Below are 106323 nucleotides of genomic sequence, written 5' to 3' on the forward strand. Positions count from 1 at the left end.
TTTCATTTTTGCACAACCTTTCCCCATTTTATTTTGTATCTTGTTTCATTAGCAATTGCTACAGGGTTTTTTTTTTTTTCGTTTTTTTTTTTACCCAGCAGAACAACTCACTACATATTCCCAAGTGTCTTACTATTCTTGTGAGTAGCTTAATATATTTATGAATACACCTGGTCAATGTTTTATGACACCAAAAACTAAATTACCCTTAAAAATATATTTTTTAAGTTTTTTAAGCTGGAAAAAGCAGTGGTATGTCTACACAAGGTCAAAACTCTATTATATTTAAAGTGTTGTCAAAGAGTACTTTCTTAGCAAATATACATTGAAAATTTTAAATGCTTTAAGAATAAAAATTATAATTGTTTGATTCGTTGTTTTTTGTATAAAATTATAGCAGTATTTCAAGGGGTTTTTATGTAAAATAGATCTCAAATGTATTTTATTCAAATCCATTAATTTTGCTTCATATTTCAGACAATTCTGAAGGATACGAAATTCACTGAAATCCACCTACTCTTTCTTGACAATCCTGTTGTATGCCAATGAAAAATTAACCAGCATCCATATTTACAGTTTTTAAAATGTATACAATCTGAATGGAAGGTATTTTAATAGGTATAAACTGTTATAAATAGTTGATAAATAGACATTGATTCGACAATAAGGATATACTTCAGTGCGAAATTTAATAAAGACATCTTAACTACATTACATTCATATACACATTCAAAAATTCAAAATTATAAATTACAGTATAAACCAAGCATAAAGTAAATTACTACATTCTCTTCTTATTTTTTTTTTTTTCATGAAAAAAAAAAACATTCGCGAAGGATTTGTATACAGGCTGTGTGTGAGGGATAATAAAATCCTGTCCATCCTCTTGATGGAAGAAAATTACATTTTTCTGTAGAAAGCAGTCGAAGTGAAGGATGCGTTCACGAAGCTCTAAAAGAAGAGTCGTTAGCTTTTTTTAAGACCATTTGTTGTGCGCACTAACAATTGAAGAAAGATCTTTAGATACATAGTCAGTAGTTACCACATTTTTAATACGCGAACGTGTTTTTAACTGCTTCATTTGAGTTAATCTCCATCTTGTAATTTTTTAAAAGTATTATTTACGCCCTGTTGGTGCAAGCAGGAACCGGATAGTAAGAATACTCCGAGGGAAGGGATGAGGGATCCAAACTGCCCCGCGCTGACATCATCGGTGGCCCGGTCATTGGTGACCCGTATCCGCCCGAACAGTGCATGGTGTGCTCATAAGGCTTCATCATGTCCATTTTGTGGTGTTGCTGCTCTGAAGACATCAGGTTGTGGATAGAGAATGGGTGATCGAACGAGTAGGAATGGTGTCCCGGTTTCAGGTGTGAGTCGTGCACGAGCACGGAGTGATGCTGAGAGAGAATATGAGGATGATGATGGTGATGATGCTGTTCATCCAGATGCTGGTCCTGATGATGATGGTGATGATGATGATCCTGATGTTCGGGACTCAAAGCGTGCGTTTCTTTTACATCGGAGCTTTTTATATCTTTAGTGGGAGAGGTCTCAAGTCGAGACGATTCTTTGTCACTTCGCGTTTTCTTACCGGTTTCCGATTCTGTAGGTTTGTCTTCAGACTTTTCGCATTTAAAGCGTTTCTGTCTCCGCAGGTAGCAGCCGTTTTCGAACATGTTTCCTGACTCGGGATGGAGAGTCCAGAAGGAACCTTTGCCCGGTTTGTCGGGTGATCTGGGTACCTTGAGGAAACAGTCGTTAAAGGAGAGGGAATGGCGGACCGAGTTCTGCCAGCGTTGCTGGTTCTGTCGGTAAAACGGGAACAGGTCCATGATCCACTGATAGATCTCGTTCAGCGTCAGCATCTTGGTTGAGGACTGCTGGATGGCCATGGTGATCAGGGAGATGTACGAGTAGGGCGGTTTGGCGTGCGTGTAGCTTCGTCTGTACGCTTTGGGATCGCGGGCCCTGCCGGTGACCTGACCGCACGCGCTCGAGTTCAGGTTCGGGTAGGATGCGCTGGCGCTAGGGGTCATCCCCGTGCACGTACCACTACCAGGATGGCCGAGTCCGGCGTGCATGTAAGGCATGTTCACGCCGCTCGCGCAGCTCATATAGGCGCTCATAGAATTCAGTCCGCCGGTCATGTTTCCACCTGCAGTGTAGCACTGAAAAAAGACAGGGGGAAAAGTGAGAAATAGTAACACTACATTTAATGAAGTACATGTTCAAATTTTTTTTCAAGCGACTGTTTTCACATTTTCGTTTACTCCTAAATTATTCACTAAAATGTATTGCTTTAAACAACAATTTGCACACAATGACATTTTTAAATATTAAATTTGGACTAGTGTTCTAAGATAATTTACAAAAAGCTTTGTGGGGTCAATTTAAGAGTTAATTAGGAGTACCTAAGGCTTACAAGTTTAAGCCTAAAGATAAGAAAATCAAATAAATAAATAAATAAATAAATATAGGCCTGTTTTCAGGTAAATGTTTGTTTAGTTTAAGATTTTTTTTAAGTCAAATATTCCCCAGGTCATTTAACACAATATCTTGAGGTTAAACTACTCCATGCAGTTTTATTTAATCCAAAGCTTTAAGGCAAGCTGTGTTTATTTAAGTGCAAGACAGAAACCTGATATTGCAGCAAAAAAAAAAAATCTCTATGTTGAACTGAAATAGGATATGATTTCAGATTACAAAGTAACGCTAACAAATTCAATTAATGGTTCTATGCAAATTAAATACTGGGGATTTTACAAAAAGTTAAACCAAAAACGATCATCATCTATAGGCTAGAATAAACACGACAGGTGCAATATTTTCTTATTATTATGTGAGTCTGTAGCCTGCACCTACAGTAAGTATAGTATAACTACAAAGAATTTATGGACCGAACTTTGCATACAATTTAGAAATATTCATATCCATCTACACAACTAAATTTTTAGAAAATGTTACATTTAAATTCTAAAGCCTAAAATCAGTTTTAATTAATCCCTTGATTTGCGGATATGCTCACAAATGATCCCAAAATTAGTAAATTGAGGGCGTCCTTGAATCTTCTCCTTATCCTGTTGAAAGGTAAGAAAAGGCGCGACGTATGTGTCTGTGTGTGCGCGCGCGCGCGCGTGTGTCCGTGTGCGTGCGAGTGTTTAGGTAAGGATTCAGAGGTATCTCAAGTCAATATTTGATCGCAAAGTTAATATTATCTCAAACCCAATATTGAACTGTTAGGCAGGAGCAAAATGTAGATAAAAGTGTACCCACCTCGGGCTCCGCGTAATAAGCGCTCCAGTCCGAGTGTTCGTGTCCTTCCATCTTCACGGCTCCCAGCATACCTTACAGTCCAAAGACGCGACTTTAAAAAAGTTCAAGCTAGAGAAGAAACTAAAGTGCAAAAGACCCGACAGGGACTATGACAGCTTTTTCTGCTTGGGCAGCTGAGCGCGGAACAGGAGACGCAGCGCGTGTGTCTCTGGAGCAGAACGTACTGGGACTGAGCGCTAAAGAGCTGATACACAATGCTGTGCTCTACGTCAGTGTTTCCCAATCCCACTGATCTCCTACACAGAACCCCCTCAGTCCTTCTCTATCGCATGGCTCAGGTGGGCTGGGAATTATACCAGTGAAAGGGTAAAACGATGAAGGCGTCCGGAGAGCTTCTCTCTGTTCAGTCATTTACATCAGAATATCATACATTTGGTGTCGTTTTGCAGTTCTCAGCTTCTCGATCGCAGATCCTGACTAATACACCTGAGTCAGTTGCAGTCTTCCTGAAAGTTAGTCTTAGTTATGTCGGATTGGCAGACATAAGCAACACATACGCAAAACGTGTTAAAGTATAGGGCCCTAGACTAAGGCAGACATAAGGGTTTGTTTGCTTGCTTGTTTGTTTTTAAGTGTACATTCCATTTTCGATATGGGCAAACACTACTCCAGCCAGATCTTTGGCAAAAAAAAAAGGTTTTAAGTCAATTTAGAAGTCAATTTTAACCTTTGAGGAAAAACAATCTAATAAAAAAATTAAAAAATACCTTTTGTTGCATAAGGGCACCTAGACAGCCCCCATATATGCACAGGCCATTTTAACAGGCACACCTGTACTCCAGCTCAGTCATGCAATTAGGTGGTAGCAGCAGAGTGCATAAAAGTCTGTTTCCAGAGGTCCAGTAAATGAAAAATTAGAATAGGTGGTTAATAATTTTAAAATAGTTGTATAAGTTATTGCACAATGAGGGTAAAAATAGTGTGAAACACCCCCAAAAAACTAAAATAATAAAATTTTTAAACCATTGTGAGGAGAAAAGCATCTCAGAATGACAATCAGAGGTGACATTGGGTTGAGCAAAAGTGCACTCTTGCAAACCAAAAACAAGAAGTGTGCACACTGAAATGGCACAGTGAAATGGACAGACTTGAAATAGACAGATAAAAAAGATTATGATTATGATAGGGCATTATTCCTATATGTAGTCTGTCAGAATAAATTAAGAGAAAAATCAGTTTCTAAGCTTTACTAATTTGTAAGTCCATGTAGATTTTGTAAAGACTGTTGATTTAAGTGTGTTCACTCAGTGACAAAAATTTAAAATTAATTCAGTTGAATGTATATGAGTTATAATGAAAATCTAACAACTTATTAATGGAAACTTGTAAGCTGGAAACATACTGTTTTTTAGCGCATAAAGATATCTGTTGGTTTTTCAAATGTGTTCATTTGAAGCTGAATGTTTAACCTCATGTTTTGTTTTCTGTCTAAATACTTTTGTGTCGGAGTGTTTGGAAAAACACAACACTTGAAAAAAGTCAACTACTTTGAACATAAGGCTACAACAAAAACAAATGTTTTTAAATTGTGTTTGTAGTAACATTCCAATAATTTTTTTTCAGTCCTTGAGTTTTTATGACCCCCAAAACAATGTATATCAAATGCAAATGTACAAATGAGACCACACTCACTGAGTAGCTCCAATACACATTCCTTTAACTAAAAGGAGGTTTAGGGGATGGGAAAGGGCCTAGTGAATGATCCTCTGAAAATCCCAGCTCAAAACAATATCCTGGCATCTAATCCTTAAAAAAATCAGCTGGTCATTTCAGACAGGGTTGTCCTTTTCTCAAGAATAAGATTGCCAGATTTAGCATCTCTTTTTTTTTGAAACCCATAAAATTCAATTTTTTTAAATAACAAATCTGAACATTTTAATCATAAACATAATACAATAAACAAAAACTATATTTAAGCTGTAATCTTGGCGCAAAAAAACCCTAATATAGTCTTAAAAATTTGTTATTATAATCAGTATACGTTTTCATGGGGATAATTTGTGGAGGGTTGTCCAATGCCCTGGATGGGTGGGAACCCAGGGAAGCCACTGAAATGTGGATTTGTTAAAAATATTTTGGTAAATAAAAAGAAATAAATTTATATATTATCTTGAGTTGCAAACATTATCAAGAATTACTGTGTCTGTGTACCTAAGGACTGCCAAATAAACAGTATTTATTAATATTTCTCTCAGATTATAAATGCCCTTTACATTTTTGTTTTTCTTGTTTTTAAAGCACCATATTAAATTTACCTGCCATTTATGGAGTTAAAAAAAACATGGGTGCAAACGAAATGAATCTAGCAGGACCAAGATCAGAAAGCACTGTTATAAAACAGCTGATTAGCTGACTTTGGTGTGTTGGGAAGGGGAAGCTGATAAAAAATATGGATTGACTGAGAAATCCCAGAATCCTATAGCTAATAAGATTAAGTTTTTAATGGATCATTTAAGGATAGCTTCATATTTTTTAGCCCTTGATATGCTTAAAAACATTCCTGGGTTCTTGCTTTATCTAAGGTATTTTTAGTTCTTTTTATGAGGTTACATATTGAGCATCTGGAGTTGTTGAGGATGACCACATTTTTAGTAGTTAAATGACAAATGAGTAGAAGAGAAATGTTAGTAAGACCACATGAGATGTGTCATAGCTGATTAATAATCAATACTGCATGCCTAAGCATTGGTTAAGCAGCAGCTCGTAAAAGTATTATTACTTTATCAACATGAGAGAACAATGTCTTTATGAAAAATTGTAACTTTGTTTTCTGAAATAGTGAAAACAGATTAATTCAACATTTATCCATATATATATATATATATATATATATATATATATATATATATATATATATATATATATATATATACAGTATATATTTTAATAATAACAGGTAAACATAAGTAGAGAAATTGTGGCATTTAGACTGCTTTCCTTTACCAATCCTTTCAAGACAGCTCATATGACAGTACCCACTCTGATTTAAATTTAAAACATACTTTACTGTTTCTGAGATACACAAAGACAGTCAACATCTTTTTGAAATTCCTGAGCATGCTTCATTAAAAGGCATAACATAAACTCTTTATGTGTAAGCTTTTAGATACCCATGATTGGTTACTGTTGCTGTGATTGACAGAAGAGATAATGTATGCCACCCTCCTACCCAAAGCCCATTGTCATTTTTTTTGCCCTCTATACGCCTGGGCCTGGATAACTGTATCATCCTCATTTAGACTCAACCAACAAAGTGAGCAATTTTCTGCTGTTCTGCTTTCACTCATGAGCTTCCAATCGATTTTTACTTTTTTGTAATTATGATATTCTGTTTGACTTTATACATGGACTATTTGAGGAGACTAAATTGGGTGGTTATTAATTCATCCAATTTTTCAGGCCTCATAGTAATGTGTGGATACTGTGCTGGTCTCTGACCCTTGAAAGTGTAAATCCCATTCCCTAGAATGAATATAACCTGTAATCTTAGCCTTGTTATCTATGTTGGAAGAATTATTTTAAACAATGGCACAGTGGGTAGTAAAGATAGGTTGGATTCCAATGGGTTTGGGTCTGTGTGAGCCATTGTGCATGTTGTCCCCTTGTCTGTGTAAATTTGCTGTGGGTGCTCTGGTCTACCACACCACTTACACTTTCAGGTAAGTGGATTGGCTAAGATAAAGGTATGAAGTTGTGTGCATTATACCTTGTTGGGGTCAAGCTTTCCAACTATGGCATATTCCTGCTTCGAACCCAGTGATCTTGAGAAAAGTTTTAGATCCACTAGATCCAATGATCCTGACTCTGATCAGGATAAAGCAGTCACTGAAAAAAGAGTGACTGTTAGAGGATCAGCCTACAGACGATGTGTATTACATTGCATTCATGTCTATTCTCATGAACGTCTTGCGGCTTAAAGAGAAACAGTGTGAGGTCCTGAGCTGAAACGCTGAAGCCAGCCAGCAGATCAGTGACAAAGCCAGTCTGTGTTTATTTACCCAAGCACACCACTACAAGATCCCTATAAATCTGGCTTTTACAAGCTGACAGATAACAGGGCAGTTGCTGAAGGGAGCCCTGCATGACCGCCCTTCAGATTAGTGTCCCATCAGCCTCCTACAGCTACAGACCAACACACCTTCACCTCCTCCCTCATATGGAATACAATGGGTTAGCTCAGCAGAAACAGTGGCCTCGTGGGGGGGCATTTAACCCTCGCCTAACTCACACACATACATAAGCCACACACAGACAGGCACAGGAGCAGTTTTGTAGTTCAGGTTAGGACATTTCTGGAATTTCAAATCACTAATTTAAGGTGTTACAGTTACACATCATCTATACATACGCATATGCTGGTTAAATTAAGTACAACAGAAATGCACATCTGTGTTAAACTATATTTACACAATCTATGAATTGGAAAATTATATTATTAAATATATAATTCATTTGGGGTTACTCTGCAATGTGCATCATGTGTACTACAGCTAGTTTTATAAAAAGAGTTAAATAGACTGGTCAAACTAATAAGAAATGTAAAGTAAATGTTCCTGGTCACATTATTTCATGTTTTTTTTTTCTTCCTGGTAGTGATTTTATATTCTTGGTTATCTGGTTAGCGGTAACTGAAACAACCCAGACCATAAATAGGTTTAAAAGCAAGATTTAAACTCTAGCCCTGGTTAGTTATAGATCCTTCGAGCTTTTAACCTCATTAACATGCTTAGAAGTAGCACATTACCACAGCTTTCAGCAGCAAACATTTTGATTCAAAAATGGTTTTGCTGCATTTTTGCCAGAACTATGCAGTACTGATGAGTTTGTTCTTTTAAATCATGACTATCAGTTTTATTGTCCAGAGATGAGATACAAAGCTGATCAGAAAAATTCCGCTAATGTCAGCAGTTTTAGGGGAACATCTAATCAACAGGAACACACCTCAGAGAATTTAATCAGACCTAAATTTTTGTTTCCTTTTAATGCTATCATATTTATACTTATTGATTAGTAATTAACCATATAATTAAGTCATCCTAAACAACAAACAATATACTGGCAGGTGCATGTTTACCATGCCTTTTATTTAAGTTATAGTTATGCAAAATTACTCAATATGACTTTATAATCAACAAAATAAGTAGAAAAAAAATTATATTTATTGTTTGGAAAAATGCAGCAGCATAATTAGTATAACTGTTTAACTGTACATATTTTGTCATACATGCTACCATTATGGGGTGACTGTTAAAAGTGTCATCAACAATCTTCATCCTCAGTACCATTTTACAAGAAAATGAGAATATAGTGTACATTGTAAAAAGATGTAATGTACATTATTTGCCCTTTAAAAAATGTTACTTTTTATTGTATAATTCATTCATTAATTTTCTATATTGCTTATCCTGTGTGGGTTTGCAGGGTCCTGCAGTCCATCCGGGAACAAGGTGGGGAAACCCTTAATGGCCTTCCAAATCTTTATAGGGCACAGATGTGCACAAATCCTACACCCAGTCATACACTGTGGGCAGTCAGGAAACCTACATGGCAGTGGTGTGTCTGTAGCTTGTGAAAGACAACAGAAAACCTATACATATGTAGGGGGCAGGCGATGGATTGGTGGCTAGGGTGTTGGACTGCCGACCATGAGGTCCCCAGTTCAAGCCCGGTTGCTACTGGGTTGTCAGTGTTACAGTCTCCAAGTATTAGGGGATTCAACTATCAGACACTGTGTCACTAACTAACTATCATTAATTAAAATACATATTTTTAATATATTGATGGGACGCAGTAAATAAAAACGGTGGATTAAGGCGCCCCCTGCTGGTTATGTCATTCTATCACACATTCACATAGAAATCATCTCAAACACACAAGCAACTAAATTGGGTTGCACAAAAACCCATGATCCTGATTAAGCGTCATAGCTTGGGCTTGGGGACTGAATTCCTGTATCTGAACGAATCATTTTGCATATTCAAGTACAAATTGAAAAACACCTGTTGCACCTGTACAACGGCCCCACCTTCCTTTTAAAAGCCGAACAAGTTCTGTTTTCTGTGTCCCCAAGTTCACTAAAACCAGAGAAAGTGTATTAAAAATGACATTTTATTAAATTGCAAATTACAATGACTGTGTGTTCCTTAGAAGCATAGCTCTATTATATTGCCATTTATTATAATGCCCTATATTTGCACCTCTAATTATTATTCTTTTTTTTAAATAATGTATTTATTTCCATTACATTTTCATGCTTACAGAATAATATGCATCAAAACCAGTTGAGTTATAACATTTATTTATTTTTATATAGTTTTTTTTTATTTATTATTAGAGAGACTCATCCATTCCTGTTGACTATATTTTGTAGTACAATGTGTTTGTTTATTAGATTTTAATTTTAAGTTTTCTAACTTTTTTTAGATGTTTTGTGAAAGGATATTTTAATAAAAAAAATCATCAGTGCTGATTTTTTTCTGCAAAATGTTTTAGGGAAGGTTTTACTTATACAAATAATGTGATGTTATCCACTTATTTATTTGCTTTCTTTTTGCCTTATAAAATTATATTTTTGTGGAAGACAAAACCTCTGTTGCTCCTTTAAATCAAATTTTGGGGGAACGCTATCTAAAGGATTTCTGTCGTGATAAGCACATTTTCATCTCACTTTACTAAGAAATGGTCAGGATCTTTTCCCCATTACAAGTTATACTCATCTTTAAAACATTACTGCCTGTGGAAAGCAGCCTGATGGCTGAGATGGTCACTGTCAGATACCGTTCCCCCTCATTTCAGTCAGTAAAGAAGCTCTAAGTAACAAATCACATCAACTATTACTGCTGACTAGTTGGCACAACACAGATAGGTTTTATTGGACTATCAGTCTGTAAAATATTAACTCGTTGGTACATGGAAAACAAACTTTACCCATAAAGATGTTTTGAATTTGGGTTTCTTAAAATAAGAATGCGTTCTGCATTTCTGTTTACAATGTCAATACCCTGATGATGGGGAAGAAAAGCCTGGTTGTGTTGGTGTAGTTAAGTTTAATCGTAAAAAAAACTGAAGTGAACTGAACGTGACAATCAAATCAAATAAATACAAATAATAATAAACCAAAAGATAACAGAATTAAGTTTGTCCTTTACTGCTTCCCGTAGAACCCGCGTTCATGTGTCTCGACTTCGATAAAACACCGGAAGTACATTTTCGCAGTACTTTATACTTGTTTCCTCTACCTGTATTCCGAAAAACCCAGCTACCCGATGCAGGAGCACGATTGGACGGTAAGTTTAACTGTCAAATCCGTAACGTGTTCTAGGAGCAGCCGGTAAATGTCCTAGCCAATCGGAGCGTGGAGGGCGGGATTTGTCGGAATACAGGTGGAGGGACGTTGAAAGCGTGTGGCATCGGGCAAATCAACGAAGGTGAGACATTAAATACTTACGATTTTACACTTAGTAAACACATTATTTTAGAAATATCTTTGCAACAAACAAATGCATAATACGAAACGTGAACGCAGGTAATTGAGTTGTATTTGTATGTTTGCACTGTCTGCCCTGTATGTTGTTTTATTGTTTTTTCCATGTCTAACAAATCAGATATAACTCATTTAAAAATCAACAGACAGTGATTAATTGTGTGAAATAATGAAAACACTCACGACCACCACATTATTCACATATACAGGTCCTTCTAAAAAAAATTAGCATATTGTGATAAAGTTCATTATTATGTACTGATAAACATTAGACTTTAATATATTTTAGATTTATTACACACAACTGAAGTAGTTCAAGCCTTTTGGCATACAGCTCATGAAAACCCAAAATTCCTATCTAAAAAAATTAGCATATCATGAAAAGCTTCTCTAAACGAGCTATTAACCTAATCATCTGAATCAACTAATTAACTCTAAACACCTGCAAAAGATTCCTGAGGCTTTTAAAAACTCCCAGCCTGGTTCATTACTCAAAACCGCAATCATGGGTAAGACTGCCGACCTGACTGCTGTCCAGAAGGCCATCATTGACGCCCTCAAGTAAGAGGGTAAGACACAGAAAGAAATTTCTGAACGAATAGGCTGTTCCCAGAGTGCTGTATCAAGGCACCTCAGTGGAAAGTCTGTGGGAAGGAAAAAGTTTGGTAGAAAACGCTGCACAACGAGAAGAGGTGACCGGACCCTGAGGAAGATTGTGGAGAAGGACCGATTCCAGACCTTGGGGGACCTGCGGAAGCAGTGGACTGAGTCTGGAGTAGAAACATCCAGAGCCACCGTGTACAGGCATGTGCAGGAAATGGGCTACAGGTGCCGCATTCCCCAGGTCAAGCCACTTTTGAACCAGAAACAGCGGCAGAAGTGCCTGACCTGGGCTACAGAGAAGCAGCACTGGACTGTTGCTCAGTGGTCCAAAGTACTTTTTTCGGATGAAAGCAAATTTTGCATGTCGTTCGGAAATCAAGGTGCCAGAGTCTGGAGGAAGATTGGGGAGAGGGAAATACCAAAATGCCTGAAGTCCAGTGTCAAGTACCCACAGTCAGTGATGGTCTGGGGTGCCATGTCAGCTGCTGGTGTTGGTCCACTGTGTTTTATCAAGGGCAGGGTCAATGCAGCTAGCTATCAGGAGATTTTGGAGCACTTCATGCTTTCATCTGCTGAAAGGCTTTATGGAGATGAAGATTTCATTTTTCAGCACGACCTGGCACCTGCTTACAGTGCCAAAACCACTGGTAAATGTTTACTGACCATGGTATTACTGTGCTCAATTGGCTTGCCAACTCTCCTGACCTGAACCCCATAGAGAATCTGTGGGATATTGAGAAGACACTCTGGATGAGCTTAAGGCCACTATCGAAGCATCCTGGGCCTCCATAACACCTCAGCAGTGCCACAGGCTGATTGCCTCCATGCCACGCCGCATTGAAGCAGTCATTTTTGCAAAAGGATTCCCAACCAAGTATTGAGTGCATAACTAAACATAATTATTTGAAGGGTGACTCTTTTTTTTGTATTAAACATTTTTCTTTTAGTGGTCGGATGAAATATGCTAATCTTTTGAGATAGGAATTTTGGGTTTTCATGAGCTGTATGCCAAAATCATCAATATTAAAACAATTTAAAGGCTTGAACAACTTCAGTTGTGTATAATGAATCTTAAATATATGAAAGTCTAATGTTTATCAGTACATTACAGAAAATAATGAACTTTATCACAATATGCAAATTTTTTGAGAAGGACCTGTATATAATATAAGTCGCAAAATTGTGATGTTACCCCAAGTGGTATTAGATGGCAGTAAAAATTGCTGGAATAGTTTTAGACCCGGTCAGTTCGCATAAAAATTTCCTTATCAAAAAGTTTTGAGATCCGCACACCACAAAACTGGTTGCTGTCACCACACGTCCTCCCACAGACACCTTAAAACCTGACAGCTACGACGTGATCTTCCTTCCGCTCCTGGGTCAGCAGCCTGCGGACGATCTTGCAGCAACAAGGCGCCTGTTCAAATCACACGTGAGGATCGCCTGGACTGTTCCGTATGACGCGCAGAAAGTGGCAGCAATGTTGTGGATTGTTCTCCCACAATTATCATGCACAAGTTGGCAGATGATTTTGACAGTTTCAAACAGAACCTCATGTTCGCTTTTTTAACTTGCTGACCATGATGAAATGGTCGACGTGGTAATTCAGGTGGTCAGAATTGCACCAGTTGCACAGCTTCTGATATACACAGGACGATGTCTTTTGGCACACTGACTTATGAAGGTCGGTGCTCCCTGTGACTGTGCGGTGCAGGCTTGTGCTGCCATCTGTTGGTGTGTTGCAAAACTACTCAATTTTTTTTATACCACCTTGTTGTAACTTGCCTAAACTGATCAATAAATATTCATAAAAAAATTAAAGTCTACAGTGTAGCAGGAAATGTGTCCATGATCCAGGGTTTAGCTGATGGCAGAGTTTTCATAGCCTACCAGGTTTGGCTGATCACGCTTGGCTGATATGTGATATAATGTAATATATTTGGTTAAGTTCTCCTCTCTCCATTTTAGATGGCCCCCAAAACTATGGAACCTGTGGCCAGGAAGATCTTTAAAGGGGTCCTCTTCCTAGAGGTGGTTGGTGTGTTTGCAGCCTACGGCCTCTATTACAAAATGAACACAAGTCGAGGTGATCTCCTCTTTCTGTGTAAATACTTTAAGTAAATCAGCATCATAGAATTCAGATGAAAGCAGATCATGACTTTTCTTTTTTTTATCAAACAGATTTCAGACTGACGATGAACAAACGTTTTCCCTCAATTCTTGAAGGTAAAATGGAAAGTGGATACAGATGAACTGATCCAAACAGACAAGTTCACAGTAAAGTCAAATGTGTGAAATAACAAGACATGTTCATCGCAGAGGTGTTGAATTCTACAATTAGCTTACTGTTTTGTAGCGTTTTTCTCTTATCTTTTTTTTTTTTTTTTTTAATTAAACCAATTCCCTTATCTGCATTACACTTAAGATATTTGGATTTTAGATCTTTTGATAAATGAGGATAAATCCGAATTTCAGGCTTTATTTTCTGATATTTACATTTAGATGTGTTTACCATGGCACATTTGATGGCACACAATTTTTATGTAAGCGAAAATGCCAGAACAGAATTTAACACTTAATATTTAGTCTCATATGCCTTGCCTACAGTAACTGCATCATTCTAGCGACCCAGGACATCATTAACCTGCTGCATTCTTCTTTGTGGTGCTTTTCCAGACTTGTACAGGCTACAGCTTTTTGAGTTGTTTTATGTTTTTTTTCCATTTAGTCTCCTCTTCTGTTGAGTTAAGGTCTAGTGATTGACTTGAGTCAGTCGAAAACTTTCCTTTAGTCTTTTTCCTGTCTTGCCTTTGTGTTTTGGGTCATATAATCTAGCTGTATGAAAGATTTCTTTATTTTCATGAATTAGCTTGGATGAATTGCTCTGTACACAAGAAATCAAAGCTGAAACTATGATATATTAAAAATGATTAGGCAGTAGTAATACAATAAACAATTACTATATTGTCCAAGCTGGCACCATGGCCTCGCACCTGCAGGGCAAAGGGTTTAATTTCTACCTTGGGTCTCTGTGTGTGTGGAATTGGCATGTTCTCCCTGCACTTGCTGGGCTTCCTTCTACAGTCCATAGATACGGCTGTTTATCTGGGGTCAGCTTGTAACAAGACTAATTCACCACATTAAAAAGACAATTCCAGTCAGAAAACACAGTATTATCGGACATCCTATAGTGTTTTGTTTGCTCTTGTTTCATATGGATCAGGTGTAATGTTTACATTTTTTTTATCCTGTTCAGAGTTGACGTACAAGGGTTGTTCAAGTCATCCGAGACTTTTGATTGTGCAGAATAAGAGTTATGAGAGTAAAATCTCTGTTTATTTCTCTACACAATCCCACACTACACTAATGCACTTATTCCAGTGTTTTCCTAGTGCTTGGATATCATAGAGGTAAAAAGTTTTCTCAGTACGCCGGAGCCATGATCAGACTTCTGTAAATGTCACTGGGTTTTACATCTTCATTCACCAGACATTTCATTACAAGTCCCAGTTTGTCTTGAACGCCCCTCATTTAAAAGCAGGTCCCATGTCAGGAAACTGGCTGTGATGACGGAATGCACCCTTAAAATATTTATTACAGTATAAGACTTCGCATAAAATATGGTAAAATTACATTTATTACAAAATGCATTTTTTACACGTTAAGACAATTGTCTTCACTTCAGAAATATTTGCCACCAACATGGCAATCAATAACAAACAAACAGAAGCATCATTTAACAGCTCTCTCTCTCTGTGTCTCAGTGTATTACAAGTCCAACGAGTGGGCTGGGAACTATGGCATCCGGGAAGCCGATCAGAACACGTGGTCTACTAGGCAGGAATAGACACTCGCCTGAGAGTCATCACTTCTTCCTGCCTACGTTATTTTTTTTACCCAATCCACCTTTCCCAAACTGTTTCCTCTTTTTAAACATGGCCTTCTTCCTCCTGATCGTCTTAACGTCCCGTCCTCGGATCCAGTCGTCCCGTTGAACCTCCCATTTCAGCTGTTTGATGCCTGAAGACAAGAAGCAGAAAGACAAGGCTGCATTAGGAGACTCTGAGCCCTGACTCTCTCCAGAGCATATCAATGAGTTAATGAATGTTGTAGTAAAGGTTCAGTGTTGGTGATTATTTATAGGCAACAGTTTGTGCCTTTACCCTTGTAAATCTGGCTGGCATCTAGCCAAATTAGTAAAAATTTCAAGTACATTTCAAATCAATCAGCTGACTGTAAAAAAAAAAAAATTCAATTCAGTTCAATACTCACTGGCTTTGTCTTTGTTAGCCATTGCGTTCATGCCGGTGTTGTCAAACTTGATGTCTGAATTTTCATCCAGCAAATCTCCAAACTGAAAATAAGAAGAGAAGTGACTCATTAAAGACAAATAATAGGGTTAAGGGTTTTTTTGTTGTTGTTTTTTTAAACTCAGAATATTTTAATAAAATTATTTTGCCCCTCTACAATATTTACATAACCCTGACCCATGTATGGTCTTCAACAGCCATTCCCAACCTAAACTGAATCAGTTCAAAATGTGGAAATACATATACCGACATGTAATAGAACACATCAAGTTGGTTTTTGGAATTTTTCTGTTTGTTTTTGCGGGCATCACATAAAAAGTACTGAATTAATTTTAATGGGGTTTTCACAGCTGTATTTGTCTAAGCTCAAGGTAACATTTAGGCTTTGTTTTATTGCAATCAGCTCTCGGGAAGAGAAGATATGCTACTTGAAATTTTAAATGGAAAATGGCCTTATGTTATTTAAAAATAATAAATCATTAGTTCATTTTAAAATTCAATAGATGGCGCTGTACATTTTTTTAATACACACTTATGAGTGTGAAACTTGCAGTCACATTGCAGTGGTTTAAAAGGAATAACACACTCTAGACTGTGCTTGCAATCATCTTCCTATCTATAATCTTTTATAAAATAATAATTCACATAATAGTGACCAGAATAATATTACCTCTATAAGTCAAGCTACTAATATAAAGTTGATTTGGGAAACATGCATTTTGAGTCAACAAGCTGAGAAAATGTGGATGAGGAGATCTTTTACCTCCTCTGCTGCTGCAAACATGGCTGTGTCATCCATCTTTCCCTTCTTCCTCTTGCCGGGCTTGGAACCTAAAGCAGCACATGTTCATCATAGAGACACAATACTGTGCTTACCTTGGGTAACAGCTATGCTAGTTTAGGTTATGTTTTCTCTAATGTCAAAAAACTTAACTTTTTCTTTAACAAAACTGGGAAATGTTTATTTTTGTTGTTGAACATGCTGAAAAAATTTGATTTTTGTTAAAAAGCTAATCCTCTAAAAAGATGACGGAATGATTACTGTTTTGTTTTCCAGAGGTTGGACCACTGGAATTGATCTAAAATATTATAAACAATCCAACAACTGATTCAATTCATAGTCCTCACACTGATTTAATTATTTTATATATATGGTTCATGGTCTTTTGCAAAAGTTTGGGCACCCCTTGATAACAGATTTTGGTGATTTTTTCTTTAATGGCAAAGATGTTAACACAGTCTCTCTTGAAAATGGAAAAAAACCTACAATGTTTTCAGGAAACATTGGTGCATAGTTACTTCTTACGCTACATCTTACAATAATAATTATTATTATGGCGCTGTGCAAAAGTTTGGGCACCCTAAGAGTTCCAGTCTCTGATTTTCTTTTTACAAGGTTTCGGACCTTAATCAGCTCGTTAGATCTGATGCATGGCTTTCATTAGTAAATGCCAATTTCAAAGCTTTACAAATATTTTGACTCTTCAAACCTTATGCAAACACTTGCAGACTCTTAACAACCATGGGTTCCTCTAAGCCGCTGTGTAAGTCTCTGAAAATGAAAGTTATTGATGCCCACAATGCAGGAGAAGGCTACAAGAAGGTAGCAAAGCGTTGTTAGCTTGCAGTTTCCACAGTGAGAAATGTAATTAAGAGACGGCAGTTCAACTGTGGAGGTCAAAATGAGATCTGGAAGACCAAGAAAACTCTCAGAGAAAACTGCTCGTATGCTGGTCAGAAAGACAAATCAAAACCCACATTCAACTGCAAAAAAACTGCAGGAGGATTTGGCAGATTCAGGAGTGGTGATGTTTGTCACCGTTCTACAAGACCTTCATGAAAGAGTCAGCAGAAGAAAACCTTACCTGCGTCCCCATCATAAAATCCAACGTCAGAAGTATGCAACAGAACATCTACAGAAGACTGATGTGTTTTGGAAACAAGTGCTGTAGCTTGATGAAGTTAAAATAGAACTCTTTGGCCACAATTAGCAAAGGCATGTTTGGAGAAAAACAGGAGCAGCATTTCATAAAAAAAAGAACCCCTTGCCAACTATTTAGCATGGGGCTGGATCTATCATGCTTTGGGGTTGTGTTGCAGCCAGTGGCACAGGAAAACATTGCACGAGTGGAGGGAAGGATGGATTCCATCAAGGGAAGAATGGAACTTGCATCAATGTTTGCTGAATGTTTCCAGTTCCAAGAGAGACTGTTAACATCTTTTCAAATCACCAAAATCTGTTATTTATCAAGAGGCGCCGAAACTTTTGTATAAGACTGTATATATATGTTTATATATAAAACTCACCAAAAGACCCAGCAAAATCAAGACGCTCTGATGCCATCCTCTTGCCTTTTTTGCCTCCTGTACTGCCCCCTGGTGGCTCATCCATGTCCTCATCAAAGTCTACGCACAGACATAACTAATTATTAACTGCACATTCTTTGCTAAATAACTGCTTATACTACTACTATGTTTTGCTAAGTATTAACACTCTGGGTTTTTTTTTCTTTTCAAGCACACCACCATAATTTTGTGGGGTTAAAGGGAGAATATATATTAAAAAAAAAAGTGTCCAGGAGACATGGGGAAAATGACTCCCTGTTTAGAACCTGATCAATCTACTTAAGACCAAAAACTCTAGACTGAAGCATAGTCTTGGTAGAATCAGGTTTTGCAAATTTCTCTGTCCTTTCAAATAGAAAGCATGAGACTTGAAGGTTAATTTGCAATAGCACAAGGTCCCTAAACATACTTCCAAAAGGAAACCGTAACCAAAACTGAATTTGCTCGAATGCATATAAAAAAGGTACTGCAAAACAGAACTGACAAACTTACCATTGAAGGCATCATCATCATCACCCTCCAGCTCCGGTACTGTAAAATGCAGCATAATGCTTTTAGCTTCAGTACGAGTATACACAGCACAGAGTCAATAAACAGCGTGCATTAAACACACGCACCTTCGTCGTCGTCGTCGTCTCCGCCGGGGTCCATAAAAGCGCCGCCATCTTCCTCCAGCTCGTCACCAAAGTCTTCCGCATCCATGCTTCCCAACGAGAGCTCCTCGTCATCCAAGTCATCATCCGAGTCGAGGTCTGAATCAGAGACTTCCTCAGACGTCTTGCCTTTTTTGCTTTTGCTCTTTACGTTGCTGTAAAAAGAAAACGCAACACATCATACCTTCCCAAATAAGGATTTCCACATCTGCATTTTAGTGAATAAACTTTTATGGTTTGTGTGTTATTCTTCAATTTAAGGTCAAGGCTGACTGGCATACAAAATTCCTTTTGTTGAATGAATAACAATATATAATATACTGTATACATTATATATATATATATATATATATATATATATATATATATATATATATATATATATATATTTAACATAATTATATATGATATAATTGTACAAAAGCAACTTAAGGTCACTCACCCAGCAAAGTCCAGGTCATCATCTTTAAAATCTGTGAAGTAGCTATCACCCTCGAAATTGTCTGGGGAGGGGATTACACAGCAGAGCGAAAACATTTTACTAATTAATTTATAATGTATTACTAATGTTAAAATGCTTAAACAATCAACAATGGTTAATCCCTGTGTATTGGAGGTGGGCTACTTTTTTCATGACCCACGCTGTACAACAGTAAATGTTTGGTAAGAGGAACTCTGGCTTTGATAATGCATTTTGATATGAATTTGGTATTTTGGGGAACCTCTGTTTATACTGCATCGGTTTATATGCACAATAAGTGTATATTATTTGTATTAAATGTATAATCAATAGAAAAAATGTCAATGTCAAAAGGTTGACGGTAATCTGCCAGATTAAATCTGATACTAAAATCACAGTGTAACTTTTGATCATAAGTTTGCGTTTACTTACCGAGCAGTCGTTCGAACTCGTCGTCATCGACGTCCTCCACGCTCTCAGCGTCCTCTCTAGAAGGCTTCTTTAATCGCTTCTCTCCTTCCTGCTTTTTAAAGAACCTGAGTGTTGAAGTAAAAAAGTGTGAAGGTTTAGCTGTGAATGAGTAGTATTTGTTCACAAACATGGAAATAATGATGTAGCAAAGCAATTTAATTAATAACTACTAACATACAGCACCATGCAAAAGTCTTGCAAATAACAGCTGTAGAGCAAAAAAATAATAATAATTAATGTGTACTGCTTTTTATACTTAAAAAAAAAAAAATTCTAAAAAGCAGTACACATTAATTAATGAAACAGTCAATAATCAGTGTGACAATACTTTTCTTAAAATGTAGTCTCAGGTACAGTTTGTGCAATTTTTTAGAATAAATAAATATACACACACACATCTGATCATCCATATATAAATACACACACACCTGATCATCCATATATACATACATACATACATACACACACACATCTGATCATTCATATATACACACAGACATACACACACACACACACATCTGATCATCCATATATACACACACACACACACACACACACACACACACACACACACATATATACATACACACACACACACACATATATACATACACACACACACACACACACACATATATAGACATACACACACACACACACATATATAGACATACACACACACACACATATATAGACATACACACACACACACATATATAGACATACACACACACACACATATATATAGACATACACACACACACACATATATAGACATACACACACACACATATAGACATACACACACACACACACACACATATAGACATACACACACACACACACACATATAGACATACACACACACACACACATATAGACATACACACACACACACCCCATGCTTTTTCTCCCTCTCTCTTTTTTTTAAATACATAAATACCAGACTTTACCAAACACTTCCGTAATTTGCACACTATGTCTGTTTTTACAATGTATATAGGTATTCATTTCATAATTTTGCATATTTTTTATATTCTGGCTTAATTGTATGTTGTGTTATGATTCTGATATGCCTTTTGAATCGGTCAGATATTTCTCTGCTCCTGTGTGTTGGACCTGTGTCTGTTTTAGGTGGGTGTGGCCTGTTAACCAGCTGGACCCCCTATTTTACATCCTGTCCTGATATAAGGACCACCCCAAACACTCAGCCTGGGCCCTTTTCGAGCCTCGTTGAATCTGATCTGTCGTGTGCTAGTAGTTTCGAAATTCTGTTATAGTCTGTGTTGTCTTTGTTAAACCCTGTATTGACTGACTCTCCTGTTTATCCTGTTTTGACTATGATATGGATTCTAATTCGGCTGCATGTAAGCATTGGCATTTTGTAAATAGTTTGTTAGAGAATTTAACTCTTTTCATACAGGAAGTAGGGGGTTAGACGCCATTTCTTTTGTACATATTTTCACTCGGTTTATTATTTTGGGAGACGGGTAAGCTAGTTTGTATTTTGTTTTCTTTCATTTCAGGTTACTTAGGTTTAAAACAAAGTCTGTTTTGTTAATTGTTTTGGCCTGGTCTTCCCCTGAAGATAGAAAAGTGAAAATAAACTATTGAACATCTCTCTGGTGTAAGCTCACTTAGTTCTCTCTTTCTGTCGCGGCTAACCCCTAGAGGTCAGAATATTCTATATGTCCTTTTTATATACCTATTATTTATATACCCATATTTATTTTTACTATTTTTATGCTTATTTTCTCCTTTTTTGGCAGCATTCATTATACAGGGGGGAACATGTTTCTTCACTGTGCATATGACAATTAAACTTGAAGCTTAAAACTTAAGTAACATAGAATTTTTGCTTCCAAGATGCAGAAATAAATCAGAAGCAAACGATTCTCCTTCTGAACTACTTGAAACACAAACACTCTCACACCCACACCCACACTCTCACACACCTGTAGAAGAACACCTCATCGACAGGAATCTGAGTTTCCTCTTTGGCCAGATACTCCTCAGAGTTTACTGTAAAAGCAGAAAGAAAGAAAAAAAAACAACAACACACATTACCATTAACACCCACACATATTTCATGTAGAATTTATATTTCCAGGTAACTCTGGCACTCACCCGGTAACGAGCGGATGTTATTCATGCTCTGTTTGTGCTTCGGCTGCATCACAGTCGTGTCAGTGTTCTCTGAGACAAAAGACGGTGAACATTTCAACAAAGTGTCTGTGTTTTCGTGTCAGGAATTAGACGGTGTGTGAAAATATTCCTCTTACGTTTGCCCTTGGTTTGTTTGGGGTTTCTGAAGACGAACCGATCCAAGAACCTGATGAGCGTGAAGTCGTTCAGAGGATCACCCGAGTACTGGATGTGTCCTCCCTGAAAAAAAAAAAATAAATGTAAAAAAAAAAGTTATAATAATAGTAATACTAATAATAAGATCATCATTCACTATAAATCACTTCACTGAAACACTCTCACCTGCAAGATGGTTTTGGCGAAAAGCGCCACAGACGGGTGGAAATGATCAGCGAGCTACAAGAGACGGACGTACAGAGTTAACAAACGCAAGGCAGACATCAGAAAGTTTTATGTTAATGATAACTCAGTTTACTAATTAGATTCTTGGGAACAAAGAGACAAACTTTTACATTTGTAGGTTAGATTCAGCACTCAGGGCTCAAAATAATATATGTAGTGCTGTAGAAGAACATGATCACCTGTAAGATATGTTACGATTCATTCCTGACCATGAATCAATTTACCAGATTTATTCCATTCGGAAAATTTTCCATTATTTATTTCAGACTATCGTTTTTACTGTAAATTATTTAACCAGGTTTTTTATCAGAACATGAGCCATTTTTAGTTTTTCTGGTGACCCTTACATCATATTCAACAATAAGAAACATATGAAACCTGGCTAAAACATGTAGGAATATTCCAAGGAAGACATGTGTCCCCTGATCACTCAACATTTCTAAAGGTTTCATTTCTAAACTTCTAAAATGAAATAACTACTGCACATCTGTGCTTTCTAATAAACATAGGATTCGGTTAAATTCCCAGGAACGGTTTTGGAGCAGTTGCTGATAGATGGAAAAACTGTGATGATGCAGACAAATAGTGAGCTCAATGTCTCACCTACGCCTCATAGGCAGGACAAAGTGTAATGTGTACAAAAAAAATCTATAGTATGGAAATTTCTTACGCTTTCTGGCAAGATTGTCCAACTTTTCATACTAGAAATGACCTCACTTTTTTATTCAATTTAATAAGAAGAATAATAGACTTCTACTTTATATTTAGTCATCTTCTTCACTGTTTATACATTATATCGATCCTCTCGTGTCTTTTACCTTTTTATTTTGGACTGTCAAATTTATAGTTCTTTGTCCTTTGTGTTTTTGTTGTTATTGCAGTTGTCATATTTTTTCTTTAAAAATAAGTAAATAAATAATCTTTCGAACCTTCTGCAGCTCCCAGAGTGTGCTGTGATTCGCTCCACAGTATAATGGGTTTCTGTTAGCAGGGTCGTATACCTTCAAATCCTTACCACCTGTACAAGAAACACAGTGTATATTAGATTAGTTTATCTATTTGGAAAATCAGTGCAACATTATACAGCAAAGACACTGAAGTATACAGTAAGGGACGCTGGATACACCGAGCAATACTGACTCGTACAGCCAGTGGCTATGGCGCCCATAGTGAGTGCTATTAAATCAAGTGGGCCAGACATCAAATTCTATGACGAGGGACAGCGTTGTGGTCAGGGACACTGAATCGTACGGCGAGGGAAAGCGTTATGGTGAGGGACACCAAATCCTACGGCGAAGGACAGGATGACGGTAAAGGACACCGATTTGTACATGGGCGAGGGATAGCTTCACAGTCAGAGACATAGAATCATATGGCAAGGGACAGCCTGACGGTCAGGGACACCAAATTATATGGCAAGAGACAACAAAACATTCGGTAACAGGTACCTAATTGTATGGCAAGAAACAGCATAATGGTAAGAGACACCAAATTATACGGCGAGAACCAGAGTGAAGGTCAGGGACACCAAATTGTATGGCGTGGAACAGCGTGATGGTTAGGGACACCAAATCCTACTGCGAGGGGCACCAAAGTTTACGGTCAGGGACACCAAATCGTATGGCGAGGGACGGGATGATGGTAAAAGACACAGAATTGTATGGCGAGGGACAGCAAGACAATAAGGGACACTGAATTGAATGGCGAGGGACAGCATGACGGTAATGGACACCGAATTGTACAGTGAGGGACACCATGATGGTGGGGGAGTCTGACAGTGTCATAAACTGTTGTGAAATTTAATTAGATTTTCATGGCTGCTTTCCCTCTATTACTAAAAAAGTCATCATAAGATCAATAAAAGATTTACCCATCAAATCTTACACTCATTATTAAATGCAGGAAAACAAACTCACAGCACTAAATAGGTCACAGCACACTTACCCTCCATGTTGTGGTGATGTACCCATGATGCAGCTGGTTTGTTCTGCTGATGCTTGTCACTCTGGCCCCCTTCAATTTTATCTGCATCCACAAACCTTTCTTCATCATCGCTGTTATCATCATCTTCTCCTTTGAGGTCCTGAAACTTCTCCTCCTCATCATCATCCTGATGCGTTATTAAAAAATATATGTTAATACGTACACGGTTCTGAAACAGCATTAAAAAAAAAAAAAAAAACCTTAAATGATGTCCTTACCCCTTCTTCTAGGAGGAGCTTAAGGCCAGGTTTGGCCTTCATGACCTCGGACACGAGGAAGAGCGCTCCGCAGGCGAACGTCGGGCTCTGCTCGCAGCTCACCTGCAGCAGCCTCTTGACGAAGGCTTTGACGCGCCGCAGGACGATGTCGGCTTTCAGAGACTTGTACAGCAGGTTGAGGAACATGCTCTGTCTTGAGCTTACTGACAGGCCTGGATCCAAGAGCTTCCTGTAGAAAAGAAAAAACACTTGTCTACAATTGGCCAATTGACTTCTCCAAGATGCACATGATCTGATTCATTCTCTAGTGATATAATTAAAAACAAAAACAAAACAAAAATAAAACACTGCACCTACTTGTAAAGAGCGACGTAGTAGCGATCAGACACACTCTGCTGCGAATCCATAACCTGAAAGAGCAGCATGAGGGCCTGCACGGCCGTGCTGAACTTTACAAGATGCACCACTTTAAACAGTGTGTCCAGCTGCTCGCGGACCGTCTCATCTCCGGCCTTGGTGTATGGATAGGCCCTGTTCACGCCACTCAGAAGAGCGCCCAGCATCTTAGACTCCACGTCCTTCTTCTTAACGCAGAGCCGGAAGAAGCTGAAGTAGACAGCGATGAGTTTAGTGGCGAGCTCGGTCTCGTCGTGACTCAGCATCACCTGGTTGAGGAAGCACGCAGCGTAATACTGAGCCTTGCCGCCTATGTTGGGTCTGAACATCAGACGCTCGACTTCGACGCACACCACCGATTTCATCAAGGGGTGTTTGTGCAGTAGCGTCTCCAGCAGATACGAGGCCTTAGAGGCAACTTTGTACTCAGGATCTCCCAGTTTGTTCACTACGAGCATCAGCAGGGCTTTTTCCTGCTCAGGTCGGTTGCAGAGTAGCTCATGAGCTGTGGTCATCGATTTCATTTTGGTGGCTAGGACAGAATCGTGAGCCAAAGCGTCAAGAGATGTCACAAACTCGGCCAGCTGAAGCTTGAAAAGATGCTCGAAGTACCAGAGGACAAGGCGCCGATCTCGTACATCTCGGTTTCCACTAGCGCGCTCCTCCAACTTGTCGAACGGGCGCTGAGAGAAACTCCGGAGCTTACGATTCTCTGGAAGCAGATCAGACAGCAGCAGCTCCTTAAGCGTGTCCAAAGCCATGAGGCCTTGCCTTCGACTTCCCTTCTTCCTCATCATACCAATCAGGCTCTCGATGTGCTCCAGACAGTGGACAGGAGCATCCTGTATGAGCACCGTCATGGCCGCCATCCTGTCCGCCAGAGTCCCAGTCGAGACGACGCTCTTCATCCAGACTGTATTCGCTCCTTTCTGTAGATTCTTCTTGCTCTTGTAAAGACTTGTATCAGCCTCTAGCAGCTTCTCTGCCAAAGCCTTATACTTTGAGACCAGTAATTCATCTTGAGGAGAAGTGTTGGTCTCAGAAGTGTAGTCAACATCATACCATTTCCCCCCGGGTTTGACCAGCAGCACCTGCCGGGGGTAAAATTCAAACAGGTCAGCTTCCTTTTGCTTGGCCTTTTTGCTTGTTTTTTTGACCTTTGTCTCAGCTTCTTGCTTGGCTTCAGATGTCTTGCTGGACTCCACTTTAGTGCCTTCTTTTGTCTTGCTCTTCTTTTCCACACTGGGTTTGGAGGGTTTTTCTGCTTCAGGCTCATCCTCGTCATCACCCTCAATAACCTGCTGGTCCGAGTAGGACCGGATTCCCAGTTTGGTGATGAACTCTTCTAGCTCTCCATCCTCCAAATCATCAATTGCACCTTTCTTTCCACCATTTACTAGCTCAGTGCTGTCGTCAACTGCAGAAAGCATGACATAGTCCGCCTGGAAAAAAACAAAATTTGCAGATATAAATAATTTTGCATACTGCACTTTAAGAGAGCGAGAAAGCAACTGTTGTACAATTGTGAAGGAAGCAATAGAACACTTTGAAAACCAAAGGGAGGCCTCAGATAGACTAAAAGTTTTAACATACATATAATGTTTATTTATTTTTACATACATTTATTACGGTATTTATCGCAATATTTAGCATTTTTACAGTTAATCTGTATTTTTAATCAACCAATTCTTTAATCTAATTGCAGAGAAAATATATTTTGTTATTTGTTTTTACAAAATTTATTTTAAGCTGCTGTGAGCTTATCTTTTTATTTTACGACTAAAAAGTTCTCCTTTATTTGGACACAGGCATTTCAAGAAAATTATTGGTGTAGAAGTTTGTGTTTTTCTAAATTTTAACACTAAGATTTTAATTTTAGCTGCAAATGTATATCAGTTAGCTTAATTACAAATACGCAGATTAATAAATAATATCCCTGTTATTTATTACTGATTGAAGTTTTTTTTAATAAACACTCAGTGACACACATGTGAAGAATTTTCTTTTCCACATCAAGAGTAATAACTGAAATACAATAATCCTGCTTTCTGGATTTTGCTCCATGTTTGTATTTCGCGCACGGTGTCCCTTTTTTTTTTTTTTACACATTGTAATTTATTTTTATTCTACGTAACAGCAGCTGCTAACTGTCTGTTGATCTGTCTCACTAAGGACAATCACAGTTTCCAATTTTTTAATTAATTGTACTAACGTAAAATATTTTGAGCATTTTATTACGGATAAACTGACTAAAGATGATGATGATGATGATGATGACGCTATTCATAAGCAGAGCTGTAAGTTGAATGCACAGGCAAATATCCATGCATGCAGGTTTACGACATGTTCTGATGATGTGAAGTTATAAGAGTCAGGGGTAGATCAGTGGTTAAGGTATTGAGCTATACCACTGTCTAGTATACAGTGTCGTGGGGGGCCTGGAGCCTAGCGCAAGAGACTAAGGGCACGAGGATAGGTATACTCTTGACAGGGTGCCAATCCATCATAGGGCACACACATGCTCATTCTTACTCTATGGGCAGTTTGGGAACGCATGTCTTTGAACTGTGGAAGGAAACCGAAGTACTCGGAGGAAACCCACCGAGCATGGGGAGAACACGCAAACTCCACGCACACACCCAAGGCAGAAATTGAACCCAGACCCTGGAGGTGCGAGGCGACAGTGTTAACCACTAAGCCGAAAATCTACACGCGTTACAAGCCGCACTACACCCGCCTGCTCGCTGTCGAGTTGAGTTTTGAGATGTCGCTATTTCTTTATAATCCTATAGGTGGCGCACACTGAACTATGTACACATCTTCATCCCCTGTGGTAGGAGTGAATTATTTGCTAAGTTTGTTTAGAAATAATAATTATAGCACATGACATGACATAACATAACACCTGCAACTCAGTAACAATGTAGCTTTTTGTTTTAACTCTTGTATTTGAAGTTAGTTCAAATGCTGTGCTTGGCTTTTAAGTGAGAAAACTAATGTTATAAGCATTTAATTACTCAATCAATTTTTTTTTTAAATATAAAAAAAAAATTGGGATAAAATTGTAAGAAAATGTTGTATCTAATCTGGATATCGATAAAATCGTGATACTTTTAGAATCGCAGTTTAAATCGCGTGATATCGTATCAGGAGGTGACTGCCGTCCCCGTTCTCATCTCCACATCGGTCTGTGGTATAGTTTAATTAACGAATTAACATCCACACACTAGTAATAACTGTCATTCCTCAGTTGCACGTTTTAAACAATGTTACAGTTGTGTTTTACAGACAGTTAACAGAACTGCACAGGCTTCCACGTGGGGCACAGAGAGGTGAGGTAGAACGTTACCTTAGTGCCTCCCAAACGCAGCACATCATCCAGAGTAAACTCGTCCTCCCCTTTCTCATCCTCATCACTCCCGGCTTCATCGTTGTCGTTGCTGTTTTTAACCATTTCGTTTTCATTTTGCGCAAACTTAACCGATTTCTCAGCTCGCCGCTTGCCTTTCGGAGCCATGCTGGAAAAAAATCAACACGCCACGGCTGTGTTTCAAATCAAACTCCACTCCTCATAAAGTGCACTAGGGTACTGTTCGTGCGCAGAGTGATTTAACACCCTATGTAGTGCAGCTATCTAGAAAGTAAAGAGTCATTTGAGAACGGTGTTCGAAAAGGCGCAGGTCCTGCAAGACCAAAAGCGGTAGCGCATTATTAAGTAAGCTTGTTAAAAAAACAAAATTATGTGTTTATATTATTATCATCAGATATTATTTAAAGAAATAAAGATGTTTTATTTAAACGCTCACACCAATAAAAACGTGATTAAATTAAGATAAGAGCGTTGTGTTTTTATGGAGTAATAGGACCTTTTTACGACAAGGGTCAAAGTAAAGACGTTTTCCAATACGTCTGGCGAATCAGGATCAAAGGAGTGCGCGTGCGTGTTAAAGTGGTTTTCTGCCATTCCTTTAACATGCTTGTTTGAACTTAAGTGTTATAAACAGTAATGGTATATGAAGGGAGTTATATGTGCGTTGTTTTCTGATTTGTAACTGTTTTTTTTTTTTTTTTTGCAAAATAATAGCAGAAGAACCATTAATGTTAATAAAAAAAAAGCTTTTAATGACTAAAGAGCTGTTAAGAGTAGTGCTGTTTATTCATCAGTAATACTGGGTGCTAAATATATTTAATGAAAAAATGGGGACAATTCAGAGGATGATCAAGATTAGCAGGACGTCAGTACGCTTTCTTGCTCCATCAGTAAATGGTAAGAGGGTTTTTATACCCATTATATCCCCTTATTACCCATTTACAACATGCAATTACTGCCATAACATTATTATTAGTAGTAGCAGTAGTAGTAGTTCTTGTAGGAGGACTAAAGTATATAATCTTGATCCGTCATATTAAAGTAAAATCTGTTCCAGCACAACAGACCTGGCCGCTGAGTCGAAGGTGTTCCAGCAACTCGTCAGACCAACATTGTCCTAAGCCCTCCATGTTGAGGCATCTGGCATCTAAAATAACAGCCACAGGTCCCATCACGGTGGCTGAGTACATGCGTGAAGTCCTCACTAACCCAGTCTCGGTAACCTGTCTACATTATATTAACTGTAGATGTGTTGCACATTTTCTTTATTCACAGGATTCTCTTGCATTTTAACTAAACCACAGGACTCTCGATCAGTCAGAAGACACTGGTTCATTTCATCCTGTCTTTTAATACCCCAGGTTCACTGCACATTAAAGTGATCGTTTCAATCGCTTATTGCTTCTGTAGTCACCTTGTCTTGGTTATTTTGTTGTAACATTTATACCATGTGGTGTTTTAATCCTTACATAACTACAGTCTGTGTAACTTCTCATTAGGGATATTATGTGAAGAATGACATGCTGGGAGCTGAAGGAGATTTTATCACGTCGCCAGAAATAAGCCAGATTTTTGGAGAGGTTTGTGATTTACAGTTTACATTCATGTCCTAGTCTGATGGTCTCAGAAATATAGTCATGAATGTTAGCGCTTCAGTTTGGACAAAAGAACATTTTGCACAGTTTTTGCTTTTCTCGGCAGATGTACTCAATCAGCCTTAATGCTTTCAGTAAGAGGAACAATACTTGCTTCGAAGTGCATTATGAAATAATCTAATTTTTTTATAATATATAATTTATATATCAAAGGGAACAAATGTATCATGCATGTAATGTTCCATCATCCATATAAGATTTCTGACACAGTTCCATATTCATATAGTATTTATGATGATGTCACATCTTTTGTTTGAGGATGTGTCCCAAACCAAATTAGCAAGTCTAGGTCACGTGACAGAAAAACTATACTGTATGTGTATCCTCATGCAGGCTGTGGCATTTTAAACCATGCTTTATTGGTACTCATGGACCCAAGGTGTGCCAAGAAAATATTCTCCACAGCATTACACCACCGCCACCATCCTAAACCGTTGATCCGAGGCCATGATTTCATGTTGTTGACGACAAATTCTGACTCTATCTGAATGTCACAGCAGAAATCATGACTCATCAGACCAGTCAACATTTTTCCAACCTTCTATTGTTCAAATTTGGTGAGCCCATGTCTATTGTAGCATCAGTTTACCGTTCTGAGCTGACAGGAGTGACACCTGGTGTGGTCTTCTTCTGCTTCAAGGTATGACATGTTGTGTGTTCAGAGATGCTCTTCGGGCATGCCACAGGTGTAACGATATGATCTTTCAGTTATTGTTGCTTTTTTTATCAGTCTGGCTGATAACGCAAAGTCTGGCTTTTACACTTGCCGCTTACTGGATAGTTTTGGAAACCCCAGTAGTTTAGCTATTTGGGAAACACTCCCGTTTGGCACCAACAACCATGCCATGTTCTAAGCCACTTAAATCACTTTTTTTCCCATTTTGATGCTTGGTTTAAACTTGAGCAGATCGTCTTGACCATGTCTACATACCTAAATGCATTGAGTTTCTGCCATCTGATTGGCTGATGAGATATTTGCAGTAACGAGCAGGTGAGCCTACCTAATAAAGTGGCCTATGTATACATAGGAAATATTTTGGGTGAGACAGACTTCCTTATTTATTATTTGGTAAATACATCCACTTCTGTGCCAAATTAAAGATAACACCAAACATGACTTTGATGACCACACAATGACTTTCTCTTACACTTTCTCTTTCTCTTTCTCTCTCTCTCTCTCTCTCTCTCTGTAGTTGCTCGGTATCTGGTGTGTGAGTGAGTGGATGGCTGCAGGGAAACCCAAAGCCTTTCAGCTTGTAGAACTCGGACCAGGCCGAGGCTCCCTGACCAGTGACATCCTGAGGGTAAAGCACTGCATGCTCTGTAGCCATCTTTATTTAACCTGAATATGTATCATGCTAAAAATGTGCTGAATAGAAAAGGCAATAAATTCCTGAAGAATCACATCTCCTTCTGTATTAACGTCCCCCTTTTCATTAAATACTAAACAGCAGCCAGTGTGAGTTCCATCAGCGTCAGGACTGGTAGTCATAGCATCCTATCCCAACGCCCCCTTGGTGCCCCTCGTTGTTGCACATCAACAGATTGTACTTCATTATTCATTCATTTTCCTGTAATAATATCTTCCATTCATTAACTACCAATATATTCTATATTATTCCATAATAATATATATATAATTATTGTGGTTTATTTCCTATTATATATTGTATATCTTTTTTTTATTTATTCTCTTCTGTGCTCTACATAGTGTTATTGCAACTAAAAACCTTCAGGTGTTACAATGTCCTTGGATGCTTTGGAATTTGCTGCTGGGATCCAAATCCATCCATCCATCCATTCATCCATCCATCCGTCCATCCATGCATCAGTAGAACAGTAGAGGGCATCACTGAGCAATTTGCTAATTTTCTTCACCCATGCATTGTTCTTTCATCTGCTTTTGATAAGGGTTTGCCACAGCACACCATCCAATCCACACATTTGACTTGGCACTGGTTTTTACGCCGGATGTCGTTTCTGACGCAAGACCACTTTTTAATCCAGGCTTGGGATCTGCACAAAGAATGCAGTAGCCTGGGAATCGACCCAAGGCTTTCCTCATGGCAGACAAGAACCTAATGACGAGCCTTTATTTAACAGATTAACAGATCAGGAGAACTGAGACTGGAGCCCAATTTCATTTCACACACTGCTTATTAAATCACACTTGAACGAATAAATGCAATACTTGTGACCTATAAACAATTCAAACAAATAAAGTATCTAATTTAAGGCATGAACCAATGAGAAACCTGTGCAGATGATCAGGCCAGTAATTAGAATGCTGAGTGGTTCGAACAGATGAGAGGGGAAATGAGGTTGCTGCTAAGGTCGTTGTATAAACAAGGAGTTAAAAAATGTTTAAAATGCCTTTTACACTGGGTTTGTCATGCATTGGCCTGTAATGTAATTTGACTTCCTCAGGATTATTCAGATCAGTTTTGTTTCAGCATTATTGGGTGTGTCTGTATGTGTGTGTGTGTGTATGTGTGTGTGTGTGGTGCAGGTCTTCAATCAGTTGCAGTCAGTTCTGTGTGGAGCATCAGTGTCCGTCCATCTGGTAGAAGTAAGCCCAAAGCTAAGCGAGGTCCAGGCTCACTGTCTGGTTGGAGACAACACTCAGGTGTGTGTGAGTGATGAAGAGTGTGTGTACCGCGCTGGGACCACACACACTGGAATTCCTGTCTCGTGGTACCGCAGGATAGAGGACATTCCCAGGGGTATGCACTCTGTGCTTTGTGTGTTGATATTCAAGTGTGTGTGCGTGTGTGTGTTTAAGTAAATGGGACGGTTAGGAGTTTAAAAAAATTCCCCCTGCACTGAGAAAGGAACTGAAAATGGAAGTGTACAATGTGGAAGTATAAGGGCAGCCAGTAAATCACAATGTTTTCATAAAAGTTTACTTTTTACTGCAGTTTGTCCTTAAAGAGACGAGACTGCATTTTTAAAAGCCATAAAGAACGAGACTAACATAAATCTTAAGGATGAGCAAGAAACTCTCAATGTATTGCACCAGAGTTTAAAAATTTATAAACTTTTCTAAAAAAAAAAAAAAAAAAGGTTTTAAAAGCGGTGTAGACGATGTCCCAGTTTGACTTGAACACCCCTCATAAAAATTGTCCGTTGTTTATAATCTTTGACTGACGCCATTATTTGGTTCTGTAACTAATAAAGTATTATTTGTTCTCGTTATCTCCAACAGGCTTCAGTATATTCTTGGCTCATGAGTTTTTCGATGCTCTGCCCATTCACAAGTTTCAGGTAAACATTATGCAGTGCGTGAGTCAACTTTGGAGGAATTGAGAAAAACTCGGGGTTTTGATTAGATATACAGTATCGGCATTTCTTCATCACTGCTTCGTTTTGCACAGATTGAGCCGATTTGATTTGATTTGATTTGATTCACAAAACTGCTGGTGATTTTGATTTGATTTTATGACGAGTCGGTTCGAGTTGTGCAGCTACTGGCCTTCTCAAATTAAACCCCTTATTTACATATCATTTACATACCTCTTATTTCTCCAGGTGCTGAGATACTAGGCAAATAAAAACGGAATCGTTCAGCAGGCTACAGTTATCTTAGTTCCAGGAAAGAAGTGAATCAGTGAAGACACTTTTAGAGAAGGAAATGATGGTACCTGCAGTATATTGTAGATTTGTCTTCTGCAGGTCTGATTTTATTATGATGTAGTCATTATACAGTACCAGACACAAGTTTGGATGTACATTCTAGACCAGTACTGGAGAATGCGAAGCTATGAAATAACACTTCTGGAATTATGTAATTAAGCAACAACAACAGTCAGGTGTCAGGAGGAGACGTTGATTTCAAGTCACCAGATTCAGAAATGACCAATTAACCTTAAATAGCATCTCAGATTAGAGCCGTTATGACGGCGTTACAGAGCAGAAGAAGCAGACATTATTACAGTAGTGTATATGATAATAGAAATGTGATTATCTTTTTTTATTATTTGCATGTGTTTTTTTTTTATAAAAAAGAGAACAGAGAAGGGTTGGAGAGAGGTGATGGTTGATATCGACCCTGAGAAACCCGATAAGCTCAGATTTGTGGTGTTTCCTGCTCCTACTCTCGCATCTGCAACACTCATACAAGTAAGCACGCAAACTTCAAAAAAAAAAACTTTGCCTTCATTTGATCTAATTTTGGTTTAAAGGGTCTATCGTCAAATCTTTTCTCACCATCCATATCCTGCCTTCTGATTATCTGAACATTTCCTGTTTAGCTGCACTTTGAGCGATCTACAGATGTTGCACATTCACCGTTAGTGTCTAAGTAAAAGGCTGGGTATAGAACATCAGCCTGTCAGTTCTGCTAAAATGTCCGAAATAAACAGATATTTTCTCATGGAATCAGACTATGGAACATCTGGCTTACATTTGAAGTACTTATTTAATTCATACATCAGAGAAGTGTTTGAGTTGGCAGTGTTTGTGTAGCCTGCCAGAGACTTACATCATGCGTGCATGCCTGCTTTAAAGTCATGCCTCGTGGGTTAACAACAGGAGTTTGCGTGCCAAATCTGACCTCATGCAGTACCGGTGCGCCTTCGATGTGGAATTCGCTCCCAGCTCTTTTCATTGTAAGGTTTAATTTAGGAGCTGGATGTATTGGCAATTGGTAAGCTGTACCGTGGCTTTGGGACATTCTGATTGGCAGCGAGGTATATGTGGTGTTCTCTAACAGAAGAGGTGCATCTCTAACAGAGAGTTCAAAATCCTATATTAAAAATAAGTCTAGTTGTAATCATAAAGTTAAAAACTAATGTAGAATTAAAAGGGCTGGCATTGCCGAACTATATGGAACAGAGGTGTGGACTCGAGTCATGTGACTTGGACTCGAGTCAGACTCGAGTCATGAATTTGATGACTTTAGACTCGACTTGACAAAATATAAAAAGACTTGCAACTCGACTTGGACTTTAACATAAATAACTCGGACTTTCACTTGGACTTGCGCCTATTGACTTGTAAAGACTTGCTACTTCAAATAAAAAGCCCAAAGATAAAAAGTATATTAACACGGACCGCTTTATCTCTGTTTATATGTCTGTGCGCGTGTGTGTGACAGAGCGCATGCGCGCATTCGGCACGACATCCAATCAAAGTACCGTAGATTCTTTTGATTCGACAGCGTCCAACACGTGACAACAACGTGAACGCGCCAGTTCGCGAAATGATACGGAAGGTAGCTTCGTTTTGCTATAAAAAATTGGCTATATGCGCAGACCACTGAGCTTCTACAGAACGCAGTAAAGGCAAAAAAGGAAATTGTTAGCGTTTTTTAATCCCCTGACGAACTCTAGCCATTAGGATGTGTTTCCCTTGTTATCTTGGACATATTTAGAATGATGAACCTCGGCTGAGTCACTTGTAGGCTGTAAACATGTCAGTACATGCGTTGTATTGTTTATATTTAATCACTGGTATACACTACCCATGATTTGCTGATTTCTTTCATATGCAGTTTGGGTTTATTCAAATAATGTGACCTAGTGAATTGACATCACACGGATAAAATGCTAATTATCTCGCATAATAATAATAATAATTATTATTATATATTTATTTATAATAATACTTATTATTATTAATATTATAATATATAATATAATAATAATAATTATTATTATTATTATTTTATATATGATAATTATTATTACTATTATTATTAATGTCTTGAGACTGTATCTGATGGGTCTCTATTTTGGCATTATGGTTTTGCTGAAAAGGCATATTTGATATGAAATATCAGACAAAATACTGACATGTTTACAGCCTACAAGTGACTCAGCCGAGGTTCATCATTCTAAATATGTCCAAGATAACAAGGGAAACACATCCTGTTGGCTAGAGTTTGTCAGGGACACTAACTGTCCTTTTTATTCTTTACCGCGCTCTGTAGAATCTCAGTGGTCCACACATAACCCTTCGCGGGCGAGCCTTCTCCTAAATGCGAGTTCCCTGTGGCCTTTTCACGGGGGTGGGGCTAAAAAAACGCATCCTGATGGGGGAACCAACTTCGACACAGCACCGGATTGTTTGTATGAGGTAGCCTACGTGAGTGTATCACACAAGGTAGGGAGCAAAGTTCTTTAATGTTATGTGAAGAAAACAACGTTATTGTTTGTATGAAGTAGCCTACTTCATTGAGAATATGTGCTACCATTTTACATTGCTACTAGCATTTACTAATGTGTATTTTTATGTATCTGAGCAATGTTCTTTCATAAAAAAAAGGTTTGTTTAATAAATACAGATCTTACAACCATACATAATCTGTATACATTTTATTTTTCTGCAAAAAAGACTTGAAAAGACTCGAAAGTCAAACCGTAGGACTTTGGACTTGACTTGAGACTTGTTGGCTTTGACTTGGGACTTGACTCGGGACTTGCCTGTCTTGACTCGGGACTCGACTTGGGACTTGAGGGCAATGAATTGAGACTTACTTGTGACTTGCCAAACAATGACTTTGTCCCACCTCTGATATGGAATATCATTTGAGATTCAAATCTGGATAAATATTGGCGTATTAAAAGTAACAATTAAACCTGGGTTCAGATAGAGGTTGATCTTACTGCCACCTTTGAGCCAATAAAAGTGCGTGTGAAATTAGGTGTAAATATTAATCTTGTTTTGGTGCATTCCAGAGAAATGTGAGCTAACGCCTAGAAACTTTTACATATTTCTTAACATAAGCAGTACATATAGGGGAAAAAAACTATTATGTGGGAATAATGTCTATGTAAGAATATTATTAAAATAGGCGATTTATAAGGCAGACAATTTAGGATCTTTACAAGAGGTTAAAAACGATTTTGGGCTAAAACACGAGGGAATTTTGGCAGTATTTTCAAATTATTAGCTGTATAAAGAGTCTTAAAGAAAACAGAGTACAAATTATTATAATGTTATCACAAACAGCTCAGAAAAAGTGCCTGCGAACACTTAGGGAGCATCTGGAAAAGAGATCTTACAATCATACGAGAAGATGAATGTGAAAGTATAGTAACAGGGGCAGGATGCTCAGTTGAAGATAAACTTTCACAATGGGAATTACAGATGATGGAGGTGTGAAAAGGAAGTGGGGACGCTTTCTCCCTTTAATATGAGACTGTTGATGTGTTTCTCCATTTTGGAAGCAGGGAATAAAAATTTAAAGCTAAACTTATTTGCCCAAATTGGTTGTCATACAAATTTTTGATATTTTGATATTCAATATTTGTAAATTGCAATCTACTAGACAGCTAGACTCCATACACACACTTACATATTAATTACATATAGCAGTGATTGTGTAACCAGTCTGGGGTTGAAAATGGAAAACTAGGATGAAAAATTCCAACTTTTACACAAATTTCCGTGCATTCAACATGCTTCACATTCAGGAGTTGTGAAAAAATGGTTGCTAGGCAACAGAGGTGACGTAGTCTATATGCTAGCTAATGTAGAACAATTTAGCTAGCTCTTACCCAGACATAAAATCTTAGAGTCTTAATGTCCTTAACCTTTCTTCACGTCATGCCTTTATGTTTTTTCATCTTTCCTCAGGCGGACGAGCAGCGGGAGCACGTGGAGGTTTGTGCAGAAGGCGGAGTCATCGTCCAGAAGATGGCCAGTCGGGTCTCTGAGGACGGGGGTGCAGCACTGATCGCAGACTACGGGCACGACGGAACGAAGACAGACACGTTTAGAGTGAGCGTCCTGTTAATGAGTAGTCCTTTCAGTTGGGCCTGTGGTTCAGCTTAGGTCATATCCACCCGTTGCCCTTTCAGGGGTCAAATGTCCTTGGGTGTTATCGATGAGCCTAATTCAATCCATCTGCCTTGCTGACGAGCAGACAAAGGCTGTGTGTGTGTATTTCTGTAGAAGTAGTTCATGTGCATAGATTATACAAAATTCATACATTTTACCTAATGCAATCTGCCCTCAAGCACTAACATGATGCAGTTTTTTTGTTTTTCTTTTTCTAAAAGATGCCAAAAATTCCTTGTGATCATAACCAAATACTCCCCCCCCATTGAAGGGTTTCAAGGGACACAAACTCCATAATGTACTCGAGGCCCCGGGCAGCGCTGACCTGACTGCAGACGTTGACTTTAATTATCTGAGGAAGATGGCTGGAGACGCAGTGGTCTGCCTGGGACCCGTCACACAAAGAGCCTTTCTCAAGAACATGGGCATCGACACACGCCTTCAGGTCAGGATGAACTGTCACACAGACAACACACTCCGTATTGGAATGTTTTATACTTTAATGATGTCACGAACTATTAAGACTGGTGTTCAAGTCAAAGCGGGACTTGTCATAAACTTTTTCATGAATTAAGGAATAAAAAATGGTCGCCATTTACAGAATACTTTAATCACAGTACGATGTTAAAACATTCTAATGTAAACAAAACATTTTAAAGTAACCTTAAATAAAGCTGTATGTATGTGGATAACAATCCCGGCCAAGGTGGTTTAAAGCCCAGTGTAGTCGCTCTCGTGAACACTTATGGAGTGGAAACCCTGATCCTTGAAAGTTAATGCATAAACTTCGCCAAAGTGTGGACGAGACGCATCTGTCTGTAGGAACTGTCCAGACATAAAGAATAATATAAAAGATTATTCAATCAAATAGAACTCCATTTTATATTTAGCCATTAAGAAGAGTTACTTCAGTAAGTTCACCCTGGAAATTCCATTTAACTTCATTACTTATAACACATACTTTTTTTTAATGTTTGTCCCATTTTCCAATATATTGTTTAGGCTAAAGCATCCCAAATACCTAATACGCTAATTATTTCACAGCACTGTAAAGTATATGTGACCAACAGTCATGTGACCATTCTTTCTTTCTTTTTCTTAAAGTTTTTAAATGGGGTTTTATAAAAACATGACCTCTGTGGTCCCTCTCAGATCCTGCTGAGAAGCTGCAATGACTCTCCCACCCGAGCTCAGCTCGTCCACAGCTACAGCCTGCTGACTGATCCGGATAAGATGGGAACCAGGTTCCAGTTCTTCTCGATGCTGCATCCCAGTCGGCTCGCTCAGCCGGAGGAAGAGAAAGGAGTCATGATGGAAAGAAGAAGGAAGGGCACGGCACCGCTCCCTGTTGCTGGATTCAGTGAGCTCGGACTGAACTGAGAGCCAACTCAAAGCCTTAAGTATTTTGCTAAGTAAAAGCAAAAGACAAAAGGTGAACTATCTGATCATCCACTGTGGGTGAGAAGCTTGGATAAGATAACTGAGCACCTGACATACTGGCGATAAAGGCGGTAGCTTTGTATAATGCCATTTTTTTCTCTTTTAAAAGTTTAGATGTTAACCCTGTATAGTACATAGCCTGGTCAGAGCTCATGGTTAATGTTATATGCTTGTTTTTTTCTTAAAATGTAGTTTGTTGTATAAAATCCTGACTTGTTTCATGCATTGTGTCCATGTTGAGCAGAGTCCTGTGTCTAGACTGTCTCATCAGAATATGCCTTCATGGTGCAATCTAATTTAGCTGCCGACCAGTTTTTCTAAATTAAATCATGTTTTATGGAGGCCTTTAAGCACTTTCTGCATCACTAAACACTGAATCACTAAAAGCTTATGGCAAAGCATTGAGATTGAGAGCACTGCACTAATGTGGCGGGGATAGAGTGAATCAAAAGCAAGGCTGTGGCTGTCATCAAATACTGTAGCCACGAATACCGGAGTGAACTCTTCTGCTCTTCTGTTTCGTCCATCAGCGTGATGAAAAAGTGGAATCAGAAAGTCATCCAATCCAGGCAACTCCCCCCCCCCCCCCCCCTTTTCTTAAAGTTTATTTAAGACTACATGTAAAAATGATAAGTTCTGAGATGATCATAATGGTTAAATAGTTTGGATGTGACCTGCCTGCTTGCTTGCAACCTCTGCTTTTTGTGAAGGAAAGATCAAAACTTTTTATAGCGAATGTAGACTACGTACTGTACCTACGATGGACAGAAATAAAAAGTTACTGTGTGGTTAAAGTGCATGAAAAGCCAGAAAATGAAGCCGAATGTGGTGCATACGACATTACAAATTAAAATGTAATTTCGTGATGTTTTCTGTACATTTTGTTTTTAAATGTGAGAATATTGGTATAAAAGTTAATAGAAAATTCAAAGTCTATTAAAATCTTACGTTAAACAACATCATATGATGCATTTATGGCACGATTTTAGCTATACCGCTACAGAAATCTAGAAATAAAGATTCATCGTTAGTGCACACACGAGGGGTGTTCAAGTCAAACCGGGACTTTTGAGTGTGCTAAAATAATACAGGTGAATAAAAGGTTTATTTTTCTCTCTCTCTTTCTACATTGTGTGTGTATATATATATATATATATATATATATATATATATTATCTGATTTCTTTTTTTTTTTTTGCATGTTTGTCACACTTTAATGTTTCAGATCATCAAACACATTAAAATATTAGTCAAAGATAACACAAGTAAACACATCCTGCAGTTTTTGAATAAAGGTTTTTATTATTAACGGAAAACTAAATCCAAAACTACATGGCCCTGTGTGAAAAAGTGTTTGCCTCCCAAACCTAATAACTGGTTGGGCCACCCATAGCAGCAACAACTGCAATCAAGCGTTTTCGATAACTTGCAATGAGTCTGTTACAGCGCTGTGGAGGAACTTCAGCCCACTCATCTTTGCAGAACTGTCGTAATTCAGCCACATTAGAGAGTTTTCGAGCATCAACCGCCTTTTTAAGGTCATGCCACAGCATCTCAATTGGATTCAGGTCAGGACTTTGTGAATATATTCTCTATATTCTTGACACGAATGCATTTATCCCGGCATTTTCCTACAGCGGTGCTCGGATATCATTAAAGTGGAACGTTTTCTCAGTACGCCAGAGCCATTATCAGACTGCCTTCTTTGCGTCTGAAACGCTGACCTCCCAGGAACTCCTTTGATGGCCCAAACATGTTGAAATCATTTAGAATGAGATCAGGACTCTACAGGGGATTTTTGCCAATCTAACTTCCAGCTAAACTCAAGTGGTGTTTGTCAGTGTGTACAGTTCCCACAGATGGATGTGTCTGTTCTATCTTTATACTATATATTATATTATAAGCATTTTTATAAATGTATGCTTTTTTGCAGGGATGTATTAAAACGTTGTGTTAATACATGTACATAGTAAATACTATACTTATATATAATATATTATACTATAATGTCCCATAAACATCTACACACAAAAAAAACAGTAAATCTTCATAGCTGAAATGTCCACTTAATCCTGAAATTATGGATAATGGTAAAATAGCCAAGCTTTTGCCAGGTCATGTGATCAGCGAAATAACGGCAGTGGATGAGAAATGGGTGTCCCCGGCTCCCTCTGCCTTAATGTGGAGCCACCACATCTGGTAATCATTGAGTTGGAGTGGAGTGGAAGGGGAGTACAGACTCTCTCTTACACACACACACACACTACATGTTGGATTATGTTCTGACAGGAATGGCAAACACCCATGTGCCTCAAGCAACAGTAGCATTTAAAAGATATGGTTACAAATCAGCTGTCAATACAGAAAACACAAGAATAAATATATGTATTTATATGTAAACCATCTTGCGGTAGAAACCAGCTCTAGATCTGTCTTGCATTTCCTTAATTTGAGACCAGTAAATGATTCTGGTGCCCTAAAGTGGAATCAGCCTTTACCTGACACACATGCATACACTGTACTATGATTACAGCAGGCGATATTCAGTGGGTTCATTTCATAACCGCTGTCCGCTTTGTTCATTTACTTCGAAGCCCATCAGGAGCATCATGAAGTAACCACAGAGCCATGATGCTCTCTACTGCAGAGGCAAGTTCACTTTAAAAGAGCTCAGGCGGCGTCATACTGGACTGTTTAAGTCTCATTTACACTCTGTTAGCACCTCATTGCTTTAACGTCTGAACTGTGTGTATAAAGACAAGAATGATCGCTGGTGTGTTTAATCACAAAATGTAAAATATTCTAAAGTTAGAAATGTCTGCGTGATCCTTCTGTCTGCCGTGTAGTTCATTCAAACCGTCCGTGATTTTTTTTTTTTCTGGCGAGAATTTGGCTTCACGTTTAACTAAAAAAGACTGCTGTCCTTTCTACATCGCCTGTTATTGTGGTAATGATATCTGATTGAAAATAAATGCAACTTTTAAGAAACCCTGGCATACACACCATGACTCTAAAACATGATAGCGGGTATCTGATCAGTACGTGCATTTACCCTGAATCCAATGACGATTTAATACAGACAAAACATGGGGTTGGTGCTAAAAAGTGTCTCGTAAATTTTATGAATTTTCAGATAGGATCGTATAAGACCATTTTTCATAATACTTAATGCTTCTTCTCCTGGTCCATGCTTCGTGTTTTTTGTAAATACTGTAAGCATACACATTTATATTTTTATCAACGAAAAAGAAACACATTCGCTAAATACAATTTAATGCCCTTTTATGTAGTGTCCGTAACTAGTTTGAATTCAAATCTGAAAATCTACAAATGATCTTACTGTTCATTCAGATGAAACTTGGCCAATTTAGATTTCATGTGAAAAGACCTAAACCTGAAAAAAGTGTATAATTTGAAAATGCTAAATTGTTAAGATATTGCAACATGAATGTGACATGGTTACAGACACTATGTTTTTTTTGTTTTTAAACTTTTACAAAAATTAGAATTTAAGCAACATAGCAGCTTACACCAATTTTACTATCTATACTCATGAAAAATATGAATAATTAGCATTTTAAATTATTATTGTTTAAAGCGAGACAGTATAACGCTGAAAAATGGCCCAAAACATCCCATTTCCATTAACCACTTACACTTAGGTACGACAAAGTTGTACAGAAGAAAGATTTTATTAGATATGTGAACTTTAAAAATATACAAAACAATGACTGCCGCCAGTCCAGTGGCAACATGGACTAACAAAGATTCTCAGGATCATGTCATTAATGTTCCATGCTATAAAAATATGGCGTTCTTTGTTAAGTCCACACTTCATCTCTCCCCAGCATATCACATAAGCTTGACCTATGAAAATATAGGATTCTCCCAAACTTTCTCATCCCCCCCCAGTGAATTATCCAAGGCATATTAAGGATACCTGGTCTCCTGTGATTCCCTGTGAATTTTGCATCAGCAAATGATTTTCTATTTTATTCACAAAATACAAAGATAAAAAAACAGCATTAAATTCCCATAATTTAAAGCATTTAGAGATTTACTGAAATCTCGCTAATTGAAAAAAAAAGAATTAAATACTCAAAAAGATGACATCACAATTTTGCCTTGACTGCATGGTTTGGAGTTGATGTTTGCTTCTTTACCCCTATACTAGAGCCACAAAATTAATGTCGCTGACATGTTTTTAAAGAAATGTTTGCAGCAGATATTCTTATGTGGGTTCTGACACACTAAGACAACAAGAAATGAACGAAAGCACATTGCAGAGATTAAATATGTAGCAGCAGTCAAATTTCTTTTTCATCACATAGCACATGATGTCACATCGGATAAGCGGTCTGGCTTTATTTGAAGGTAGGCTTAAAGGTTAAAATTAAATTCAATCAAATGATATAGTTCACATTTATTGGGTTTACTATTTTTTATGGAAGAAAGAAAATATTCGCAAAGTTTTATATTTAACAAAAAATCTGTCACTGAGCCAACTGGTTTAAGGGCAAACTCTAAACAAAGGGTGCTAGCTGACCGATGGATGATTTGGTGTAAAAGTAGATATTTTATATAGTTTTTAATTATTTATGGCCAAAAAAACTATTACATCATGCCCATTACATCATTCTATTCCTCATAATTAACATTACTTCAAACAACACAATACTCCAAACAACAAGTTGACTAAAAAAAAAATAATCAGAACCCTGATTATAAAAAAATAACTTTTTTTAACAGAATTTATTAAGAAAATATTGTATTAAATTTAGGGTAACTTTTAATTTGCCAAATCTGCAACATCAGAGCCACAATTTTTCTTACAGATTTGAGAAACAGAAAATTTTAAATGCAGAAGCTGGGGGAAAGTCCTGCTTAACCTCCATTCATATTGTTGAATTAAAAAAACCTTCAGAAAACCTGAAGTTGTCCCAACACTGGTGTGTCTTTCTGTTATAGATGACTATTTAAAATTCAAAAGTGTCAATTTCAAATTCTGTATTGAAATAATAAAATAAAAAATTAAAGATAAAAAAATCACAAACATTTCAGAGCATCTCAGAGAATCTAAATTTATAGTGAGGCTGGTGTAAGGAACAGTGTAAAAAGGCAAAAGTTTCAGTCTGTGAGAGTTAGCAACATTTTAGAAATTATGCAATAAAAACAAAATTAAAATAAAAACACCAAGGAAAAAAAAAACAGCCATGATTTTTGTCCCACAAATTCTCAGTATTTATGACTTTTTAGCTCATGCACCATCTGATATCATTTCAAAGCAATAGTGTTTAAAGTGGCCGATTCTCAGGCTAATCATCATCATCTGCTTACTCCTTCATAGCTTTTATTCCTGAAATGCCAGCCACAGACTGCAATCTTGGAACTTGGTCTTGACACACAGTGTATTCCAGGAGACATCTTAACTTAACAAGCCAGAAAAACGTTCACATTTGTAACAATAAGAAACACTTAATCCATAGAATTCGGTTTAAAGACTTGAGATGAATCGGCTACTTATAAACTCATATCTTCAGCTCCATCTCGGACAGACGTCTCTAGAAGTTTCCAGAAATGAGGGTCAATTTTTGCAATGCCTTCATTATTCACATTCTCCTCACCAAAAAGTCCAACTGCATAAACAGGCTTTACGTTCCAGTTTTGAATCACTTCATTTGCAAAAAAAAAAAAACTTAAGACTTAAGCTGTATTAAAATATTATGGTGTAAATGCCTAAATACTCCAAACTGTGTGAGTCAAAAAAGTAGAAAAATATCGCTTTCGGAGGCTACAGAGTTCCCACGTCCACCAGTTATGTTTTTCGATCCCACCCCACCTTCATAGTGCCTGAGGTGGGTGAAATGGCAGTGCAATTGGTTCTTACGGTTCATTTAAAAAACACGCTGGATTGCTGAAAAGGCAGTGAGTGAAAAGACAGAGCGGGTGCAAACGGCAAGTCATGTCTCTGGAATGTTATGATTTAAGGACAACCTGAAACCATGCGCCATGTCCTTGTACACGGAGCCAGAGTCACTCTTCACGAATGCTGTGTTACTAATCACTGCTGGTCCACTCTAAGTGTGCTTCAGGCAAATCATGTACACTCCCTCTACTTAATGCTGCCAGTCTACACTTGGCAAGATGAGCAGATTCACCAATAGGATAGGTTTTAAAAAAAAGAGCTGAACCTCTGAAGTTCGGAAGAAAGTGTACTGTAGCAAGTGTACACCCTGGCCTCTAGGGGTCCTCCTCCATGTCCTCCAAGTTAGGAGCCATGATGAAGTGCTTGGGATAGGGAAGGCTTCTGTCGTCTGCGTATTCCTCCCAGCGTGCGTCGTCGCTCTCATGGGTGATGTAGCGCTCGCCTCGTCGCGTCTCGAACTCCCGCAGATCCAACCACGTCTGATAGTCCTGTCAGGAGAGCAGTAAAGTGATATACTTCACTCAATCAACTTTGCATTACAAAAGAGTGACACAATGGCTTCGTGGTTAGCACTGTCGCCTTGCACCACCAGGGTCCCGGTTCCATACCCAGCCAGGTTCGATTCCCGTCTCTGTGTGCATGGAGTTTGCATGTTCTGCCCATGCTTGGTGGGTTTTCTCTGCGAAAACCTCCAGGAATTTTTCACTCTGGTTTCCTCCCATTGTTTAAAGGCTCGCAGATTAGGATAATTGGCCAAATTGCCCATAGTGTGTAAATGAGTGTGTGTATATGTGAATGAATTAGCACCCTGTTCAGGTGTACACCGCCTCTTGCCCCAAGTCTCCTGGGATAGGCTCCAGGCCCCCTGTGACCATGTACACCTGATAAAGTGGTATAGACGATGATGGTGATGATAAATTTGGAAAAGTTACAGATGTTGGGACAAAATGAGTATTGCATTGTTTTTGAAAGTTAGTCATTTAAATACTCATTCATTTTATATGCTACTTATACTGAGACACAGGAGGCCTGGAGCCTTGTCCAAGGGTCTCAGGGCATAAAACGGGGTACAACCTAGATGGGGTGCCAATTCGGAGTGGCAAATTTGGACTATGGGAGGAAAGCAGAATACCCACCAAGAAAGGGGAGGAACATGTAAACTTCACACAGACCAGAGGTGAGAATCTACTGTGATGGGATAACATTAAATTAATGCTATCATAATATTGCAAAGACTACTTAGAAACCAGGTGGTTTCTGGTGGACTGGAAAACATGCTGTTGATACTAGTAGATGTGCGTACTGAACATTACAAGAGCACCACAAAAAACGAAAACATTTGAAAATTAGCCAAAAGACTGTGGTGTCCGTCCCAATCTCTGATCGCAATTTTAAACCCTGTTAGAAATTTAAGACAAAATGGATGTGGGCTTTTGTAAAAATTATGTTTCTCAACATAAAATGCTCCAAATAAACGGTGAAATTTCATTGTTTTGAGGTTGTATTTGCAACATCATGTTTGAGTCGGTCGTTCAACAATATCTTAATGTCACTTCATCAAAAGCATTTAACGATTTCTGATCATATAATTTAGTACGTATAAGAAATAAATGAAAGTAAGTATCAGCCATACTTTGTCATATAGCTACAAACAAATCCAGTGTATACGTATGTGTCAGCTTGGGAAATCCCTTCACATGGTGACATTTTTATATTTTCTATTACATACTGTATACAGTTCTGAAAATTACAGACTTCTCTATATTCACATTAGCGAAAACTGCAGGCAGTTTTATACATCATTAAGTAAATTATGGTGTTAAATAATCTGCCTCCATTTACGCAACATGATTTTCAGGGGAAGAAAGTTAAAAGGGTAAATAAAGCATTTCTACGATGCATTAGTGAAAATGTCAAAGGATGTTTTAGACTGAAAAAAACTGATTCTGGTTAAATGCCTGACGTTTCATTCTTTTTTCAATTCGGCCACAGTGATATCTAATGTCTTTTCACAGATCACTACTCACATGCATTAAGATATGTCTGTGCTTGTATTATTGCCTACCTGAAGCCAAGGATGGCTGAGAGACTTGTCAACACTAAAGCGTTTTCTCATCTTCACTTGAAGCAGGTTGTTGATTAAGTCGATGGCTGGTGCAAGAGGAGATAAAAAAAACAACACAAGGAGTCTTTAGACGTCCAAATCGGCAATACGGCTGAGCTTTGGTACACATTTAGCCTTAAAAATGCCGGACAGTTTATTACACATCCTATATAAATACTTCTAACTATAGACTGTGGCACCTGATTACACTTAAGTACACTTTCGGCATTGCCTCCTCCACTCTAGCTAAAATGATAGATACAGCCTCTCTGTCACAGTGTCTCTGCGGCCTCCTACCTTCTCCAGAGATTTCCTTCCAGGGATTGGGCGGATACATGAAGGCAGCATTCTGGATCTGGTCATTTATGTCCTCGTCCTCGTTAAAGGGGAAGGTGCCACTCAGACTCACATAGACGATGACGCCGACTGACCACATGTCCAGAGAGCGGTTGTAGCCTTTACTTCGCAGCACCTCAGGAGCCAAGTATGCCGGTGTGCCCACCACCGAGCGCCTAAACGACTTCTCTCCGATGATGCGGGCGAAGCCGAAGTCACACAGCTTCACCTGTGATCAGCGTCAGGCGCTCATTATAAAGTCACATGCTATATATAGATATAAGAGATAATAGATAAATCTGTTTCTATAAAATTTCTCACCTGTGGAAAAGGCTCCGCTGACGCCAGAAGCACATTCTCAGGCTTTAAATCACAATGTACAATGTTCTTGAAATGGAGGTGTCTCAGAGCGACCAGAATCTGATGGAAGCACAGATATAGATATGGTGGGATGAGAATTGGAATTAATTTTAGAATACATTTTTTAGAATTAGAATGAATTAGGATTAGAATGAACTTTGCTTTGTGATGTTTATTATGCAGATTATACTTATGAAATGTAAATACTGTATATATATATCTTGCTTAACTATCTAACTGCTTACAAAGCAAAAGTCCTGCAGCGTGATGGATTATCTCTTTTCCCTCACCTGAGTCACTAGGAATTTAGTGAGCCGCTCTGGAAGTCGACTCTTTTCACTGGACAAGATCATCTCCAGCATATCTCCATGGAGCTTCTCCATGACAACAAACACCCGTTCAGGAGTCTCAAACATGCACTCGAGGTTCACAATGCCTGGGTGGTGCAGGTTCTGAAAGACAAAAAGAAAAAACACAATTTTTTTTTTTATTGCATGGGCACAGAGCTTTTTTAAAGATTTTTAAACATTAAAGTATGACACGGGCAACAGCAACTTTGCAATAATGAATGTATGTGTACAGTACATCCAACACTCCAGGATCGAAACCTATACCAGATTTGGTCTTTAAACTTTTTTACCTGTAAAATGGCTACTTCGTTCCGTAGCTGGCTCTCCTGCTTGGTGGGAAAACGCATTTTGTCTATGACCTTAATGGCGACGTCTCGCTTTGTTTTCCTGTGCTTGCCTTTAAATGAGAAACAACATAAAAGTCTGAAGACTGACATTAACAAAGTGCATTTCAAACAAAACAGTCTGGTGGTGAAGCCTGTCTGTCTCCATCAGCGTCCTATATTGTTTGTAAGTGAATGCACTCATTAGGAGAAAATGCAGCAGAGTTCCACTAATAAAAGTTTATTTGTATGGCACGAACTAAAAACAATCTTTCTGTCTCTCTAAAAGCCTTGTCTTATACTATTATTTTCGTGGTTGCACTCTCTACTAATATACGGGACTGTGCAAAAGTGCCCAATGCTTCAAAAACTATGACTTTAAACATTTCTACATAAAAATAGCATAAAAAAAGAAACACTAAAAAACTAAATAAATAATACATGGCACGTCACAAAACAAACAGTAGTTTTTTTCGAACCAGGGGTCTGATATGTAATAAAATAAAGACTGTATATGCAGAATATGCATGTTATACACACTTATAAATGCATTAGGTACGATTTGTGTCTTTAACGGTTAAACAGGTGGAGCTAAATAAGATTCGAATCATGTTTTTACCCATGATTCCACCCACATTTCTACCAATCACAGAAAGCTCTGACCATAAAACTTATAGTTAGCAAGCTAACTAGACTTAGTATTAACAGGAGTGACTGTCATCAACAACATCACCCAATAATGTCAAACACTCAAGCATTTAAAGGCGTGGAAGTCAAATTACAGCTTTATAAACGTGCAACTTTTCCTCATAATGATGTTTGAGGGTGTTAAGGTCTATAAAACAACAGCAGTTTCCAAAAGTGGGTTTTTATTTTTAGGTATGTAATATGCTTTTTACTTAATCTGTACACACTCTATACTTATGTACACTTTATATATACATTGTACACCCGTCAGATTCATGTATATATTCAGTCTATGATGTTTATTTATATAGGCATGCTTTATACTCCTCACATTTATCAATTTATATAATTACTTATCCTCTAAATCATTGTCCCGCTACTATAAGCTCCTGTTGTGCACCTTGGAAGCTTTAATGTTGCTCTTAGTCATCTATATATACAATCATGGTATTTCATTTAATTACTAGATTATATTATATTATATTAGATCAGATTATATTAGATTAGATTGAACTTTATTGTCCTTGCCACTTATGCATTAATAGTTAGATGCTAACATTTCATTGCCCTCAAATGAAATGATGTTAGCATCCAACCAGAAGCGAATAAGTGGCGTATTAGCAACAATAATAAAAACAATAATAATAATAAAAACAATAATAATAATAATAATAATAATAATAATAATAATAATCTAAATGTAGATCTAAGGTTATGGTGGTCTTATGTACATGGCCATGGGGGTCTTGAGTATAGTCCTGTAGGTGCAGTAGGTATTACCAATAGGTTCCTGATGCTGATTGTGCTGCACTGTGTTTTAACTTATACTTGTAGGTTGGCTGATTTTTTCTTGCTGTACTGTATGAACTATTCTGTAGATCTTTCACTCGGCACTGTGATCCTAAAACCTAAGTGTTCAGCTTACCTCCATAAACAATCCCGAACTGTCCTGAACCCAGGACCTCGTCAGCGAAGATCTGGTACACCGAGCTGATATCCTTAAATAGAGATGGCACTGTCAGTAAGTTATAGTAGCATTAAATAAAAAAACAGTGTTCTGCAAACTTAGAACGAAACAAAGCCTGATGTTATAATTGAAACATTAGGTTTATTTAATGAGTGCTGATCTGGTGGGGGAAAAAAATAAACACACTGCAGGATAAAGTTTCACAAAGCTGATGATTCTGGCACTGTGATTAACCTTTTCTACATTGTTGGAAGTGCGTGAAGGTAAATGCTTGTGATGGCTCAGGAACAAGGCAGTGCCTCATTAAGTTGCTCTTGGCCCCCAAAATGCCTCTTGGGAATTTTGGCATCATTTCAGGCTGGCCTTAGGCAACACAAACTGTAATCGTTATGATTATGGTAGCTTTATCTTGTTTACAATTAAATGGAATGGAAAAAAAAACAGGTCAACAAGAGAAACAGTCACACTTACCACATTTTCTGTAATCTGTGAGTTGGATACTGAGATGCTGATGGACAGTTCTTCTGAAAAAAATGTTAAAGGAGAATTAAAATTGTAACAGTATCTGCAGATATTATATAATATAAGTCATATATGAGAATGCAAAACAAAGGAGAGCCTCTGTAAAGTAATGTTATACAGCTCATGCTGTACACAACGTATCTGCAATGATCACTTACAAATACCTGAGCTATTACTGACTAAAAACTTTAAACTTGGTCTACCCTGAAATACATCTTGATAACCAAGATATGAATCCTAATTTCATTTTTTTATGCTGTTTACAATAAAATACAGTAAAGCAGTGTTTCTAATACACACACAGCTCTGCAGCAGCTCGACTCCAGCGAGCCGCATGCCTCCCTGACCTTTACAAAGCATGGCTGTGTTTAATTTTGTGTTTAAACACAAGTACAGCGCCACAAGGCCTGGCAGCTAAACCAGGCGTATTTGCTGAAGCAGAACACCACATCGAGCCTTTATCCAATTTTAAACACACAGTATCACATAGAAGTCATGGGCAATAATTAAGTTAGTCTGGTAAGCTCTAGAAAACAGCGATTAGGGGGAAAAAAGGCATCCCTGGTGTCAAAAAAAGATTTCAATCTGCTCCCTGGATCAATTTGACGACCATGCAAACATACCCAAAGCTGGATGATGGAGAGGTTAGTTTGTACACAAAGAAAATAAACCCTTAGTCTGTAGGTGAAATTTACAGAGCTGCCAGTTAACAAAGTGACACAGTGTGTCCCTGATTTAGGTGAAAATTTGCTCACAGTAAACCTTCACATGCTCAGAACTTAATAACACGTTATCGCTCAGATAGCAGTGATGGAATACTAGGAGTCATTCAACCCCAAAAGGAAAGATCTCGCTGAATTTTTTTGAAGAGTTTTAGATCAATCCTGTCCACTCTTGAGGAGACCAATTTTTGTAATCAATGTATTAGCTCTAGTTTTCTTAGCAAATGCTGGCCATGATAAAATTGTTAGCCATGTGTATAGAGTATGCTCCCATGTGAATTAACTTAATTTGTCCCAACAACTTTATATTTTGCAGTCTGCCAATGCCTGCATGGAAGCAAAATGCACAACTACTTCTGCTGGATCACCGCAGTCCTGATGCACGCCTCTGCTCTGTTGTGTAAATAGCCAACATATGCTTTTTCACAATTAAATAATTTCAGCTATGCCACTACAGGCTACCGCAGGTCATTGCGGCAACCAGAGTCAAACCCCTGCAGCTCTTAACCCTGAAAAATCTTAATCTCACAGCTTATTAGTCAATGATTTACCCTAAACCATATTATTCAGTAACTACAGTGACACTAACAGGAAACATGTGTAGGTTTTAGAGAGTGTATATGTCAAATCTAAACCAAAAGCCAGCTGTCTGGAGTTTAAGAGTTGACACTCCCAATGGTCCTACAACATGTAATTTGCGAATCATGGTTTTCATTAAATCAATTGCAATTTAAAATTACCCTGACCTTTTCCTTTTGTCTTGTTAGTTCAGTTAGAAGTGATGCAGGGAATCACTGTGACTTGCATTCTTGCACTGTGTTTTGTCACAGATGGGACAGATCATGACACTGTGTTCAGGGTTATGGCCTTACCACCACCCTACACCCCCCAGGTCATACTGGGTCTCTGTAATATTGAGTGTACAACCGAATATTTAGCCAAACTGCTATGCATGGCAAGGTTAGAGACAATGAGTCAGAAAAAAATGTGAATAAATTCCTATAAATATATTTACATCATGAGGAATGCAGATAAATGCATCATACAGTAGCTGTGTTATGCACACAAAAAAGCTTGTCATTAGTATAGTTATAGTAAAGGCATGTGCTTTCATCTCTATACCATTATACAGTATACTGCAGTACTGAGGTTGAGCACAGACAGCATTCTAACCGTGGATTATATTTGCTATGGAAAGTGTAGTAAATGGGATTTTCAATCCTTTATCAGATTGCCCTTTTATAAAAAAAAATATTAAACTTTCAATTCAGTCACCATCATGGCGTCTTTTCTTCAATGCTTCCTTTCTTTGTAAATTGTGTAGCTTAAGCCCCCAGGGACTTCTTTTTTTTTTTTTCTTTCTCCATTTTTTTTTATACATCACCGTACTTTTCTTCATCATATTCTTTCTTTTTCTAATAGTTTGATGTCTTTCTTTTTTTTTCTTTTGAACAGTGTGAATATCAAAAAAAAAAATTAAAGTATTAAAGTACGTTAATAGCATTTATAGAAAAATAATATTTTTTCTTATATAGCACACTGTTATATTTGTAATAGCAAATAATATTTACATAATATATGTTATAGTATTACATGCTGATAAGTTATTATTATTATTATTACTGAAGATCCAATAGATTATTAAATAACTGCACTGACAGCATTGTTATTCCTAAGCATTACAGGGCACAGGTCAGGAGGTCAGAACTACGACAACATGGGAATAATTCTAATAATAATATTAATGCTGGCAGCAGGAGCTATTGGAACACAAGTAAGTCACTGTGTATCTTAGACAGACGTTGTCTGTCTGTGTATTACTCACTGTGGTCTTTTCCCTGGCCGTGGCTGCTGCACACGCTGGGCTGAGGGGTGACGGGCATCAGGGCCTGCCGGATGGCCTTCTCCCAAGCATGTGCCACCTCCAGACCGACTCCTGATGCTGCGAGCGTCGCGCTGGTGTGCTGCATGCCCGTGTTCTCCCCTACGTAATACACCATGTTGTCTGTGATGATCTCGAAGCAGTGCGGATTGCTTCCCTGCGCCAGGCTACTAAAATCCTGCGCCAAGTCCACCTGCAGGATTTCTGACAGCGGGATCTCCTAGATCATACACACACACACGCACACATGCACGAAGGTAGCAGAGGTTGAGTCCTATTCCAGTTTGGTTTCAATAAGGAAAGATGGTCTGTAACTCCTTACACTCTCTCTCTCTCTCTCTCTCAACCACTCTACTCAGAAATAAACTGAGAGGGCTTTTCTTTCTGTTCCACACCAGAAAAATCCCACCTTCCTTCCTTGAGGCCAACCCGCCCATGAAGAGAAGAGCGTTTAAGAGGGAAGGAGTGAAGATCTAGCCAATAGGAGCCAAGCTGCCTGTGGTCAGAGCCGAGCGCCACATGAGAGGGCGCCGGATTACAGGGCAGGACGGGCACGAGCCACGCTGGCGGCCTGCCAGTCTGAATAACACCCCGCCTGAGTTTGTGGAGCGCGGGAAGACCCCCACCCTGACTCCTTATAACCTATTTCTCTTTCTCTTTCACTCACATACACACACACACACACACATTTCCTAATCATACTTCAAAGGAGGGGGTCATATTCTAAAAAAGCTAAAAGAGGTCAGAGGGTTAGTTAAGATAAATTAAAAAAAACAGTATGAGGAGAAAGAGATGGCTGGGAGGTGTAGCATTAGGTAGGCAGAGACAGAGAGAGAAAGAGAAAACAAGAGAGGGAGAGACACAAATCCACCCATCGCCCTGCCTGTCTGTGAGAGAGGCGTAAAAAATGTCACACACACAGACAGTAGTCTGGGTATTTTAACAGGAATAGTAGGCAAACAGTATAAATGGAACTTAAGGAGTACGTCATTTTCACCTCACAGTTTCATTTCAGAAATACGTTTAAATACTCTGATAAAGGTTTTATGCTAAGGGTTTTGGCTTTTTAATGGAGTTGAATTTTGAATGTAGTTTTTATTACTCCTCTTTGCTATTAATACAGTGACATTACCGTCCTCCTTTATCTCTTGTTCTCTTGTTCATTTTGAAATAAATAAAAAGAATCTATGTTTTCCGCCTTTCAGACGAATTTACATCTAAATTCCACTGTGAAATTGCAATATTCAAGGGGCGTTCTAGACAAACTGAGACTTTTCCTTGTGCAGAATAATAAAGCACATTCATGAGAGTAAAAACTCCCCTTTATTTCTGTATATAATCCCCTGCTACACTAATGCACCTATCCCAGAGTTTCACTAATGCTTCGAGACCATCAAGATAGGAAGTATTCTCAGTATGGTAGAGAATACTTTATGTCTGAAACACTGGCCTCCCAGGAACTCCTTTAATTGCCCAAACATGTGGAAAATGGCTTGGAGAAAGGTCAAGTGTGTACAGGGCATGTGGGAATAACTACCAGCTCAACTTAAATGAAGTTTGTGAATGATTAAATGACAGTTTGTGAGACTTTTCCTGTCTCTTTTACAAATTGGCAACAAGTTATCTATTGATTTTTTAAGGATCTGGTGTGTCACTTGCTGAATCTTGTACATGTTTTGATTACAAATTATAATTAACATATTTAAACCTTTAATGATTGATACATTTGAAATGTAAAAAAAATAAATGTATGCCTCCGAGTGGCACAGTGGTAAAGCGCTCGCCCTATCATTCGGAGATTGCTGGTTTGGTTCCCGGGTGATGCTGTTACCTCTCACAGCTGGAGGTCTAGAAAGAGCTGATTGGCTGAGCTCTCTCAGAGGGAAGGGGATGAGAGGTACTTCGCGCTCCCACATTAATGACGGCTCTACAGCCAATCAGGGGCGTCTGTGAGCTCGCACACGCGGAAGGAGCGGCTAGCGCTTTCCTCCGAGTGTTCCTCCGAGTGTTACTCCGCCCTTAATGGTGCGTGAGCAAGCAGTTCGAAAAGATGCGGTCTGAATGGTAGTAGTAGCCTTAATGTGGGAGCCCCCTAGTGACGGGGAGGAATTGGACACGACTAAATTAGGGAGAAAATCGGGGAAAAATCCCCCAAAAAAACAAAAAACAGAAATGTACAATATAAAAGGTTTTAATTTTTTTAACAGCTCGGAACCAAATGTATACAGGACCAAAGGGTTAGGGGTGAAGGACCAAATGTATAGCTTCAGGAGGCTGAGCAAGGTGTATATAAAGCAAGACAGTTGGTTGGGTGAAGCCAAGAATATAGCTACAGATGGCATAAGAATGTACACACTAATCAGCCATAACTCATTAACATTTAGTATCAATTTATGACCCAGTAATCTGATGACAGGATCTTGGGTACACAAAAAGTCAATGCTGGCCATTAAAACAACAAGTGCACTACAATCCACTGTGCATGGGCCCACATAGCAAAGAGGTGAAGGCTGCCGCCCTGGCCTCCAAACTCCCCAGATCTTAATTTAAATTAGCACTCTTGGGACGTGCCAGACAAATATCTAATCCACGGAGTCTTCAGCCCCCAACCCACAGGACCCATAGGAGCCACCACAGGTCACGTCCTGGTGCCAGACACCACAGTACACCAGCAGAAGCCTCAGAGGGGCCAGACAAGGTGAACCTACACAAGACTGAGCATATTGTTCTATGTTATAATGTTTTGGCTGATCGGTGTACACAGTAGTTATAAAGAGTTGAAAGGAGGTGGGGACTAGATGTAAAACAAAAAAGATATTGGAAAATAAAACGTTGACAAAAATTAAACAATGTAAAAAAAAATTTTTGTTTGTTTTTTTGTTTTTCTTCATACCTTAAATAATGCAAACATCTATGCAGGTCTGAGGTTTATTATGTGAATCTATAGTGCAATAGCATTTGCAATGGAATATCCTGAATACAGCACTTTAAAAAATGAAAAAAAATAAATAAATCCTAAGGTTAATCCAAATATTTAGAACAAAATACTGCCAAGAAAATTCATCTGTTGTCGCAGTGAGCAGACAGAGCTTTACCTTATAGTATTTGGCTCCGGAGTCATTCTGGAAAAGGGTCAGACTTTTGCTGTCCAGCCTCCAATAATGTCTCTTTCTCTAAAAAACATCAATCAGCAGACATCAATCAGCAACAAGCAATTAAAAAGCAATTATTAATGCCTATATGTAATGCCTTAATGTAAAATTGGCATACCAACTTTAACTGTTTATAAATACAGTATATCAGATATACAAATTAAAGGGAAAACCAAATGCAAGAATGTCTTCTGGTTGATGTTAGATTTATGGTTTATGTTCCCAGTACAGGTTTGTGGATTTGTAGATTCTGTGCCAAGACGCTTTTTTCACTTTAATTTTGTCACCTATTCTAAGTCTAAGTCTCACCAAGTTGTCTCGGCTGGTATAGTGCACCATCCAGCCCTCCTTCACTAAGGTGGAGCTGCGTCTCTTGGTGTGTTTTATGGACTGGACCACACGCATCAGAGGGATGTTACTGCTGGTGGATGGACTACAGAGAGCATACAGACATGGCAGAAAATGTTAAATGTCTAATTGTTACTTCAGTACAAAATGACACGCTTTTATTTATACCTTCACTTCTTGTTACAGTCATTCAGTTATTTATACCAAGTGATTCTTGTTACAGTCGCCACGCCAAAGCTTATTATTTTACTATACCAGCACATGGTTTTTATTCCTCTCAAAGCCACAAAAATGTTTCCAATGGTTACAAATTTATGAAATTTATGATGTAAATATTGTAACAGATGATGCATTCTATATGTTTATACACTGCCTGGCCCCTCAAAAACAAGTCATGGATTTAAATAAGTAAATATTTAAGATATTTTAATATAAAAAAATTATTGAAGTTTTTAACATGTTTTAGTTTCAACAGTGATTTTATCCCTAACTGATGAAGTGAGTAGCTTCTCATCTCTTAAACAACTATGTTGGAAGATCCTGTGGTCATGGAAAAATGTTTGTGTTTCATAAGGGTCAAATTATTGGCCTGCATCAAGCATGGAAAAACAACTACAGATTGATTGCTGAAATTACTGGTCTTGGGGTCAAAAATGTCTATTGCGTTATAATATAAGATATTGTGGAAGAAATGTGGTCCGAAAAAAAATCTCAATGATCATGAGTGGAGATCACTTAAACACATGGTGAAGTTAAATCATGAAAAACTGATAGTAAAAATAACAGCTATGTTTAACATCATACCACTGTGTTACAGTATGATCTGGGGTTGCTTCAGCTGGTTAGGTCTAGGCTCAGCAATGTTATGTGGAAATAAAATGAAGTCAGCTGATGGCCTGAACATCCTGAATGACTGAAGGTTATCACATACATTATTTTTTATTCGTCCCTGATGGCACAGGCATATTCCAGGATTAAATTTTTAAAGACGACCGTGGATAATCATTTTCACACTCAAATTGGTCCTGATCTTAATTCCACTGAAAATCTTTGGCATGTGCTGTAGAAATCCGTACAGAGTAGTCTGACTCGCCTACAGTATCATTACTACACAATTAATGCAAGTCTTAAAAGAAATAAATGTTGTAAAGTTTATTGTCCAGGTTGATGAAACCATGCCACAGCAGATCAATGGTAAAAAGGGCTCAATGAGTGTAGTTCTATAAATAAGCATAAAACAAGTTATTTCCGCCATAGCACCTATTAAGTATAGCTCCATTATTAACTATTATAAGCATCTCTTTTTGTTATGTTTATTATTACAGAGCAATCAGACAACACAAATATATGTGTCCTGAAAGGTTTTCATGTTAGAAAACGTACTTTTACAACACACTGGTTTCTATAAATTAAATCTAGACTCAGGTATCGTGATTCTATCGTTTCAGCTGCTCCCTGGTGATTCTAATCCCTACTGTTGCTGTACTTGTTATTTTCCTTTTCATGTAACCGCCTGGAAAAGTGTCCAACAACTCAGATGAAGGGCAGAGAATTTGGACAGCGACCATAATCACCTGATCGCTTTCACTGTCTCTTCATCCTTTTCTCCATCCATAAATGGAGCATCCATGTCCTCTGGAGTGATCGACTCCTCAGCGTCATCCATGCCTCGACTGCTCTCGCTGTGCACGTCACCGCTGTCCACTTCCATTGTGACTTCGGAGTCGATCCCTGGGCTAGCTGGCTCTGTGCATGCACGCACACACACACACACACACACACACACCAATTATCACCATACGCTCCTTTAAAGAAATACTGACAGTGTATGAACCAATGTTAAAGAGTTTTTGCCTCTCTGATGGACCGAGAATGCTCACCTCCGTTAAACACGACCTCGCCCAGGCAGTCTCTCGGCACTTTCGATGCACATCTTTTATGACAGTTGAATTTGCAATCTGAAAGGGGCAAGCGTCAAAGATCTGTTTAATGTTATTTTATGCTAAGTTTCATTATTTTATAATATCTATAGAGTTATGTGGATTTTAGTGTTTACCTAAAGTAAGACAAAAGAAAAACTATGGGGAGGAATAATGCAGTTAGTATTAAAGATACCACCCTAAAGCTGATTATATTCCAATGACAGCATGTTTTATTTCTCTTATACTGTATCGATTTATAATATAATATACTGTCTAAAACCAAAACCGTTGATGCCCTTGCAATAGGACCTACTGTCGTAGCTGCTGACCAATCAGAATCAAGAATTCACCGCACTGTGCACTTATAATGAGTTACTGTATGGTGTACTATATGTATGTATCCAGGGTGTTGTACCCTTGCACTGCATGCCCTGCCGGAACAAGCCCTTGAGCAGCCGTTTGCAGTATTGGCAGATGGTGGGTCGGGTGTACGTGTGCACGTTGAAGGTGTGTGGCACTTTGACTCGGCCCAACACCATCTTTTCCATCCAGATGGGCCGGCCGCTCCACGACGGGATCCGTTTTCCAGCCTCCAACAGTGGCCTCAGCTACACACACAAACAGATGTAGATGTGAATAAAAATTTGATAAAGTAAATAGATATTAAGACGTTTTTTTTTATGTCTTTGCATGGAATTTATTAACATATCAGAGGGAAAAGTTAATATTCCTGGCAGTTTGCCTTTATTTTATAGTGTTATGATGTCTTTACATTCTTAGCATCGCGCTCTAGGTGCTAGCTAGCTAGCTAGCTAAATTATCAGCCTCAGGTATTAGCTAGTTTACATTTAGTGTTCAAATTTCTGGTAATGTTCACACCACTGTCATAGTAGATTAAATTTACCTTTACAGCATTTGGCTTTTATTCAACTTAAGTGCATATAACTGCTTTCAATCATTAAATATATCCTAATACTGGGTTACTAACTGGGGATACCATCAGTCAAACACTGTTGGGATTTTTATTTATTTTTTATTTTTTTGCCGCTGTAGGTTTTGTTGTTGTTGTTGTTGTTGCTATAGTTTATTGTTTTGTGTGCCATATTCATATTTATGGTCTCTATGTTTCTTGCCTTGTACCCAAAGTTCATGTTCACGGTTCTTGTTTTCTTAGTTTCGTCCACAACAAATTATCACTTGTATACTACTACCAGTTCCTGACAACGCCATGAATAGTGAATACCATGTCAGGTTGACAAAATTCCAAATGTGCCCATTTTAATTAGAAATATGACGAATAAAAAAACAAGTATGTTTTAAGGGAAGTCGATATATTTCTTAGGGTCGCTGTTAAGGCTGTAACTTTAAACTGGTTGTCTAGCATTTTTTTTAAAGCCTTCCTGCTTCTGCCCACTCACTTCTTCTCTGAGTGTGAGTGGAAAAAATATGTAAAAATTTAGCAGAGAAAAATATGAAGAGTCACAGACAGACCTTAAGTGAGAGATATACTGTAAAGCATGATACTGGATAAAGCTATTTAGCCTCGACTGAAGAAAGCAATAAACCACCTGACTTCACTTTATCGTCTTTTAAAAATGATCGCCGTGACTCAGGGTACTCTAAACAGCAAGAACTTTTAAAGAAAAACAGTTAATCAGAACTTAATCTGGTGGAAACACCAAACTACAGTAACTTAACTTAGGGTCAAAATTCTTATCACATTGTAATAATTGCTAATGGTGTACAACATAATATGAATCAGTTCGGTTATTTGTAGCGTACATGTACAGTATACTGCGCTCATTTCAAAGCTCTCATTTCAACTCCCTTATCAGGATGAATTCATTCAGCAAGACAAAACAACTTTCTTTTTCGTGTGTGACCAGCAAAAATAAAAAGAATTAGAGAAAGAGGGTCAGAAACACTTACTTGGGTATAATAATTTTGCAATAAAGTGACTTTAAAAAAAATACTGTTGCTACTATAGAACTGAATTGAAATAAAGAGAAGCAAAAAATTAAACAGGAGAAGATCAAAAAGAATAAAAAAAAAAAGAAAGAGAGAAAAAGTAAGAGAGAAAGAGAGCTCAAGATTAAAAAAATGATGGCATACCTCTTCAGTTGACGCGACCACGCTCTCGATGGCCGCAGGACGAGGGATGGACAGAGAGGGTCCAGGCAGGGACACGTTGGACAGACGTCTCTTTCGCACTCCGGTGCAGTTGTTGGGAATCTTAAAGGCGCAGCGCTTGTGGTAATTAAGCCCACATCCTTTACAAACACAGATAGACCCACAGGTAAAACATTTAGCATATGCCCCTCCGCTGGTGAATAAAAGTTCTACAACATTTTCAATGTTTAATAGTTTTCCCTATGCACAAAAAACAGGTGGTTAGATCTAATTAGCTCTAGAGTATCTCGCTGGATATGACTATCCAGACCCAAATCTTTTTGATAGCTGGATCTAGCAGTTGAAAAGGGTAAGAAGTTTACAGTACACACTGATTTTTGTATAGAAATTAAGTGCATAGAATAACACATTATTCTTATTATCTTGATCATCAGTACTGTAAAAATGTCAGTAAAACACTGAATTTCACTTTTGTCTAAATAATTTTGGTCACGACTGTACACTATAAAAAGTGATTATGGACTCATGTAGATTTTACTTATTGGTATAACATCTCTGTGACTACAATAAATGAAGTTTGCAAATATACAGAATTCTATTTAATGAGGTTAACATGCAGGCGGCACAGTGGCATAGTGGTTGGCACTGTCGCCTTGCACCTCCAGACTCTGGGTTCGATTCCCTCCTCAGGGTCTGTGTGCATGTGCACGTTCTTCCCGTACTTGGTGGGTTTGATCCGGGTACTCCGGTTTCCTCCCACTGTCTAAAGACATGCAGATTAGGCTAACTGGCATTCCCGAATGCATGAGCGTGCGAGTGAGTGAGTGTGTGTGTCCATCATCATCATCCTGTGATGGACTGGCACCCTGTCCAGGGTGTACCCTGGCTCATACCTAAGTCACCCCGCAGCCCTGTATACAGGATAAACGGTATAGACGATGAGTGAATAACTAAGTTTCATTATTTACTTTTTTGTTTAGAATGTATATTTTACAGTGAAAATTCCGCTTTTTATTTAAATGTTGATCCGTGCATTATATTTATTAATATAAATGTAATAATAAATATTTATAAAACTGCATGTACTGTTATTTCCATCTTATACAGTATAACTGCTTAAATATAAAACACAGACACTCCTCAGCGCCCACTAGTGGCTCTAAGTCAACTTTCATAAACACTGCACACAATCAGGTCAAGCACCGTCTGGATATGACATTGCAATATAAAGCACTTCCTGTGATTATCCTATTGTAAAATAATCTGTTATTTTATACCAGTACACACATTTAAATAAGCACAGACACCACCTATATACAATATCCTTTACTTGCATTTCCACCAAGCACTAAATGAGTGTGAAAATGCAGGACATGAAAGCTATGTCCATTTTAAAGCAACACAGGCAGGAAGCCGCCTACACGGGGAAAGCGTCCCATAGTGCTCTCACTTTGATCCCAGCACAGGAACGGCATCACTGCAGCGTGACCTTTTCACACAGCCAGGTTTAAGCTTCCTCACACACTCAGGATGACATTACGGTGCTCGTATCTACTTTTTAAACATCCAAATGAAAGGCTGACATAGAAACTTGGTAACATTACTAACTGATGCATATGGATATAAAAAATTTTTTTTTTAAACTGTATCACTGTTATCAACTGGTATGAAACACCCGGGGAACTGTATGTAGTGTAAGTTAAAGTTTAAGTCAAAGCGAGTTTTATGGTACTTCACAGGATGGTGGAAGAGAAATACATACAGAAGTCAAAAAAGCTGTCCTTATGGAGGGACAGTGATGGAGGAACACATTCCTCTTCCTGAGCTACAGTTGGCTAGATCATTTGTTTTTATTCACAAAGAGGCTGGGCATTCGAAATGGCATTCAAATCTCCATAGCAACCACAGCAAAACAGTGGAACATGTGAAGCGCTGAATGTTGTTTTTCGTTCCACCAGTGTTCCGACAAAAGCATTTCGCTGTTACGTTCCATCTCATTTTATGTCCTACTTTGGTTGGTTCATCAAGGCTGGGTAGCCATGATAATACTGCGGTGTGTGTGTGTGTGTGTGTGTGTGTATGTGTGTGTGTGTATGCACACTGTAGATTTATTTTTATAAACTGACTATGCAATAACAAACACTACTGTTTCTTAATTACCTATCTGTACATTCATTAAAATTAAATGGATCTTTAATGGTTTTTCTTTACCTTCTTTTTATACCCAAGTTCAGGTTAGGGCTCTTTGCTGTAGGGTTCCCCATGTAGACCACTTAGGTTTAAGATCCTAAATTATGTTCTAATAGTGTATGTTTAAAGGTACAGTATGCTATGGTGCCCAAAAGTCTGGATCTGTAGGGCTTTCTCCTCATATTACATTTTTTCTTTTTATCTCAAATCCAGGATGAGTTTAAAACTAACAATAGAAGATAACATAGAACTGGATCTCCATTTTTTTCTTCATCTGAAGTCAGAAGAATTGGCCTAGAACAATCATAGAAGCCCTAAAGGAGGAAATCCTCTCTGCATGCAAAAACTTCAGTACTGATACATTGAGAAATGTTCACATTCTTGATGTTAATGTACAGTATATACAAGTGCTACCAAGTCAGAGGCTGTCAATTCGAGCATTTGTTTTAATTTATACATTTAAATATTTTTTGGGCTATAAATCCAGACTATTGAGCTGCACTACATATAAACATGAAATGAATACAGTTTAGTATAAACATGTCCGGTCGAAAAGCTTCAACAACATAAGACACTTCAAAATTATCCCCAAGAGAGCGAATCATGAAAATGCCCTCTATTTTTCTCGCCCAGAGTCCTGCTTAAGACCGCCAAAAAACGGTCTTGAGTGGAAAAGATTGGTCCAGCCTTTGGGGCGGTAAGAGGGTTTGTTTGTGAGCTGGCACACAATGCTTTTTCTCATAGCCTACAATTCATTTCTCACTCTAAAGATCTAGCCTAAAATCAGTCTACTGATCGGCCCCCATATTTTTGGAGCAAACACACCAAACTTGACATGACACAAAAATGTAATGTCCACTCTCAGAACAGAACAACAAACAGAACAATAAGAAAAGGTCTCGCCCCAAAGGTTCCCTAGAACCAGATCTGTGCTTTTCCATATAAGTGTATGGAGTATGGAAAACTTAAGCTTTGAATGAACAATGCACACAGTGCCATTGCTAGGGATAAACCACACCCCCTCCACTCACACACAAACTAAGCCATCAGCCAGGATTTAGTCTTATATCTGAATGAGGAATTTCTGAGCTGTTTTCAGTATTGCTCAGGTAAGATGTAAAGGTGGTGCAACACAGTTTATTAAGGAACTGTCTCCAACCATCTAAGAACCTCTGTAGTCCAACTAGAAGAGCCTGAAGATGCAATGCGACTAACCACTAAGCCATCGTGCGGGCAGTATACAAGTTGCTGGTTTTATAATCCCACAACAATGCTCTAATTCAGGCTATTTTCTTGTTATTTATGGGCAATAAAAATGGCAATTATTAGCCAAAAACTTATATAGGTGGTTTTCAAATTAATCACAGTAATCTGATTGTTATCAACCACTGACTAATACAAAATACTGATTAATTTCCATTTATGTCTCTTAAATACAGTAAATGTATTTCTTTAACAAAATAATGGCATTCTAATGTTAAAAAAAATCACACAATGAGGTTGTGGTTAAAGTCAGAAGCTGTATAAGAAAATTTTAACATTGTTCTGGGGATAAAAACAAAGATTCTTCTGTTGTATGTGGTAGATTCCTACAGCAGAGTACTTCTTTATCAATTTCTTTACCAATTTCTTTAATAATAAAGAAAAAGCATATTTCTTTTTCTTAGGAAGCTAATAACCATCTCATCACTGGCCAGTTAGTTGTGTGTGAGAGTTTGGGATGTCCCAAAAGTGTCCATGGAAAATTAGCTAGCAAAAATGAATAACACATCAAATTTGGACTCTCTTCCACAAGACCACCAGACCAACATTTTTTTCCATATTAAAATTTTTATAGTGATAATGTAAACCAAATATTTAACTTAAATATCGCACTGTGATAATGTCAACCTTTAACACTAAGAACATCAGATAATTCAATGCGACGATGCTTACCTTCACACTTGAGACCCTGACGCACGAGACCCCACAGCATCTCACCGCAGTCGTCGCAGAACGCCGGGGCTTTGTAGGAGTGCACATATAGAGCATGGGGACGAATCTGAAAGTCTTCGACGGTGGCAAGAGCTGTGGGACAAGCACAAGAAAACAGACTGTGTGAATGATATTACCAATAGAGCAACAGGAAAGTAACGGCAAAGGCAAGAAAACCATTAAGTCTTTTTCTAACTGCTCACAGGTGCCTCAGATTCCTGTTCTTGGCTTATAGGAGTGGAACATAATTGTAGCTCATCTGATTCAAGGTTAAAGATAAACGTGCATTCTGGGATGGTTTTTAGTCTGGGCATTTGCCTCAGACATCTTTCATGAACAAGGCAGTGCTGCCCACAGAACTTCTGCTTACTCTGTGGGTTTTTTCACAACATGTCATATATTCTAGAGAAGAAGAAGCCTTTATTTGTCACAAATACACAGCCTGGCCAACAACAAAAAAAAGTCACACATACCATTGATTTCATTGACCACCTTTAGCTTTGATTACAGCACACAGTTAGGAAGCAAATTTATGTGTGAAAATGATTCCTCATACTCTCATGACTTCATTTTACTGCCACATAACGTTTCTAAGCCGAGACCTGACCAACTGAAACCACCCCAGTTAATAACACTGCCTCCAGAGACTTGTACAGTCGCCACTATGTGATGCATGCATCATGCATTTCATGCACTTATCAGGCCACATGACCTTTTTCCATTACTCCAAATTTCAATCCTTATGCTTCCTAGAAAATTAAATGTTTTATTTCTGATTAGTTTGACAAGACTGGTCATAAACCTATTTTACTTATGACCACACAGCTGTTTAGTCCCAATCCTGTGAGTTCCAATCACATTGTAGAAATGCTTTTACTTTGACTTTTAACCAGCTTTGATTTCTACTGTAAATGTTTTCCACCATGCATCTTTACTGAGCATGTAAGTGAGCTCCATTTATTATGTGTTTCTGACCACATTTCCTCAAGGAACTTGAAGGGTCAGCACAGTCCTTACAGGTCTCAATACTGAGTCATTAAAGCACAGTGAACGTATTTCTCTGTATGTTCCAACACGTTAAGAAGATCAGAGGACACCGCCAGAAAAGACACAGCACACCTGAAGCAGGCGGAGTTAAGGGCCTTGCTCAATGGCCCAACAGCAGCAGCATGGAACCTTCTGATCAGGAACCCAGGACCTTAACCTGCTGCCACAAAGAGATGCGTTGGCCAGGAATCAAACCCAGATCAACTGCTTGGAAAATAGCTAGGCTGTCTTCATTGGTCTTACCACTATAAGACCAATGCCTGATGTGTGTGAAAATCAGCCACCTACCGTGCCACAGTCAAAACCACTGAGATCACATTAGTTCCTTCAGGTATAAAAATTAACTAAAACTCTTGATCTGCTTCTTCATGATTGGCTGATTTGGATAATTGCATAATAAATAAGGCTATACATGCTCTGGTTCTACATTTATTATCATTGCCTTTCCTTATTAGAACTGTGGGTCAGAACTTATCCCCTTAAAGTTTGCTCTTATCACACCAGTATTAAAAGACTGTCGGCATTCCTTTGACGTTTGTAACGAGCCATGCATGATTTTAATCACAACAGCTATTTCCGTGCAATCAGCCAATTAACACACAAAGACCCTCTTCACATCCACACAGCAAAACACCTCCATGGTAACAACATTCCTGACGCATCTACAGAGAGAAACACACTCGCAGGAGGGAAACTATTCAGGGGAGTATCAAAAATGTGAAGAAACACACACGGACCAGGACACCAGGATATTTGTTTTGTTCTCTTTCGAAACCATGTCATAACAGTAAGACTGAAACAGTCAGTGGTAAATTGGACAATTTATATGATGACTTTTTTTCTTTATTAGCTGTATTTCTTGAAGTTTATTTCTTATAATTGTTTAAAAGCTTTTCATTAAAATCGTAAAATCATCATTACATCCTTGAAACTTTTTTTTTTATCATTTTTTCAAATGAAAAAATATCTGTGTTGTGTAATCCTTAAACTGTACTGGTATACATATACAGTATATGTGTGTGTGTGTGTGTGTGTGTGTGTGTGTGTGTGTATACAGTATTTTGTTATTTAATATAAACATGATTAAAATCAATATGAATATTTACATAAAATTTTCCCCTTTCCTATCTTCCATAATTGTATTTGTGACCATAAGAGAATTGTGTCTTGTTTCCTTTGTGCCTCTTGCTTATTTCCTTTCCTTGTGTCTTCGCTCCTCCCACAGAGGATTAAAGGAAGTGATGCAAGGAACATAAACCAGGACAAGGGGAACTGAGGGCCAATGTGAGGGCACTTAACACATTTTTTGCTCACTCACGTTTCACTTTTAAACCAGCGTTACAAATTATCTTTACATCATTCGACAATTCTGTTGCCAGTCAGACTTGTCTACAAACCTACAGTGTTTATGTTTTGCCGTTTACAACATTTAATCAAGGTTTTATTTGAACCCTTAGTTTATTAATTTTCTTAATTAAGTTAATTCTTTTTGTTTCTTATTAAAGTACCATTTATTGGGAGCTGGGAAAGTAATAAGACAGCCTTACATCATGCATAACAACATTAACAACACCAATAACAAAGATTTCCACAAAGGAAGCACCTGTGTATCCTTGATCTAGCTCCATGTCACAAGTTCAAGCACGCAGGACTGATGAGGTAAAAAGCTGTTACTTAGTTTGTTTGGATGCAGCCCCAGTTTAGAAAGTCACTTTGTTGTTATGTGACGAAAAAGCATTGTGACAGGAAATGACATCACTGTGATGTCACCCAGTGGTAAGTGAGTGAGCTGTGTCTCTAAGATATTGGATAATCTTTCCTTTTTAAGGTTATTTTAAATGTAAAGTGGACAGGAAATGTATCATTACTCTAAAAACAACTGCTTATGAAATTTTTTTTTTTAAATTAGTTGTTAATATGTGCTTTTGATAATATTTTTCAAATATATTTAAGATCATGCTTATGCGCAGGCATTTCAATATGAAATTTTTTTTCAACTGTGGTTCAAAACTGTGGCCGAATATGTAGATTTTATACATTTATTCTGTGCTAATGACTACATGGAAGCAGAAAATTAAAATTTGTTCTTAGTATCTAATGAAGGAGGTGTGGCCTAACTATCTGTCAGTCCTAGTGCAGAAGGTGTGTCTTATCGATCTGTCAATTCTAGTGAAGGCAGTGTCTCCTATCTATACATTAGTCCTGGTGAAGGAGGTGTGGCTTATCTCTCCACCAGTCCTAACAAAGAGGATGTGTCCTTTATATCTGACAGTGCAATTGAAGAAGGTGTGGCCTATCTATCTGACAGTCCTAATAAAAGACTTGTAGCCTCCTATCTATCCATAAGTCCTAGTGAAAAAGGTGTAGCCTGTCTATCCATCAGTCTGAGTTCACCAGTCCTAATAAACGAAGTGTGGCCTATCTTTTCGTCCTAGTAAAGAAGGTGGCAAGTCTATGCATCAGTCCTAATGAAGGGGGTGTGGCATATCTATCCACAGTCCTAGTGAAGGGGGCATGGCCTATCTCTCTGCCTGTCCTAGTGAAGGAGGTGTGGTCTGTCTCTTTTCCTGTCCTAGTATAGGAGGTGTGGTCTGTCTCTTTGCCTGTCCTAGTGAAGAAGGTGTGGCCTGTCTATCCGTCCATCCTAGTGAAGGAGCGTGGCATATCTACCTATCAGTCCTACTGAAGGAGGTGTGGCCTAACTATCTGTCAGTCCAATAAAAGCAGGTGGAGCCTATCGATCCATCAGTCCTAGTGAAGGAGGTGTGACATGTCTATGTCAGTCCCAGTGCAGGCGGCGTGGTCTACCTCTGGGTCAGTCCCAGTGAGGAAGACATGACCTCAGTATCTGTCACTCCCAATGAAGGAGGATTTTTAGATCTGTCAGTCAACGTAAAGGAGGTATGACCTCCGTGTCTGTCAGTCCCACTGAAGGTTACAATTCATAGCAGAAAACACAGGCACAGGCTGTTATAATTATGAAAACGAAACAGAAAAACAAGAGCCAGAAAGAGAGAGACAGAGAGCAAAACAAATTTAAAAAATATGCCAAGTTTGATGTGGCGCATGCACAAACCGAGCACGGCGGCAGAGCTGTGCACCAGAAGCCTGCAGGGAAAGGAAGTGGTGTTGTGTATATATATGTGTGTGTGTGTGTGTGTGTGTGTGTGTGTGTGTGCTCATGAGTGCGTGTGTGCAGTTCTCAGCCATAAGAACATGGAGGATACGACCGAAAGCCACAGCTGCTCAGGTGTTATGCTGAGTTTCACAAAACGCTGTCAACATGCAACCGCAGAGCGCAAAGCAGGAGGAAACGAGCGTCCAACCAGCAGCCTCAGGTGCAACACACACACACACACACACACACACACACACACACACACACACACATACACAGAGCAAGGAGGGGCTTTACATGTGAAAAGATGGATCACACGCTGTTGGAGGTCGGGGAAATATTAAAAATAGGGTAAGTTCAAGGAATTGTTGGTGAATTTATCCCTTACACCTCAACCAGAGAAAATATAATCAATAGCTCCAACTTTAACATATCTAAAACAAAATAAGCAACATGTCAATACGCAAAATATTAGCTCAAAGTCTCAAAAATGATTCCTTCAGTTCTGACAATTTTCAGATTTTAGCCAGCAACCTATACAACTTTAGAATATCTCGTCATTTACACTTACAGATATCTGAAAATTTAGATTAGGCAGAAGGAAATTCTAGAAGCCAATTTCTAGTGAATGAACCAAATAAGGATTTAGGAAAAAGTGAAATAAATAAACCTGTAATTTTGCTTTTAACTCCTAAATACTGACCACCTACTAACCAAACGTTCCTTTAAACCTGTTCCCTCTTAATCTGTCTTATTCTTATTCTGTCTGACTCTTTTAGTCTGTAAATTCTTCATCTGAATAAAGTTCTGAGCCTTAGTTAGCTCTTAGTCTGATGTGTTATCTGCGTATTGCCTTTCTCTTGTTTATATCGTGTTCTGCGCCTGTAGTAGCGTGTGTATCCACCACTGATTGTTTGTGTGACTTCCTGATCCCAGTCTAATTCGAGTCTACAGCATCCTGTTTGTATGTGCTTTTGAACTTTGACCTGTATCCTGGAATCTGTTTTCAGTAAAACTATCCTGCACACACGTCCTACCCCACAGAGTAATCTGTTCCACTTGTTTTCGCTTAACATGTGAAAGTTATACTGTGAAATCTATATGTTTGACACTTAGGAAGGCTTTATATATATTATATATATATATATATACAAATTGCTGCAAAAACAAACAGGTCTTGATTTTATGATTAATGATTCAAAAATGTATTACTTTTACAGATATGCATAGTATAAAGAAAGGAAGGCAACTCAAGCAAACAATCAGAAAAGACTGAGTAAAACTGCTGCCCCAATCAGGATAAGCGTCTCACCTGAGAGCACCACCTCGATCAGATCTCCCTCGTGGATGTCGTCGGCGGAGGTGAGCCGCTGCAAGATGTTCTCCGAGTGCAGGTCATGGCGGAAAAGCATGATCTTGTCATACATGCCAAAAAATCCACATTCTGGAAACTGAAACCAGATAAGCACATAGAGAGGAGCGATGAAAATTACAAACTGTTTCTGAAATCCTAAAGAAAACCAAATGTAAAACAACCTGAATCATAAAATATTATATTATTTTACATTAAGTTATATGATATAACCTGTGTCCACTGAATCCGGTCAGACTGCCTGTCAAGTCAAGTCAAGTCAATTGGGTTTAATTGTCATTTTCTTTATACCTTGTAATATTGAAGATGTTAGTGACAGTGCGAGACAATGAATTTAGAAAATTCTCTGTTATTTCTAAAATGAGGGCTATGAAACTTACACCTTGGTAACATAGATATATTGTGCTAACTAATGAATCCTGGATGTTTCCCTATCAGGAAACTGTAGAGTAAATCTTTCCTTCTGTCTGCAACGTGACTCACTTTATCTGCAACTCAAGGTGCTTTCCCACATTCCCAAACTTTTCACTAGAGGTTGCTGAACTGTCCCGATTCATACTGGGTCTTGACGCTTTTGATCTCGTGAATGTGTGACATCATATCTCCAAATCACCTCCAAACTGAATGCACATTAGCAAGAGATGTCAGGATAAACTTAGGACTCCACTAAGAACCATGCCAAAATGTCAGGAACTGTCTAAGAATTGTCTAAGAACTGTCTAAGAATTGTCACAACTTACCTAACAATTGCTATTAAGTTTGTATTACAGAAAAACTATTTACAATAATAATAATAATAATAATAATAATAATAACACAGAGAGCCAACCAAGAGTGATCATTTAGCAACCTAGCCTTTTCATGAACAACCATTTCTCCACAGCTAAAGGTTCCGTTTAGGCTTTAGCTAGCTTAACCAATGTTAGCCTGCTCCTTCACTGCATCATGAGTTTCTCTTTATCTTAGCCAATATTATGGAGCTTTCACTTTAGGACCCCAGGATTGTAACCGAGAATACCTGACCGCAAAGACTGGTTTATTTTGATCCAATTGTTCCGTGCTTGGAAACCATGCCCAAGACAGCTGAAAAGGTGGTCTTGAGAACGCTAGGGCGTACTCGGGCAAGGTTCATATCAGATATTGAATCAGATAGCAATGCTGTTGGTCTACTCTAAAATCTCAATGTGCACTTATCACTTACCTCTCTCATTCTCTGACGGACACAGTCATTGCTAATAAAATAAGAAGGCATGCGCAGCGTGACTCTTGACATTTTTTCAGAAATATCAGTAATACTAGGCATAATATCAAGATTAATGTTCTTTTCTTTTTCTTTTTATTTGTTTAATGGCGGCTCACAAATCAAGTGGGTGCATATATACTGCCACCTGCTGTATCGGAGAGTGTAAATAGGCAAGTGTACCTGAGAACGGAAAGCAAAAACAATGTGAACATGAGCTGGTCTGTGTGACAAGTTTTTGATTGAGAAAGCCTTAAGCCTTATTCAAAAAGGTTCATTACACTTTAGCCTCTAGTGTGCAGTAAACAGCCATTTCATACACCAAATCTTCTGGATCCTGGACCACAATAATCTAATTTAAAAAGAATATTTAAAAAACTCCCAGTATGAATCCAATATATACAATATTCTAAGTGAAAAAACAATATGAGCAAATGGAAACAGGACAAAGTATTGCACTGTGCTAAAGTAGGCTATAAAGTGACTCAGTAACTCTGTAGGAGTAAGGAATAAACTGGACTAGAGGCTATTTAGGAAACATGCAGCCATAAAAGCAGTTCTGTAGACTGGTTGTCCGTGACTGGAACCAGAGAGTAAATTTGTGGATAATGGATATTTTGCCCTGTTGCCTGGCACACTGCTCAATTTATCTGCAACTTACACAAGTTTCGGTGCTTTACAGGAAAAAAACATTACACAGTTCACCCCAAATATAGTCATATAGCCTAGAGTCTGATGTTTGCTAATGTAACCAAGTAATGAAAGATCATCTCACTTCAAATTTTCCATAAATACATTACACAAGTCTACATAATAAATAAAGGATTGAACAAATCAAGCTAGACGTGAGATCATCCAGACTGTTAACTATATCCAAGCAATTAATCACTGAGAATATATACACGCGTAAATGAACATGCGTTCATGTAAAGTAGGTCAGTGTCATGCCTGTTGTGTGTGTGTATTGTGTATTTTGTACTGTGTGGTCACTTCATAAGCAATTGAAACAGGGCGAGTTGGAAACTTAAACCTCACCGAGCAGCCCAGCCATTCATTCATCTGCCCGTCATCATCAATAATGCCTGAGGTTCGGCTAATGACACCCTACAACCAGCACGAGGCATTGACACAACTCACGGAAACCCGGGGTAATCCCTCCGCTGGAGCGCAGCCTCAACAATGTGGCATTATGTTGAAGAACAGTGGAATGATATGAAGCTGGAACAATGTTAAGCATACAATCCAGTGTATGTAAAAAAACAAATCCTACAGGCCCTCAAGACAACGAACAGTGGTGTCTCAGGGTGCAGCCAGACTATTAGCCGACATGCTATACGCCACGCTCCAGAGAACAAAGTAAATATTTCATGCCCCCCAACAGCCAAAGTACACAAAGTATTACTGCTAATATTTAGCACAGTAGTACATGCTTAGCACTATTGCTAATCATCAGAAGTGGTTACTATTAACTAGTAACTAGTTATTTGTTTTTGAGGAAATGTTCAGACAAGTCTTATAGCTAACCAATTTAATAAAACCTTAGCAGTGTCAAATAGAACTGGTTGTTTTATTTAACATGCATTAAAAATGCACCCGTGTATATGTAAACTATGATGATGCTTGTTTCACCATAAACGCCTGGTTCATTTCATTATCTTCATCTACCGCTGATTTGAAACATGAATGTGCCGACCATTGCAACAACCCACTTACTGACTCATAAGAAACACTGTCACAAACAGTACAGGACAAGCCATTGATTTTTTCTCATGGCTGTGAACATGTTATCAGCCACTAAATCCAGGTCACACTCGGGCCATCCAGACCAGTCCGCCTGGTTGATGTCCCTGGTTTCAGATAATAAATGGCAGAAGTGCAGGTGGCAACTTGGACAGAATAAAATAACACAATTTGTTTAACAGAAAACAAATGAACAGTGTCTGAGACGCCACATTAAATAGCAGAGACAACATCAGAGTAGTGACTCAGACAAGACAAGAGTTTGACCATATTGTCTGGACAATAAGTCACTTTTTAGTCGTAAATAAAAATTTGCACTTTAAAAAATCTGCACCCAGATTGTCTGCACCCATAGAAAAAATACTGTAGTTTATGAGAGTAATCACTGTAGTATATTCTAGCTTACTATAGTACACTGTAGTATTTACTGCATGCTGTAGAAAACTCTAGTATCTACTCTTGTAATTACTACATGCCATAGTACACGGTCATATTTACTATAATAATTCACTACACACTGTGGATATCTGTAGTATTTACTGTTGCAATTACTAAATGCCATAAGAAACTGTAGTATTTACCATTGTAATTACTACACACCTTAGTAAATTGTAGTATTTACTATAGTAATTGACTACACAATGTAGTTATCAGTAGTATTTTCTATTACAATTACTATACATTAGTAGTAAATGATAACATTTACTTGTAATTGTAATTACTATAAAGTAATTACTAACCTGTACATTGTAATTACTATACATTGCAGTAAACTGTAGTATTTACTATGGTAATTAATAATACACTATAGTAAATTATAATATTTACTATGGTAATTGACTACACACCGTAGTAAATTATAATATTTACTATGGTAATTGACTACACACCGTAGTAAACTGTAGTATTTACTATGGTTATTGACTACACAATGTAGTTATCTGTAGTATTTACTATGGTAATTGACTACAAACTGTTTTAAACTGTAGTATTTACTATTATAATTGCTACACACCATAGTAATATTCATTATCATATACTATAGTATTTTTACTATAATTTAGTTAAGTAATTTTATTACAGTAATGTTTAAAAACACTAAATTTAATATAGTATTTTTCTTTATGAGCTATATCTCCAAAATAGCATGTGACTACTAATAGTAATTTGTCCCAATTGTTAGGACATTTTCTAGAAGTGTACTTTTGCAAAATTTTGATACAGTCATAATCAAATCCTCTACCAGCCTTGGAAAATATTAGAACAAAATATCAATCCTAAATATCAATAAACTGATTGCCTTCTGTTTGACAAGTAGAATACCTTAGAATACCGAAACCATAATATAATAATATCATAATAGGTTTACATTAGTATGGCCACCTTGAACTTGTTATAATATCTGAGATAATCAATTGACAGACAGACAAAAGGCTAGAGACCTTTATTGGGGACATAGTCCTATCATCTTTTCGACTGTTTATTAAAACAAAAATCTATCGTTGTAGGTGTTTCCGTGGCACACCCTGTGGTATACAGAAATTAATTTGGCTATAGCAATTTTATCTTTCTCAGTTGAATTTCTTTTGCTATAAATGTGAAAATTTATGGGTGTGTTTATACTGAAACAGGCTTTGGTGGTTTTTATTTGCAGCATGCATGTTTTCTTTGCTTTTCCAAAATGTTTGCCAGTATTGCCTGTTTGCAAGTAAACGTCTGTATTGCATGTAGCTGGTTGCAAGTCGTCTGCAGTTGTCTTACACCAGTTGATATATTTTTCCTGTCTTATCCAATCATTATTACAGGAAGTAAAAGTTTTAACTTCTTTTAACAGGCCTAGTGCTCTCATCATCCTCTTCCTCTAACTCATATTTTGAATGAGCATTGTATAAAAGTTAGCCAGTTAACAATTAAGCAAAAAGGTGATTACAAACCTACGCCATGAGTATCATCCATTAACCTTTTAGACCAAAGTTGTATTTATTGTCATTAGCAACGAGTTTTGTATAGCATGTGATATGGACGCAATACAGATGTATATAGACTTGGACCTATATCATTTAAAAGTAGCCATTTTAAAACTGGGACATCATGCACTCTGGGAAATGTGATGTGTTTTCTGGGGCAGACTGTTAAAAAGGGACAGTCCTGGGAAAACTGGGGCAGGTGGCATCCCTTTCCACAAGTACACCTATTCCTTTTTCCAGTCTGTTAGCAGTACTTTACATTGGTTGTTAAAATGAATCTTACATCTTAGTGGATTGTTACAAAAACAATCCAATTTTCCAATTGAAAAAAATTGTCCTAAAATGTTTTACAAGTGAATGTAAAAAAAAAAAATTAATAAAAAACAAACAAAAAAAAATACTGTCTGTTTATTAATCACAGAAATGATGTACACATAAACAGCTGCATCAACTCCACTTTATAAATGTAATGAAACACTGGAAGGACTTAAAGACACCCCTGGCTATAGTTAGAACAAACCCATAAAATTTAATCTCGAAGTTAATGGTACAAATGTTTTGTAAAAGATAATTAAACCTTAGTCTACAGTAATGGTACAGTATAGTTTAACATATATATGAGTATATGAGCTTGACAGCCAAATAAATACGGCATAACAAGTTACAGTACATTAACAGCTTAGTCTGTAGAAACGAGTACAGTTGCAAGTGTTAACAAGAAACCATAAACTAGCAGATTAATTATTTTGCATATTAGACGGTGGGAACTACAATGCTATGTGTCTGTGCCCCAGGGTTACATCTCCCCCACCCCCGGTGACTCCCACAGAAAGACAGTGAGAGAAGTGATTTGGAAACCTCATGCTACAAACTAATACTAAATTAGCATAAACTGTGCAGCAACTCTCGAGTAGTGATGTATAAATGCTTGATGATTAGCAAGAGCTTTAAACTCTTCAAAGATAACTTGACGATCATAACTAAGACAACATTTTCCAGGACAAAATGATTAGTTAAATATTAGCCTTATTTCTCAATAGTGAGATTGTCAGAAGCTTTTAAACAGGAAGTCATTTTATTAAACTAAACAGTGAAACGGCATTAAGTTAAAGCTGCAACAAGGTTTCAATAACTGTTCTGCTTTAGCTGTTCCTTATGGAGTCAGTGATTGAAGAACAGTTTGTACGTGGTGTATCGCTGGTCTTACGTGTAGCTAACCAAGTAATATTTAAAAAATATGACATTTAACAATGGCAAGAGGTGCAGTTCTGTATCCGGTTCCTATAACTCTTATTTTCATCTTATTTCCCCTGGTTTGATGGACAGCTTGGAGATAGCCGAAACCTCCCGCTGTTTTCAGGTTTTCAGCATTCACTGTTAATGATCTATTGTAGGTGATGTTGTTTTAATCCACGTTCAGTCACTTACGGGATACTAAAAGGGGGGAGGGGGGTGGCAAAGTATCTGTTGTGTAACTCCTCCAGTTTCGATTTGCTTCAGGGAGTTAGATACTGAGGAACTGATCTGCCCACCATGGGTGCATGAAACAAGCACTTGTGAAATACCATCTTCCCCTGAGAGACACATTTTGATTTATGTTTGTCGGAGACGCTGCATACATTAAAATAACCTATTTTCAACAGAATTTGAATAAAACCTCCACATCATTATTTTTTCACTTCTGCAAATTTCAGATTGCTTGTACACACACACACACACACACACACACACACACCTTACACCACTTTACATGCCATTCGTCACAGCGACAAAAGAGGAAACAAAGGTTTAGAAAGTGATTCAGCGATTGCTGTGGCAGCTCACAAATCTTTCACCTCGCTCGAGTGATCAGGAAAACACAACAGGAAGCACGGCTGACTGGATGTGAGCCCCCGTGACGCCGAGCTCCGTCACCAGGAAGGAGGAGGCCCAGCGTGAGATACACAGCCACAATGACCCCCACCTTCACATTGTGAAATACACTAATGTCTTTCAGGGATCTGGGCCTTTCCCCTGACATCGGAGTTAATCTTGCACCTATATACTACAAAGACTTCCAGTGTGATCATGTGAATGTGTTCTGCCAGTATATCCTGAACAACATGCGGGGGGTGGAACAGGTTCACCTTTACTGTCGTGACAAACAGTAGTCTGTTACCCATTTCACAATAGCAAGGGGTTTGTACTGGTTCTGTTCTTCAGTGGAGTTATTTAAGCTTGAGTTTTCGGCAGTTTGAGAATTCACGAAGTTGTAGTACAAACATAACATCAGACGTAACACCTAAAGGAAATACTTTTTCGAATGCTTTTAGCGACTCAGTCAGTAGTAAGTGTAGCTTTGTTCAATTAAAGATTCGCTAGCATTCGCAAAGTATAGCAAAACTTTCTAAGGCTTTATTGATAGAAACGGATTAGCTGTAAAGGCAAAATAAGGTGATAATTTTGTTGTGGCACCCTGAAAATGAACGGAAAATAAAATGCCCTACCCGCACCCACTGTCACTGGTTCCTCACATTCAGAACGCCATGTTTATGGCATCAGACATAAAGAATGACGGTCAGTTCTTGTCGAATTGTTGGGAGTTTTATGTCCTAGCACCATTTTGTCTGGTACAGTTTAAATGACCCTGTGATTTACATCCGGCAGCATGGTGGCTTAATGGTTAGCTCTCTGGCCTCGTACCTCTAGGGTTAAAGGTTTGATTCCTGCCTCAGGTCAGTGTGCGTGGTGTTTTCATGTCACCTAGGTATCGTGTTAATATCATATCAGTACTGGGCACCTGGTGATTACCGTCTATACTAATTTACAAACAGTTTATCTAATTTAAGCACATAAAACCCTATATTTCTAAAATAAATTAATGAAACAACACATGACATTTTGAATAAGCAGTCGTGTACTGTCAAGCAACCCCATGTGGAGTTTGGCCCTGAGTTTAAAATCTAACATTAATCTGCCTTTTTTTGGATTATAAGAAAAAAAGAATGAAAGAAAGAATAAAAGGACATTCCGTCTGCTCTGATGCTGAGGGTCAAAAGCCCTGGACGCTGATGTGTGTCCATCGTTACCCAAACCCGCACACACAGCTGCAGTAGCATCTCCTTGGATACCCAAGAGAGCTTTACCTGATCTTTGGCCTGTGTAACCATGGTAGTGTTATAGCATGCACACACACACACACATGCGCACACACACACACAAACATACAACAGGGGCAATGTTGTTGTTTTTTTTTGGGTAGAAAGCAGACCATTTTTTTCGTCCTTGATAATAATTATCAAGCTTTTGCGCCAGGGTTTGAAAATAACAGGGTCATTAAATCCATTAACGACTGACTAAATCTCCACTGCTTAGACATGAGGCTGCTCAAAGCATTAAAACCTGGCTAATGGATAAAGGGGGCAGAGTCGTGCATATGCGTGTGTGTGTGTGTGTGGCCTGCTGTCGTACAGAAAAAAACTGACTTTGCATCTTATTATGTGATTTGCGCCACAGATCTTGTGTTATTTGCACTGCAGCGTGAAATCAAATGTATATACAGCATAAGACATAGACACTCTTTCAAATTACATGTAATCTAAAAGAATGAATATGAGTAAAAAGTTTGTATTTCTTCTGTAAGAATCCAATCCAATGTTGGAGAGCTCAGTAGCTCAGATCCATGTTGTCCATTTTTTTGTATCTGCTCTCTGGATAAGTGACTCAGTGACCTTCAACAGGGTACGTTTAGTCATTTCCAGTTCACCAAAAATACATAAAGTGCATGAGTGTTCCTTTCATCTCTCTACAAAATATTCAAACATCTGAAATAACCAAGCGAATGATAATAAACATACATTATCTGTACAAATTCATTCACGTCTCATGGCCAGGGTGGCTGTAGTTATAGAGCTTATCCGCCCGACCCTGGACAGGAGGCGGTGTCCAGGATTGAGTTACCTGGCACGTCTTGAGCTCTTATTTCACACCTGACCATAACACTGTTACCAGATAAAGCTGTATAAACAATTGAAGGAATTATAGTCTAATTACTGTATCATAGTACAGTACAAGCAAGAAATAAAACACATCGAGAGGTGAGCTGTTAAAGGAAATACAATATGGCATGGCTCATCAGCCTGAAGTGTCCTCTCATACATCATCACACTAACAATTTTTCTATTAATTAAAGACGCTTTGTTTAGTATTTACTCGTCTCTATAGCAGAAGCTCTTCAGTATTTGCAGAGAAACTGAAAAGCACAATAGTTTGCATCTTGAAGATTTCACCATTGGGAAAATCTTAGCACTTTTTATGTATTTATATTGAAATAAGATGTTTTAATGAGTGAACATCTAAATTGTAGATTACTCTTAGCCACTGTCTGAAAAATTGAACCCATTATTTAAAAGAACTTCATACACAGTTGACTGGTTAATGCTGGAGTTAGTGTGTTTTCTAGCACTGGCTTTGCTGTTTCCGAAGGTTGAAACTACTCAAACCTTTAACTCCAATGATCATTGTATCCTCATAATTAAATATCTCAGGAATGAAGGCATAGAACCAACTGACAAACTTTTAGATGGTTCGGAGCCCACTGAAGGCATTCCCTTCAGGAACATTCAGCAAGTGGAATACCTGATCCTTGAAAATCGATCAATAACGTGTTGCCAACTTGTGGAAGAGATGCATCTATCAGTAGGAACTGTACACACAACCACTCACCAACATCACTTGCACGTTACAGGATCTTTGCTGGAACTTATTGCCACGTACAGTCCTGACCTTGCTCCAGATAATTTACACATATTTGGTCTATTAAAGGAGTTCCTGGGAGGCTAGCGTGTCAGGTGTGAAACAGGCAGTCCGATAACGGCTCTAACATGCTGAGTAAACGTTTATGGTATTCAAGCACTAGTGTAAAGTTAGTTTTTACTATCATAATTGTGAACAAATTCTGATTTGACTTGGACGCCCTTTGTGTCATCTCAAACAAGCACATCTAGTGGCTTAAGCTTATGCAGCGACATAAGCTCATCATTACAGTGATAGAACAAACACCATTGCGCCATTTAGCACGCGAGATAGCGGCGACACATCAAATCAACTCGACAGCGCACACACACACACACCAGATGATATCAACCAATATCACTCAATCAACGTCAGCTTCCTGTTCCAGATAAAGAATGAATGACCAAGAAAGATTTAAATGTTGTAATCTGACATGTCAAGAACATGCCTGGTTTTCTCATTATGTTTAGATGAGATACGAATGAGGAATTTAATTTTAATTTAAAGCTTGAATGAAGACTTGGGTGAAACGGAAAACATACCTAATAGTCTAAAAGTAATATTCAGGGGGGAAAAAAGGAAGCAGAGTCTGACAGGACAGCCTTAGAAAACCCCTACATTTCCAAGCGCGTATAAATGTGTTCAATGAAAATACATGTGAAAATTCAGGAAGTTAATAACGATGACTATTTTTTTTTTTTTTAAAGTACAATCACAACCTTACTGCAAAATGTGATATCTCAATAAGTCAAAATATCTTAAATATACTTAAATTCATCTGATAGTTCTTAATATATGATACAACAAATGAATTATAAGATTATTAAGTCTATCTGTTGGCTAATTTTGCACTAATCTTTAAGACAAAAAAAAGTTACAAAACAAAATAATGAAATAATTACTGATAATATGCATGTGTTAACAAATCACCAGGATTGCTCAGACATCAGCTCAGAGAACAATCATGTGTTTCAGTGAGGAACTGTCGTCATTCACACATCGGCTCAGAATAGACTCGCTGTCATGGTTTTTTGCTGCTATTACATTTATGGCAACAGCTCTCTCGCTCTCTCTCTCTCTCTCTCTCTCTCTCTCTCTCTTAGGATAAACAATCCACTATGGCTTTGCGCAAGATTCTGCTTTACCCTAAAGCATGTACCAAAGTATGTACAAAGTGACCGAGCATGTCAGTCAGAGCAAGCAACCAGCCTCTCAACAGTATTACTGACCTGGCAAGGTAAATATACCTCCACAGGATGGAGAAGCAAGTAGCAAAGAGGATGTGCATGAGAGGTTTGTTTAGCGCATGTCGTCTGCCACAGCATACCGTTGCTTCCTCAATTGACAAACAGAAAAAAAAACACCTGACGATAACCAGCATATCTTGTGATTATGTGATTTTATCATCATATCACTGATGCACAGTGGATGTGCCATGTATGTGTAGAGGAAGCAACCATCTGTCCGATCTGCAACCTTCGCAATCAGCAAGCAACACTGATGCGACTGCGGGCTTCCTTTTTTTGTTAATCAAGAAATCAAATTCCCACATGTACATGAGTAATGATTAAACTTGACGGCTAGGCCAGTCAAACACGGAGCAGCCGTTTTCACAACATAAATTCTGGCAGAAATTCGACAGGGTTCTTCATGCTGCCATTTAAATCGTCTGTTCTTAAATTGCACACTTTATCGATATGGTTCATAATGTATTTTACATCACATCACAAAATACTTTAGAGGGTAATAATTAGCTGTTGCTCTACTGCCCGTAAAATAGTTTTTTTGTTGCCTGTTTTTCTGCATTTTGAACTGAGGTGAGTGATTTGACCCAAAACGTTGCATCACAATGCTTGAACACATTTCTATGACACGCAGTATATACCACAATATAAAAATAGATATTTACCACATTTAGACGATGCCTAGCGACTTACAATCGAAGCAGAATACAGATGAGCAGTTGATCGCTCGATGATTTTACCACTTTACCACTGCTGAGCTATATAGGATTGCTAACATTGTCCCTGCAATACAGTAGTTAATTTCCTTAGAAATCCAAAATACTTCTTTCTTTTTTTTATTATACTCAGCTTCCAGATTTCAATCTGATCGAGTACCTGCGGTTTGCACCCAAACAAGTCTGATCCACAGAAGGCCCACCTTGCAACTCAAAGCACCCAAAACATATACTGCAGAGACTGAGGTCTTGTGAAGCCAAGCCTAGACTGTCCGATCTGCCCAAGTAGCAAAAGGGGAACCCCAAAACCTAGGTCACTTTAATGTTAGGTAAAACCTAAATTGAGAATAAAAAACAAACTTCAATTTCACTTTTTTGCAGTTTTGAATATGTAATTTAAATTTTCAACTGTATAAGGGTGCTTTCACACCTGCTTTTTTTTCACATTGCTTTAGTCCGCACCAGTCAGAAAAATGTTACAATGTAGTAAACAGATGTGGGTACGGTTTGCTTTTACATATGCAGAGGTCAAAACAAAACAAAATAGACCGTGAAGCCCATCAGCACCGGAAACAGACAATTTTCAGAAAATCGTGCCGCTTTTAATAATCATGGAGGAACAGCTTTGCTTTGCGCTCATGGCACTGATCATCGAGCACTACATTGTACTGCGACTCCAAACCAGCTTCCTGGTTTATTCATCTCGCCGACGCATTTCACGTTTCTCCGTGGTTTGATTTCAACGCGGGTCGATAGCTTGAAAAATTTAATGGAGTCAACAGGAAGGGAAAAGAATTTTACCCACAACCCCGTATCTCTTATACCCAAAGTACATTAAACTATACCATTTCGTCAGATTTGGTTTGGTTGCTTTCACACCAGACGAACCGTACCAGTAGAGCGGGTAAAGCGCTCAGAGACCACCCCTTCAGGCAGGTCTCGGATCAATTGATTTGGTGCGCACCAAAGTACCAAGATTGAATTGACATCAACGCAAAGGAACCGAACCAAGGGACCAAAAACGTTTGGTGCGCACCAAATGCTGTAGGTGTGAAAGCACCCTAAACCTTACAGTTGATTTGTATGCACAAATGCTCCTCGACTTATGATGGGATTATGCCCCTGGAAAATTTTAAATACTCCAAAATAGTCCAAAATACATTACATTTACTACTGTTTAGATAAACTTATAAAACAGCAAGCTTATGCATAATTTAAAGGTGGCCAGAATGCTTACATTAGCTTAAAGTTGGGCAAAATTAACTAAGACACAACTTATTTTATGATAAAATTTTGTAATATACAATAGCAACAAAGTACACTATAGAGTATCACTTGTTTACCCTCGGGATCACTAAACTGATTGGAGGATGCAGGCTGCTGCTGCCCAATGTCTTGCAAAATTACCATACTGCAAATTGTTAGCCAAATAAAATATTGAAATTCAAAATTTGGCAATTTGGTTTCCACTTTTAAAATGTAATAAAAATATATCATGTTCTACAATATTTCAGCATCATATCTTTCATAGCTTTTCCACTTCAGTAATTACCAGTGCATTTAAATAAATTGTTCAATCATGACACCCGCAAATGGCCTTACAGTCCAATGCCCGAACTGTAAAAAACTCTAATCCACTGCATGCTGCAGCTCATGAGCCACTATTCCAGATTTACTTCCTGCACAGCTACTCAGCCTTGCAATTGACTGTGAGTCATGCACTTAACAATTATTCTCTCATTAACTCAAGTTAATATTAACTCCTGGGCTAGAAAGAGCTAGTGAACCAAAACCACACAAAACTAAATGTGCAGATACATGAAAATCTCGATACCTCTCGGATAAATTTCCATCAAAACAGCTCACTCCAGTGAATTCCACTAGAAACAACATTAGATAACAGTCTTAACAGTAAGATGTGACAGTCATATGTGTTTTATATTATGTATATTATATATAGTTTGTTAGCAGAAAACATTTTTTAAAGAAAAAAGAATAGGGAATTTGGAACATGCTGCAATAACACCTTATAGATTTTCATTGTTGTTCAGGGATGCTTTAATTACTTACAACCTGTCAATTTTTTGTTAGACTTTTTTTTTGTTAACAAATAGAATTGTTTTAATATATATTTGGGATGAACAAGTTTTCTAAAAGGCGGTATGGTGTAGTGGTTAGCACTGTCGCCTTGCACCTCCAGAGTCCGGCTGGTGATTCCTGGTCAGACTCGATTCCCGCCTCTGTGTGCCTGGAGTTTGCATGTTCTCCCCGTGCTTGGTGGGTTTCCTCTGGGTCCTCAGGTTTCCTCCCACAGTCCAAAGATATGAAGATTAGGCTAATTGATGATCCCAAATTGCCCGTAGTGTGTAAAAGAGAGTGTGAATGTGTGTGTGTTTGTGTGTGCTCTGCGATGAATTGGCACCCTGTCTAGGGTGTACCCTGTCTCGTGCCCTAAGCCTCCTGGGATAGGCTTTAGGTCCCCGCGACCCTGAATACAGGATAAAGCGGTATAGAAGATGAGTGAGTGAGTGAGTTTTCTAATACAATTAGCTTTTTATGTATTTTTTTTTTTATTTCGCATTGTTAATACACTTTAATGTGCAGTTTTTCAAAAACCCACCTGACTGTTGCTTGTATGTTGTGAACTTACATAGTACTCTATCTAAGAAACCTATCTGTCTATCTATCTATCGATCTATTTATCTATCTACAGTATAATGTAATTTTATTTTTTATCATTTTAGACTTTTTTTTAAAACAATAGTTATGTGCGTGGCGTGTTGGTGGTTATGCACTTCTTTCTATAGTGTTCAGTTTCAGCATGGAAAATTTAAGGTGGCATCAGTTAAAATGTGCTCATTTTAAAGCTCATGTCAAGAAAGAAAAATGTGGTATTTCTACGTAACATCATGACTCAAATAAATATCTTATCATGTACAGTTCCTAATAACTGAAACCATTAGGCTTTACTTCCACCTTGCTGAACACAATAAGATCAACTCACGCTCATCCTCGACCTGATGATGTCAGGTGGAGATATCAGACGCACAACCTGCGTCTGATATTTGCACAAGCCTGTGTTTATTTAAATGTTTCATACAGTATGCTGAGAAGAGGAAAACCGTGCAACACAGCCAGGTAAAGGGTGTTTCCTGGAGCTGTTTCCATGCCTCGTGGCTATTCAGAAGAACAAATGTCATACTGTCTGAGGAACCGACAATCGGAACCACAACTGGGAAGAATAATTGCTTCGCTTTGATGAACAGAACTGCTTATCTATGGAAAGATGAACAAATCTACATATCTCTATCATTTATCAGATATAGACAAAATGCAAAATAGTTCTGATGCAACTCTATTGTTCATTCATGTTCCTTTAACACGTCTGTGTTTCCTCTGGGTACGAGTTAGCATTTATGATGATTGCCTTACGGTGACCTTTTCATCATGTTTAATGAACAGGATTATGGGATTGCCTTTTTAATCTAGACAAAATAGGCAGCCATAAAATGTCCCCTAAAAGGTGTCTTTATTCTGGCTTTAAAATGTCCCTAACAACTTCTGCTCCACAATTCACCACATAAAAATCGAAATGACAATATGGACCTGTGCAATTATTAAATTGCAAAAAAAAAGGCTGCAACTTATTACAGGTAATATATGCATAGTCAAGAATTTATTTAAAGTTTGTCAGTACTACTTTTGATTATACGTGAGATGACAAATAAATATTGGCAAACATCCTCTTGATGAGATCATTAAATAGTTACATAACAGTTTAAATTGCAATCTGTCCAAATAATTGCAAAGTGATTTTCTAATCAAACCGTGCAGCCCTACTAACAGCAGAATAATGTGCATGCTAAATGACACCAGCTATGGCTCTTGACTATAGGTTTAGTCTTTCTAAAATTAGTTTCACAGGAAATCTACACTGGCACTTCTGTGCCGTATATTTTCATATCTTCCTGTACCTCGTAATTTAACTGTGCAATTGAATTTCTAAATAAATGGCTTTGCAAATGGTGTTTGGAAATTAAATTTTAAGATAGGATTACATAATAAATATTTATGCCACTGTTCTGTCATGTCTTTGACTCTAATTTCTCCCAGAAGGTGTTGGTTAATTTTCTATAACAGCAGTTTTGACAGTCATTTTGGCTAAAAGACAAAGCACAGGTTTATATTACTGCTCTTGTTTGAATATGTTATAGTCTCTATAGTGACAACTCGCTTTATGGCAGATGCACAACAAAAGCAAGCTATGCTGTTATTTCACAAAGAACAAACATATCGTGGAAAGTTTTGAACTTTTCTATAATAAGACTGTTGAGTTAACATTTATAGAAGAAGTCCTAACTCTTAGTAAAAATCTGTATATTTTACACGTCTTCAGAACAGATAAGTTCCTGCTTTCCTAATATTTGGTCTGAGATGTAATATTCAATCAATTTCAATCACTTTTTTACTAATGCCCTGCACCAAGCATGTCTTTGAAGATGGGTTAAGTTTAAAATGTTAGTTAAACAATTCCTTTACATTTTAACAAACATTAGAACAAACGATCATTCCTGCACCCACAGCATTTACATCAAATTTTCAATCATGGAAACATGTAACCATTGATGTATATAACTTTACTAGTTCTCATGAATACTGGAAACCCTGTGTACCCACTCCCTATGATTCACGCCTGTGACATCTTAAGACTAAAATACAGTATCTTTGAGGTTACGCAGTTGTGCTTGTTTCATACAAATAGCTTCCTCATTTACCTTAGGTCAGTCAGTCGCCTCCATCCATAATAAAATAAATGCTCCCTTGTTGACCAATAAAGGCCTACGATGTAGCCGCTTGAACATGATGCTCCACCTCAAAATTTTTTATCTCTCATCTTTTAGATTTACATTTTGTCTGAGTGTGTTGCAGGGTTTAAAATACACTGAAGCATGATATTTACTTGCCCCCCCCCCCCCCCCCCCCCGCCCCCCACACAATGTCCTTCCATTCACTGTCATTCTGCTGCTTTTTTTCGTATTGAACCCCTAGGTTTTTAGTTTACTCAAAAGGACAGGATTACGTTCGTGCTCTAGTGACTTTGATATTCTCTTTTTTTGACCAGGTATAAATGTGATTCATATTGGTTTTGGTTGGTTTGGTGGCAACTACCAATTGGTTCCCAATGGAACACCAAACACCAATGCAAACGTAATTTTATTTGGTAGAAAGATGTGTTCGACTATAGGCTTTTGCAAGCTTAAAATAGTTTCTTAATTCCACAAGTAATATAACTTACTTAACAATGACACTAATAGTACATCTAGTTGCTGTTTAACAGTGATGTTAGTTTCAGTACTGCATGGCTGCGTGCAGGTGCAGTGATCTCCGGATGTGTTGACTCATTAAATTAACCCGAGTTAAACAACTTCTCTCTAGTCAACAGTGATGATTATAAAGGTGGTGGCCCCCACAGGACAAACTTTAACTAAAACCCAAAGCAAGAAAAAACACAAAGTCCAGACAGTCAGTTCATAATACACAGGCTGAAGAAGACGGCCCGGCAGTCTACCGTCTTTCTCCCATCCTTACAGGCACCACCTCAAACTTCTTAAGTCTCCACATAGTCTATATCCACAAAACGAACTTCCAAAAATCATGAAAAGTTTTGATTACAATGTGCTATCCATCTATTTATATATTTAAAAAAAAGGTTTTGTTTGTATATTGGTCAGAACTCGCTCTTCCAGTGATATCTTCACGTTTCATACATAGGAGGACCTAAAACCGAAACTAAATTTCTGTCTGTCTGTCTCTGTGTATGTATGTACGTATGTATGTATATTTGTACAGCCAGATTTTGTCACAGCATCACGCAAAACTGGCAGGTTAGATTTTAATGTAACTTTGGCAGTATTTGGTATTTGCTTTAAGTTAAACCTGTGCCATAAATGAAATGAAAATGTTGAGTAAAAGCAACGTTATGAACAGTTAAAATGATATACTAATATCACTGATTACATCAAAGCTGATCAGCTTATTTTTTGCTTTAACCCTTTTACTATTTCTACCAACTCTTTTCCCATCAAGAACATGTACTTACGCTAGTCTTAAATAGAGCAAACCAAAAAGCTTATAGAGCTTGTCATACAGAAATATCACATACAGGTCAGAGCTCAATTCTTGGTGAAATTGATCAAGCAGAGGTGATTCAATGGTATAAATCAAACTGTGTAAAATACACCAAGCTTATCGGCTACTGGACTCTCATAACCCGGTTAACTGTTTTTAATTATTTTTTTTAAATGAGCTAAGCATAGTAGACTTAGAAAAGTATGAAGTTTTCATTTGTCCATTTGAGGCATTTTATAAGACAACATTTACGTACATATTGTCCATCAGCCCTCTCTAATATTCAATGAAAATACTTGATGTGGGTGTTATGATCTACTGGTAGGCGGGACGGTGGCTTAGTGGTTAGCCCAGTTAGCCCACACTTCCAGGGTTGGGGGTTTGAATAACGCCTCCAGTCTGCATATGCGCAGCTTTCATCGTCTCTCCATGCTTGGTAGGTTTTCTTTGAGTATTCCAGTTTTCTCACAAGTGCAGTATACATAGTGTATGAATGTGAATGGGTGAGAAAGCTGGAGTACCACGCTCATAACCAATTATACCTACATTATATGATACAAGGGCCAAACAAAAACAACTACTCATTTTACATTACAGTATAACTCACAGGTCATGAGAAAAAAGGTTTTCAAGTTCTAATGAAACAAATGTTGAATTCTTTATCCCAAAAGACTGAAGGACAACAATCATCTATGTAGATGGTCTGAGTCTGGATGGGTCAAAGTAAAGACACATCCTTATAGAAAACATGTTCAGTACTTCAGACTTAGGGACATGGCAACAAGAGAGTGGCTTGAAACTGAGTCAGAAAATTTCACTGAGTGTCTCAGAGTGTCCCAGCCACAAGCCAAAGTCCCAGCCAAAGTCTTACATCTAATAGAACATCTCTATATAGACCTGAAAATACAGCAAATCACCCAAATAAACCATGATGGAGCCTGAGAGGTTCTGCAGAGAGAAATGGGAGAAAATCTAAAACCCAAATATGCCGAGCACCACAAGAACATATGCAATCTGAAACGCACAGATAGAGTCTAAGAACTTGTGTACATGTAATATTTCTGGTTTTTGGTCAAAAAGTGCAGTGATCTCCGGAGTTATGTCAGTCCTTCTGCAAATAAATAAGTGAACAAATTTGTGACGGGTGTAAACATCAGCAATAAGAAAACAATACGGTGGGTATATGGCATTTTCACATTCTATGGGTTGAGTGATAAAAGAACATGCGTCCCTACAAATGTGATTTGGTGACATTACGAAGGGAGTGCAAGTCAAACCAGGACTTATGATGAAATTTCCCATGACTGAAGGAGTAACTGATTTTGAACATTTACAAAAAAACAAAAAAAAGTACAATATGGTGATAAGACTTTTATCCGCAGTAAACCATGATGTGAATGATGTTCGCAGCCAAGGTGGCCCAAAGCCCAATGCAGTTGTTCACAGTGAACATTCAGCAAGTGGAACACGTGCGTGATTCTTGAAAATCAGCTTCTGAGGATGATATGCATCTGAGTGTGAGAACCAATACACAGTCATTCACAAACACCACTTGCACATTACAGGAATTTGGCTAGGAGCTATTGCCTCGTCATCCCCCGAAACATCAAGAACACAGGGTTGGTACTCATGGTTGCGCATTAAAGGTGTTCCTGGAAGGCCTCATTTCTGCAAAGCAAGCATGGTATCTTGATTGTATCCAAGCACTAGTGAAACACTGGGATAAGTGCATTAATGTAGTGTGGAATTATATAAAAAAATAATGGCATTACTCTCATAACTGTATTCTGTTATTCTGGTTTGACTTGAACACCGCAGGTATTACAGACTCATTAGATTACACTGGAGCAGTAAATATTTAAAAGGTTGAGAGGAATTTTAGTGTTTGCATGAAGAAACTGTAAAACATCTGTGATTTATGAAGTGACTTATGAAAACCAAACTCCTGATAGCACCTTCTGTTTCTCTACACCAGTTTAATGAGTGCGGCACATGCGGCAGTGACCTTTTCCGAGACGTGTGTTTACCTACAGCGCAACACGACTTTGGATTCCATTGAACAAGTGTAAAGTATAAAAGACAATCATGTAATACAATCATCTGACCAAAATAGAGGTTTTATTTAAAGGACGAAAAATACAATTTATCAACACAGCTTATCGGGTGAGAAAAAAAAATCTGCAGCACGCTAAATTTGTGGCTGTGGTAATATAGTAAGCTCTGATATTGCAATAACGATTAACAACGTATCGAACAACCTAACTTAGCTGTGAACACACACTTCCTGTTGGACTTAATGGAATTTAAACTCTCCAGCAGAGAGTGGTTTATGCATTAAACAAGTAATGACCCTGAACGGTGCACAATGAGCTCACTCACACACACACAATGCTTGATGTTTAGCATTTAGTTTAAGCATGACTGCTCGGCAGGAGGGCTAAGCCAAAATCAGATTCACGTATTTATTGTGAGGGAAATTCCATTTTGTTCTGCCTTAAGATCATAATTTTGCTTATTAAATAGTTTGTTTTTAGGCACAGTGACTTACCCATCCTTCCTTATCGCGACCCACACAAATTTAAAAACTCATATATGTTCTATATATAACCGTGCTAATAGTGCTGCGCTGTTGAATTTTCAAAGGTATATATATATATCTATAACAGCAACTCCAGCACTGTTTATTTATTGATATGCTTGCTCGAATACATTATCGTTTCTATAGTAACAGCTTTGTTACAGGGTTTAGTACAGGTATGTTGTCTCCAGCAGCTTGGCAGTACTGGGGCGTAAAACCATAAACACTGCCAGGCTGCCACTGTTGAAACCCCCAACCTTCTGATCAGTAACCTTCAGCCTGAACTGTTTGATCTAACACTGCCCACACTGCATAAAAAAACTTTTCTTTAAACAGAAAAGAATATGGCTAAAGGATCATACCTAAGAGTCAGATGAGCACCATACAAGGATATACTGTATATGTAGCTAGTAGCTAGCTTTTACATGGTACAATATTTCTGAATATAACGAATACATTCTATAATAATTCAATTGAATAAAGATTTCAACTCAATTGTTTAAATGGACGCTGATCTGATAAGACGCGTGTTTACATGCTCAAGCATTTGATCAGAATATAGCGTTTTTGACATGTACAAAAAATTTTTCTGCCTGATTTGAAGTGTTTAATCTGCCGGAAAAATCTCAGAACAAGAAGAAGAGGAAGAATAATTTTTCTCCAGCTTTGCGATTAGGTTAGTTTTCCCTATCTTTTCCAATAAATCCCGTTTTAATATCGTATTGCTCTGTTATCCATATTATCAGTGAAATATAAGTGTCTACATATGAGAACATTTGTGTCTCAGTACTGTAGGTTATGTTAAAGTGTTCTGTGAAGGGAATTGTTTTTAGCATTTTTGAAAGGCGTCTCCTCTGTCAGCGCACTTTGTAAAAGTCACAGTAGAGCAGTTCCTTCAAGATTTCCGACACAGGACAGATTTTAGGTTTCGCGTTTTTTGCTTCTTTGGTAACCAGCTGAATGTTACATATGCCACATGACAACAGCCCATAGCTGATGATTTTCCTATAACAGTAGATTTTGTGTTTAGGAAGACTACTAAAAGAAGGGAAATTGTTATGTACATTAAAAGGCAAGACAGAAGTGCATAAACTCAGCATAAGCTTTAATAGGGGCAATCAAATATTAATCAGATCAATTCAACAAATAGGTCAAAGCACAGCTGGAAAACATTGGAAAGCCTAAAGGCAAATCGATTGTGTGGAAATTAACACATGTATGAGTTGGTAAGCTGGAATAAATATGAATGGAAATAAAGTTCAGTAATATACAGTAACAATGAATGAGAGCACAAAGAGACAAAGAGAAATCAAAGGAACACAACTGGAAAATCAACCAGAGGTGAAACAAAACTAGGGAGTGAAAAATCAGAATGGCATCACACATTATAAGGAATGTCAAATCTACCTTCTCTACTTTTAAATTCAATTATTTTATAACTTAATATTCAAAAAACTTTATTAATCCCAGAGCGAAATTGCTTATTATAATATGCTTGGAAAGAGTAATAAATAAAGAAAAAAAAAAAATATATAAAAAATAAAAGAGTTCTAAAACCGTATTGCATACTAAACTTTTTGAAAACCTTATTGCACATTAAATATGACCCAAGAGTAAATAGAGGGTAAATATTGCACAGTTAATACAGAAATCTAATATATGTATATAATATTAAGACACAGCATTTGGTTAAAACTACAACATTAATGTGTTTACATGGAACACACACTTTCTAATATTGCACAAATAAGCGAAAAAACAGCCCAATAGGAATAAAAATGCATCATGGTAACACCTCAATCAGAACAATCTGACTCGACCTGGCCCATGAAATTTCAATTAGAATGAAAGTAAAGCTGTAACCCTCTGATTATCTGTTCAGTAGGTAAATATTAGGCATGTAAACACTTGATCTGACCTGTTGTCTTTTGATGGAATAAATATATTTTTTGTGCATATGTCTGCCACATGTGGGAGTTGCATAAGATGATTTTGCTTCCATTCCTTATCGGTACACATCTTTTCTTCTGACTGTGATACACTGGGTGTCTGGATGAGGAAGTCACACTGATTGGCTGCTCATTTCACATCTAACTAAATACAGATGAGACTGAAATCTAAAGAACTGCTGTCAACGTAAATGCAGCTCCGGCTACAAGCTTGCTGGTGGATGGACTTTCAGCGCTGATTATGGTGACACAAACTTCTGTCTATCGTACAATTGTGCTTAAATAGGAATATATTTCACAGGTTTTTCAGCAAATTCAGTGTCTTTGAGGAGCTAGTTGCTTTCTTTCATGTTTAGGATCACATAATATCCTGGCTACCTATGCCGGAAGGAATTGTTCTAACAGTTCAAAACGATTATGTTTACATTTCTTAGAATATTTGATGTCACTGAGAATGAAGTACTGTACTACTCATCAAGTGGACAGTATTCTTGGCAGTCTGAAAGAAGTTCTGCTTGGTTACTGTTTGCTCTTAGCACTGCACTGATGGAAACAGGGCCTCACACACTCGCTAAACCAAGACAAATTAGGATTCGGAAACCCGTTTAAAGTAAACACTGAAATCTCAGCATTCTTGCATCGCCAGTGAATGATGTAGAAGCATGTCGGGAAGCAGATTCCTCACATCCCAGGAATTATAAATCCATTAGTTATTTGGCATGTGCTTTTACTGAGACTAGTGTTGGTGCCACAATGTTTAAGGACAGATCCATAAGCACATCCATGATCATTAATGAACTCTTGTTCATTGACAATCCTCGATCTTTGCATTATAAGAGATATAATGTTAAATTGATAGTCGGCCAAAAATGAAATGCATTTGAATAAACATTCCTTCTACCTTAAATGTAGTTAATCAGCCATGATATGTATGGTGGCGAAAGTCTGCTTCCCTAGTTTTGCAGTAAAGCAAACTTCTAAAGGATGCGTGCATGTTGCAGTTATCTGAACTGCGTGTCAAAGTCATCACACACACCTTGAACAGTATCTGTATCTGAAACACACTGTATTTGTACAAATTGTTAAAAAGAACACTAAAAAAACAGTCAAGTGTTGCTTTGTGCAGCAAGTAAAATGTGCGGTCAGAATATTATTATTGAGTATTTATTATTTGATTTGTGTTTTTTTTTTTTTAACCAAAGTGATTCAAAAGACAAATACATAATTTTTCGATATAATCTCATTGCCTTTCAATACACTTTGTTCATCTGTCAGCAAGCTTATCCGTCTTCAGTTCCTCATCAGAAGTGAATCGTCATACCCATCAGTCTGCTTTCAGGGGACCAAACTGTAGAAAGTCTATAAGGAGAATGCAACGCTGTCATCAGCTGTGGACGTGGACATAGACAAGCGCCCGGCTCCTTCTCGATGGCAAACACTTTCTTCCTTAATCTTCTCTAACCATTCATACACACTTACAAAACACTTTCTCCATACTGCACACAAAGTCTTTGATAAATAACGACACCAGATACACACCCTCCTCAGACCACAAAAAAAAAAAATGACTGCACGCTGCTCTTCTTTAGTGCAAATCTCAAGTGGGGCATCAATTTTTGCTCACATTGCAGTTACAAATGAACTGATGTAACACATTCACATCTGCACAGGAACGGAAAGGGAAATCGCTAATAAGACAACACGGTCAACAGCAGGTTTAATATGAACAGAGGGTGGATAATTTTGTCTCACCTTCATCCTGTACATGCTTAACATGATAAGAGAGGACAAACCATGGAGTTTTTTTCTTTTAACTCTGTTATCCCTAAAACTTAAGATGTGGACATCATTTTAAACTAAACTCATGCAATGGTAATGTATGAACAGCCACACCCTAAATGCACTGATCATAGTTTTCGGGTCATTGTATTAACTTGAAACATAACCACCATGTTTATTTGTATTCTAGTGTGTTCATTTGAAACAAGTTGTGTCATATGATATTTTCTTTCACTCCTGGAGCATGCAGCTGATTAAGCAGGCCATGTGATTTCTCACACCAAGCGAGCACAAGTTGCAAACAAATCGTCGCCTCCTCGTCCTCCTTTGTACACACGATCTTCTACTCCACCTCCTCCGCACACACATTCAGATACCCGACGGGAAAGAATGGCCAGCAGCAGGGGAGGGGAACTCCCCCCCCTCTTCGACTTCCTGTCGACCTGAGGGGCTGTCCCCTCCCTTAACACACACACTCACACACACACACACAAACTGTCTCACATGCACTGGGATGGGAATGCTAACCAGCTGAAGCATGTCTACATCATAACATTACACCAAGAATGGATTTTACTGTAAGTAACCATATTGCTTAACAATAGTGGACCAAGTAGTGTCTCTCTGGTCTCTCTAAGATTTGACCCTATGACTATATTTTCATTAAGGACCTTTGCTTTAATGGTTGGTTATCTGTAAATGAAAAGACTTGTCTATTTAAAAATGTCACCTACTAAGACAAACGTCAGAAGGACTTCACTCAGAAGCATGCTTTCAGTCACAACAACACAGGATGCAGGTCATGTGCTAGTCCATAGATGACATCATTTCAATAGTCTCCATGCTTTCCTGTCTTGTCGCTACGGAGAGCTGTTTAGCAAAGCCATTGCTGATGAAAACGGAAAGTGCAAATGCAAAATATTTTAATATAAATGTCACTAAACTGAAACTATGCCATTTTGTCCAGTATTGAACACCGCAAACAGTATTGTACAGTATATACATTAATATATTACATAATAGCTAGGTCTTACTGTCATGTATTAGGGTAACACTAGCTAGCTAGTTTTTATTATCCTTGAGTATATGATCTATTATGATACCAAATAATGTATTGAAATTTTATCTGTCAATCAATCGAGTCGATTCAATGCAATTCAATCTTCAATATTTCAATAAAATTCCATTGTATTAAAGTTTCCTGTTTGATTTGTCTCAAGCAGCTAGTCTAGCAACTTTTCAGTCTCAAAAACTAATACAAATATCTAATAAGCATTAAATACTGTGAAACTTATGATGTCCTTTTTTCAATGTGAAATCTCATCTGTGCTAATCTGTTTTCCTGCCACCACACTCCAATCTAGTAGGTATCGTTATTAAAAACCAGCCACCCATATGCAGCGGTGCTTCTGCAAAACATGGGCGATACATTGAGGTACATTTTAACGAAATTTTTAGATTTTACATAAATTGTTTACATAAATTGTTTATAAAGTGTGAATTGTATCTGAATGGAACACTGCCTCGTTTAGTCAATTAATGGAATTCACAAGAGTTTGATTAAATCAGATAACTCTGGACACAACAAGATAATACATTGGCAATGTAAGATAATAGGGTAAAGTCAGCAGTTCATCTACATTTAAACTGAATTCATTAAAACCTATTTTTTTATTCACTCCACAAAGATAAGTATGATTTCTGATCTACTTTGTGCATGACATCATTTTTCCAACAATTCTTTACAGATAGATTATTTCACTTATAGCTCACTACTGTACAGTATATTACAATTTCTGTGGGTCAGAAGTTTATATACACTTTTAAATTTAAGAAGATTATGTCATGGTTTAAAAGCTTCTGATAGGCTAGTAAACATCATTTGAGTCAATTAGGGGTGTATCTTAGCATGTTTTTAAGGGCTGTCTTTAGACTCAATGACACTTTTTTTGGGAACATGGGAAAATTAAAAGAAAAAAAAAGGCATCAGAAAAAAATGGACCTCCACAAGTCATCCTTGGGAACAATTTCCAAATGCCTGAAGGTACCACTTTTATCTGCACAAATAATACTACTCAAGTATAAACAGCATGGGACCACAAGGCCATTATGCTACTTAGGAAAGAGATGTATACTTTGGTACAAAAAGTACAACTTAATCCCAGAACATGAGCAAAAGACCTTATGAACAAACTGGAATAAACGAGCACAAAAGTACTGTATTTATGTCTACAGCAAAATGAGAACTATATCAATGTGACCTGAAAACCTGCTCAACAAGAAAGAAGTCACTGCTCCAAAACCACAATAAAAAAAAGGCAGACTACAGTTTACAGCACACATGAGGACAAATAAATGTCCTCTGGTCTGATGAAACAAAAATTGAATGGCCTGGCCATAAGGACAATTGTTGTCTAGGTAGAGGTAAAGGTAAAGGTGGTAAAGCATGACAGTGGTAACATCATGTTTAGGGGTATTAAGCTCCAGGGGCTGGTGCACTTCACAAAACAGATGGCATCTTGAGGAAGGAGGATTATGTGGATATACTGAAGCAACATCTTAAGACATCAGGCAGGAAGTTAAAGCTTGGTCTTCCAAATGAACAATGACCCAAAGCATATTTAGGGGTCAAAAGGGCTTAAGGAACTTAAAGGAAGTTAAGGTATTGGAGTGGCCCCGATCTCTATTTAATAGAAAATTTGTGGGCGGAACTGAAAAAAGCAGTTCTGTCCACTGACTCAGTTCAGACAGATACCAGTTCTGTCAGGAGGAATCGGCTAACTTTCCAGCAACTTATTGCAACAAGCTAATGGAAGGCTACCCAAAACATACAATTTAATATCAATATTGCCAAATACTAAATGTACGTAAACTTCTGACCCAATAGAATTGTGATGAAAGCTGTATAATAAAAATGTAATAAATCTTTTTCGGTACTGTTATTCTGACATTTCATATTTTTAAAATAAAGTAGTGATCCAAACTGCCATAGGACATGGAACGTTTACTCGGGATAAACGTCAGGAATTGTGAAAAACTGAGTTTACATGTATTTGGCTGTATTTAAGGTGTGTTTTAACTTCTACGTAACTTTAACTGTATCTCAACATAAGGACAATAAGACATCAGGTCAAAAAAGAGTCCAATAATATGGAATTATAAGTAAGTTGACTTATAATTAACATAAAGGCTATATTATAAGTAACTGAAATATAGGCATAGCAACTTTTTTCACAACCTGTGGTTTAGTGCTCCATATAACACTAATATAATGAAAATATGTATATAAGAAATGTTTTACACTATAAATTACCTTGGGTGGCCAAAAATGAGAATCTTTTCATATTGTTTTCACGAGTATATAAAGTATATATAACTATATTAATATCACAGTTCATAACCACCCCAGTCGATGGAAACCATAATACATTATACATAACTAGAATGTTTATTATGATTTATCACCAAACATTAATTAAATGCATTACTTTATATCATTTAACCAGTTGACAGTTCAGTTTCCTTATGACATATACCAAAATAGGTAAAGATGTGCTTCCTTACGTACACACACACAGGCACACACATTAACTGGGAACTGGATACAGTATCAGGAATGAAAAAGATTTTAGTAAGATAGAGTGCTATAATATTTGCATGCCTTTGGAACTAAATAAATGAAATAATATCACCAACATTATATTTACCATGTTGGTTTTACTACTCGATCACAAGCAGCAAGACTGATAATCAAGTAATAAATTCATGTTTTTTAATTTATAAACTTTGCTTTTCATACAGTTAAATTCTGATAGCATTAAAGTACAGTCATTACAGTTACATGTCTATTCAATTAGTATCAGGTTTCAGTCTGTATGCACCCTTTTAACTTTTGCACACTTTTCTGCTAAATTTGCACTTTCTGACTCACTTTTGCTACTCTCTTCTTATAATCCTTGATGCATTTACTTTAAATGCATTTTTCAAGACAATGAACTCCTTAAGGTCTAGGATGTGTTGTCTATACACTTCAGTGTTTTTGGTTGTTGTGTGTCAATGTTGTGTGGCACTTAAAAGCAATTTAAAAATTGGGAATGAGAGATTATAGGCTTAGCGGTACTGATTGAAAGATCGAGTATAAATCCTAAATATACAGGTTTTTTTGTATCCTGAGTACCCTCAGTGGAGTAAGCTGTATCCTGTGGCAAGTGAATAAAAGCTTGAGCGTGACAAATTTTTGCACATGACTTCTTAAACTTCAGTGTAAGCCTAGAAAAACAGAAATGTGGACAACAGAAATGTGTTTGAAGGATTTGGTTTGATCTAAATGGAAAACTGTGTCTTTTTTTATTGCTGTAGGGGAGATCTGGCATTGATGTAGCACAACACAAAAATGCTTTGTTTCCTCTAATGCAACTCTGACTTTATTACGTACAGTATGTACATGTGTACTGTATGTGGCTTTGCTGTGACCATCTAAACGAGTCTGATTCATGCTTTCTATTAATATTTATAACACCTATACCTGCTTTAAAAATAAATCAATAAATAAATACAATTAACACAAATAAACAAATAAATAAAAGTATTTTTCTCAGATAGTTTTTAAATCTGTTAAATCAGTTTGAACACTGCAGTTGTGCACACTTACCTCTACCACCATGTTTAGTTTTCAGAGCTTGCGCATAATTTTTTTTTTTAAGTATTGACATAAAAGGTGTACGCTAAATTCCTCTCTAAAATTATTTTTTTTAAGTCAGAGTTATTGTTAAACCGTAGTAACCATCTGTCACACCCAAAATAATACATAGATATAACTATGACACAACAAGCTTTGCAACACCAGTTACTTGCTATACATTTTTGAGCACGTGATATTTCTGCGTATGCATAAATGGTCTCTGACGACCTATTAAAATGACTTCAGAGTAGCTGTACATACTTCTAAGCTGTTTTCAATTCCATCTAGCATGGCTTATGTTATTATGTAATTTAAACAATGTTTCTCAAAAATTCTGTATTTCTACCAATAAAAAAAAGGTTGTGAAGTTATATTTCCTCAGCTTCTCTTCTCTATGCTTGGAATGAATTCATCCCCAGTTATAAATCACAATATTTGGATATTCTGCCATGTGAATGGCTGTAATGCGACACCCTGGGTTATAACAGTGGAGGTGTTTGTGTAACCCTGTGGGTGTTGTGTAATCTAACACCAGAAGACTTGTGTGAGAGCAGTGACTGCTCAGTAGTTAAGTCTCTGGGTTGCTGATTGCAAAGTCGGCGGTTCAAGTGGTCAAGCTGCCCCTGTTGAGACGCTGTATCATGACTGACCCAAACTGGGACATTTGCAGTGGGCAATTCACTTTGCTGTAATGTATATATAATATTAGCTGTGGTACCTGTCATTGACAGGAAAAGAGTTTGTAGAAATAGTTAAAAGGTTAAAGCTGAAAATAACCTGATCAGCTTAAATTTCATCAGTGATATTGTTATTTCAGGTTGAATACATGTCTGTGTGCAACAAAGATGATTCTTTTATTGTTATTTCCCAGAATTTGGCTTAGTGTGACAACATTAAATTGTATTGCTTTCCACTGACCCAGTGACTAAATAATAAGAAATAGTACAAAATTCACAAGCAAGACTTTGAATCTGCCGTCATTTTATCTTACAACCAATAGGAAAGGGAGGATATAGAAAGGTGTATGTTTACGCCTTGTTTACGCTAAGTTGTACTTTTTTTGTGGTAAGCCAAATGAACTCCCTGTTCGTTAATCGGAGAGTGAATCACCGATGAGAAATCAAAAAAGTGGATCAGTTAAAAATTGCATTTTGTCCTAATATGACTTCAGTGCTGTTATTTTTTGTGGAGAAAATATAAACTCATCCCCGTAAAAATATTTAGGTCAGCATTTCTTATTAGTATCTATTGGTGCAGGTGTTTGTTTACATTTAGCAAAAAGTTTATTAGTTATTTATTTGAAAGTAGAATATCGAATCTGGCACCTAACTTGTACATAACATTGCTTTTGCTCAACATTTTGATTTCACTTATGGAGCAGGTTAAAACTTCAGGCTGATATCTAAGTACTGCAAAAGTTTCATTTAAGTCTGTCCAGCAAGTTTTGCATGTTGCTGTGACATAATCTGGGACATACAGTAAGTGCTCATAACTTCACTTCTACTCAACATTTTAATTTCGCTTATGGCGCATGTTTACCTTCAGACAGATACTTAAGTATTGCAAAGGTTTCATTACATTCTGTCCAGCTAGTTTTGCCTGATGCTGTGACAAAATCTGGCAGGACAGACATACAGACATACAGACAGACTTTTTTTTTTATTTCAGGTTTCAGGTCCTCCAATGTATGAAACGTAAAGATATAATTAAAAGAGCGAGTTCTGTTGCAATGTACAGACAAAACCTTTATTTTATTTGTACAGAAGTGTCAAATAAACCACTTTCTTTACCTTCTGGTCCACGATGGAGCACACGAGCTCTTTGACCGCCGACAGGGACACATCGGAGGGGTCGAGATTCACGGTTTCCCGGGTGAGACCGATCTGCAGCAGAAACGACACGCCGTGAAACGACTCGCGGGAGTGGGTCGGGCTCGGGGCGCTCGCGCTGCCGTTAGACAGGCGGCCGCAGAGCGTGGCGGGGGGGCTCGCGGACAGCGAGGGCGCGAGCGGGGCGGCAGGATGCGCGGGGACGGGAAACGGTCTTGGGAAGGACGGAGGGGACGAGCTGCCGCACGAGGACATTTGCACTCTTTCGGCTTAGCTGTCACCTCGAGAAAACTCCAGCATGTCCCAGATCCTGCCTTTAGACCTGATCAGCTCTCATTTCCACTTGTTGTTGTTGTTGTTGTTTACATCAACTTTGGTCTTTGATTTAATACAAATAAATAAACACGCACAGAGGAAGGGAGAAAGGAAATACAGCGCGCGAGCTCCGACAACATCAAGGATCACTGCGAAAACAAGAGATACAATGTTACAATGATGAAAGAGAAAACTGCTACAGTACAAGGGCGTGCGCGTGTGTGCGCGCGCGTGCTGGAGAATTAGTCTAAGCACTGTAAACATCACTCAACATAGGCACTGGTATAATTACAATTACAGAGAATATTCATTCAAATAACACAAATAATCGAAATTGAGATTTACAGTATTATGCATGCAGCCCGGTATGTATTAGGTCGTTACCCAAACTAATCAAGCCATCCTGATACCAGCCCGCGGTCATATATGTATTTACAAACAACATCCGATATTAATGCACATCTGGACAAGCAATCGGACCTATTAATGATGTTATGTGCTTTAATGAAACATCAAGTTTCATTATAAGCGCGCACAGGAGGCTCTTATGAGCCTCTTATAATAAAGAGCAAGGGGGGAAAAAACAAGAAAAAGTTCTCCGTTACCTTTCTCCAAAGGGCGGGTTTCCTTTCCTTCCTTGAGATGCAAAATTCAACCTTAGGCCACTTTTATATCTTTACATTTCCCAGAAGTGAGGCAAAGAAATAAAACTCGTATCACCAACACGCGCTATGCTCTACACGCTCTTCTGCAGCGTTGCCTTTACAAGTTTTTACTTTTGCACTTTGCCTATGCACTCACGTTTTCCAACTTCTCAGCCAGAAACTTTTCCATCCCGTTCATGCGTATCCCATTAGAGCTCTCTCTCTCTCTCTCTCTCTCTCTCTCGACCAACGTGAATATTACGGTACAGAACGACACAAAACCAAACGCCTCTGGGATTATGAGTCCGCCTGTTTTTTTCTCGCCGCCTTGATTGACAGTAAAACTACATTTTCCGACAAGCAAAATAAAGAGGATGTCGTCTACGCATGCGCACTTACAATAAACTCGAGTTACCGGATTCTGTTTTTTCCCTCCGTATCGAAACATTAATAAATAAAAGTATTAAAAGTTACAAACAGTTTGAAGTGTTGTAATAGACGAAAAGCTTGTTTAGTATGAAAACATGATACGAAATCAGTACAAACATAGCGCTTCCATAATGCGCATGCGCAGTATTGCTCTGTTTCATATTTTAGAAACAAGCATTAACATGTCCTCTTTAATGTAAATTATAGTAAAACTAGCGACATCGTCTAAATGAAACAGTAAAAAAAAATAGATTAACATGACATTATTTAATTCCAAGTAAAAAAAAAAAATTTTTCCAGAAATTAAATCTGTCGAACGCATGCGCAGTTCGACTTACGCGCTAACGAGCTCCAGTGAGAGCCGGGACATCTGCGCCCTCTAGCGGTGAGCGTTTAGAGGAGGAAAGAATGGCTAAAAATTAACTTAAGAACAATTAACAGAGTTCCTAATTAACACTTCCTAACGCCATTTACCATGCATGTCTGGGTAACTGAGACATATTACAAAAACAATTACTGAAAACAAATTAAATCTTTGCTGCTATGGGTTACTATGGCAAAAAACGCTGTTGCTTTTCATGATGTGACCAGAGTCGTGCCTTTATGTTTTATAGCGTAACTGTTATAGTTATTTACTTTAGATTTTCTCTGTTTTTACTCAATATCGTGTATAATCTATACTTATGCATTAAACAGCTTTGACGATGGAACGGCAAAGGTGAAGTCACTAAAATTTCTCTGGTTCTTGCAGAATTCTGAATTCAGAAGTCCATCAGTCTGGTTTGGGAAGAAGTCAAGGCCCTGAAGCAAGATGGACATTTTGACTAGACTATAGGGAAACCAGGAAGCAAAAGGGCGTTTTTCTTTCGGGATCAGCTGAGGAGCAGCAGCGGTGGACAATGGCTATCTGTGAAGCACAGATGAGCTCTGGAGAGAATGCTGCAAATGCATGCATGGTGCAGTAGTGTGTCTGACATTTTTTAATGTTAGCACAACATGTTGTAACATATTATTACAACACAAATTAAAATATAAGCAAATCAATCCAATTTGCATTGAGGTTTGCATTTATACAAAGAATAAAAGAGTAACCAGACCATGATGTTGTTGTTAGGTTGTTACCACCACTTCTAACCACAAGCTGATTATTTTTCCAAAAAGGAAGGTGGCGAAATTTCAAAATTTCGAATACACCACAAACATTGCCTGATTCACTCTTACTCACTCACCCATCATCTACACCACTTTATTCTGTTTACAGGGTTTTTGGGGGCCTGCAGCCTATCCCAGAAGACTAAATAGGGTGCCAATCCATCGCAGGGCACACACGGTCATTCACACACTGCAAGTAATTGGGGAACACCAATTTAGCCTAATCTGCATGTCTCTGCATTGTAAAAGAACACCAAGACTTGGGAGAACTTGCAAACTCCATGCACAGACCCAAGGCGGGAATCGAACTCAGACTCTGGAGGTGTTAGGCCACATTGCTTACCACTAAGCCATCGTGTCGTTATTGACTATTTTCAACAAATTTAAGAACAAAAGCTTTTGTCCATTTAGAGTCATATTTTATGTTCTGAAAGCTTTTGTCCATTTAGAGTCATATTTTATCTCTCCTGACTGATACTGATTGCATAATAATAAGAAATACAAAAAAATGCAGCTTGTCACAGAACTGAGAAACAACAAAGTGCAAACTCCTCTGTCATAAAGATGACAAATGAAAGCTCTGACACCCAGTGAAGTCGTATTTAATATATATGGGCAAATCCATGCAAAGGTCAACCATGTCTGATACACACACTGATACACTACCAATTCTTCTTATACTGACTAATATTTTATAAGTTAAGTCAATGCAGAGTGTCAAAAAGGACCAAAAAGGGACAGAGATTTATGAAAGCTATGATGAAAAGGAGAGAAAAATAATAAGAGGAGAAAGGACCAGAAAAAATGTCAGCAATCATTTTATAGTTATATTTTTCGTAATCACTATTTCACAATTTTAAAATTCACTACTGCAGCATGTTCTTTATATAATTTGTAAAGAACTAGTTCATATAGATCCAGTACATCTCATGTCCATAACAGCAGTTTATACTAAATTATTCATCCTAATAATTTAAAATTAATAAATAAATAAAATAAAATAAAAATTTGGAAATCAAAACCATTTTCAAACCTACACTTTTAAGTTTAATGGTTTCTGCAGTTGTCTTTAAATTTTACAGATTTGTAGAAAATCTGTACATGCTCACAAAGGTTTGTTTGTGTAATGCCAGATGTATAATAACATTGATAAAATGCTATATAGTTTTTATGCAAAAAGACTTGTTGGTTTTGAGCTGAAGAGATTACATAAAAAGTCATGCAGGAGAATTAACTAATTATTAACCTGTAACCTTTTATAACCTTTAAACTTTCAAAACAGTTTGTTTATTTATTTATTTGTTTTTAATTAGGCTATTCTAAGATCTATGTGAGCATCAGCCATACAACTTACTGTGTAGGTGTTATTATAAAGACAATAAAATATCAGAATGAGTGCATTCTTATGAACCTGTGAATTTAATTGCAGCCCAAACTACCGTCAGAGCTTTTGTTCAACAAAAGTAATCAACATCCCCTGACAAAAGATAAATACTGAACATAGACATAGAAATGTTACAAATATATATAAATACATTTCTAAATATTTAAAAAAGATAGAAACTGCATAATATTTATAGCATTCTGCGGAATCATTATCGACTTTAAAATGTAATTCACATTTTACACCCACAGAGGGCGGTGTTTCATAAAACGTGAAATTGTCTCTCTGCTCTCATGAAGCTCCAGTTTCAACTTACCTTTTTTTTTTTTTTTTTTTTACCAAAGATAAGTTAAAAAGAAATGCAACCTGTTTTGGTAAACAAATATACCTACAAATTGCCACGCAGTAATATGAAAGTTGGCTATAATGACATGAAACAAGACTTATTTTTTAACTTGTCATTATTACTATGTCTGTGACCATGTTTTTTTTTTTTACTGATATAAAAATCATTATTAGTTGCCTGTGTAAATATACAAGACCTGCAGTTTTTGAGTAGCTCTGACCAAGTCGCCTAAACATCACAAAAATTAAAAAATGGGCAAGCATGATGATTTGAGTAACTTTGACAATGGCCAAATTGTAATGCCTAGACGAGTGGGTCAGAGCAACTCCAAAACTACAGCTCTTGTGGGATGATCCTGGTGTGCAGTGGTGAGAACAAACCAAAAGTGGCCCAAGGAAGGAAAACCGGTAAACCAGTGAAAAACAGGGTTATGGATGGCCAAGGCTCACTGATGCATATGGGGAGCAAAGGGTGACCTGTGTAGTCTGATTCAATAGGAAAGCTAATGTATGTTAAATTGCTGAAAGGGTGAAAGCTGATTCAAATAGAAAGTAGCCAGAACACACAGTGGATTGCGGTTTTGGTGGCAAAATGGAGACCTACTCAGTATTAGGATTGGATATGTTTGTATTAAATATGTTGCAGAAATGTACCAGTTTGCCGCTTGGTGGTGGGGATTTGAGTTCATTTATTCATTTAAAAGTGCATTAGTGAGGTTAGGTACATATGTAGGGCATTAGTGGCTCAGTGTTAGGTTTCTCATCTTCCATGTGAAAGGCCTGGGTTCAAATCCCATGCAGTGGATGCAGTGCTGGTTCCAAGCCCAGGTAACATGGGAGGATTGTGTCAGGAAGGGCATCGGTGCCAAGTTGTTGTCTGGATCCTCTGGGTACTCTGGTTTCCTCCCTCAGAATAAGCTAACTGGCGTTCCCAAATTGCTTGT

At 37.9% G+C, this 106323-nt stretch overlaps 5 protein-coding genes across 7 annotated transcripts; 2 read left to right on the forward strand and 3 right to left on the reverse strand.

Moving 5' to 3' along the window:
- Positions 1 to 720: 720 nt before the first annotated feature.
- Positions 721 to 3494, reverse strand: LOC128515191 (hepatocyte nuclear factor 3-beta-like). 2 transcript variants are annotated; one of them, XM_053489261.1, is made up of 2 exons: positions 3277 to 3494; positions 721 to 2171 (listed from the first exon to the last, which is right to left on the reverse strand). In XM_053489261.1, the coding sequence occupies exons 1-2, from the start codon at positions 3343 to 3345 to the stop codon at positions 1122 to 1124; spliced, it is 1119 nt and encodes a 372-aa protein (XP_053345236.1). In that variant the 5' UTR covers positions 3346 to 3494; the 3' UTR covers positions 721 to 1121. The 2 variants fall into 2 exon arrangements, with proteins under 2 accessions (XP_053345236.1, XP_053345237.1); XM_053489262.1 differs by lacking the exon at positions 3277 to 3494 and adding an exon at positions 3029 to 3120.
- A 7083-nt stretch (positions 3495 to 10577) lies between these two features.
- Positions 10578 to 16232, forward strand: LOC128515154 (protein CEBPZOS-like). Its single transcript, XM_053489206.1, has 4 exons — positions 10578 to 10763; positions 13391 to 13508; positions 13604 to 13648; positions 15187 to 16232. Exons 2-4 carry the CDS (start codon positions 13391 to 13393, stop codon positions 15267 to 15269), a joined length of 246 nt encoding a protein of 81 aa, XP_053345181.1. The 5' UTR covers positions 10578 to 10763; the 3' UTR covers positions 15270 to 16232.
- On the reverse strand, positions 15288 to 28346 carry cebpz (CCAAT enhancer binding protein zeta). Its single transcript, XM_053489204.1, has 17 exons — positions 28156 to 28346; positions 24768 to 26248; positions 24411 to 24639; positions 24154 to 24319; positions 23139 to 23227; positions 22150 to 22203; positions 21945 to 22047; positions 21790 to 21858; positions 21618 to 21684; positions 19624 to 19727; positions 19174 to 19234; positions 18696 to 18886; positions 18571 to 18609; positions 18040 to 18138; positions 16496 to 16563; positions 15695 to 15776; positions 15288 to 15442 (listed from the first exon to the last, which is right to left on the reverse strand). Exons 1-17 carry the CDS (start codon positions 28321 to 28323, stop codon positions 15288 to 15290), a joined length of 3225 nt encoding a protein of 1074 aa, XP_053345179.1. The 5' UTR covers positions 28324 to 28346.
- Positions 28347 to 28774: 428 nt separating this feature from the next.
- ndufaf7 (NADH:ubiquinone oxidoreductase complex assembly factor 7) lies at positions 28775 to 39639 on the forward strand. Its single transcript, XM_053488500.1, has 10 exons — positions 28775 to 29073; positions 29234 to 29394; positions 29676 to 29756; positions 31025 to 31135; positions 32341 to 32554; positions 33037 to 33095; positions 33837 to 33950; positions 37410 to 37553; positions 37885 to 38058; positions 38766 to 39639. The coding sequence occupies exons 1-10, from the start codon at positions 29004 to 29006 to the stop codon at positions 38991 to 38993; spliced, it is 1356 nt and encodes a 451-aa protein (XP_053344475.1). The 5' UTR covers positions 28775 to 29003; the 3' UTR covers positions 38994 to 39639.
- A 5307-nt stretch (positions 39640 to 44946) lies between these two features.
- On the reverse strand, positions 44947 to 102367 carry LOC128514999 (serine/threonine-protein kinase D3-like). Of its 2 annotated transcripts, none has more exons than XM_053488962.1 (19): positions 102031 to 102367; positions 101072 to 101574; positions 70426 to 70564; positions 64910 to 65041; positions 60767 to 60924; positions 59070 to 59262; positions 58613 to 58690; positions 58307 to 58478; positions 56694 to 56817; positions 56328 to 56405; positions 53176 to 53452; positions 50578 to 50627; positions 50065 to 50137; positions 48420 to 48526; positions 48070 to 48231; positions 47741 to 47839; positions 47381 to 47648; positions 47045 to 47130; positions 44947 to 45467 (listed from the first exon to the last, which is right to left on the reverse strand). In XM_053488962.1, the coding sequence occupies exons 2-19, from the start codon at positions 101363 to 101365 to the stop codon at positions 45294 to 45296; spliced, it is 2664 nt and encodes an 887-aa protein (XP_053344937.1). In that variant the 5' UTR covers positions 101366 to 101574; positions 102031 to 102367; the 3' UTR covers positions 44947 to 45293. The 2 variants fall into 2 exon arrangements, with proteins under 2 accessions (XP_053344937.1, XP_053344936.1); XM_053488961.1 differs by having other exon boundaries at positions 50578 to 50630.
- Between the last annotated feature and the right edge of the window lie 3956 nt (positions 102368 to 106323).

This window comes from Clarias gariepinus, chromosome 27 (assembly GCF_024256425.1).
Source record: "Clarias gariepinus isolate MV-2021 ecotype Netherlands chromosome 27, CGAR_prim_01v2, whole genome shotgun sequence".
Taxonomy (NCBI): domain Eukaryota; kingdom Metazoa; phylum Chordata; class Actinopteri; order Siluriformes; family Clariidae; genus Clarias; species Clarias gariepinus.

Bases quoted from the DNA above. Each gene is read 5' to 3' on its own strand.
- LOC128515191 (XM_053489261.1), bottom strand. From the start codon at position 3,345: ATGCTGGGAGCCGTGAAGATGGAAGGACACGAACACTCGGACTGGAGC. The intron at 2,172-3,276 runs GTGGGTACACTT...GTCTTTTTTCAG, and splicing joins CTTATTACGCGGAGCCCGAG to TGCTACACTGCAGGTGGAAA.
- LOC128515154 (XM_053489206.1), top strand. From the start codon at position 13,391: ATGGCCCCCAAAACTATGGAACCTGTGGCCAGGAAGATCTTTAAAGGG. The intron at 13,509-13,603 runs GTGATCTCCTCT...TTTATCAAACAG, and splicing joins CAAAATGAACACAAGTCGAG to ATTTCAGACTGACGATGAAC. The intron at 13,649-15,186 runs GTAAAATGGAAA...TCTGTGTCTCAG, and splicing joins TTTTCCCTCAATTCTTGAAG to TGTATTACAAGTCCAACGAG.
- cebpz (XM_053489204.1), bottom strand. From the start codon at position 28,323: ATGGCTCCGAAAGGCAAGCGGCGAGCTGAGAAATCGGTTAAGTTTGCG. The intron at 21,859-21,944 runs GTAAGAGGAATA...CTTTTGTCTCAG, and splicing joins CAAACAAACCAAGGGCAAAC to AGAACACTGACACGACTGTG. The intron at 18,887-19,173 runs GTGAGTGACCTT...TTCTTTTTACAG, and splicing joins GATGACCTGGACTTTGCTGG to CAACGTAAAGAGCAAAAGCA.
- ndufaf7 (XM_053488500.1), top strand. From the start codon at position 29,004: ATGGGGACAATTCAGAGGATGATCAAGATTAGCAGGACGTCAGTACGC. The intron at 29,395-29,675 runs GTAACCTGTCTA...ACTTCTCATTAG, and splicing joins TCCTCACTAACCCAGTCTCG to GGATATTATGTGAAGAATGA. The intron at 31,136-32,340 runs GTAAAGCACTGC...TGTGTGGTGCAG, and splicing joins TGACCAGTGACATCCTGAGG to GTCTTCAATCAGTTGCAGTC.
- LOC128514999 (XM_053488961.1), bottom strand. From the start codon at position 101,365: ATGTCCTCGTGCGGCAGCTCGTCCCCTCCGTCCTTCCCAAGACCGTTT. The intron at 60,925-64,909 runs GTAAGCATCGTC...GTGTTTGTAAAG, and splicing joins TCAGGGTCTCAAGTGTGAAG to GATGTGGGCTTAATTACCAC. The intron at 56,818-58,306 runs GTGATTATGGTC...TGCTCTCTGTAG, and splicing joins GAGACAGTGAAAGCGATCAG to TCCATCCACCAGCAGTAACA.